This window comes from Nyctibius grandis, chromosome W, assembly GCF_013368605.1.
Source record: "Nyctibius grandis isolate bNycGra1 chromosome W, bNycGra1.pri, whole genome shotgun sequence".
NCBI lineage: Eukaryota > Metazoa > Chordata > Aves > Nyctibiiformes > Nyctibiidae > Nyctibius > Nyctibius grandis.
Window position 1 is genome coordinate 2,266,547 of NC_090694.1, and position 144,179 is coordinate 2,410,725.

At 44.7% G+C, this 144,179-nt stretch overlaps 4 protein-coding genes across 4 annotated transcripts in view; 1 reads left to right on the forward strand and 3 right to left on the reverse strand.

Annotated features, from left to right (window-relative positions):
* Positions 1–30,729: 30,729 nt before the first annotated feature.
* Positions 30,730–39,163, forward strand: LOC137675648 (katanin p60 ATPase-containing subunit A-like 2). The gene is given in 5 exon segments (XM_068421832.1): positions 30,730–30,846; positions 31,383–31,446; positions 32,308–32,426; positions 34,717–34,808; positions 39,004–39,163. Coding segments are annotated over 5 exon segments (552 nt in total).
* Positions 39,164–48,935: 9,772 nt separating this feature from the next.
* LOC137675649 (haloacid dehalogenase-like hydrolase domain-containing protein 2) lies at positions 48,936–78,730 on the reverse strand. Its single transcript, XM_068421833.1, has 7 exons — positions 78,362–78,730; positions 75,510–75,613; positions 71,006–71,214; positions 66,852–66,936; positions 57,189–57,321; positions 56,671–56,734; positions 48,936–49,896 (listed from the first exon to the last, which is right to left on the reverse strand). Exons 1-7 carry the CDS (start codon positions 78,728–78,730, stop codon positions 49,787–49,789), a joined length of 1,074 nt encoding a protein of 357 aa, XP_068277934.1. The 3' UTR covers positions 48,936–49,786.
* A 2,352-nt stretch (positions 78,731–81,082) lies between these two features.
* Positions 81,083–85,017, reverse strand: LOC137675705 (immediate early response 3-interacting protein 1). The gene is made up of 3 exons (XM_068421899.1): positions 84,886–85,017; positions 83,357–83,458; positions 81,083–82,429 (listed from the first exon to the last, which is right to left on the reverse strand). The coding sequence occupies exons 1-3, from the start codon at positions 84,974–84,976 to the stop codon at positions 82,374–82,376; spliced, it is 249 nt and encodes an 82-aa protein (XP_068278000.1). The 5' UTR covers positions 84,977–85,017; the 3' UTR covers positions 81,083–82,373.
* A 43,085-nt stretch (positions 85,018–128,102) lies between these two features.
* The window catches only part of LOC137675781 (SKI family transcriptional corepressor 2-like), a 28,027-nt gene continuing 11,950 nt past the window's right edge, over positions 128,103–144,179 (reverse strand). Inside the window, exons 4-7 of the mRNA XM_068421997.1 lie at positions 143,487–143,552; positions 142,999–143,097; positions 137,465–137,532; positions 128,103–128,165 (exon numbers count right to left, since the gene is read on the reverse strand). Coding sequence (XP_068278098.1) covers positions 128,103–128,165; positions 137,465–137,532; positions 142,999–143,097; positions 143,487–143,552 — 296 coding nt within the window. The remainder of the gene's footprint in view (positions 128,166–137,464; positions 137,533–142,998; positions 143,098–143,486; positions 143,553–144,179) is intronic.

Consider the following 144,179-nt stretch of genomic DNA (forward strand, 5'->3'; position numbering starts at 1 on the left):
AGGTTAAGGAGTACAAGAGCATCCCAGGAAGAGGATGGCAGGCAGTGCTGTTCCCTGCCTGTCCTGGGGGAAATGGACGGGCCTAATGCTCCCCGGGTAGTGGAGGATCCTCTTCCTCCTCCACAAGGAGCAGGAGGAGACCTAGGGGATGGGGGGGAATGGAGGCAGGTCCCTGCTCAGGGTGGCAGGCGAATCCCATCCCGACCTTCCTCCCCTCCCCACGTCTCCCTGCAGAATAGGTATGAGGTGCTGGAGCCTTAGCGTCTTCCTGAGTGTCAGGAAGACACGAATCTAGGTGAAAGACCCTCTACGGGGCTACGTAAACAGAAGCAACCGAGTAAGAGGGTTGCAACCAGCTCCAAAAAGGATAAAAGAAAAGTAATTGTTATAGGCAACTCCCTGCTAAGGGGAACGGAGGGCCCCATATGCAGGCCAGACCCGACTCACAGGGAAGTCTGCTGCCTCCCTGGGGCTCAATGATCTTAAAGGTCCTTTCCAACCAAAATGATTCTGATTCTAAGCAGGATTTTGCTCAATTTCTTAACCTGTTCTTTTGCTTCCATCTGCTGGTCAAATTCAACTGGAGTAAGATAGAGTGTAGGGCTGCACTGAAGGACTGCTAAAAATCCTTCCCAGAAAGGTGTTAGGTGCTCTGTATGCATACACAAATCCCCAGCGTGCATGAATAGGACAGGATTGCTCACAAAAAGGTAGTTTTGGGAGGGGTTCTGAGACTCAGTTTTACATTATGTCAACCTCTTAGATTAGTAGATTATACATTTACCTAGGAATGGGAGCCTCCAGCACAGTCTCCTGAGCCCTAAAGTGGATTCTGATCCCAGCCACGAAGAATGGTGCCCTAGGGTGTGGCATTGAAACACTGTTAATGTGCAGAAGGAAGACAAGAGAAAAAGGGGTCTAATTTGTAACCTCACCGGTGGGGATTTGGGTGGCCCTGATCCCAGGACTGCTTTTGGCTGCTTAAATGTAGAAACATTTGTGGGTATAGGACATGGAGCTCAAGAACTTTTCCCCCGTGAGCTGTACCCTTGGGTTTGGGTCAGTTTGCTTTGTAAGCTGACTTCTCCGTAGCCTTTTGGCAGCATGGATATGAAGATCAGATTTTATATTTTGGATACAGAGTAGAGAGAAGTGTTCATATTCTGCAGAGGGGCAGAAGTTTGGAGCCTGCTTTGTTTAAGCCAGTCAGTGACTAAGGAACAACCTGAAGCTCCCAAGAGGATTTTTTGATTCTTGCTCTAACGTTCATGACTTCTGTGGAGAGAACCTAGATACTTCATTTCTGGTTTCTGAATTCCAGTATTCCCATGCAGTATCTAAAAGTTAGGCTGCTACATCTTTAATTGGTAGCACTAAATAATTACTGGAATTCCTAGATCCCTAGCCCTGTCCTTATCTGTATTGAATTTTCCCATTACTCTGTTTTATAGAATGGAAATTATTTGCTAGCAATTTTGGGAAAAAGTGTTTAAAAAATAAATTCCTATATAAATTGCTATATGCATTACAATTCTGTGGCTCTTCACAGCTACCCAGTGTGGTCTTAAAATCAAAGAAATTTTCTTTGTGAGGCATTTCACTGGTTTTAATCGTTAAATATTTCCTATGTTTGTTCTGTAAATCACTCTTGACAAGCAATATTATTGTAAACTGCAGTAGAGCTTTGCAAATTCATACGAGTGGGAGAGTTAATGCTTATTAATTAATTTGTAAATTCACCATATTTTGCATCCATTCATTTTTATGTATTCATAACAGATCACTTCAAATTAGTGAAGTCTTGGCAGTGTAAAACATGGCTTCAGCAATGTTCCTGTTAAAAGAGGGAGATGATGATAATAGTGGTCTATGAATGGCCCTTAACATCAGAGCATAAATTAATGAAAGACAGCATGTAAATGTTGCAATAAGGGGAGAAATCAGGTGGTTTCTGTTTTCAGTGCACCAAACTCAAATGGAAAAATATCTTTAGATTTTAAATGTAACACCTGTGAGAAACAAGCCTCAGTCTGAAACGCCAATCATAATTACAGTTTATTGCAAAGCAAAGGCAAAATAGCACTGGGCAGCATGGGGGGTAATCCCACCAAAATCGTGCGCGCCTTTCACAGTAATTCATTTTGTATTTATGTGGTAAAGTGTTACATATTCATCATAATTTTAAGGATGCCTATACATATTCATGACTGTCCCCGAAAAGGTGGTCTTTATTATAATGAGCCCCGAGAAATCATTTCCATAGTCTCCGCCTTTAACTCCTCCTGGTTGCGCACACGCAGTTTCTCCTGGTGGTCGTGGGCTGGGGTCTCAGGGATGAAGGCCGTATGTCTTCCTCACTGTGCACTTTTTACCCCAACTGCAAAACCTGCTGAGACCAGCTTTTTTTTTGGCAGCAGTTATGTGATGTCCTTGACCAGTCCCTTCCTTGTATACATTCTTCTCTATCTTATCTTATGTTTTCCTGTGGTTAGCCATGAATGCAGACGAAGCATTCCAGTGTAGTTAGTTCCTACTTAAGGGGCTAAGATTATAGATATATATCTTAAGCTAAACAATGGTCCTGATGGTTCTGTTATTAACCCTTAAGTGTTAGCCGCTGTGATGAGGAGAAACTTAGTATTTTGTGGTCACTTACTTATACATTGCCAAGAAGTCTCTACTTTTTCCCCTTTATTCTGACACGAGTCATATTTCACTTCTCACACACCTCTCATGCATCCTACTGTTACTACTGGGACAGTCATAACTTCTGTTGCTGAGCTTGCTGTAGGTCTTTAATTATGAAAGCTATTTGTCATCCTTCTTGAGAAACTTTACCAACTCTATTGTTTGCAGCAGGCTTGTAAAATTTGGAAGAGAGAAGAGAGGAAAAAAGCACCTTTTCTTTGTGCTGGGAAATTCTATTCAATGGCAGCCAAGTTATACATTGTTTAAAACTCACCCTTTCCCTTCTTTGCTTGCATTTCTCAAAAAATACTGTCAGCAAGCCAAACAATAATTGAACATCAACCTTCTAAAAAGCCTGGCAAGGCTGCAAATATAACATGCAAAGGGCTAGGGGAGAGGGAAAGCTGGGGGGATTACGGAGTGGTGGAGGGAGGAAGTTGAATGTACAAGGGCACAGTATTACAACAGCATAGTTATTATTTCTAAGCTTCTCAGACAGTGACTTACTCTAACTTTTTTCTTCATGCTATCAAATATATTCGTGCAGAAATAAAGGGTCAAATGATAATGAAACATTACAGGGTTAAATTAATCTTTTAGTAGTGTTACCAGAAAATACTAACCAAGAAAACTCTCTAAACCAAATGATAGTTTAGAAAGCCGACATTGGTTTATTGCAGCGCTGGGTGCACAGGGGATCTCCCCTCCTAGCATGCACACCTAAGAACAAAAGCTTGCTCATGATATACATCACAGATATGAATATTCATATAATTCCAAGAAAAGCCCACCCTTTCCAAGAAACTTATGCATATGCTAATACATTATGTAATGCATTACATGTCTTTATGCATGCGTATTAAATTGGGGAAGGGGTCTTGGGTGGTCTCTGGGGGTCGCAATCCCCCTTTAATTGTGCTTCTGCACAAGCGTGGTCGAGGCCTTCTTGTTTACAAGTACATGTGTTCCCAAGAAGAAGATATTGTTTTGAACTTCTCTCCTCTGACACAAGAGTTTATGAATCAAGTTAATTTAGACATCACAAAGTTGTTCTCTACAGTTTTGTTTTGTCTTTTGGCCCTTTTATAATTAGCAGAGACCTTTGTTTTTCTAAGACTAAGCATAAACAGCATGAATCATTGTCTACTAGAACCTTGTTATCAATCCCATAAACAGACTCTATCTACAAAACATGTAGTTTGCTTCAGAACCTATTGTTATTCTCTATTATTCTAGCTAAAAGGAAAATTATTGACAGGAAAGTTTGTTCTGTGTAAAGGTAACACAGAGCAGGCCTTTTAGAGCCTACTCTGAGGCCTACTCTTGCTAAACTGTTGCTAAACCTGAGGCCTACTCTTGCTAAACCATTGCTGAACTGAACCATCTGGTATCAGTAGGTCCATTAATTTGATGGAATTACACAAGAGACTAGGTTGATTTATAATGTAAATGCATTTTTACTAAAGGTACAGAAACGACTAAATGAACAATTGCATTTAAAGATGCATGACTAAGAGTTTAATTTTAAATGGCTGCAAAGAAAGGAATACATACCACTTTTGTTAAGATAGAAATAAAATAACTAATTAGCTCCAACATTTATAGTGTAAGTGCTCAACTATTTAGTGTTTAAAACAAGATTACGCTTAAGTGCCTTAAGATTTTATTAATTGCATGGACCCCAAAATCCTCTATAGTAATTAAAAATTTAATTACATACATTTTTTGTTCATTTAAGAATGGAAGCTTATTAAACTTTCAATACAAACATATATTTAAATTCTAGTGGCTATAAACAACAGGCAATTCTAAATACTAATTAAACAAGAAGGCTAAATCACTATAAAGCTAAACTGAATTTTAAGTAACTCTGCACTTGTAAGTACTCTTATTTTTTTCATGCTGTGTAAGATTTGCCATTTCTTCTCTAAACACGGTAGTAGTCCTGGGCAGTGTTAGTATCTGTTTGTACTGTGGCAGGCACATTGTTTTGTGGACATATCTGGAGTGGGGGTCAGTCACTAGAGAATAAACTGGAGTTCAGGGAAGGAGAGCAACGTGGGCAGAGCTGTTTAAGCGGATAGCTAAAGCTGCTGGTGGCACAGACACGTGCAGAGGTTCATCTGCCTCGGAAAGGGTATGTGGTAGAATGAGACTGGTGAAAGGCAGTGAGACATGGCTTTGTGGGCTTGGTCAAGAAAGCAATGGTCCATGCACCACTAACACACAAGATTTGATTTGGTAACAGTTACATGTTGAAAGGTCCTTAACTTTTGTTTTATAGAAACTTCACAGAACTGGGATCAGAGATTTTGATATCTCTATTCTTGTTTTCAGCTCCCATCTAATGCAAGTCTTTGTCAGTCAATCAACTGATTAACAGCTTAGTTAATTTTCTTTGGACAGAAGTCTGACTTCTCAAATTAACCGTTCTTTTTTGCATTCGTATTAACAAAAGATAAAGACAGAATGAAACTCTCAGTCTAAACTCTACTGATTAATAGATAGGGCCCTTTTTGGATGTAAAGGTTCACTTTTGGTTCTGCTTGGTCAACACAAGAACAACATTACCATGTTAAGGTTGAAGTGGGTTGCTCATACATAGACATTGTTATCCTATACTCAAAACAAGTCTCTACTTAGAATATTTGAGATGCTGCCCATCACTGTATCACTATTTATACTAGAACTTCAAATGCCTTTAGGGATAGCAGAAGTAACCTGGTGGGATTAAGAGCAGCAGAAGACACACCAGAACACAAATTCTTTTCAAGAAAAGTTCCAAGCACAAATTGTGAGCCCAGTCAGTTCATCAGGCAGATGCAATTCCTCTATTGTCAGAGTATTACTATAAATACTCAAACATGGAACACTTAGAATTGTAGAACAAAATCATAGAATCATTTTGGTTGAAAAGGATCTTTAAGATAATCAAGTCCAACCCTTAACCTAGCACTGCCAAGCCCACCACTAAACCATGTCCCTAAACATTTTTTTTCCTTGTATAATTCCTTTAATCATCTTTCTGTTCACATGACAACTATACTGCTTTCACAAAAAGCAACAAAAAAAGAAGAAAGAACCCTCTCATAAAAAGCAAGAAATTAAAATTTTAAATCCAAGAAGTAAATATTATCCAGTGCTCCCTACTGTTGAATAATGAATTACCTATACCATTAAGGAAACTGACTGTTTTAAAAGTAAACATATGTACTAGAGTGCTTACAATTTCGTTATTAAGCACAGCATTGGGCCACATATGAAGGTCTGATGTCATCATCCAAAACCAAATCAACAGAGACAACATTCATTGATTTCTAAGTTAAGAAATTGGAGAGAAATCATGAGCAACTGTATTTGTTTAGCCACACCCAGGACTAAACAAGAACAGTTTTTCTCTCACCCAATGTCCCTTCCCCAAATGAGGAAGGGAATTGGGAAAAGAAGGGAAACTTGTAGGATGAAGTTAACCAGATTTAATGAAATGAAGAAAATCAATATAAATGACAACACAAAACAGACAAAACTATACTTATCCACACATTACTAGCAAGTTGCTCCAGGAATCACAATAAAGAAGAAGGAGAAAGGAAGATAAGCAAGGAAAGCAGGAAGAACCCCCCTCTTCCCAGCAAACCCTCTCTTTTCTAGTGAGATTGATGTTAATGATATAGAATACACCTGTGGGCCAGCCAGGGTCAGCTGCCTTGGATTTAACTGCTGAGGGCCTTGATCACCATGGCTGGCCACAAACTGAAACCAAATCCCAGTGAAACCAGGACAGAAACAAAAGATTTCTTTTTGGAAAACAGCCACATACCAGTGTCCAGGACCTTTTTGGTAATTTTAGGATACTTTTGAAATTTTACAAAGTAATAGCTTTCATATTCTGTAGAGGGGTTTTTGGAGGAAAATGGTCATGTAATGAGCCAGAAGTATGAGAGTATGGAGTGAGGGCCTAGCTGTGTGACAAGATTCATGTAGCTAGTGTCAACAAGCTGACCTTGGAGAGAAGAGATGAGGAAAAACAACAGCTGAGCAAACAAGAATTGAGGGAGTAGCTGGTGGGAGCCGAACACAGAGGAGAAGAAACAGGAACTGATGGAGCCAATTAAGAAAGGACCAGTGGCAGAGCAGTGACCAATCAACACATCAAAGAAGAGTATGTTTAGTAATATTAACCAGTAGCAATGCACATGCTTACAGCCAGGGAAAGTACAAAAATGTATAAAAGGGACAGCTTATGCTTAATAAAGCGTCTTCACTTTGATTCACATTGGATTGTGTGGAGGCGTGTTCCTTCTCCTCAGATGGTGACCCCGATGAGACGCTGATCGACAGCAAGTTCGGGGAATAGCCCAGAAGGAGGTACACCGGCTGGAGTACGGCTCAGCGGGTCTGAAGACCGGGACGGGCCGGAGGACGACTCACAAGAAAAGAAAAGTACGTTGCAACGGGACACTTAGTGAGGTGAGCAGCCGGGGAAAAGGAGATGGGCCAAAATATTTCTAAAGAAGAAAGTGTGATAGTAAGGCTTCTCCGACATATCCTCTCTAAGAGAGGGGTAAAATACGATGAGCATTTGCTCTGGAGACTATTAATGTAAATAATTGGTGTAAATAATTGTAAATTATGATGTAAAAAGAATAATTTGCCAGCTACGGCGCAGACTGCTTTCAAAGTTAGTACATGGCAAAGCGCTGGAACTTCCCTGTTTGAGGCTGCCTCAAGGAGGGACAAGATCGCCACTGTGTCGTTTGACGACGTGGAGATTAGTTATAGACTCACTGGAGCAAATGAAGGTGGACAGAGAGGCAAAGGCGGCGGCTGAGGCGGCTACAGCTCCTTTCACAGTGACTTCGCCCTCCGTGCCGCCAGACTTCCCCCCCCTCCCCCCGCACCGCGCCGCCAGAGCGCCCCCCCCCCCTTCACCCTCCGCGCCGCCAGAGCCCCCCCCACCGCCCAGGGAACAGCAGCAGAACATTGATCCTTCTACCGTCCTGTTACCCGAATCTGAGACTGAGCCACCCTTAATAGACCTTTCTGAAGAGGTGGAAGCAGGACATAATTGCTGCAGAGCCCGAGGGTCGGGAAAGTCAGGCGGTAGCGTGGAGGAGTTATTCACGCTGCAGCCAGTCCAGGTTACTGTGTCTGGCCCGGACCCGGCCAGGTTCTGGAGAAGATTAAGAGATCACGCACTTGCGGACGGTGATTTCGGGGCCGCGGCTTCTATGGGTGGCGGGGTATTGGCTTGCTCAGTATATCGAGGGGATGGAAGCGGCCCACCAGAATGGGAGTCATTCAACTGGGGAGTGATTTGCCTTAGACAAACAAATACAAAACGGGGCTGCTAAAGAAGCGTTGTTGTTACAGTTAGCGAAGGACAACGCGAACGAGGATTGCAGGAAAGTTATTGCAGGGATGGCAAATCGTAACCCCACCTTAACCGAACTAATGGATGCTTGTGGGAAAGTGGGAACCACCACATTTCAGATGGAGCATTTAGCAAAAACATTTGCAGCAGCAGTTAAGGTAGCTCATCATTGTTATACATGCGGGCAAGAAGGTCACTTTAAGAAAAACTGCCTTAAGAAGTCGAAGCTGAGTGGGAGAGGTAACTCTGTTTTGATGTGTCATTGCTGTGGGAAGCTGGGGCATTTTGTGAAGCAGTGCAGGTCTAAGTATAATGCTCAAGGTCAGCTGATAACAACCAGCTGCAGAGTGCAGGGAAACTGGAGAAAGAACGCGGGGGGGAACCGTGTGCTGACACAAATGAATCTTCCCAACCAGTTCCAGGCCTAAGCAGTCAACTCGCAGCCCGAACCGCAGGGAGCACCGGACTGGATGTTACCACAGCAACCGCAATCACAACAGAGAATAGCAGAGTGCATAAGGTACCAATGAATGCCGTGGGACCCACTGGAAATGGGCTAAGTGCACTATTACTCGGACGTCCTAGTGTAACCTTGCAAGGTCTATTTGTTTTACCAGGAGTTATTGATGCAGACTATACGTTTTGGTTATTGATCTGAAAGATTGTTTTTTCACTATCCCTTTACATGAAACTGACAAATGCTAATTTGCTTTTTCAATACCTAGTAGGAACAACATGGTGCCTTGTCAACGATATCAGTGGACGGTATTACTGCAAGGCATGAAAAACAATCCCACAATATGTCAATGGTATGCAACAGAAAAAGGTACATCATGTGGATTTAGAGACACCAGTAAGTTTATATGTAGCCATTGCCAACTATCATCCCGTGGGATTACTGGGCCAGTGGAAGGAGCGCTGGCAGGATCCGCGACATGTTATAGAGTGGCTGTTTTTATCAGTTCAATCACAAAAAAAAAAAAAAAAAAAAAAGTGCTGGGTATGAATGCAATTATATACTACTGTAAGACAAGGACCCAAGGAGCTCTTTTTCTCCTTAGTTGAGAGGCTACAAGAAGCAGTTGAAAAGCAAGTTTTTGATGTTGGTTTACGAGATACTCTAGTTACGCAATTAGCTAGGGATAATGCTAATGCTGATTGTCAAAAGATCATTGAAGCTTTACCTGGAAAAACAGATTTGAATGCTATGATAAAGGCATGTGCAAAAGTGGGTACTGTGGAACATAAGGCTCAAGTTATGGCTGCGGCCGTACTTGGGGCTTACGTCGTCACAATTGCAGTCTTTATTCCAATTGTTAGCAGGGGACACAAATTTAACAGCACCACGACAGACTACTGCAGAGGTACAGCAACTGATTACAGAAATAGAAAGCAGGCTACATTCCAAATTTGTACATCGTATTGATTTGAATCAGGAAATACAAATTGTCACTTGTTGGGGTCCGCGCGAGGAAGGAACTACAGCACACCAATATGATGCTCTAATAGTCCGCTTTATTTTGGTTAACGCAGCTCTTTTATAGCATACATACTTCCTTATCTCGCGGTCACGCCTTAAGCTATTGGCTGTAAGCACTGTGCACGCTCTGTCCACGCGCCTCTTCTGCTGTTCTGATTGGATACTTGCTATGAGCCTAAGCAAGCTTTATCTTCATACTTCCTTACTGACTCATGCTCTTACATAACAGTGTACTCGTATGTTCTCTCTGTAGTTTTCCCACGGTCCAGGCCCCTACAGTCACTTTGTTTGATAGGCAAATTCTGTATGCAATAATTGGTCAATGGAATTCAGAATAATCAGATTTGTTAGATGTATTGGAATTAGTTGTTTCTACCTTTAAGAACAAAGAAAACTGTCCCCATGATTACAGAGCTATTGGCACAGATTATCATCAAAGGATGGATGATGTCGGGAGCTTGTGGCCAGAGATCCCTGCATCACTAACCGTTCCTATTGCAGCTCAGTATTTTGAGTGGTGTATGGCCAATAGCTTTGCTTTGCAAACAGCCATGGAGAATTTCTCGGGACAGGTTGTTTACCACTTGCCCTCCCATCCTGTTGTAAAATTGAGTGCGGAACTTCCAATTGCCACAGGAGTGTTGTGCGCAGACACTCCTGTGGAGGGAATTACCATTTTTATGGATGGATCTGGAAAAACAGGCAAGGTGGGCCTTGTCTGGTATTCTGACGGCAAGAGGGAATCTATGGTAGTACAACAAGAGGGTTCACCTCAGGTGGTAGAATTACGAGCTGTATTAGAAGTATTTCAGAATTTTCCCATTCCCTTTAATTTGATTACTGATTCAGCATATGTAGCTGGCATTGTAAAGCAATTGGATAGATCTGTTATAGAGCATATATGTAATCAGTGTGTTTTTGAATTGCTGCGAGCTCTGTGGCAAGAAATTCAAATCTGAATTGCATTGCTTTATGTTTTACATGTAAGAAGTCATACTAATTTGCCTGGGTTTATTGCAGAAGGCAATGCTCGAGTGGACTCTTTGGTTTCTGACCCCACAAATTCTACTACAATGACTGTACAGGTGCCGGACATTAAACAGCAGGCACGTATGTCACATGAGTTTTTTCATCAAGGACATCGGGCACTGCGACGACAATTTCATTTGTCACACAGTGATGCTCGGAATATTGTGGCTATGTGTCCTGATTGCCAGCAACTGCCGCAACCTACGCAGATACAAGGAACCAATCCTCGAGGACTGCAGGCCTTGGACATTTGGCAAACAGATGTAACTCACAATGCTGAATTTGGCAGGTTAAAATATGTTCCTGTAACAATTGACACTTTTTCATCTTTGATTATAGCTACAGCGCAAACAGGCGAATCCAGCAAACACGTTCAACGACACATGCGTTCTGCTATTGCGGCCCTGGGCATTCCACAGACGATTAAAACGGACAATGGCCCAGGCTATGTGGCACGCGCCACACAGGACTTTTTCCAACTGTGGGGTATAACACATGTAACGGGCGTCCCACATTCACCAACGGGACAAGCTATTGTGGAGCGCATGAATCAAACTCTGAAACACCTTTTACAAAAACAAAAAGGGGGAGAGCCAGGGCTATCTTCTCCTGACAGGTTGTGTAGCGCTTTATGTACTAAACTTTTTATGCTTGCCACAGGACTACTCTGTACCTCCAGCAGTAAAACATGGTGCAGGGTTAAAGGGAGGTATGGAGGCTTTTCAGAAAGAACAGGAACAAGCCAAAGTGATGGTAAAAAATGGGGTGACTGGTGTGTGGGAAGGTCCAATGAAATTAATAACGTTGGGTCGAGGGTATGCATGTGTCGTTACAGATACAGGAGCCAAATGGGTACCAGCTAAGTGGGTGAAGCCGTGGCTACAAAAACAACCCGAACTACATGAGCCAACTCAGGATCTGCCTCGGAACACTGACCTCTCGAGAGATCCAGTGCCCTGACTGCGGGAAGTGTGAAAAAAGGTTTGCGTGGGAGGTATAGAAAAGGGAGCAAAAGGCGCAGTCATGATGAAGCAAGGGGTTGTTTTTTCTGTGTTAAGCCTGCTTTGGATCCTGGACCTGACAAAAGGTCATCAACCGATAGTCCTTCCACCTACACCGTGGAAGGGGAGTCACAACGTTTGGGTGACTCTGATGCGGAGCTTGAACCAGATGCAGTTTTGTGCCTCCTTAGCTCAACCTGAACAACCCTTTCATACATGTCTAGTGGGGGTCCCCTTAAACAGATCTGAAAGCAAAAATTACCAAAGGGTTTATTCCTAATTTGTGGGGATAGGGCTTGGCCAAAGTTGCCCAGTAAGAAACTGGGAGGTCTATGTACCATAGGTAAATTAAGTCTACTAATGCCTATGTGAAAAGTCATACTAACCTACATAAGGCCAGGTAAAAAAGAAGTGTCACTAACATAGGGATAGAATGTAACGATGCTGACCAAGGGTTAACACAATTGTGAAATTTAGCTTGCTAGGTTGCAAAAAGAGCTAACCAAACTCCTAGAGTTTTAGAAGCATTAGCCAATGATGTAGATAGTATCCGACATGCTACCTTACAAAATAGAGCTGCTATAGACTTTTTATTATTAGTGCATGGTCATGGATGTCAGGATTTTGATGGGATGTGTTGCATGGATCTGAACGATCACTCCAAGTCAATTCATAAGCAGATCAAAGAGCTCATGGATACCACGCAGAAAATACGGGAACAGCATGGGTTCCTGGATGACTGGTTGGGTAATCTGGGAATTGGAGGGTGCCTGGTCGGTTTGATTAAAATGCTATTGATGGGATTGTTTGTGATTTGTATTATCATGCTCGTATTACCGTGTTTATTCTCCTGCTTGCAAAGGGCCCTGCAGCGGATGATAAACACGGCCTTTCTGGCTCAAGAAAAGAAAGGGGGAATTGTAGAGGGGTTTTTGGAGGAGAATGGTCATGTAATGAGCCAGAAGTATGAGAGTATGGAGTGAGGGCCTAGCTGCATGACAAGAGTCATATAGCTAGTGTCAACAAGCCGACCTTGGAGAGAAGAGATGAGGAAAAACAGCAGCTGAGCAAACAAGAATTGAGGGAGTAGCCGGTGGGAGCCGAACACAGAGGAGAAGAAACAAGAACTGATGGAGCCAATTAAGAAAAGACCAGTGGCAGAGCAGTGACCAATCAACACATCAAAGAAGAGTATGTTTAGTAATATTAACCAGTAGCAATGCACATGCTTACAGCCAGGGAAAGTACAAAATGTATAAAAGGGACAGCTTATGCTTAATAAAGTGTCTTCACTTTGATTCACATTGGATTGTGTGGAGGCGTGTTCCTTCTCCTCAATATTCCATCAAAATTGTCTCAAGATCAATGTTGTCACAAACTTCAAAGCCACGTAAACTTAATTTCGTCTCTTGTTCCAAGGCATTTGCAGCATCAACGTACCTGGTAATTTAAAAAAAAACAAAGATCGAAAAACTGAGAGTCATTATCTTATTCTGATTTTTGAGAGAAAAAGCAAACAATAGCATTAGTAACTATATGGTATTTTTAACCTGTCCACAACTCTATTTATTATAAAGGCATAAACTCTATTTAAAAACCCTTTGCTGATTGCTCTGTTTTTAAATTATATAGGACATTTTTGTTCCAGAAACTGAAACAATTTAGTAAACTGTCAAGATATATAATAGTAGTTCACCTCTTTCTCACATCAAACCAAAGGGCCATGCTGTCCATCCACCCAAGAAGAGGACAGAAGGACACATTATGGGAGGTCAGACACACACAAACCCACAAATGTAGAGCACTATTGTTGAAAAAACATACCCTTCCTCCATTAAATAATGCAAAATTAGAATGAGGAGATTTTTTTCGACGAGCTTCTGTTCGCATCTCATCCTGTGAATTAAGACAGAACTCTAGATCAAATGTAATATTCCCTTTATTGCTGTAAACAGCATCTAAATGTAGCCTGTGGAAACAAACAAATTAAGACAACAGCATTTAAGAACTGTAAAACAACACACTGTTAATAAACAGAAGGAAAGTGGGTTTCAATGTAATTTTTCTTACACATTATCAGGGCTACTGGATGGGTAGAAAGCTTTTCCTAGTGAGGAGAAAATTACTTTGAGGTTGAAAAAATAACTTCCTTCCCTTACTATGGCTATGGATCTCCAACATGTTCAGGCTGCTGTGAATTTCAGGGTAGGACTCTTGCAGACCTCATGCGCAGTGTCTCCAAGAGCTGTGCAAGGAAACCTTGTGCTCCAGAATGGCTGTGTCTGTCCTTCTAGAAACCAGAAACTCATTTTCTGAGTGCTTGGAGAAGGGTAGATGGAGAAAAGGTCTGGGATCTGCATAACTACACTACAGAGACCAGCTGTACACTGTTGGTACCTCCTGTTTCATGGACCTTGATACGTAAACACAAGTGAAATACAGAGTACTTGAAGAATCAGTGGTTTGGGATAACACCAACTTGCTCAAATTTAACACAGGAGTGACCAAAGGTAGGTCCCAACATGCAGAAATTTCAACACAGTCAGTCCCATCGATTTCTTCAGATTGGAGAACCCAAAGTCATTCATAAATGGTTCATTGATAAAAACAAGGCAGAATAAAATGTCTTTGCCATCATTCAGTGAAGCTACATCTGGGGGAGCATACAGTGCAATATCAAGTAGAGCAAAAGGGACACTGGAAACAGAAATCTCATAAGATACTGGAACAAAGTCTTAGTTCAATGAAACATGCCATATATGCTGAGTGCCTGCAGAGAAACCCTGAGATTTTAGGGTGATCACAGAAGTTGCTACAAGGAAAGCTCTAGAAATCAGCACATCGACTTTGGTTTGCCTCACGGGGATTTGAAGCTGGGACCACAGAAAAAGCAGGTATGGCCAAATCCACATTTAAGCAAATAATATATTTCCTTTCTCTTTTAGGATGCTGGCATTAAGCATGATTTATGAAGACCCAGTGTGAGCATGAAAGATTGGCACTTATTCAGTGGATGGGGAAAGAGCAGTAGTTTCTGTTGCTTGTGTAGCACATATATATTCCTGATCACATTGCACAGTACTGCATACACAGACTCCCACTTCCACCCCCAATTTCCCTCCCTTCTACGCCAATCAAACAGTGCCTGCATCCATCCCTGAGACAAAGCTTAGCCCAAGTGTTAGGGACCTGCAGGAGACAAACCCACAAACCTTTGTCCTCTTCATACTGGAAACAGAGCCCCAATGTCTGTAGCAATGACTTCTGCTGCTCTCTGCCAGTGCCTGGCACACAAACAAGCAAAAGAATTACTACTGACCAAGGCGTATGTTTTTAAATCCCTAAAGATGCGTAAAAGGAATATTCATAGAATCATAGAATGGTTTGGGGTGGAAGGGACCTTTCAAGGTCATCTAGTCCAACCCCCCTGCCATGAGCAGGGACATCTTCAACTAGATCAGGTTGCTCAGAGCCCCGTCCAACCTGATCCATAATGTTTCCATGAATGGGGCATCTACCACCTCTCTGGGCAACCTGTGCCAGTGCCTCACCACCCTCAGTGCGTAAAACATTTCTTCCTTCTATCCAGTCTGAATCTCCCTCTTTTAGTTTAAAACAATGACCCCTCATCCTATCACTACAGGCCCTGCTAAAGTCTGTCCCCATCTTTCTTCTAAGCCCCCTTGAAGTACTGAAAGGCCTCAATAAGGTCTCCCCGGAGCCTTCTCTTCTCCAGGCTGAACAGTCCCAACTCTCTCAGCCTGTCTTCGTAGGAGAGGTGCTCCAGCCCTCTGATGATTTCTGTGGCCTCCTCTGGACCCGCTCCAACAGCTCCATGTCTTTCCTGTGCTGAGGGCTCCAGAGCTGGGGGAAGACACCCTATACTTCCCGGTCTCTTGGAAGGAAGCATCATTATAGCAAACTGTGGATACTGGAGAATCATTTATTCCTACAAGCAAAGGTACTTTTGGGTGGTGCAATGTTCTGCAAAACCAACTTACCAACAGACCTAGCTGCTCCCTCTGCTCTGTACACAGCAGTGGTTATCATACAGCATTCTGCTGCTAATTTACACGCTTGAGATAGCACAATCAGCTATTGTTTTATTTTAAAACTAATACCTCGCCCTGTGTTTGCCAACCTGTAAAAAGTAGCGGGTAGAGCAGGCAAAAGGTCTCCCAGTACAGCAGATATTTTCTGGGATGTTTGCTTCAGATGTGGGGCCATCTAGTGACACAACTAAGAAGAGGCTGGGATTTGCTTTTAACGTTTCCTGCGGGCTGAAAGTGTATTTGTATTTCACATATTAATAAAAAGATTGGTAAAATCTTCATCCTGGTTTTCTAGAGAAAGGAAATCAAACCAGCTGGGGAAAAGGGAAGAACTCATATCCCACTTCTAGCCTTTACTACTTTTTATTGTCTTGATGAAGTTAAGCAGCCACTCTGCAAGTCCATAAAGAATCTGCAAGACTGTTTGCCTTTCAGTGGTGGTACAAAGATGATTTTTCTAAACCATTTCAGGGAGGAAGAGTGCCATGTAAATGCTGGGTAGATCAGTTCCTGAGAGGTGCTGCAACAAGAAATGAACCAATTCTGAGAAATGTCATGAGCAAAGAGAAAAACATTGACACCCTGGGATGAAAGGATCCTTCTTATTGTTTTGAGGTGCTGGTGTTTGGAAAACATATTTTGAATCATGGACCTTTTACTTCTCCTGGATTATCTGAATCTTCTGAAACAGGGTTGGAGGTGCAAGAAGGAAGCTGGAGTCACCACCTGCTGAGAGTCCCAATTGTACATTCTTCTAAATGTAACTGCTTCTGCTGTTTTATGCTGAGAAAAACTAGCTGGTGTGTTTTCCCACATGTCAAAACGCAAGATCACAGCTACCTCTGAATATTTAAACACAGTATGAAAACACAGTGGTTGCCACAGAAGACAAACGCATCAAGTGATTCTAAATGACCACGAAGTGGATACACCAGCCTCAAAACTCTGTGCAAATGTTTGTAATTATACTCTTCTCCTTTGAAAACCGTGGACTTTTGGAAGCTCACCCACACAGCCACTTTCCCATCATCTGTTCTGATCCCAAGTTTGATATAACGAAAGGAAAACACAGCTAAGTATTTCCTATTTAATATTGTGTGTGACCACAATGTGGCAGACACCCTGTTTCTGAAGGGTGCCTGAAACAAGGTTTCTGAAATTTAGTCACATAAGAGTAGGACATATTGCTGCACTTGAAAAAACTCGAGGCTATCACCAATGACTCCGATAGACTGTCCATAGATGTTTTTTGAGAACTGGCACTCCAGTGAGCTAATTCTCCTTGTGTATTCAACTGTGCGTAAGTGGCAGCTCATCTTTCCTTTGTAAATGGAGGACATGGGAAATTAGCAGAGATATGTTTAAGGGGTAGAGAGGTTTGCTCCCTGAAAACCTTCTTGTATAGCACATACATTTTAATTACATGTTACTCCAATTAACACAGCAGGACTGAAAGCTATGAGGTAGCAAATAATACCGATGATAACAGATCAGTGATGGGACTTTTCCCATCTCTCTCCCTGGGACTTTTAGGGATCTAGAAAGTCACTACAGATGAAGGCTTTCACCATACACAAGATGGACGTTGTCTTCAGACTGCTAATTTTTTTAAGTTGCTGTCCTGGTTTCATTGGGATTTGGTTTCAGTTTGTGGCTAGCCATGGCAATCAGGGCCATTAGCAGTTAAATCCAGGGCAGCTGACCCAGGCTGGCCCACAGGTGTATTCTATATCATTGACATCAAGCTCACTAGAAAAGAGAGGGTTTTCAAGAAAGAGATAGGAGCTTTTTCCTGTTTCTCCTTCTTATTATGATTCCTGGAATAACTTGCCAGTGATCTGTGGATGAGTATACTTTTGTCTGTTTTTGTGTTGTCATTTATATTGATTTCTTTATTTCATTAAAATCTGGTTAACTTCAATGTACAAGTCTCCCTCCTTTTCCCATTCCCCTTCTCATTTGGGGAAGGGACATTGGGTGAGAGAAAAACTGCTATTGTTTAGCTCCAGGTGTGGGCTAAATGAAGACAGTTTATTTGGCACCCAATGTAAATAGCTCACCTGGGAGAACCATAGACTTTTGGCCTAAGAGTCTCGGAGGACTGAAGTTTTCACAGATTTGACTGTCTTTGGTACAAGCATTCATTATGTTGGTGTTGGTAGCAGGGCTACTGGGGGGAATTCTCTGGTGTTTGGTTTTACCGTTGTTTTTGGGATGGCTAATCAAAGCTGTGGTTCTGCCATTGTTTCTTACTGGTTTTGTGTGGTTTGTCACTTCTGGGCATGGACTTAAAGGTATCACTCTGCTATGTGGTTTGGCATTGGTTTATGGTATTATAAATTCATTTAGAACTGTGCCCATTTCTGATTTCTATGGAATGGGAATGAGTGACCTGTATGTTCTTTTTCCCTCAAAGCTGATCTTGCTGGCTTTTGGAAATTTTGAATACCCGTGGGATGTTTCGACCACCATGGTCATGTTGTCAGGCCTTTTGAATGTTGTTCAGTTCTTGCTCTTGCTTCAACATCAGCATAAGGGCAGATACAGCACAGCTGCTGCCACCACTGTAACAGACACCGCAGCTGCCTCGGTTCCCACAGCTAGAACCACAGATACTCACTCTGCCAGTCCCTACAGCAGACATCCCGGCTATCCCTGAAGGCTATTCAGGTGTTTGCACTGGGCACTGCAATTGCTCAACTCCAGGAAGCACTTCCTGCAATGACCCAGACTTTGGCAACCAGGGCTGCAGCTAATTGGCCCCCAGTGATGGGTGATGCAGCTAACCTAGGGACTCAACCAGTGCCAGTATCGGTCACCCCTGTACAAAAGACAAAAACCATGAAAAGAGCAGGTCATGATGGCCTACCAGGGACATGACAGGAGGCTGAGCCAGAGGTAACCACTTGATCCTTATCCCTGATTGACCTGTGAGACATACGTAGAGATTACAGCTGTCATGAAGGTGAGCAGCTTCTTACTTGGCTGCTCCGCTGCTGGGATAACGGAGCTGATGGTCTCAAGTTAGATGGTAGCAAAGCCAAGCAGCTTTGACCAATGGCTAGAGAAGTGGGTATTGATAGGGGTCTTTCAAGTGGTGCAGAGCCCCTCACTCTCTGGTGGCGACTCCTGCAAAGCGTGAAGAACAGGTATCCCTTTAGGGATGATGTCATATACCACCCAGGCAAGTGGACAACCATTGAGAGAGGAGTTAAGAATCTCAGGGAAATAGCTGTGCAGGAGCTGATTTTTGCTGACCTGGATGACCTGCAGACATCAGTAGATCTAGATGTACTCAAAGTTACCGGACCCCTGTGGCACAAGTGGGTACAGACCGCGCCACCATCATATGGCAACTCGTTAGCGTTATTTAGCTGGGCAGATGCCGATGCACCAACAGTGGGCGATATAGATAATCGGATGCGGCAATATGTAAACAATCTTGTTTCCTCCACAGGGGCTGCTGACTCTGTTGTGGAAAAACCGTCTGACAAATCCACAGAACTGCTCGGTGAGGTGTTGGACAAATTGGCCTAGATGGAGGACAGACCCTGCTCCCCACCTGCACCGAAGAATGTCTCAGCCATCGGGAGACAGCGTCCCCCTGCAAGACCTACTCCAGAGAGTTGTATACATCACAAGGCGCCCTGTGTTTTTTCCTGTGTGACCGTGGAGAGGACGTGAGGAAATGGGATGGAAAACCTACCTCGGTTTACGGACACGTGCACATGTGTTACAAGGTGCACCAACTAGGAATGGGGCTTCTTCCAGGAAATTTGTTGTTCTAGTTTTCAATGGGAAGCTCTCCAGACAGCGTAGGTGGGCTTTGGACCCCTATTTACCAGATGTGAATAATGGGGATCGAATCTACGTGAGCCGCTCGAACCGAGATGTCGATAACGAACACTATGTTCAGGATTAGAGGGGCCCTGCCTCCAGCCAGGTGGAGGATAGGGACAACTGTGGTTTTTGGACTGTGTGGGTTCGATGGCCTGGCACATCAGAACCACAGCAGTATAGGGCTTTAGTGGACACTGGTGCACAATGCACCATAATACTGTCAAACTACAAAGGGACAGAATCTATTTCTTTCTCTGGTGTGACAGGGGGCTCCCAAGAGCTGACTGTACTGGAAGCTCAAGTGAGTCTGACTGGGACTGAGTGGCAGAGGCACCCTATTGTGACTGGCCCAGGTGCCCCATGCATTCTTGGCATAGATTACCTGAGGAGAGGGTATTTCAAGGACCCAAGAGGGTACCGGTGGGTATTTAGTGTAGCGGCTGTGGAGATGGAAGAAATTAAACAGCTGTCTACCCTGCCCAGTCTATCAGAGGACCCTTCTACTATGGGGCTGCTGAGGGTCGAGGAGCAAAAAGTGCCTATTGCTACTACAATAGTCCACTGATGGCAATAACATACTAACAGAGACTCGCTGATCCCCATCCACGAGCTGATCCGTCAACTGGAGAACCAAGGTGTGATCAGCAAAATGTGCTCACCCTTCAACAGTCCCATATGGCCAGTGTGAAAGTCCAGTGGGGAAGGGAGACTACCTGTGGACTATCGTGGCCTGAATGAAGTCACACCACCGCTGAGTGCTGCCATACTGGACATGTTAGAACTCCATTATGAACTGGAGTCAAAGGCAGCCAAGTGGTATGTCATGATTGACATTGCAAATGCGTTTTTCTCCATTCCTTTGGCAGTGGAGTGTAGGCAACATTTTGCCTTCACCTGGAGGGGCATCCAGTACACCTGGAATAGACTGCCCCAGGGGTGGAAACATAGCCCCACCCTTTGCCATGGACTGGTCCAGACTGCACTGGAGAAGGGTGGAGCTTCAGAACACCTGCAGTACATTGATGACATCATTGTATGGGGTAATACAGCAGGAGAAGCTTTTGAGAAAGGGGAAAAAGTCATTCGAATCCTTCTAGAAGCTGGTTTTGCCATCAAATGCAGAAAGGTCAAGGGACCTACAAAAGAGATCCAGTTTTAGGGATCAAGTGGCAAGATGGCCACTGTCAGATCCCAATGGATGTGATCAACAAAATAACAGCCATATGTCTGCCAACAAACAAAGAGGAGACACAAGCTTTCCTAGGTGTAGTAGGCTTCTGGAGGATGCACATTCCCCATTACAGTCAGATTGTGAGCCCTCTCTATGAAGTAACTCAGAAGAAGAATGACTTTATATGGGGCCCTGAGCAACAACAGGCTTTTGAGCAAATTGAACAAGAGAGAGTCCATGCAGTGGCCCTTAGACCAGTCTGGATGGGACCAGAAGTAAAAAACATCCTCTATACTGCACCTGGGGAGAGTGGTCCTACCTGGAGCCTCTGGCAAAAGGCACCAGGGGAGACTTGAGGTCGACCCCTGGGGTTTTGGAGTTGGGGATACAGAGGATCAGAGGACCATTATACTCCAACAGAAAAAGAGATACTGGCAGCTTATGAAGGAGTTGGAGCTGCCTCAGAAGTAATTGGCACTGAGTCATAGCTCCTCCTGGCACCCAGATTGCCAGTGTTGAACTGGATGTTTAAAGGACAGACCTCCTCTACACATCATGCAACTGATGCTCTGTGGTGTTGCGGACCGCTTTCCGATGTTGAAGCGGGCTGGACAGAACACAGGCACTGATTGGTTTTCACAGTCTATGCCTGCTTGTTCTGAGGAACATTGCAGAGGTGTTACCTCACCGCAGTAGCTGCAAATGCTGCTGCTCTGGAACTGTTAGCAGACCCTTTCCCCTTGAGCCTGGAGACATTTTATCTCTTGATTGCTGGGTGTGGCATCATCTGAGTCAGCAAGAGCAGCAAGTAGCTTCAGCTGTTACTCTTGGCTCTTGCTCTGGCATAATAGGCTTCCCACAACTTGGAGTAAGTGGGTTGCATTGATTACTCAGTGGGCCTGAATAGGGAACCTTAATTGCCCAGGAATTCCGGAAGCAATCATGGACTGGCCAGAAAGCAAAGATTTTGGAATGGTGACAGAGGAGGAGGTCATGTGTGCTGAAGAGGCCCCACCATACAATAAACTATCAGAGAATGAGAAGCATCATGCCTTGTTCACAGATGGATCTTGTTGTATTGTAGGCAAGCAGTGAAAGTGGAAAGCTGCTGTGTGGAGTCCTATGCGATGAGTGGCAGAAGCAGCTGAGGAGGGAGAAGGTGAGTGGAGTCAGTATGCAGAAGTAAAAGCCATCCAGCTGGCTCTAGACATTGCTGAGTGAGAAAAATGGCCAGTACTCTACCTGTATACTGACTCGTGGATGGTAGCAAATGCCCTGTGGGGATGGCTGAAGCACTGGAAGAAAAACAACTGGCAGCGCAGAGGCAAACCCATCTGGGCACAGAATCAATCAGGTTGGAAGAGACCTCTGGGATCATCGAGTCCAACCATTGCCCTGATGCCACCATGTCAACTAGACCATGGCACTAAGTGCCATGTCCAGTCTTTTCTTAAACACCTCCAGAGATGGTGACTCCACCACCTCCCTGGGCAGGCCATTCCAATGTCTAATGACCCTTTCTGAGAAGAAATTCTTCCTAATGTCCAACCTGAACCTCCCCTGGCAAAGCTTGAGGCTGTGTCCTCTTGTCCTATCGCTAGTTGCCCGGGAGAAGAGGCCGATTCCCACTCCACTACAACCTCCCTTCAGGCAGTTGTAGACTGCAATAAGGTCACCTCTGAGCCTCCTCTTCTCCAGGCTAAACAACCCCAGCTCCCTCAGCCGTTCCTCATAGGTCAGACCCTCCAGACCCTTCACCAGCTTGGTCGCCCTCCTCTGGACTCGCTCCAACACCTCAACATCTTTCTTGAAGTGCGGGGCCCAGAACTGGACACAGTACTCAAGGTGTGGCCTCACCAGTGCCGAGTACAGAGGGACGATCACTTCCCTAGACTGGCTGGCTACACTATTCCTAATAGAGGCCAGGATGCCATTGGCCTTCTTGGCCACCTGGGCACACTGCTGGCTCATGTTTAGCTGGCTGTCGATCAGCACCCCAGGTCTCTTTCCACCGGGCCGCTTTCTAACCACTCTTCCCCCAGCCTGTAGCGCTGCATGGGGTTGTTGTGGCCGAAGTGTAAGACCCAGCACTTGTTCTGGTTGAACCTCATGCCGTTGGTCTCGGCCCATCTATCTAACCTGTCCAGATCCCTCTGTAGGGCCTTCCTACCCTCCAGCAGATCGACACTCCCACCCAGCTTGGTGTCATCTGCAAATTTACTGAGGGTGCATTCAATCCCTATGTCTAGATCATCTATAAAGATATTGAACAGCACCGGCCCCAGAACTGAGCCCTGGGGAACACCGCTAGTGACCGGCCGCCAGTTGGACTTTGCCCCATTCACTACCACTCTCTGGGCTCGGCCATCCAGCCAGTTTTTAACCCATTTAAGAGTCTACCCATCCAAGCCCCAGGCAGCCAGTTTGTCTAGGAGGATGCTGTGGGAGGCAGTGTCGAATGCCTTACTGAAGTCTAGATAGACTACATCCACAGCCCTGCTCTCATCTACTAAGCGGGTCACTTTGTCATAGAAGGAGACGAGGTTGGTCAAGCAGGACCTGCCTTTCATGAATCCATGTTGGCTGGCCCCGATGCCCCAATTGTCTTGCATGTGCCATGTAATGGCACTCAGGATGATCTGTTCCATCACCTTGCCTGGCACCGAGGTGTAGAGGGGTTTCTGGAGGAGAATGGTCATGTAATGAGCCAGAAGTATGAGAGTATAGAGTGAGGGCCTAGCTGCGTGACAAGATTCATGTAGCTAGTGTCAACAAGCCGACCTTGGAGAGATGAGGAAAAACAGTAGCTGAGCAAACAAGAATTGAGGGAGTAGCTGGTGGGAGTCGAACACGGAGGAGAAGAAACAAGAACTGATGGAGCCAATTAAGAAAAGACCAGTGGCAGAGCAGTGACCAATCAACTCATCAAAGAAGAGTATGTTTAGTAATATTAACCAGTAGCAATGCACATGCTTACAGCCAGGGAAAGTACAAAAATGTATAAAAGGGACAGCTTATGCTTAATAAAGTGTCTTCACTTTGATTCACATTGGATTGTGTGGAGGCGTGTTCCTTCTCCTCACCGAGGTCAGGCTGACAGGCCTATAGTTCCCTGGATCATCCTTCCGGCCCTTCTTGTAGATGGGCGTTACATTTGCTAATTTCCAGTCAGCTGGAACTTCTCCAGTTAACCAGGACTGCCGGTAGATAATAGAGAGTGGTTTGGCAAGTTCATCTGCCAGTTCCTTCATTACTCTGGGGTGAATCCCATCCGGGCCCATAGCCTTGTGGGTGTCCAACTGGCACAGCAGGTCACTAACCGTCTCCTCCTGGATTACGGGGGGTTCACACAGCCCCCCTCCCCTAACTTCAGGCTCTGGGGGCCGAGTCTCCTGAGGATCAACTGGTCTTGACATTAAAGACCGAGGCAAAGAAGGCATTGAGCACCTCTGCCTTTTCCTCATCCCCTGACACTACACTACCCTCCTCATTCAGCAAGTGGTGGAGGCTCTCCTTGACCCTCCTTTTGCTGTTAATGTATTTATAGAAGCTTTTTTTATTATCTTGGACCGTAGCAGCCAAATCAAGCTCTAATTGAGCTTTGGCCCTTCTAATCTCCCTACACGACCTGGCAACATCCCTGTAGACCTCCTGTTGGGGTCCGCGCGAGGAAGGAACTGCAGCACACCAATATGGTGCTCTAGTAGCTTCTTTATTTTGGTTAACACACACTTTTATAACCTACATACTCTCTTATGTAACGGTTACACACTAAGCTATTGGCTACAAGTATTGTCCATAATCTGGCTGCGTGCCACCTCTACTGTTCTAATTGGATACTTACTATAAACTTAAGCAAGCCACATCCCTATGCTTTCTTGCTATCTCATGCTGTTACATAACAGTGTACTGGTATGTTCTCTCTATAACTTTCCCACGGTCCAGGCCCCTACATCTCCCCCTTTCTTTCTTAATATAAATGGCAATGGTTCTTGATATCATTCCCTGCAAAACCTTTTATAGTACAGAATACCAATACAAAATGAATAGCAATACTTGCGCCAAGCCTTTCACTAGGCTGGCTATCCACCCTCCAATTCCCAGACCACCCAACCAGTTCGTCCAAAAAACCCATGATGTTCCCGCATCTTCTGTTCTGGATTCAGATTCTGGAGTCACGGCCAGATGATACGTGCAAGGCGGCGATCACACCTCCTCAAGGCCTCTGGTGTTAGAGTTGTCTGGTCCTGTAGCGTCAGCTGGTTCATCTAGCCACGGCTTCACCCATTTGGCCGGAACCCATTGGCAGTTATTTCCTGTGGAGACACAAGCATACCCTCTGCCCCAGGTTATTAATTGCTTTGGCCCTTCCCAAGTGCCTGATTCTGGGATAAATACCCTTACTGGTACGTTTGTATTACTGAAGTCTTTTTGATTTTCCTGCCCGTGAGCTACGGCAGGTGGTGTTTGCGAGTTCTGCTTAGGGTTTAGCCAATTTAATACAAACAATGTTTTATGTAGTGCATCCTGTGGTCCCATCTCCCCCTGTTTTCGAATAATTTCTAAATGCTTTTTTTGATGTGCGATGCGCACATTCCACAATTGCCTGCCCTGTAGAATTATATGGAATACCGCGTACATGTGTAATACCCCATTTTTGCATAAATTCTGCAAGCAATTCAGATCGATAGGCAGGGCCATTATCAGTCTTAATTTGTTCTGGCTGGCCCATTACTGCAATAGCTTGCAACAGATGTTTTTCAACAGCCTTAGCTGTCATGGAGGTCAGGGCTGTAGCTCACATGTGACCGGAGCAGGTGTCAATTGATACATGGATATATTTGAGTCGGCCAAAGGCAGCATATTCGGTGATGTCTGTTTGCCAAATCTGTCTGGGTTGGAGTCCCCTGGGATTTGCTCCCGCAATCTGTAACACAGGTATTCTAGCACAATCGGGGCAAGAAGGTATAATCGCCCTTGCATCAGTCTTTGTCAATTGGAATTTCGATCGCAATGCTGCTGCAGATTGGTGAAAAAACTGATGAGATTGTCAAGCCTCTGTTAATTTTGCCTGTGGGGATTCTGAAGGAAGGTGTCTTTGTTATCAAAGCATCCACCAGAGTGATTTAGCAGGGGCTCTGAATTCTTTGTCCAAGCCCCGTGCATCATTTTCTTCTCCCAGGTCTTGTGGATACTGAAGTAGGAGGTATTCACAATCCGGCAGGTGTCCACTTCCGGATTCTTTCCTCTTTGTGCTTTAGCTCTGCCGGAGTAAGTTCCGGTTCTGCTGGAGGAGCTTCCTGCTTCTCGATAGCCTGTCCGAGAGCCTCTAACCCGCCAGATATCGCCTGCGAGGCTTCATTGTAAGCGAGTTGCCGCGATGTTTCACTAGCTCCTCCATCTAGCCTCTCCATTCTTTTCAATAGTTCCTGCATTTGCTGTTCTTGTCGCTGCAGCAACTCTCACAAAGGCGCGTTCCTGTCCGCTTCAGGAGCGGCATCTGACTCATTTGTTTCTACTTCCATGGGGAGGGGTACAGTTTCAGGATTCACCGGTGGCTGTTTGCCTCCGTCAGCCTCCGGAGGGGGTACCGAGACCCCAGATGTCACCTCTGGCCCCACTGCATAAGGCATTAACGGGGCTAATGGGGCTGTTGATTCTCCACCCCAAAACTCTTCCTCAATCGCAGGGTAAACAGCTGGCACCGAGCCAGCGGGGGGGGAAGGGGGGGGCAGTGGAGGGCGCCGAACCGGCGGGGGGAGGGGGGGGGGCGCGTATCGGAAAGTTCTCGTAGGGAGGGGCTGCCTCTACAGGGTACGCCGGTAACTGCTCTTTTTCTTCTGGTATTAGTGCTTTTTTGAGAGCGGATCGCACTTTCGCCTCAGAGGACATAGCCTCCAGCATATCCCTCACTTTCTTCCAAGATTTAATTAGCTTTCTAGCCTTTTTATCTCCCACCGTGACTAATTTCAAAAGTTCTTGTCCTAGATCGTCCCAGCAAGCTGCAGAAAACAACTGATTGGTGGTTTTTAGAAAACCTCTTTGCTGGCCCCATTCCAGCAAAGTTTCTACTTCTTTTCTTTTTATCTTAATCTCAGTTTGCGCAGCTATCTGCAGAATACATTCCACCTCCGCCTTTTCCAGTGCAGATACTGCACCCTCCATCCTGCCGTTAATCACGTAGACCTACAATTCCCCGTCTCTCTCGAACGGATTCCCGCCTCTCTCGGACGACTTCCCCACCTCTCTCGGACGACTTCCCCGCCTCTCTCGGACGGATTCCCGTCTCTCTCGGACGGCCTCCTGTCTCTCTCGGACAGCTTCCCCGTCTCTCTCGGACGGCCTCCTGTCTCTCTCGGACAGCTTCCCCGTCTCTCTCGGACGGCTTCCCCGTCTCTCTTGGACGGCCTCCTGCCTCTCTCGGATGACTTCCCCGCCTCTCTCGGATGGATTCCCGTCTCTCTCGGACGGCCTCCTGTCTCTCTCGGACAGCTTCCCCGTCTCTCTCGGACGGCTTCCTGCCTCTCTCGGACAGCTTCCCCGTCTCTCTCGGACGGCTTCCCCGTCTCTCTCGGACGGCCTCCTGTCTCTCTCGGACAGCTTCCCCGTCTCTCTCGGACGGCTCCCCCATCTCTCTCGGACGGCCTCCTGTCTCTCTCGGACAGCTTCCCCGTCTCTCTCGGACGGCTTCCCCGCCTCTCTCGGACGGCCTGGCTTACCTCCGCCGGCACAGCAGTCACCCTCGCGTCTTTCGTCTGGTCCCCCTTCTCCGATGCAATGATCACGTCGGGGTCACCATAATGTTGGGGTCCGCGCGAGGAAGGAACTGCAGCACACCAATATGGTGCTCTAGTAGCTTCTTTATTTTGGTTAACACACACTTTTACAACCTACATACTCTCTTATGTAACGGTTACACACTAAGCTATTGGCTACAAGTATTGTCCATAATCTGGCTGCGTGCCACCTCTACTGTTCTAATTGGATACTTACTATAAACTTAAGCAAGCCACATCCCTATGCTTTCTTGCTATCTCATGCTGTTACATAACAGTGTACTGGTATGTTCTCTCTATAACTTTCCCACGGTCCAGGCCCTACAACCTCCCAAGTTACCCGACCCTTCTTCCAGAGCAAGTAGGCTCTCTTTTTTTCCTTAAGTTCTAGCCTAAGTTCCCTGTTTAACCAGGCCGGTCTTTTTCCCTGACGGCTTGTCTTCCTACACACCGGGACAGCCTGCTCCTGAATATTTAACAATTCCTTTTTAAAGCACATCCAGCCTTCCTGGACTCCTTTTCCCTTCAGGACCGACTCCCAAGGGACTCTGTCCGCCAACCTCTTAAACAGGCTAAAGTCTGCCCGCCGGAAATCTAAGGCAGAAGTTCTGCTCTTGCCCCTCCTTACTTCCCCCACTATCGAAAACTCTAACATTTCGTGGTCGCTACTCCCAAGACGGCCACCAACCCTCACACCTCCCACTAGTCCTTCTCTGTTCACAAACAACAGGTCAAGCAGGGCCCCTCCTCTAGTGGGCTCATTTACCACTTGCATGAGGAAGTTGTCCTCCACACATTCGAGGAACCTCCTAGATTGCTTCCTCTCTGCCATGTTGTATTTCCAGCAGACATCCGGCAAGTTGAAGTCGCCCACGAGTACAAGGGCTGGCGACTGGGCGGCTTCTGGCAGCTGAATTATGGCAGGATATTGCTACCCGATTAGAGAAGCTGGTTGTGAAGGTATGTCACGTAGATGCTCACGTACCAAAGAGCAGAGCCACTGAGGAACAACAAAACAACCAGAGAGGTTGTGGAGTCTCCTTCTCTGGAGACATTCAAAACCCGCCTGGACGCGTTCCTGTGTGATATGGTCTAGGCAATCCTGCTCCGGCAGGGGGATTGGACTAGATGATCTTTCGAGGTCCCTTCCAATCCCTAACATTCTGTGATTCTGTGATTCTGTAACCAGCAGGTGGATCAAGCTGCTAAGATCAAAGTGGCTCAAGTAGATCTGGACTGGCAGCATAAAGGTGAACTATTTTTAGCTAGGTGGGCCCATAATACATCGGGCCATCAAGGCAGAGGTGCCACATACAGATGGGCCTGTGACTGAGGGGTGGATTTGACCATGGACACCATCGCACAGGTCATCCACGAATGTGAAACATGCGCTGCAATTAAACAAGCCAAATGGCTGAAACCCCTGTGGTATGGAGGACAATGGCTGAAATATAAGTATGGAGAGGCCTGGCAGATTGATTACATCTTGCTTCCACGAACCCGCCAAGGCAAGAGCTATGTGCTCACAATGGTGGAAGCAAGTACCGGCTGGTTGGAAACATACCCTGTGCCTCATGCCACTGCCCGTAACACTATTGTGGGCCTTGAAAAGCAGATTTTGTGGTGACATGGCACTCTGGAAAGAATAGAGTCAGACAAGGGGACTCATTTCTGAAATAGCCTCATAGACACCTGGGCTAAAGAGCATGGTGTTGAAGGGATATATCACATCCCCTACCATGCACCAGCTGCTGGGAAAGTGGAAGGATGTAATGGGCTGTTGAAGATGACACTGAAAGCAATGGGTGATGGGACTTTCAAAAATTGGGATGAACACTTAGCAAAGGCCACCTGGTTAGTTAATACCAGGGGATCTATCAACTGGGCTGGTCCTGCTCAATCCGAGCTGTTGCGCACCATAGAGGGGGATAAAGTCCCTGTGGTTCATGCAAGAAATATGTTGGGGAAAACAGTTTGGATTACTCCTGCCTCGAGCAAAGGCAAGCCTATGTGTGGAATTGCTTTTGCTCAAGGACCTGGGTGCACCTGGTGGATGATGCAGGAGGATGGGGAAGTTAAATGTGTACCCCAAGGAGATTTAATTCTGGGTGAGAATAGCCAATAACTGTATGATGCTAAGTGTCATTTCTTACAGTAAGAGTCACCCCAGACCCTGAACATGGGCTGCAGCAGATACATGCACTGCAAGATCAAGATGCAATACACCATCCTGCTGTGCCCAACTTCACCAGTCCATAACACTGTACTGAGGCCTGGTCCCGAGCTCCTAACTGAGTGGATCCCACACCAATGTTTTTTCCTGCCCTGAGAAATATCCTGAGAAAAGGAACCCACTGATTTGGACTGTATTGATTCAATTGACTTTTTGGTAAAATGGCCCATGGACTGGAGAGAGTATCTGTGTGTATATGTGGATGTGTATGTATGTTGAGGGATGGGGAAAATAGTAGTGACTTGATGTAAATGATATAGAATAAGGGGTGGAATCCTGTCCTGGTTTCACTGGGATTTGGTTTCAGCTTGTGGCCAGCCATGGTGATCAAAGCCCTCAGCAGTTAAATCCAGGGCAGCTGACCTTGGCTGGCCCCCAGGTGTATTCTATATCATTGACATCAAGCTTACTAGAAAAGAGAGGGTTTGGTAAGAAGAGGTGGGGTTTTTTCTGCTCTCTTTCCTTCTTGTTGTTGTGGTTCCTCGAGCAACTTGCTAATGATCTGTGGATAAGTATAGTTTTTGTCTCTTTTATGTTGTCATTTATATTGATTTCTTTATTTAATTAAATCTGGCTAACTTCAATGTAGAAGTCTCCCTCTCTTTTTCCCAATTCGCTTCCTCGTTTGGGGAAGGGACATTGGGTGAGAAAAAAACTGTTGTTGTTTAGTCTAGGGTGTGGGTTAAACAATGACAGTTCCCTTCCAACACAAACCATTCTATGCTTCTATGATACTTGCCAGCATCAGAGACAAGATATTAGGCTTGGTGAACCTTCATATCAGTATAGCTCTTTATATGTTAGTTGGCTACTACAACCAACTCCCAGGAAAGAGATTTGAGAAACAGATCTGTTCAGCATATACATTTGGTAGTGTATGTGCTCTTAAAGAAACTAGGGGCAAGGCATTGTATAGCAGTTCTATAGAAATAATTACTGTGTGTGCTTTCCTCTTGTAAAGAAGCACGTAGGGTTAAATAATACAGTTTGTATCATGTAATGGTACTGTTACTTTTTAACTGAGTTGATTTACTTTGCTAGAGGTGGTTATCCTAGTTCAGAAGAACTTAAGTTTTTCTAACAGGATGCAATATACATTGCAGGACATTTATCTCCATAATCTAAATGTGAAGTGGGATGATATTATTGGACTGGATGCAGCTAAGAGGCTAGTCAAGGAAGCAGTTGTTTATCCCTTAAGGGTAAGGTGCTAAATAGTTTTGAGAAAACCAGTGTTTGAGAAAACCTTGTTAGCATTTTCCTTGTCACTACAGTGGTATTTTAGAGTTTTCACTATTTCTGTGCTTTTGCAGGCAGTTCATATTAGAACTCCTTGTGTTTCTGTTTCATCTGACAATAGCATATGAATTCTCCTATAGGAAAACAGCTTTTCAATATTAAAATTATAAGTGTTGGGTCCTATTCTTTGGCACCTTTGGCAATGTAAGAGCTGCTGGATTTGGCCTGTATTAACTCAATGGAAAATTACTTATAGAAGAGAATATCAAACCAATTGTATTTGAAGAATTCACTTAAAACAGATTTCAAATGGCAAATACAGTATTTTTGTCAGTACTCAGTATATATTACATTGTTTTGGAAGGGTTTTATCCTGCTCTCTGCAAATTTCTTAGGTTTCCTGAATGCGTTAGGAGCAGTGGGGTAGGGGTTAGAATCCCTTGCATTTTGTTATAGATAATACGTTTTTAATCTCTGAATTACTTTTTGGTTTCCTCAGTATCCCCACCTGTTTACAGGCATTCTGTCTCCCTGGAAAGGATTATTGCTCTATGGACCACCAGGTATGAAGAGCTTTATACCATATTCATTTGTTTATTGCTGCTTCTGGTTTTCTCCCACGGAGAAATCATTGATGCTAATTAGATCAAATATGTTGATAAAGAACATGTGAAATAAAAGGAGACAATGGTGGATGGTTACGTCTGTCTCTGACACTCAAACCTGTCCATTTGCCTTTCTCATAACCCTTGACTATTTCTACACTTGAATCTTCCAAAAAAAAAGTACTTATACTAACCATTCAGAGGAGTGAGAACTAATATCTCTGGTTTTACTCAATTTGGGCTATATTAATCAAGTCTGGCTTGACCTGGTCTTACAAAATGTAAATAAATCTGACATGGACTCACTTTCTTAAGGAAAATGTCCCTTTCTTCTGCATTTGGGGCCTATTTTGGAAATGAGGTGGAAGCTTTGCCCTCTTCTGTGCTAGCTGGTTTTTCCCATGTCAGCACAGCTTCACTGCTCCCTTTGCTCCACTTTCACACAAGCACTACCACCGTGAGTGTGGCTGGGAGGGGACAGAGGGACAGTACTGCCTGAGTTAGGTTGCAAAGGCTGTCACTGCAGTAAACTCCATTTGTTCCTGTGAATGTTTAGATACCCCATCCCTGGAAATGTTCAAAGTCAGGTTGGATGGGGCTCTGAGCAACCTGGTCTAGTGGAAGACATCCCTGCTCATGGCAGGGGGGTTGGACTAGGTGACCTTTAAATGTCCCTTCCAACCCAAACCATTCTGTGATTTTTATGACTTTTTCTATTTTAGTGTTTTTATCTGACTTATAGTAGGATGAGGGGAGTTATTCAAATATTTGCATTGTATTTCTTTAGAGAGTGAATTTCTTCAATGCTGTTGTTTGTAGGTACTGGAAAAACTCTGCTTGCTAAGGCTGTTGCCACAGAATGCAATACAACCTTTTTCAACGTATCAGCATCTACCATTGTCAGCAAATGGAGGGGTGATTCAGAAAAACTTCTCTGGGTAAGAATTATCTTATTCGTTATACTTTAACAAACATCAGGTTCCCACTTAAAGAACTGGAGTTTAACACAGAACTGCAGAGTGTTATTCCTCTGATACTCATAATCTTTCCTGTCTTGGACAAAACATGTGACTCTATTCATATCTAGTTTTTAAAATGGGAATAGCATCACTTCTGCAGAATCCTCACAATGGATTCTTGCTGTGGAATTTTAGTTCTGTAATGCAAGATGAAACAGATGTCCTGAAGGCAGCAAAGATTTTTGACTCACTGAATAAGAGACAGGCAAGCAGAGTTACTAAGTAAAATAGTGTTTGCTTAGTGACCCCTTCAAAGCACTTCACATCCTTTCTGCAAGGGTTGGCTCCTAGGCTCCCTACAAAATGTTATTTAGATTCCCAAATTCCCTACTATTCTTAGTCTTCAGGGCACAGTATTGGCAAAGAATTCCCTTGTCACAAAGATTTTGCTGTCAAGCACAGATGTGATCCTTTGAGGAAGGTAGCTGGATGATAAATGGGTAAATGTATTTTTGCATATAGATGATCAAGGAGCATGCATGGCTTAACAGTGGTACCAAAAAATTCAGGGATTCAGGTGCAGCATCCTTGCCCTAAGATGCCCATCCTAACCTCTCTGTAATGTCCGCCATTTCAGTGTAAGAAATCCACAAGCTCTTAGCTTTCCTTTACACTCACTTCTTAGGCTATGCTTTGGATAGATACAGAGTTCTTGAGAGTGAATAATCATAACAGATTGCCCTCGACAAATGGCATTACAAGCCTTGTTAATTTCTCTTGAAATTTAGGCAATGTCTGCAACATAATTATTCTTCATGTGTCCTTTGTCCTTTAAAATGGCACATTTCTCTTCTGACATTTACCTCCTATGTCATTGATCCTCTTGACATCTGTCTCGGTAGCTTCCTAAAAGTTTCCCTTCTGTCAGGAGTAGGGATGGGACAGTCTGTTTTTTTGACACAATCTAAAAGGGTTTTTGTGAACACACTGCAGCATTCGCAATGATACTGAATTTGTGGCATTTTACCCTTAGTTGAGTTTTTGGCAGAATCCAGAAATGAAATAAGATTGTGAATTGGGACAGATCTAAGAAATGTATTGTGTGAATTTATATCCTAAAATGACATGAGCCTGGTGCAGGAGTCTTCTGAAGTTGTGTGAAGTATGTGGGTTTCGTGCTCACTTGGAGGAATGGCCACTCATCCAGTTCTCAACTGTGTTGGTGTGGTTTTATATTTTAGATTTGTAGTAAAATTGTAGACTGCAAACTGTCAGTGCGTTTTGCATGATAGCAGTGATAGTGGATGTAGAAGCAGAATTGATATTGTAGCATTCAATTTTTGTTTCAACCATCTTGGAAAAGCCACTCATGGAAAGAGTATTATATAATCCAACGTTCTACTTAAGTGCAAACTTTTGCTTCCTTAAACAGCACTAATTACAATGCTGGTCATGGACCACTTGTGACTCTGGACAAATAATTTAAACCCTGTGCTTCATATACATATTATTTTCTACACTTTGGATCTTTTTAAATTTCTTTAAGTGTTCAGTTTAAAAAAGTGCTGGAATAATATACATTATTAGTGATATTTATTTAAAACCTCAAAGAATGCTTCAATGAAGAAGAACTGACAATATGATCTTACTGCTAATATAAGCCTCTCCATGTTTACAGAAAAACAGATGAAACTTCTTTCTCAAAAGGTCAGACCTAGATTTGGTGTGACAGCTTAATATTCCATTTTTAAATCATGGTTGTTCAAGCAGTTTGTCTCTTTTCACCAGGAAAAACAAAAGAGCTGCTTGATTCTTATCAAGAGAATCAGTCCATTTTCTTTCCTTATGGTTCAGATGACTTTAAATTTTTTTTTCTCAAATCCTTATTTAAAAAACTACAAATGGAGCAACAACAAAAGATGGATGTTTAATCTCTGATAACAATTTAGGAGTTCCCAGAATCCTCTGATGGATCATTTTGTTCTATTCCATTATTCACAGGGTACTCTGATAGGATTTAGCCAGAAAGATTTACATATAAAGACAGGATTACAAGCCTGTGTTCTTTATAGCTCCTTTACAAACCTTTCAGAATTTGAGAGGATTCAGGGACTCTCAGCCTACCCAGAGCTTTTCCCCAGCAGATACCCCTTTTTGTCCTAGAAGTTTGGATTGTGGCTACTGTTATTCATCTCCTGTGCCAGTGGCCCTTAATGCCTTTTTGTGTTAGTTTATCTTTTCTTTCACATTTACTTTTCTCTCTAAACAGGTGCTATTTGAGCTTGCCTGGTACCATGCTCCTTCCACAATTTTCTTGGATGATCTGGAGTCAGTTATGAGTCAAAGAGGCACTGCTTCTGGGTAACTGATGAGACCACTTCGTATGGCTTTAGGAGAATATTTGTCCCCCTTTTACTGCATCTTTTCAACAGTGTGTGTGTTCAGGTGCTAACCAATCATCTTTAATCATATGGTGTACCTGTTAGAAACAAATCTTCACTAAACTAAAGCCTGAGGCTACTCTATAAACTTCAACAGGAGCATGACTGTGCTCCTGACAGACTTGTCTTATAGATTTCATTGACATTATAATTACTTTGAGTGATAATGGTAAATTTTCATGACTTCTTATTAAGTAGCTTTTTTTTTTGTTGTTCTGTTGTCAACTTTAGGAGCCTCACAGTGTATCATTGTCAGAATGTCTATCAATCAGCTCTGAAAGTACCACATCATGGAACCATTGCATACACTGGGGATTTAGAGTGAGATATAGTGGTTGTTTCATTCACAGTAGATCAGATCAGTAGAGAAGCAAGCGTGAAAGACAGGTTGCATGAAGATTAGCAAGGGAATATGGGTCCAGCAAGATGGTGAGAAGGAGGGAGGTGCAAAAGTGTACAACCAGCGCTGATGTATTTTAAAATAAGGGATTTGAAGTGGAAATAGAATCATGGAATTGTTTTGGTTGGAAAGGACCTTTAAGATCATCAAGTCCAACTATTAACCCAGCACTGCCAATTTGACCACTAAACCATGTCACTAAGCACCACATCTACATGGCTTTTAAATACCACCAGGGATGGGGACTCCACCACTGCCCTGGGCAGCCTGTTCCAATGCTTGATAACCCTTTCATGAAGAAACTTTTCCTGATACCCAACCTAAACCTCCCTGGCACAACTTGAGGCTGTTTCCTCTTGTCCTATTGCTTGTTACTTGGGAGAAGAGACCGATCATCACCTCGCTACACCCTCCTTTCAGGTAGTTGGAGAGACTGATAAGGTCTCCCCTCAGCCTCCTTTTCTCCAGACTAAACACCCCCAGTTCTCTCAGCTGCTCCTCATCAGACTTGTGCTCCAGACCCTTCACCAGCTTCGTTGCCCTTCTCTGGACTCGCTCCAGCACCTCAATGTCTTTCTTGTAGTGAGCAGCCCAAAACTGCACAGAGGATTTGAGGTGTGGCCTCACTGGTGCCAAGTATGGGGGGGATGATCCCTGCCCTAGTCCTGCTGGCCATACTATTGCTGCTACAAGCCAGGATGCTGGTGGCCTTCTTGGCTACCTGGGCACACTTCTGGCTCATATTCAGCTGGCCATTGACCAACACCCCCAGGTCTTTTTACACCAGGCAGCTTTCCAGCTGCTCTTCCCCCAGCCTGTAGTGGTGTGTGGTGTGGTGTGTTGTAACGCCCATCTACAAGAAGGGCTGGAAGGATGATCCAGGGAACTATAGGCCTATCAGCCTGACCTCGGTGCCAGGCAAGGTGATGGAACAGATCATCCTGAGTGCCATTACACGGCACACGCAGGACTATTGGGGCATTGGGGCCAGCCAACATGGATTCATGAAAGGCAGGTCCTGCTTGGCCAACCTGATCTCCTTCTATGACAAAAAGTGACCTGCTTAGTAGATGAGGGCAGGGCTGTGGATGTAGTCTATCTAGACTTCAGTAAGCATTTGACACTGCCTCCCACAGCATCCTCCTAGACAAACTGGCTGCCTGGGGCTTGGATGGGTGGACTCTTCGATGGGCTCGGCCATCCAGCCAGTTTTTAACCCAGAGAGTGGTGGTGAATGGGGCAAAGTCCAACTGGCGGCCGGTCACTAGCAGTGTTCCCCAGGGCTCAGTTCTGGGGCCGGTGCTGTTCAATATCTTTATAGATGATCTAGACATAGGGATTGAATGCACCCTCAGTAAATTTGCAGATGACACCAAGCTGGGTAGGAGTGTCGATCTGCTGGAGAGTAGGAAGGCCCTACAGAGGGATCTGGGCAGGTTAGATAGATGGGCTGAGACCAACGGCATGAGGTTCAACAAGAACAAGTGCTGGGTCTTACACTTTGGCCACAACAACCCCATGCAGCGCTACAGGCTGGGGGAAGAGTGGTTAGAAAGCGGCCCGGTGGAAAGAGACTTGGGGGTGCTGATCGACAGCCGGCTAAACATGAGCCAGCAGTGTGCCCAGGTGGCCAAGAAGGCCAATGGCATCCTGGCCTCTATTAGGAATAGTGTAGCCAGCCGGTCTAGGGAAGTGATCGTCCCTCTGTACTCGGCACTGGTGAGGCCGCACCTTGAGTACTGTGTCCAGTTCTGGGCCCCGCACTTCAAGAAAGATGTTGAGGTGTTGGAGCGAGTCCAGAGGAGGGCGACCAAGCTGGTGAAGGGTCTGGAGGGTCTGACCTATGAGGAACGGCTGAGGGAGCTGGGGTTGTTTAGCCTGGAGAAGAGGAGGCTCCGAGGTGACCTTATTGCAGTCTACAACTACCTGAAGGGAGGTTGTAGTGGAGTGGGAGTGGGCCTCTTCTCCCGGGCAACTAGAGATAGGACAAGAGGACATAGCCTCAAGCTTTGCCAGGGGAGGTTCAGGTTGGACATTAGGAAGCATTTCTTCTCAGAAAGGGTCATTAGACATTGGAATGGGCTGCCTAGGGAGGTGGTGGAGTCACCATCTCTGGAGGTGTTTAAGAAAAGACTGGACATGGCACTTAGTGCCATGGTCTAGTTGACATGGTGATGTCAGGGCAATGGTTGGACTTGATGATCCCAGAGGTCTCTTCCAACCTGACTGATTCTGTGATTCTTTGGGGTGGTTGTGTCCCAACTGCAGGACCTGACACTTGGCCTTGTTGAACCTCATACCGCTGGCTTTGGCCCATCGATCCAGCCTGTCCAGATCCCTCTGCAGAGCCTTCCTACCCTCCAGCAGATCAACACTCCCGCCCAGCATTGGTGCCCAATAAAGGCAGTAGGGAGGAAACCACAGGTGACTTTTTGGAGGTGAGTAAGAAGCAGCTGATTCTGTGACACTTTGAACAGGCTTAGGCATAGCAGAGTAAGAGGGAGTGTACACGGTGGAATGGCATTTTCATTAATGGGACAAATTTTCGTGTCATTGTCAGGACTTCCAGATGCAGGAATGGGAGGATGTTGTTATTGTCATCCATGGTGTAGACAGTTCATAGTTAAAAACAGATTGAAAAGGTTAGGGATGAGGAAGAAGAAGGAGTAATATAAAAATATTATAGCCATTAGGAGCCCATTATAGTGGATTTTATGTACTGTAAATTGTATGCTCACAACGGAGTATAAATAGAATATGCCATATTGTAAAGGTACAACCTGTAATAATTGTCAGTTAATAGTTATAAATTATGGGACAAATTTTGCCTTCATATATACTTTTAAAAGGTCTCATTAACATCAATGGATTATATATTTTAATAAGGATTTTAATCTAAGATTATGTAGTTATTTTTACATATTCTTATTAAATATTACATAGCACTGATGTATGGATGCTTTTGCATAAATAAGCCATTAAACCTGAATTGTAGCTCTTACCATCTAAGGCCCTGATGTTTTCTCTCTGTTTGGTGCAGGAGTTATCAAGAACTCCACATCTGGGACCAAGAGTTCAAACTGGTTTCTGGCAAAATTGGTTACCTGGATCAGGGCCAGAATTCTTAGCACTTTGCTTAAGTTCCCCTTCTCTTTTTGAGGAAGGATTCTTTCTGGTTGGTCTCTGCCCCATTTTTAAATTTGTTTCAATACAGCATATTTTTCTGTTTGCTTTCAATAGACCATTTTGCAAAATATTGAATTCAGTAGTAGATGTATCTTTGTGTGGCCACTTAACATTCACTCACAGAAAAATGCCACTAGTTGCCCTGAACAGGTGTGTGTGTTAGTTATTTAATGGCAACTATCCCATTATAAAAATTCTCTTATATGGATCATTCAATCAAAGCCTGAGCTGTTTTCCAGTAAACCTCAATGTTGAGTGGAGATTAATATGAAGAAAAAAATAAAAATAAATGTTTTCTTTGGATTCAGTAATAGTGAATTCTCCTCACTTTAATGCACTGAAAAGAGTACATTTAAATAATCATTAGAAAGCTTGATTTTAATGCTTAGATGTTAGCTAATGGAGCTTAACCATGCTTTGAACTGGGGCAAAACTGTGACAAGGGCTCAGTTGCTGTGAATGACACTGTATAAAGAAAGATGATTACTTTAATGCACTGAGCAAATAATATTTCTCTGAATCTTGGTAGTGGTGAACATGAAGGAAGTCAGCGGATGAAAACAGAATTACTGGTGCAGATGGATGGCTTGGCCCAATCTGATGATTTTGTATTTGTTTTAGCAGCTTCCAATCTGCCATGGTAAGAGATCCAGAGAGTACATTTTGAATACATTTGCATGAGCTTCTAAGCACAGATAAAGATTTTTAGACTTTTGCAGAAAAAGCCTTGATATTTGGTTAAAGCATTTAAAGATTAATTTGGAGCTTTTACTTTTAAACTCTATAATTCTTGCTATTTGTGACACATGAGAATAATCCATAATGAAGTCAACATATGCTGGTGCTACCAGCTGCTAATATTTGAAATGGAGTATTTGACTTTATAGGCAAGTTATTTACTATGTTTAAGCTAAGAAGGGTTTCAGCCTGGAACTGTAAGGTGCTTAAAACATCTAGTGCTTAGAAGGATACTCCATAAATAGGAATGTTGTATTTTATTGGTATCAAATGTGACTTTTTAAAGTTGAGGGACAAAATTCTTCAGTTTATTGAACATAATTTAGAATAGAAGAATAAGCGGTTTAAGACTGGAACTAGGGCACTTCATCATGTTGGTTCTCAAAATGGGCAGGACATGTATTGAGAACAACACAGACAGGAGAGGATGAGGTAGGGAGGTAACATTTGTAGTGTAACAACTGTGGGACGCTCAAGGGAGTCCAACAGACAGCAGCAAATGGCCAGATTGTGTCCTCTCCTTGAATAGCATCTCCCATGGCCACTGTCAGAGCCAGCACGTTGATCTGGCTTGATCATTCATCTGAACTAGTGTAGTATATCTATCTCTTTCATACAAAACATTATCAAATGGTTGCAAGTAGTACAGGGGGAAAACAACGGCTGTTGGTTAAGCACAGCTATTTTTAACAGTCTGATTCATAGCTCACTAATTATTTTCCAGAGCAGGAGCCACACCTGTACGGGGAATTGAAGCATGTTGATGATGAGCTTGTTTTTGAAGTTAGTTTGGGCTTGTTTTTGAAGTTAGTTTTTCATAGGTCTGAAACTAGTCTGTGGATTTCTGCCTGCCCTGAGATTCTCCCTGTCCCTGGGCTACCGATCCATGAAATCTTCAGTGGAAGAACATCTTTTCTGACAGAAATCTGGGCACTGGAATCAGAGAGTGGAACCTCAGCAAAGTAAACTGGAAATTATCTGTTCGGTGAGGGGCAGTCTTGGATGCAGATGTCTGCAAAAAAAGATGTCAGGTATAAGAAGGGGTTTTTTCCATGCTTCCTCCTCTTCCTGAAGTGTACATGAAGCAGAGAAATACAAGGTATCTGCTGGGAGCAGACTGAATGGCTAATGTTTTTGCAGTTTGCTGATCATCATAGCACTGAGGTCTTTCTTGATATCTCCATCCTTGGAGATGCTCAAAACCTGAATGGACACGACCCTTAGCAACCTGCTTTGGCTGACCCTGCTTTGAGGAGGAGGTTGGGCTAAAAAAATCTCCAGGAGATGCCTTCCAACCTCAGCCATTCTGTGATGCTGTAAATCAAAGCAAGGCCTAATTTAGGTACCATGAGAGTGATTCAAAGTATTTCTCTCCACTGAATGTAAAAAAACCTAAGGGGAGTGGTCTAACTTAGATGTAGAGGCACAGTTGCTGCATAAAAACAGGCAATGTGTTACCCTTCAGTATCCCTCATTAAAATTAAATAAATACCTAAGAAGTCACTTGAGAATTACACAGTTCTCTGATGTTAGGGCTGGAGTTTCTGTCCATCATGGGAAGAGATCCTTCTATAAGCCTGTCTTTCCCACTACTCAGCGGTGCTGAGTCTAGTTGGAGGCCTGTAGCTAGCAGTGTTCCCCAGGGGTCAGTACTGGATGCAGTCCTGTTTAACTTATTCATCAATGACCTGGATGAAGGGACTGAGTGTACACTTAACAAGTTTGCTGATGACACAAACCTGGAAGGAGTGGCTGATACCCCAGAAGGCTGTGCTGCCATTCAGTGAGACCTGGACAGGCTGGAGAGTTGGATGGAGAGGAACCTAATGAAATTCAACAAAGGCAAGTGTAGGGTCCTGCACCTTGGGAGGAATAACCCCATGTAGCAGTACAGGCTGGGGGTTGACCTGCTGGAAAGCAGCTCTGCAGAGAAGGACCTGGGAGTTCTGGTGGACAAGCAGCTCACCATGAGACAGCAGTGTGCCCTTGTGGCCAAGAAGGCCAATGGTATCCTGGGGTGCATTAGGAAGTGTGGCCAGTGGGTCGAGGGAGGTTATCCTCCCCCTCTACACTGCCCTAGTGAGGCCACACCTGGAGTACTGTGTCCAGTTCTGGGCCTCCCAGTTCAAGAAAGACAAGGAACTACTGGAGAGAGTCCAGTGGAGGGCTACAAAGATGATCAGAGGACTGGAGCATCTCTCTCATGAGGAGAGGCTGAGGGAGCTGGGTCTGTTCAGCTTGGAGAAGAGAAGACTGAGAGGGGATCTTATCAATGCTTACAAATACCTTAGGGGCAGGTGTCAAGAGGATGGGGCCAGACTCTTCTCAGTGGTGCCCAGTGACAGGACAAGGGGTAACGGGCACAAACTGAAACACAGGAAGTTCTGTCTGAATATGAGGAAAAGCTGCTTTGAGGGTGCCAGAGCACTGGAACAGGCTGCCCAGGGAGGTTGTGGAGTCTCCTTCTCTGGAGATATTCAAAACCCGCCTGGACACGACCCTGTGCAACATGCTCTAGGGGAACCTGCTTTGGCAGGGGGTTGGACTAGATGATCTCTAGAGGTCCCTTCCAACCCCAGCCATTCTGTGATTCTGTGATTTTCTTTCCTAATGCAAAACTTTGTTTCCCATACAGTCAAGGCAGGATGCTTCTGAGAGCCACTGAGAACATCTCACCTGCTGAAATTCAAGTGCCAAAGTGGTAACACATCCAGAGGTTTTCATCTGCCTCTCTCTGTGGCCTGTCCAGGGCTTTCAGGCTCTTTAACTAGAAGAGTGGCTGTGTGGGCACCTAAAATTTACGTAGAAATTAGATATACAAATTAGGCTGGTTCCTACCCTGGCCCAACAGTGTGAGTACAAAGCCACCACTGGCTTTTATAGCCATTAGAGAGGAGTCTGTGTTTTGGTTTGGGGGATTTATGCCTTGGACAAACTCATGAATTTAAATCAGTACAAAATCCACCCCATTTTGTGTTACAGTATCTACATGAAAGGAACTGAGCAGAATGATTTAATTGAGTTCCTGTTGTGTAAGAAAATGCTGAAAAATAACTACTGTGTGCGTGAACAGTTAAGTTTGAAAGAGAATTAATACGTTAATAATCCATTTGTCTCTTTATGGTTTGTTAGCAATACAAGATAAATGCTTATGTTATTGTAGCATCATTAGCCTTTTAGAAAGAGAAACTCTGAGCAATGCATTGCACCTTTCTGTGCTCTCTTCAATTATCCTGTGAGTAGCTAAGCTTCACATGTAATGCTGCAGCATGGCAGTATTAAAAAGGATCAGATGTCTTCAGGAGATCCATGTCTTTCTACTCTTGCACACTGGTTTGGAAGGAAGAATTGTGTGTTTGAAACCCACTGAGGAAGAGTTCAGAGGCAGCAACTGGTCTGAAGGTCACTGTGTGACTGGTGCTGGATCTAGGGATCTTGGAGATGTGTTAACAGCAGTGTGAGGCTGACCTCTCTCTCTGCTTCTGTGGAAAGAGATTCCTGCGTGTATCTTGTTACCATGTGTCTGCCTTATGCAACCGATAAACTCTTTCTAAAGTCCATACAAAAATTACAGAATACAGTTTTGAGTGTTTTACACAGTTGATTTTGGATAATTTTGCAATTCTGAAGTGCTAATTTCTATAAAATTGCTCCTTTGAAACATCAAAAAAATGACACAGCTTTTTTAAGGTAGATTCAAAATTACAAGATTTCTATTTTGGGGGAACTGCTCCCACATAAAGCTGGCAGTCTATGTTGACATGAGGGTGGCAGCTGAGCCATTATGAGAAGCCAGCTCTGCTTTTGAAAGTTTTATATCTAAGAGCTTAGAATTTCCTTTTGGACTTTCTCAACATTGCTCATGGACAGGTTGGATTTTGCCCTCTCTTAAGCAAATCCAACCTCTGAGTGGAATCATAGAATCATAGAATGGTTTGGGTTGGAAGGGACCTTAAAGATCATCTAGTTCCAACCCCCCTGCCACGGGCAGGGACACCTTCCACTAGACCAGGTTGCTCAAAGCCCCATCCAACCTGGTCTTGAATACTGCCAGGGAGGGGGCATCCACAGCTTCTCTGGGCAACCTGGGCCAGTGTCTCACCACCCTCACAGTCAAGAATTTCTTCCTAATATCTCATCTAAATCTCCCCTCTTTCAGTTTAAAACCGTTACCCCTTGTCCTGTCACTATATGCCCTTGTAAAAAGGACCTCTCCAGCTTTCCTGTAGGCCCCTTCAGGTACTGGAAGACTGCTAGAAGGTCTCCCTGGAGCCTTCTCTTCTCCAGGCTGAACAGCCCCAACTCTCTCAGCCTGTCTCCATAGGAGAGGTGTTCCAGCCCTCTGATCATCTACGTGGCCTCCTCTGGACTCGCTCCAACAGCTCCCCTGAGTAGAGGGGGAGAATCCCCTCCCTTGACCTGCTGGCCATGCTGCTTGTGATGCAGCCCAGGATACAGTTGGCTTTCTGGGCTGTGAGCATGCACTGCCGGCTCATGTTGAGCTTCTCGTCAACCATCACCCCCAAGTCCTTCTCCTCAGGGCTGCTCTCAATCCATTCTCCACCCAGCCTGTATTTGTGCTTGGGATTGCCCCAACCCACATGCAGGACCTTGCACTTGGCCTTGTTGAACTTCATGTGGTTCGCACAGGCCCACCTCTCAAGCCTGTCCAGGTCCCTCTGGATGGCAATGTGACTGAGTGTGTGCTTAGGTGTTTTAGGGGGATGGAAAGCTAGTGAAAGCCATGAGCATCTTACATCAGCATTGAGGCTCGCAGCCTCAAGGAATTTGGGAGTATCTGCTTCCAGAGAGGTCGGTGGGATTTAAACACCTCTTAAGATCTCAACTATATGTTTACAGATTATTTTTATGTGTATTAGGCAACATTCAGTCCTACTGTAAGACCCAGACTTCAGCTGCGTTAGGGATATTTCATAACCAGGTTTCAAAATACCTAGTACTACAGTCCGAGGTTGTGGCTTCGCAGCACAGCCCTGTGTACTTGCAAACATTTGGTGTTAAGCTGGATTTCAAGAGATCTGTTTAACTTGGATATTTATTGATCATGAAAAAAAATCAGTACAAAGCTGCTTTTAGATAAATGAAAAGAAGCCTAAACAAAGCTCTCTACGCTGTCCTAAGCTGCACTGCAGCTATTGATCTTCCTCTTCAGCCTCTGCTTGCTACCCAGCCCTGCTTCCTGCTACTCATCAGCAGGGCACTTTCTATTGACAAATTACTTGTTGAAATGATTCAATGTGATTAAATAAAATAAAAGGCCTCGTTAGTGAAGAAATAAAGGGATCCTTAACCACATAGTAAATGTTTCCTAATGTATTAGTGCATTTAATTCAACTTCCATTGCAGTGCTGCTTTCTTCTCCCTTCCCAGCCTCAGGGTGGGTGAAGCTTTGGTGCAAGCTGATAGAGTCTTCCCTTCTGTCCAAGCTGAGTCCAAGTATGGGCAAGAGGAGTTCAAGAAGAGGTGGGTTGCAAAATCCAAATCAGATCTGGGATTACCCTATAGTGAGCCCTTTCCTTCACTCTCAGCAGTGCATGGTGTGTACAGTGGAGGAGAGAAAGAAAGGAGAGCAGAGGATGGTGTGGGAAAACCTGAAGAGGAGCGGGTGAAGATGTGGAGTGAGAACAAGCCCTCAGCTTGTGTCTGGCCAAACCATTGCACAGAAGGATGGGAGATGGGAAGGAGGAGAAGCACCATTCTTGGTGCCTTTTCCTCCCGAGCACTGCGGTGACAATCACACTAGACGGATTAATTACAGACCTTCTTGCTGTTTCTGGGTTCACCTCTGGAGTTGTTGAAGTCTCTTAATTTCTGCCTAAAATGCATTTGTTACCCTTCTCTCTTCTGGAAATGAAAATAGGTGTTTGTCTTGTTTATCTTCATGAAATTTGGAAATGATAACATGGCATGATGCCTCCTGATGTCAACCTGGGGGAGCTCTGAAAAGTCACCTGCTTTTATAGGTCCTGTGCAGCTTTGTGCATCTTTTCATGAGCATTTCTTAATACTTCTATTGGCTATTGTTTCACAGAATATTTTGGTTGGCTCAGTGCTTATTATTCTGTTCTGGTTCACGTCACTTAACCTTGCATTTGATCACTAACAAAACAATTTAGCAAGCAACCTAAATGCTTAAGATAACAAAAATATTATGGCTTTATTTTCCTCTTTAGCCAACAAGCGGGGTCAGTGTAACCTTTCTGGATAAACAGCGCAACTTCTGTGTATCAGTGGACTTCTTTACAGGATGTGGCTAGGGAGCTCATGAAACTGTGATCTTGGGGGACACCCCAGGAGAGCTCTGAAGCAGGAGGAGTGATGGAAAACATCATCATTTAGAGGATTTGTAGGGTATTTGCAGAGTCTGTGGCTGTGGTTGTCCTTTGCCTGCAAGGGTGGTTTAGAGTACCTGCATGGGTGCCTCTAAAACCCTGAGAACTTTTGCCCTGTTTACACAGAGGATGGTAACATGGGTAAATAACAGCCAAGGGGTTGGTGAGCCAGAGAGTAATTATTTCCAGCCAAGCAAAAAAATTTTGAGTAGAAGTTGAGCTGAAAAATACTTTTGGAAGGAGAGCGGGGACTAATATGGTTCTTTGTCCGTTCTGGGTGGGACCCTGTGTTAGAGGCGTTGCACTGAGTGTTGGACAACATCTTAGCCTAAAAATATCAATAATAATATCAATATACCAACAGCCATTGATTAGCAAAGTCTGGTATTTACTTCCGAGGCCTTGATTAGAAGTACTGGGATGGATCTGAGCGAATCCCTGTTGTCCTCTGAGTTCCTATTGATCTCGTTTTGTCATTTTTGCTTTCATTGCCCTTGGCTCAGCGCACGTGGAACAAGCTCTCCCAAACTGAGAGGTCCTTTCTGGGGAGAGGGACGCTTCTGCTCCCACTGAGCTGAGAGCCAGGCATGCTCAGGTCTGTGGAAAACCTAGGCAGGCACCTAGATGGGGATTTGGGAGCCCATTTTTGGTTTTCTTTATCATGTGCTATGCCAGTAGAAAATATTTGCTATTAAAAAATAAGGACAAGTCACCAAAGGTGACAGAAATAAGCTCTGTGGGTGTGCTACAGATCGGTCTTGAGCTGGCTTTGAGCTCCCCATAAATTCAAGAGGAGTTTCATACAAGAAGCGTTGCTTGAATGTTGACTTTGCTGGTAAAAGGATTTCACCCAGGGAATCGGGAAAAGTTAGAGGCAGGTTTATTTAAGTGTACGTACAGTCCCAGATTGCAGGTGCAGTCCTCCAACAGCTGTCTCCTTCTGCTCAGCCGGCGAGGGTGGAAATGGTGCTTAGGGCTCCTGTTTTTCTCTCTGCACAAGACACATTGAAGTGAGTTTCCCCTTGATGAGAGTTTCTCAGCAGGTATGAGGACCTAATTATACTTTAAACTGAAATAACAAGTCTGTGACTGAATGGGGCCAGTAAAGAAAGATTGGTACAGCACTTGGAAGGATAATAGCTCAGAGCAGCTCCTGGAAGGCACTGGAGAGTTATGAGTGAGTAAATATTTTGTAGCAACTATTTCTTCTTGAAAATTGTATGGATGACTGGGGTACTTGTAGACCATTCCCATTACACAAATGACAAGGGATGAACTGGAGTAGGAATTTCACAGAATCACAGAATGTTAGGGATTGGAAGGGACCTCGAAAGATCATCTAGTCCAATCCCCCTGCCAGAGCAGGATTACCTAGACCATATCACGCAGGAACGCGTCCAGGCGGGTTTTGAATGTCTCCAGAGAAGGAGACTCCACAACCTCTCTGGGCAGCCTGTTCCAGTGTTCAGTCACCCTCACCGTAAAGAAGTTTTTCCTCATATTTATGTGGAACCTCCTGTGTTCCAGCTTGCACCCGTTGCCCCTTGTCCTGTCAAGGGATGTCACTGAGAAGAGCCTGGCTCCATCCTCATGACACTTGCCCTTTACATATTTATAAACATTAATGAGGTCACCCCTCAGTCTCCTCTTCTCCAAGCTAAAGAGACCCAGCTCCCTCAGCCTCTCCTCATAAGGGAGATGTTCCACCCCCTTCATCATCTTCGTGGCTCTGCGCTGGACTCTCTCTAGCAGTTCCCTGTCCTTCTTGAACTGAGGGGCTCAGAACTGGACACAATACTCCAGATGCGGCCTCACCAGGGCAGAGTAGAGGGGGAGGAGAACCTCTCTTGACCTGCTGACCACACCCCTTCTAATACACCCCAGGATGCCATTGGCCTTCTTGGCCACAAGGGCACACTGCTGGCTCATGGTCATCCTGCTGTCCACTAGGGCCCCCAGGTCCCTTTCCCCTACGCTGCTCTCCAACAGGTCTGTCCCCAACTTGTACTCATACATCGGGTTCTTCTTGCCCAGATGCAAGACTCTACACTTGCCCTTGTTATATTTCATTAAATTTCTCCCTGCCCAACTCTCCAGCATGTCTAGGTCTCTCTGAATGGCTGTGCAGCCTTCCAGTGCGTCAGCCACTCCTCCCAGTTTTGTGTCATCAGCGAACTTGCTGACAGTGCACTCTAATCCCTCATCCAAGTCATTCATGAATATATTGAATAGTACTGGTCCCAGTAGTGACCCTTGAGGGACTCCGCTAGACACAGGCCTCCAACTGGACTCCGTCCCATTGACCACCACTCTCTGGCTTCTTTCCTTCAGCCAGTTCACAATCCACCTCACTACCCTATCATCCAGACCACACTTCCTCAGTTTAGCTGCGAGGATGCTGTGGGAGACCGTGTCAAACGCTTTACTGAAATCGAGATAGACCACATCCACAGCTTTACCATCATCTATCCACCAGGTTATGTCCTCATAAAAGGCTATCAAGTTGGTTAAGCATGACTTCCCCTTGGTGAAGCCATGCTGAGTGCACCTAATGATCCCCCTATCCTTGATGTGCCTAGAGACAGCACCAAGAACCAGTTGTTCCATCACCTTTCCGGGGATGGAGGTGAGGCTGACCGGTCTATAATTACCGGGGTCCTCCTTCTTGCCCTTTTTGAAGACTGGAGTGACATTCGCTTTCCTCCAGTCCTCAGGCACCTCTCCCGTTGCCCACGACTTAGCAAAGATGATGGAGAGTGGCCTAGCAATGACTTCCGCCAGCTCCCTCAGCACCCGCGGGTGCATCCCATCAGGGCCCATGGATTTATGGATGTCCAGATTGCTTAATTGGTCCCTGACCCAGCCCTCATCAACCAAGACAGATTCCTCCTCAATCCTGACTTCTTCTGGGGCCTCAGGGGTCCGGGGCTCCTCAGGACAGCCTCCAGCAGTATAGACAGAGGCAAAGAAGGCATTCAGTAACTCCGCCTTCTTTTTATCCTCTGTCTCCAGGGCCCCCACTTCATTCATCAGTGGGCCTACATTTGTATTTAGTTGTTTGGTTGTGTTACCATTAGATGCAAAGAACTGAAAAGCACTTGGAGGAAAAAATAGATTAAAATGAACAGTTTGGATGCATGTCAGAGGAGCTGGCGTGCTGGGTGTACCAGGACTGCTGACACTTGACAGAATGGGTGGTACTGCCAAGAAGGGCTATTTCTAGATGGTGATAAAATGCATCGAGAAAGGAACAGAAAGAAACATTTTTCTTTCGGGTTTCCTTTGTGCACCACAAGCAAGTAAAAATGAAGAGTAGTCCCAATCTTTTGTATTTTACCTTTTCTTTATTTTTTTTTAGGCAAAACACCTTTATTACTGCTGATGTCAACAGGTTTTTGGCTCATTGACACATTTATCCAGCCTGTCCATCCTTCACACAATCCTTTTTATAAGGATACTTTCCTTTGTGGCTATGTTATTTATAATTTGTATTGCAGGAGCAGTCTCAGATCGACGTCTTGTTCTGCCATAAACATGGCCCTCGCATCCAAGACCTTCAGTCTGTATTTGATACCTACTAAGCATCCCTTACAAAGTAGCAATTAATTAGTCCTAACAGTGCCCCACACAGACGATTTGTAATGTCTCCTTAATAGAAAAGGGAGAAAGGGAGAGGTTGTTACTGATGAGACATGCTGCAGATTAGTATCAGAGGCAGGGAAGACAACTACATCTTCTGATTGTTATTGTGAAGCCTCATTCACAAGCCAGTGTATCGCTGACATATTGAACAGGAATATACTGGATAATTAATCCTTGGTTTGGTTTGGTGTTTTGTGTTTTTTGTTTGTTTGTTTTTTGTTTTTTTGGGTTTTTTTGTGGTTTTTTTTTTTGTTTTGTGGTTTTTTTTTTTGTTTGTTTGTTTGGTTTTTTTTTTTCAGAATTAGGTTGACAGTTACAGGTGGGGTTGAAAAATGCAGTCACAGAATCACGGAACGGTTGGTGTTGGAAGGGACCTCTGGAGATCATCTAGTCCAACTTCCTGCCAAAGCAGGTTCCCCTACAGCAGGTTGCACAGGGTCGTGTCCAGGTGGGTTTTGAATATCTCCAGAGAAGGAGATTCCACAACCTCCCTGGGCAGCCTGTTCCAGTGCTCTGGCACCCTCAAAGTAAAGTTGTTTTTCCCCATATTCAGATGGAACTTCAGCAAGGAGCTTGCTGTCAAAGCCATGTCTCTGCAACGAGATGCGCTGAGACAATTCCTCTCCTTTGCTTGCAGGGAGTTAGATTCTGCCATGCTGTGGCGGTTGGAGAAGAGAATTTTGGTGGACCTGTCAAGTAAAGAGGCACGGAGGGTGATGATCCAGCACTGTCTGCCCCCTCTGAGCAACAGCGGAGGAGTGGAGCTGAGAACAGATCTGGACTACCGCTTGCTGGGCCAGGTGAGACAGCACTGCAGACAATGCTCACTTACAATCACAGAATCGTTTTGGTTGGAAAGGACCTTTAAGATCATCAAGTCCAACCGTTAACCCAGCACTGCCAAGTCCACCACTAAACCATGTCCCCAAGCACCACATCTACTCGTCTTTTAAATCCCTCCAGGGATGGGGACTCCACCGCTTCCCTGGGCAGCCTGTTCCAATGCTTGACAACCCTTTCTGTGAAGAAATTGTCCCTGATACCCAATCTAAACCTCCCCTGGTGCAAATTGAGGCCGTTTCCTTTCATCTTATTGCTTGTTACCTGGGAGAAGAGACTAACACCTGCCTCGCTACACCCTCCTTTCAGGTAGTTGTAGAGAGCGATAAGGTCTCTCCTCAGCCTCCTTTTCTCCAGACTAAACACCCCCAGTTCCCTCAGCTGCTCCTCATCAGATTTGTGCTCCAGACCCTTCACCACCTTCGTTGCCCTTCTTTGGACTCATAAATGTTAATAATACAGTTAATTAACAGGGAAGCTGGGAACAGACACAGAAAAGCGTGTTTTATTTGACCTATGGAAAATTGCCCTTTAGAAAGAAAATGCCCGGTATTTTCCTTGTCTCCTACAAAGTACTGTGGGCATTCAAAACAAGAACAAGCAACATAATGTTGAAGGGAGGGTTCACATAAAAATATATATGTGTGTGTATGTGTATATATATACACACATATAAATACATTTCAGACAGGAATAGACTCTACAAATATCTTATATAAATATATATGCTTGTAAATGCCATTCCTGTCCGATTTGTAAGCCGTAATGTCTCATTCTGACCCCGTCACAGGAAACAGATGGATACTCCGGCTCAGACATTAAACTCGTGTGCAAGGAAGCAGCTATGAGACCAGTGAGGAAAATTTTCGATGCTCTTGAAAATCATCAGCCAGGTATCACAGCTCTGAGTAGAGAATCCAATCTGGGAAATGCTGATCTACTGCTGGAACTCTCGAAATTATAATGTTAACCCCAGCAGGTGGAGCTCTGTTACCTGCTTAGAAAAGTTTTAAACTGTGCATTTCTAAAACATCTACTTAAGCTAATATTTCTGAAAATCAGGCCTTTTTTTAAAGCTGACAGTATCTGTGCACAAATACAAATTTTTCTTTATCTCTCTAGGTTTATTCTGTTGTTTTCGTATATTAAGTAAGTGTCGCATGAGGCAGGGACATAAAAGAACGTCTTTTGGTAATAACAACAGTATTTAATCAATTATTTTCTCTTTAGGTAACTGTAACTTACCCGTGATCCGATTAGACACAATCACAACAGCAGATTTCCTGGATGTGATCGCTCACACCAAGCCATCAGCAAAGAATTTAAGCCAGAAGTACACGGCTTTGATACCAGACGGTTCAATTTAGCAACGGTTTAGCAAGAGTAGGCCTCAGAGTAGGCTCTAAAGGCCTGCTCTGTGTTACCTTTACACAGAACAAACTTTCCTGTCAATAATTTTCCTTTTAGCTAGAATAATAGAGAATAATAATAGATTCTGAAGTAAACTACATGTTTTGTAGATAGAGTTTGTTTATGGGATTGATAACAAGGTTCTAGTAAATAATGATTCATGCTGTTTACGCTTAGTCTTAGAAAAACAAAGGTCTCTGCTAATTATATAAGGCCAAAAGACAAAACAAAACTGTAAAGAACAACTTTGTGATGTCTAAATTAACTTGATTCATAAACTCTTGTGTCAGAGGAGAGATAAGTTCAAAACGATATCTTCTTCTTGGGAACACATGTACTTGTAAACAAGAAGGCCTCGACCACGCTTGCGCACAAGCACGATTAAAGGGGGATTGCGACCACCAGAGACCCCCAGAGACCACCCAAGACCCCTTCCCCAATTTAGTACGCATGCGTAAAGACATTATGTAATGCATTACATAACATATTATGCATAAGTTTTTTTTTTTTTCTGGAATGCGTGGGCTTTTCTCGGGATTATGTATATAAGGAGCAAGCTTTTGTTCTTAGGTTTGCATGCTAGGAGGAGAGATCCCCCATGCACCCAGCACTGCAATAAACCAATGTCGGCTTTCTAAACTATCATTTGGTTTGGAGAGTTTTCTTGGTTACTATTTTCTGGTAACAGCTTGGCAGAGAGAATTTGAGTCGGTTTGAAAAGAAAAACCCCAAAAGATTGAAAACTTTCAAGACTTTTGCTGTTAAAAACGGTATCGCCTTGCCTCTGAAGGATCGAACGGTGCTGGGGAAGGAAGTGCTGTTGTTTCCAGGAAAGAGCATGCAGTGACAAATGTCCGGGGGAAATCTTCACTTTCAAAATTTAATGAGGGGGGGTGGTTTGGTTAATTTTTATTAGCCATTTTCAATGGCCATTCAAAACACATTCTTATGGAAATAACATAATGGCAGATGCTATGTAATGAAGACTCCAGCCTTAATTTTATGTATAAAGATTTAAAGATTTCTTGCTTCTCGGTCTTTATTCATGACAGTTGTTTACAGGTTGGAGTAGAACTGGAGCAGAAAGCTTTAAGAACAGTTGGGTGATTAGTGTAATTCTCCCTTTCCGAGACTCACTAAAGCATCACCATCAGCATAGCTTTACCAGCAGAGACCTGCACCCTTTTCAATGAAACTTAAGTCACTGCTTTTAATGAAACAGGCCCCTCACTACAAGAAAGACTTTGAGGTGCTGGAGAGAGTCCAGAGAAGGGCAACGAAGCTGGTGAAGGGTCTGCAGCACAAGTCTGATGAGGAGCGGCTGAGGGAACTGGGGGTGTTTAGTCTGGAGAAAAGGAGGCTGAGGGGAGACCTTCTCGCTCTCTACAACTACCTGCAAGGAGGGTGTAGCGAGGTGGGGGTTAGTCTCTTCTCCCAGGTAGCAAGCAATAGGATGAAAGGAAACAGCCTCAAGTTGTGCCAGGGGAGGTTTAGATTGGATATCAGGAACAATTTCTTCACAGAAAGGGTTGTCAAGCATTGGAACAGGCTGCCCAGGGAAGTGGTGGAGCCACCATCCCTGGAGGGATTTAAAAGCCATGTAGATGTGGTGCTTAGGGACATGGTTTATTGGTGGACTTGGCAGTGCTGGGTTAACGGTTGGACTTGATGATCTTAAAGGTCCTTTCCAACCAAAATGATTCTATGATTCCATGAAATTCAGGACCTTAGTGGTGCTTTGTAGATTTGGTTAGTTTGTCATCGTTTTCAGCTGAGGTCAAAGCCTTGATGTGCCAAATGTATTGCTTTCCAAGGTTTAGGGTATTTCCAACGTGGAAAAGGCAAAGTTAGAGGAATTTGTAGACATTGTAGAAAATAAGCAGATTTAAGCTAATCTAACTAGAAACTGGATTGGTGGTAACCCACTGGTTTGCAACCAGCCATAAAGTGCCAGCAGCGAGTCTTTGCAGTGCAGCTGTAAATACTAGCCGAGTTGGAAACTTCTGCTTGTTAACACAGCCAGGTAACCAGTCAGGACTGCCACATGTCCTTTAATCTTTTAATTAGAAATTCTAATCAGTCATTTTTTCAGGCACTTGCATCTCATGGCTGTCCCTCTCTTACCCTCCCTCTTGCTTGGCAAGAGTTATCCTCTTTGCAGTTATCTTGCATGGGCTTGTGTGCAGCTACTTTTCTAAGTACCACGGTCTTGCATGCTTTCCAGCGTGCTCCAGGACCTCCGAAGCACTGACAGTGTCTTTTTTTGCTCCAGCATCAGTCACGTTGTCAGAAATCTTTATTGGAAATATCTTCACAGGTTTCTTACTTATAGATCTCTCACCTCCTGAACCCGACTCTGAGTACGGGCCAAAGACCTCCCTGACGTACTCCAAGCAGAAACCAACACAAGTTCAGAATTGTTGGCGTGAACACTAGATGTGTGAATTTATTGAAAACTGTAGGTTACAATTAATGAGGGCACACAGATGGCTTTTGTTCCTGAGGGGGGTTTATTGTTTCTTGTGTTTCTACTGCCGAGTCTACTCCATCCACACATTCTGTCTCGGATAGAGATTAAATCTGAATGTAGGTGACCACCCACTACGTGGGACTGCAGACAGACACCCTTTCACGGAAGGAGAGCTTCCCCTTCATTCATCACGATGATTTTTCTTAACAAGAACAAGCATGGCTCATTAACACAAAACTATCTTTCCAATAAGGTTAATACTCCAGTAATGTATAATTGCCATCTAATAATTTAACACTCGAGCACTTTAAAACAACTGTAAAGGACTTTGATTATTACAGTTTGCAAATGGACCAGAAAAGCTATTTTTTTACCATTATTGCAAAGTTGGTTCATATGGGTGGATTTTGCATGTAAGGAAAAGCACTGCCTACTACAGAATTAAATTTCATTTTACAGCTCTACTAACCAACTGTGTAAAAACTGGAATCTGTCCCCATGGCTTGTCAAGGATTTTTCCCCTAACATTGAAAAGAAACAAAGAAACCCAACAACAGGGAAATTTTGCCACTGTAGCATTAATAGGACCCTGCTGAAGTCTAACTTCAAAAATTCACAGTCTCTAAGGCATTTAATACCCAATTTTTATTTCTGTACCGTTATTTTTAATAACAGCATCTAATTAAAACATCTGTAAAATGCTGACAGTTTTAATTTTATGTAAAATTTGAAAAACAAGAAACCAGTGTATGTTTTAATGAGAGGGAAGATATCAACAGTAGTTATTATTAAACAATGGTGATATTTTAATTTAAGAGTTCTCTTCTAAATGTGCATAATCTCTACCTTTAAATTAGAGCAGAGCAGAATCACACTCCATGAAATCACTAGAGGCTGACTAAGGCTCTGCTAGTCTTTGAGGTTTATTTACTTGAGTATTTCCAGTGGGTTATTTTTTGGTTTAGCTTATTCAGCAGAAGAATGTGATGCTTCCCAGACAGGGCTTTTCTTAGTTATCTCTTGAAAAGAGAAAATAAATGGAACTCTCTGCCATGCTCCCTATGTCATTCAGGAAAGCAGCCTTTCTGTCTCACCTGTGGGGGATCTGCGGTCCCTACTCACATCCTCGTGAAACTACTACAGGAACAGGGGCTTTGCCGTGAGCGTGCCGGGGCCCACGCTGGTCCTCTGCCTTTTCACAACTCGAGCGGAAGGAGCTCACGGCTAGGTTTCTGATGCAATGCATGCCTTGATCCTGTGACCTTAATTTTTGAAGCAAAAGTAAAGGAAAGGATGTGACATAGATGTTTCTTCAAACTAACTAGTCCCTTTCTCATAGCAGGCTCTCTAGGATATGTTCCACTGCCTCTGGGAAATTCTCACAGGTTAAGTAAGGAGCCAGATTGATTTTTTTCTTAATCTGACAGTCAGTATTTACCTGTAACAGATTAACAAAAAGATACATTTACCAAGTTCCTTTGAGTATCCTTTTTTTCCCTGAAAATTACGCACTGGTTTCACTCTGCTGTGCTGGCAATGTATCAATAACAATGATAATACCTGTCAGTCCCTTAAGGTTCCACTTTTGTCTGAAGCAAAATGACTTTTATAATTACCAGTGTAATTACTAAGGAACATCACCAGAGTTCCTGAATGATCAGAGGTTATGTTGCTATGACTGATTTTGGCAATCTAAGATGTCACAGTAACACTCCTCTCTGTTCTTTGACTAGTTCTTGGGATTTTAGAGTCATTAGAGCAAAAAATTCATACCTACAAGATCAGCCGCCCCCATCTATTGCTTCATATCATCCCACTGTCAGTTCAGGGTCTGTGCTCTAGCCCTGCTGTTGAAACATTAAATAGAATGGCTTATCCTGACTTAAACACAATCTACTGCTTGACAGGCTGCCACACTGCAGCTGAGGAAATGTATCTGCTGAATTCATAGAATCACAGAATTGTTTTGGTTGGAAAGGACCTTTAAGACCATCAAGTCCAACCGTTAACCCAGCACTGCCAAGCCCACAACTAAACCATGTCCCTAAGCACCACATCTACATGGCTTTTAAGTACCACCAGGGATGGTGACTCCACCACTTCCCTGGACAGCCTGTTCCAACGTTTGATAACCCTTTCAGTGAAGAAATTGTTCCTGATATCCAATCTAAACCTCCCCTGGCACAACTTGAGGCTATTTCCTCTCATCCTATCACTTGTTACCTGGGAGACCAACCCCCCACCTCACTACAACCTCCTTTCAAGCAGTTGGAGAGACTGATAAGGTCTCCCCTCAGCCTCCTTTTCTCCAGACTAAACACCCCCAGTTCCCTCAGCTGCTCCTCATCAGACTTGTGCTCCAGACCCTTCACCACCTTCGTTGCCCTTCTTTGGACTCTCTCCAGCACCTCAATGTCTTTCCTGTAGTGAGGGGCCCAAACTGAACACAGGTTTCAAGGTGCAGCCTCACCAGTGCTGAGTACAGGGAGACAATCCCTGTCCTAGTCTTGCTGGCCACACTATTTCTGATACAAGCCAGGATGCTGTTGGCCTCCTTGGCCACCTGGGCACACCAAAATGCATGAGTTGATGGACTCGGGGTCTCCCAGCAGCCCCTTGGTGTAACAAACCGCAGGAACGGTTCTCTACAAAGAGCCAGGGCTGGGGGGGGCTGCCAGTACCCAGAGCTGGATCACCAAATGCACCGTTGCCTCCCGAAATGACCGATCCATTGAGTACTTACCGGTCCTTACCAAAATCCCATGCATGCCCACATTCTGGGTGCCACCAACGTCATCCCTGTAGTCCTGGGAGAGGACAGGAGAGCAGCTGGTTAGTGGTCACAGACACAATTTGTTAACAAAGGTTTTCATGATGTTCCCTGCTTTGCACATCACTTAAAAGCAGCTACACTGAGTCAAATCCTGTAGTTACCTATTAGACAGTCACAGGAATGATTTACTACATGCTTTTTGCCTGATCAAATAGTGACTAGAGTAAGAGAATTAACCCCATGGACTACACATTAAATCCTGCAAGCTTTGATGGTTCAATGTTCACCCCTCATTGAATCACAGCGCTTTTAGAAAGATCAGTGCATGGCATTTGAGAGACACGACACGCAGTGGAGACGAGCGCTGCATTAACAGGCAGGTGATAAAGTATTTGGTCCCCACGATCACCAATCATGACGGCCTCCTCTGGGGCACAGTCAGTCCCCCGCAAAGCTGCTAAGAAGAAGGTTTTCTCTGGCTTCCCCACCACTGTCGCTTTGGTGTCCGTCGCGTATTCCAGTCCAGCTACAAAAGGTCCAGGTCCCAGAGCCAAGCCATCTTTTTTCTTGAAATATCTGGCTTTATGTATAGCTATAAGAAGAGCACTATCCAAAATCAACCTAAAGGATGAATGAAGAAGAAAGTACAAAAATTATATTAAAGAAACGATATTTACAGCTGAAGGCCTCAACTGGCTTCCGTTTTAAGTTGATGACAAAACTCCCACTGACTTTCACAACGCCCCAAATTATAATGCAAGCTAGTGTCCTGGTTTGGCCTAAACCAGGCCGATTTTCCTTTCAGTGATTTTTACTTTCAGCTAAGTCTCCTCTAAGTAACTGCACTTTCTGAAACTAACTGCATGTTTGCAGACAGTGTCTGCCTCCAAGACTGATAACGCCCGAAGTTTGTAGTTATCGCTGAGGCACCGGTAGGGATGTTGTGCAGTAAGGCTCTTGCTGTACTTATTCTTAGAGAAACCAAGGTCACTGCTGAATTCCTCACTGCTTACAAGTGAAGAGCCGAAGGGGGGGTTGCAGCTGCAGTGGGGAGCAGACAGGGCAGGTGACCCAAAATTGACCAACGAGGGTATTCCATCCCACACACGTCATTCTCGGTATAAAGCGGGGGGATCACGAGGGTCTCGCTCTTTTCTGCTATGGCCGGTGTCCAAGGAGGACTCCGTCTGTTTTCCTGCTGCCCCCGATCCCGATCCGTGCATCCCTGAATACAGCTCTCGACCGTTGCTAGGCCCAGCCTGGGCCTTCCCGGAGCCTGCCCTGCAGTGCCGGTGGTGACGTGGCTGACTTCAGGGGAGCTCAGTCTTGGTTTTGTATATATATTTGTATATATTTGATTATTTCTATTATTATTATTATACTCTTTTCCATTATTATAGTTTATTAAAACTGTTTTAACTTTCCAACCCGGAAGTCTCTCTCCCTTTTCCCTTTCCCTTTCCCTTTGGGGGGAGGGGGGGGGATAACAGAGGGCATCTGCCACAGGTTTAATAACTGGCCCAGCTTTAAACTGTGACAGATTTATTGGCGCCCAACGTGAGGCACGAAAGAAGCTCCGACAGGTTGCTCTGATAAGTCGAATCCCAGCTCCAGTGGGAGGAGACCCGGAGAGCTCAGCTGAGAGAGTATCGGAGTTCTTCCTTTGAGATTTACGAGGGGTTGGAAATTAAAACAGATAGCGAAGATGGTAATGTCATTTTTGATCGCTGTGCTATCTCGTCTCTTTATTAAGCCTTTTACAGAGTTAAGTGTAATAATACCTTACTTGCCGTTGTTTGTTAGTGTTTATGTGCAGTTTATCATTGCTGGGTACTGGTCAACGTGCATTGTTTTGTTATGGCGTTTCGTACGGATTTATGTCGTGATAAACTGGGTTGTTACTGCTCTGACCTCGGTAGCAGAGATTTTATCTGCGCACTCTGGGAGTCCTTTAGCTGATTCTGTTAATGATTATACTTCCAATTTTACTTTGGGAAATAGTACCTTCTCCTTTTCTGCCAAGGTGATTCCACTAGATTTTGCGAAATTAGGATGGTGCTGTCTAGGTGGCGTGGTTTTATTTTCGTTTGTCCTGAATGTGTTTCTGGTGTGGTATGTGATTAGATGTCAGTGCAGCAACAGCGGTAGGTATCATGCTGCCCCTGTAACCAGGAGAAAACACCGAAAGAAATCAGCTAGTAAAGTGAAGGATGATGACTCAGAGGCTTCTAAGGCAGAGCCATCATATGACCCAGGTGAGGGCCCTTCTCAGTCAGAGTCAGGGCCTGATACAGATGGGGGTTTCCTTGATCGTCTTTTTAAAGCAGACCCATTACACAAGAAGGACAAGAAAGGTCCTTCTAAAGCAGAACAATCACAGGAGGACTCGGACTCGGACGTAGAGATAACCTACCATTCCTTATCCCTGAAAGAACTGCGAAGTATAAGGAAAGACTTTAGTCGTTATGACGGTGAGCCAATTATTACCTGGTTGCTCCGATGCTGGGATAATGGGGCAGATAGCATAGAATTGGATGGTAGAGAAGCCAGACAGTTGGGATCCCTGTCCAGAGATGGTGGTATTGATAAGGTGCTTGCAAGAAAGTCAAACACTATCAGTCTCTGGAGGCGACTCTTGTCAGCTGTAAAGAGCAGGTATCCCTATAAAGATGATGTTATGAGCCACCTAAGCAAATGGACCACTATAGAAAAAGGTATTAACTACCTTAGAGAACTAGCGGTGCAAGAGATCATTTATAAACACCCTCAGGACATTGTAGATCCTGTAAATCCTGATGAAGTGGAATGCAACCGATCCATGTTCCGGAAGGTTGTGAAGAGTGCTCCACCGACACATACCCATACATTGTCAATATTAGTCTGGGGAGAAGATGCTATGGCACGACCTAGTGTGGGCGAAATGGCTAACTATATGCGACAGTATGAAGATAGTATTTCTTCCCCACTGCAGGCCCGTGTCTCGGCTGTTGAAAAACTGACTAAGGAAAACAAGGACTCATTTAAACAACTGTCAGACAAACTGTCCAGGATCGAGAATAAACTTGACTCTCTACCTACACAGGCCCGTGTTGCAGCCTTTAGGAGGAAACGCCCTCCTACTGGACCGGCTCAAAGGAAACGGGACACGTCACGAGGTATCCTGTGGTTTACCCTGCGTGATTATGGGGAGGACATGAACAGATGGCATGGACAACCTACCAGTACCCTACAGGCACGAGTACGTGAGTTGCAAGCTAACAGAAATACTAGAGAGAATTTTCCTAGGAGGATGGCTGCTCCAGTTACCAATGAGCAGGACCCCAGTCAGGGTAGATGGGCCTCAAATCCCTTTTTTCCAAGAGTGAATAGGGGAAATGAAGGTCCAGTCCCCGTGAGCTGCACGAATCCAGTCTTTAATTAGAGGGGCCCTGCCTCCAGCCAGGAGGAGGAGAGGGACAACCGAGTTTATTGGACTGTGTGGATTCGATGGCCTGGCACATTAGAACCACAAAAGTATCGAGCCCTGGTAGACACTGGTGCACAGTGCACCCTCATGCCATTGAATCATAAAGGGACAGAATCTGTCAGTATCTCGGGAATAACAGGGGGATCTCAAGAGTTATCTATCTGTATTGGAGGCCGAAGTGAGCCTAACTGAAAACGAATGGAAAAAGCACCCCATTGTGACTGGTCCAGATGCTCCATGCATCCTTGGCATAGACTACCTTAAGAAAGGGTATTTTAAGGACCCAAAAGGGTATAGATGGGCCTTTGGTATAGCAGCTGTAGAGACTGAGGACATTAAACAGCTGTCTACCTTGCCTGGCCTCTCAGAGGATCCTTCTGTTGTGGGGTTGCTGAAGGTTGAAGAACAACAGGTGCCAATTGCTACTGCCACGGTGCACCGACGACAATATCGCACCAATCGAGACTCCCTGATCCCCATTCATAAACTGATTAGACAATTAGAAAATCAAGGAGTGATTAGCAAGACTCGCTCACCCTTTAATAGTCCTATATGGCCAGTGCAAAAGTCTGATGGAGAATGGAGATTAACTGTGGACTATCGTGGCCTAAATGAAGTTACACCACCTCTGAGTGCTGCTGTGCCAGACATGCTAGAACTTCAATACGAACTGGAGTCAAAGGCAGCCAAGTGGTACGCCACTATAGACATTGCTAATGCATTTTTCTCTATTCCCTTGGCACCAAAGTGCAGGCCACAGTTTGCTTTTACCTGGAGAGGTATCCAGTATACCTGGAATCGACTGCCCCAGGGGTGGAAACACAGTCCTACTATTTGCCACGGACTGATCCAGACTGCACTAGAAGAGGGTGGAGCTCCAGAACATTTGCAATATATTGATGACATCATTGTATGGGGTGATACAGCAGCAGAAGTTTCTGACAAAGGGGAGAAAATAATTCAAATTCTTCTGCAAGCTGGTTTTGCCATAAAAAGAGGCAAGGTCAAGGGGCCTGCCCGGGAGATACAGTTTTTAGGGATTAAATGGCAAGATGGGCGTCGCCAGATCCCGATAGAGGTGATCAACAAAATAACAGCTATGTCCCCACCAACTAACAAAAAGGAAACACAAGCCTTCTTAGGCGTTGTGGGTTTCTGGAGAATGCATATTCCAGATTACAGCCAGATTGTACGCCCTCTTTATCAGGTGACCAGAAAGAAAAATGATTTTCAGTGGGGCCCTGAACAACAACAGGCTTTTGAAGGGATTAAACAAGAGATTGTGCATGCAGTAGCCCTTGGACCAGTCCGTATGGGACAAGATGTTAAAAATGTGCTCTACACCGCAGCTGGGGACAATGGTCCTACCTGGAGCCTCTGGCAGAAAGTGCCAGGGGAGACTCGAGGTCGACCCCTAGGATTTTGGAGTCAAGGATACAAGGGCTCTGAGGTCAATTACGCTCCAACTGAAAAAGAGATACTGGCAGCATATGAAGGAGTTAGAGCTGCCTCAGAGGTAATTGGTACTGAAGCACAGCTTCTCCTGGCACCCCGATTACCAGTACTAGGCTGGATGTTCAAGGGTAAGGTTCCTACTACTCATCATGCAACTGATGCTACATGGAGTAAATGGATTGCATTAATTACACAGAGGGCTCGAATAGGAAACCCTAATCGCCCAGGAATCTTAGAAGTGATTATGGACTGGCCAGAAGGCAAAGACTTCGGAATGCCACCAGGAAAGGAGGTGACACGTGCTGAAGAAGCCCCACCGTATAATGAACTACCAGAGGATGAGAAGCAGTATGTCCTGTTCACCGATGGATCCTGCCGTCTTGTAGGAAAGCATCGGAAGTGGAAAGCTGCTGTATGGAGTACCATACGACGAGTCACAGAAGCCACAGAAGGACAAGGTGAATCAAGTCAATTCGCAGAGGTAAAAGCCATCCAGCTGGCTTTAGACATTGCTGAACGAGAAAAGTGGCCAAGGCTGTATCTTTATACTGACTCATGGATGGTGGCAAATGCCTTGTGGGGGTGGTTAAAACAGTGGAAGCGAAGCAACTGGCAGCGTAAAGGTAAACCTCTTTGGGCTGTTGAACTGTGGCAAGATATTGCTGCTCGGCTAGAGAAACTAGTCGTGAAGGTACGTCATGTAGATGCTCACGTACCTAAAAGTCGGGCAACTGAGGAACATCGAAACAACCAACAAGCGGATCAGGCTGCTAAAGTGTTCCAAATAGATTTGGACTGGGAACATAAAGGTGAACTATTTCTAGCTCGGTGGGCTCATGACACTTCAGGTCATCAAGGGAGAGATGCAACATAGAGATGGGCTCGTGACCGAGGGGTGGACTTAACCATGGACTCTATTGCACGGGTTATCCATGATTGTGAAACATGCGCCGCAATTAAGCAAGCCAAACGGTTAAAACCTTTGTGGTATGGGGGGCGGTGGTTGAAATATAAATATGGGGAGGCCTGGCAAATTGACTACATCACACTCCCTCAAACCCGCCAGGGTAAACGTTATGTGCTTACCATGGTGGAGGCGACCACCGGATGGCTGGAAACATACTCTGTGCCCCATGCCACTGCCCGGAACACTATTCTGGGCCTTGAAAAGCAAATCTTGTGGCGACATGGCACACCAGAGAGAATTGAGTCGGACAATGGGACTCATTTCAAAAACAGTCTCATAGATAACTGGGCCAAAGAGCATGGCATCGAATGGGTATATCACATCCCCTATCATGCACCAGCATCTGGGAAAGTTGAACGGTATAATGGAGAGTTAAAGTTCCTTCCTTTCTCTTCCCCAGAAACAGCTAATAAAACAAATCCCCCAAATAAAGAAGTTATCTTGAGGATTTCAACAGATAGATAACTATTTTTAAATCCTGTCTATATCTCTCCTGCGATTAGGTCCATTACTCTAAGCAGCCTCACTTTTCACTATGGCAAACATCCTAACATTAAGCCCATCTGATTTACCCATGCAAATATTTTAAAAGACATTAACCACAGGTCGAGGCTGGAGGTAGCGGTTTGATGGCCACAGCCTTCATCTCCTTGCCTAGACTGAGAATACAGCAGTGCCTTCAGGCTGCTGCTGCCAGCAAAGCTGCAGCCCAGCAGTTCTTGAGGCTGTTGGTATCACCTGTAACAGTTGAATAGCAATAGCCAAACAGCTACATGTTTCCAGCAGAGATGGGTGTTCAAGTGAGTCCCAAGCAGAAGGTGAATCATTTTACCTTAACTTTATATTTTAACGTTATTTTAACAATAACAAGTTACACGAAAAGGCACAAAGATATGAGGCGCATTCATGTCCCACTGAATTCCCCAGTTAACAGCGCTATTACTGAGCCTTTTAGAAACAAAGCTGGATTTGGGCTCCTTGCTATTGGGAATCAAAAATTCCAAGTGGAAGATAGTTCCAAGCAACAAGTCAGCAGATTCCTAACACTTCCGAGTACAATAAAAGGGTCACAGAATAAGGGTCATAACGCACGGTACGGCGGTGTTACAGGAGGGTCTTGGCTGGGCACAGCACCTGGGAGCCTCAGGAATCGAGTGGTCTGAGACTGGGAACTGCTCCCTGTGCAACAACTGAGATCCTCCCACCTTCCACGGGCCCATTTCTGCCCCGACACACCAGCATGCACCCTCCTTGGGGTTCCACAGACAACATCTCTGCCTGCCAGCTGACCTACCTGTTAAAAACCTGCACAGAACACGGGATTGCCTGGAGTGGGTGGAAAAATGTAAAGGAAGAAGTAATTAAGAAAGTGCTGTTTCTCCATCGATCTCAATCAGCACCTCCTTAGCCTCGCTACCCTGTCACCCCGTCAATTCATGTCTGCTTGAGGGCTCTCCTTCTTCAGGTACCACAGGCAACTTGTCTTTATCACAACAGAATGTAACTAGCAAAGCTGGGGGATAGAGGGGAAATGTTGGCTGTTATCTTCAGGGCAGAAAGAAGGATTTCTTTTCCCTTTAACCCCACCCGATTTACAATAAAAAGCCTTTAAGAAAACAAACAAAATCTTGCTTTGCCCCTTCACTGCCTTTCTGGAGCTCTGCTGAGGCTCTGCTCGAAGAGGCTGGCTTAGATGAGTTGTTGGAGGACGTCTGCGCCTTCCCACGTGCTTGCAGAGCAGCCTGGGTACTCTGAGCAATACATAAATTATAATATTTCATTTCATTATCACAAAACATTTCTCTTGAATCAATGCCTTCCAAAGCAAGCTCAACAAGAAGAGAGCTGGCACACATATCTGTGAGCAGCCAGATATGTTCACGATAGGAGGATGCCTCTAGGATACAGGAAAATTTAATTTGACAGCAGCACCCCAACCACTTACATTCAGCAGTTTGCAGGAAAGATCTCACCTGAGAGAATGCTTTTAAACGTGGCATCAAAATCCCACGCATGTAAACAGAGAAATTTAGTCTGAGTCATTTCAAATGGTGCCTAGAGAATGGCCTTACTCTGTGTATATCTCGTTTCAGGACTCATATTGGGTTAGATTTACCTAACCTAATGTTGGATATCAACCGAGTAGTTGCCTACCAGGTAGTTAGTCAGCCTGGGATCTTCATAGTCAGTGGAGAGGAAAAAGCACTTCTAGGGCACAGTTCAACTGGCATATTTTAAGCATTACTAGGGGGAAAATGAATGATGCCTTACAAGCGCCTCCTTTCTCCCTCAGGAGCCCCGGTCACCAGCTCAGATACAGGCATCGGCACTGTAGATATCTGCATTTAATCAGCTTCACCTTAAAGTTTTGCTATGAGCAATGCAAATCCCAAGTGACTTAATTATCTGAGCAATAAAGGAGAAGGAATATGGACACAGCATAAGGCTCGAGAAGAAGAGAATGTGGCCAGTAGTTAATATTTTTATTAGACCAAACAAAAATGACACCAGCAAAACAGTTTACTCTCAATAGAGGATGAGGGGAAAAACCCAGAACAAAAATCCAGTGAGATGTTAAAGATCAGAGACCATCCTAGGGCCTCTGCTCAGCCTAAAACACAGGCCCAGGAAAACAGTGGGCAAATCCAGGACAGATTCACAGAGGATAAAATCTTCCTCCAGGCAGACAAGTCAGCCAAGCGGCTGGGAACGCATCTGCACAAGACAAGGTGAGCTGAAGGACTCAGCTTTGCTCAACGCTCAGCTGCACCACCCAGACAGCTCTGGATATAGGATGCTCAGGCAGCACGCACTCCATGCTACCCTCTTCATGTCTCTCTCAGGTAGCAAGGCCATGCCGTGCCCACTGCACGCTGCAGGGGACTGGATTTGGCCTTCAGCACCTTCCTTCCATCACCAGAACAAGTGTCTAATTCTGTGTTTAATGCAAAAAGCCCAAATCCAGCCTGGGATGACCTCACCCACCTCCACAGGGCCAGTTCTGCAGGCTTTCCTGCATATGCTGGCCTGGGGGAGCCTGGGGCCCTCAGGGACTCTGAAAGTGATGACTGGTTTCTTGTTTTAAGTGTCCAAGTCGCCAGCCCAAGGCACCTAATGACTATCATTCAATGGCTAATATATTCATGACGGAAATATCAATGAATAAAATAATGTAAGCACTGGAATACATGATGGGTTAAGTTCACGCAGTTGTGAAATTAGAGTCCACTCATGAGTGCGCTGTAAAACTCGAAAATCAATGCAACTGGCAATATGCACTAATGAAGCTGCCAGAGAGTCAGTTTGGGTCAATACATGTTCTTATGACATAGAATTGGCATGTAGATAAGGACAGCGTTGGCTTCCTACTCCAAGGAGCCTCCATAAGATACTGGTGAGCAGTAACTGATACTCCCTCTTTGGATTTAGTGGTTATAAAGACAGATTAAGGTGCTTGAGATCAGTTTTTTTCAAATTCCAAGGTGAAAAACTGTGCGGTAGCCATTATCCCGGGAGCAAAGAGTGGAAAGGACTCATCGCACGTATTGTAGCACAGCAGGGAGTTAACCAGAGTGTTACGAGATGCGCTCTTTAGCTCTGAGGTAGCACTGAAAGTTGGTTACCAGCTGCTCGCAGGGGTTAACACTATTGCAGCCTGGCTCATGGACAGATTTTATCTGATTTGGCCCTTAATCTAAAGACAAAACAAAGAGCTTCAGAAATAAGACAGACCAGATCTGATCCATAGTTCATCCAGCCCACCATATTGTGTGCTGGCCACTCCTGAACACAAGATGCTTCAGAAGATATTGCTAGATATCCTGCATTAGGTAGATAAGGAATAATCTGCCCTAAATAGTGGATTTCCTTCCCTATAATATTTCAGCTCCAAAGGCTGAGGTTTGAACATAGAAGCCATTTCTCGAATACTTCCCAACATTCTTGTTTTTGTGTATTTCCTCTTGAAGCGTTACTAACTTATTCACCTCAGTGACAACCGTGACTGTACTTCTCTAGTTTATTTACAGACTCAAAGCTATGAAAACCAGGGCTGGACTGCCTGAAGCTCATGGTTAAGGTCCCAGACCCACCAAGGTTACTGGCTCTATCTCAGACACAGAGGAAGACACCATAATCACGTTATGTGATATTGCTACTGCCCTCTTCTCCCCATACGAGAAGGATTTCCTCGCCTATGTAGAGGTACAGAGCCCAGCACAAGACAGGCACCACTCAAAAAGCCACAAGGAGGGGCTGACTTACCGGAATGCTTTGTTCATCATCTCATAGTGAAAGTGCTCGGGAGTCAGTCCTACCACCACTGCATTGGGGTCATTGGTGGCTATCCCTGGAAAATCAAAACACGGAATCACAGAATCATAGAATGGTTTGGGTTGGAAGGGACCTTAAAGGTCATCTAGTTCCAACCCCCCCTGCCATGGGCAGGGACACCTTCCACTAGACCAGGTTGCTCAAAGCCCCATCCAACCTGGCCTTGAACACTGCCAGGGAGGGGGCAGCCACAACTTCTCTGGGCAACCTGGGCCAGTGTCTCACCACCCTCACGGGAAAGAATTTCTCCCTAATATCTAAATCTACCCTCTTTCAGTTTAAAACTGTTACCCCTCATCCTATCACTACATGCCCTTGTAAAAAGTCCCTCTCCAGCTTTCCTGTAGGCCCCTTCAGGTACTGGAAGGCTGCTAGAAGGTCTCCCCAGAGCCTTCTCTTCTCCAGGCTGAACAGCCCCAACTCTCTCAGCCTGTCTTCATAGGAGAGGTGCTCCAGTCCTCTGATCATCTATGTGGCCTCCTCTGGACTTGCTCCAACAGTTCCCCTGAGTAGAGGGGCAGAATCACCTCCCTCGACCTGCTGGCCACGCTGCTTTTGATGCAGCCCAGGATACAGTTGGCCTTCTGGGCTGCAAGCGCACATTGCCAGCTCACGTTGAGCTTCTCGTCAACCATCACCCCCAAGTCCTTCTCCTCAGGGCTGCTCTCAATCCATTCTCCGCCCAGCCTGTATTTGTGCTTGGGATTGCCCCGACCCACATGCAGGACCTTGCACTTGGCCTTGTTGAACTTCATGCAGTTCGCACAGGCCCAGCTCTCAAACCTGTCAAGGTCCCTCTGGATGGCATCCCTTCCCTCCAATGTCCCTTGTCGATGACACCAAGACATCATGCTGGCACCAAGACATCATGTTCAGAGTCATGAAAACATGATTCTGAGAGAACAGAATTTTAGTCATACTTAGCAGTACCCAGTCAACAAGTGCAATGAATCACTTCACAGCAAAAATGAGCATTTTCTTACACGGACACACTATATAGACGAGTTTTATATCTTTCAGAAATGAGGAAAGCATCTATGGAAAAGGTGTTGATGTATCCAGACTCTGCCATCCTTCACAACAACCACAACACTACAGCTGGATAGTCTTAACAGCAACTGTTGAACAGCGATTCTCTCACTGCCTCCACTGAAATGCAGCAGACCGCACAAATTTTAACTGAATTATTTTTTGTTATCTAAGAATCTCTTCCTACATATATTCATCTGCTTTGTAAGACAGGAAAGCAGGAAGACTAGTGAATTCCATCCAGTTTTTCTATTCCCTCTTGTCACAGAAAACTCTACTTTTAGGGTATAAAGCCTGACTGTTGTTCTACATATCAATCTGGTTATGATGGCAACAATGGTATTGCAGCATGACCTAGAAGTTGTTACACTAGATTAGTTTTGGCTCTTCTGGAAGGTCTTTTTTTTTTAATGTGGATTAGTCCCCTTGAGAACAGCTTGCACCTCCTTTGTCCTACACTGCTCCGGAGGAGCAGGACTGGTTTTACATGGCAGTGGCACCTCTGAACAGAACCAGCAATGGAAGCAGAGTAGCATCTGCAGGAGACAGGAGTATCAGAAAGTTTTATTTATGACAGGTTAAGTTACCATCAGCTGCATCCTGCACTTGCTGGGGGGTTTCGTTCTGCCTTCACACATTATATCCTCTACACATTTACTGGGATAACTAGAGCTCCTGGGTCTCCTGAGAGCGTCATCGCAGCCTGCTGGCTGATGTCTCCTGCTGCATGTCCTTCAGTTAGCTCAGAGAGCAAAACGTATACTCAGAGATGCCACGTGGATTTGTGACACCACCCAAAAGCATCTGGGTCCTTTAACCAAGAATGGATGACATTCATCCACGTGTCACCAACTTTATAGAGAGATTAGCCAAGAGTAGTTCAATAGCAGCCATTAACAGGAATTTAAAGACATTCTCCATTGTACTTAAACGTTTCAAGAGCAGTACTGAGAGACTATGAGCAAAATCGCTTATAACAAAAAGAAACAAAACAATCCATTCCAGACCCAAGTAATACATGTAATGTCACCAATGTACTCCGCTGATATCTCTGTCTCTGCTGTCTTTTACAAAATTAGCATCAGCTACTGTAAAACTGATGCAAAGATCCCAAATACATGGAGATTAAACTGATTTAATGACCTTCAGTGAAATAGCTGCTGTCTCTGCTGTTTCTGACCCAAGAAAACCTTCTCAAGAACAGAAATACAGACTATTGCTGGGGGTGTATTTCTCTGGATACGATGTTAGGTAGAACAGATTATCAGGTTTCATTGCTCTCAGAGCCCACAGAGGCTTTTCTCCTGAACTGACTAGACTACGGCTCTAAAATTTATCAGGAAATGTCTAGCTCCTAGCAAGATTAGAACCTACTTAAATTACACAGACAGAAGGATTTCAGTTCATAAGGCAAGGGGCAGGGAGCAGTGGTAAGGCATCCACATTTCTGCTGCCTTGACTTTAAAAGAAAGATTGAATATACAACACATAGTTTTCACCTCTGAGTATGTTAAAAACATGAGGATCTTCACTACTCTTGAAACAAGGATGTGGTTAAGTCAAAGACTAACTGTCCTAGCTTCAGGCACCTGCCAGAAACATCCAAGTTAGAATACATTATCTTCTACTCCCTTTATTGTTGAGGGAAGGAAATGGGAACATCTGAAAGTAAAGCAAGTTTTAACCAGGCCTTTAGAGATGCCAATCTAAAGAAGTCAGGGTGATGAACCTTCTGTCACCAATTAAGGTATCAAAGCACATGGAGTGAGACCTAGATGTTCAACACAAGATAAGTAACAATAACTACCTTGAGGTTTTACTTTTAATAACAATCTATTAAGAGAGAAATAGCCTCCTGGCTTTTCATCTCTTTACAAGCAAAACCTCTTGTCACGGTTTAAAGCTGGGCCGGCTATTAAACCTGTGGCAGACGCTCTCTATTAACCTCCCCCCCCCGAAAGGAAAGGGAAAGGGAAAAGGGAGAGAGACTTATGGGTTGGAAAGTTAAAACAGTTTTAATAAACTATAATAATGAAAAAGAGTATAATAATAGAAATAATCAAATATATACAAATATATGCAAAATGAAAATCGAGCTCCCCCGATGTCAGCCATGTCACCACCGGCACTGCAGGGCAGGCTCCGGGAAGGCCCAGGCTGGGCCCAGAGATGGTCGAGAGCTGGATTCAGGGATGGACGGATCGGGATCGGGGGCAGCAGGAAAACAGACGGAGTCCTCTTCGGACACCGGCCATAGCAGAAAGAGGGCGAGACCCTCGTGATCCCCCCGCTTTATACTGAGAATGACGTGTATGGGATGGAATACCTTCGTTGGTCAATTTTGGGTCACCTGCCCTGTCCGCTCCTCCCTGCAGCTGCGACCCCCCTTCGGCTCTTCACTCGTAAGCAGTGAGGAATTCAGCAGTGACCTTGGTTTCTCTAAGAACAAGTACAGCAAGAGCCTTTCTGCACAACATCCCTACCGGTGCCTCAGCGATAACTACAAACTTCAAGGGTTATCAGTCCTGGAAGCAGACACTGTCTGCAAAACATGCAGTTAGTTTCAGAAAGTGCAGTTACTTAGAAGAGACTTAGCTGAAAGTAAAAATCACTGAAAGGAAAATCGGCCTGGTTTAGGCCAAACCAGGACACCTCTGTACAACAGCTGAGGGAAACCTGATTTCCAACAAACTGACACATCCTTGCTATAAAACAAATCAGCACTGGTGGGTGCAATAAACCTCCAATGATCTAGTGATAAGCATTACTCTTTTTTACACTGGAAATTAATAAAAAGTATTGAGTTTTACCCAAATTCCTGACTATTTGAAGGTTTTGGCTGCCATTTCCACTACTCCTCAAGAAGCTATGACTTCAGGCTGTTTAATGTTAATTTAAAAAGAAGAAAGGACCTTTATGACTCTGGCGAGTTCCGCATTTCAGGCTTCATCATGGATAGTGGTATATATATATAATTGTCATTCTACAAAACAGAGAGCACTACGTTTCCTTAGTTGTTCAGTAACCTCCACCATGCTATTTTCTGACCACCTCACCTGTGAAATCAGACAGGGCCTTATCATCTACCAGGAGGAGAGGCCGCACCTCCTTTTGCTCCAGAAGATTTCTGGCTGCTGTCAGAGATGTGAAGATCTCATTTTCTGCAATGTCAAATCCCAGTTTCGTCAGCCTCTCCAGCAGGTCTCTCTTGCATTCCTTCGTCGTGTTCGTCACAAATTGAATGGTAACCGGAGCACCGTGCAGCCTGATGGATGAAGAACAAAGGCAAATTGGCCACAGCATCCTTCTATTTACATCTCGTTGGGACTGAAAAAGGACCATTTGTCTAAAAGCAGACAATGAAAAGACTATACATCCCAGACTAGTGCCATAATAGAACCATGAGGCTGTTAACTTCTGGGGACTGGAGGGCAATGTGAAACAGATGGCAAGAATTACACCTACCCAGAACGAGATCAAATCTCACCTGTTTTGCTTCTACCAGGAAAAGTCAGGAGGAAAATGGTGATTCCGAACTCCATCTTCATAGCAGTAACAAACACATTTATGATCAACAGTTAATGAGTTTGAAAAGCCTTTTAATTCATGGAATCATAGAATCGTTTTGGTTGGAAAGGACCTTTAAGATCATCAAGTCCAACTATTAACCCAGCACTGCCAAGCCCACCACTAAACCATGTCCCTAAGCACCACATCTACTCATCTTTTAAACACCTCCAGGGATGGTGACTCCACCACTTCCCTGGGCAGCCTGTGCCAATGCTTGACAAGCCTTTCCATGAAGAAATTTTTCCCGATATCCAATCTAAACCTCCCCTGGCACAACTTGAGGCCGTTTCCTCTCATCCTATCACTTGTTACTTGGGAGAAGAGACCGACCCCCACCTCGCTACAACCTCCTTTCAGGTAGTCATAGACAGCAATAAGGTCTCCCCTCAGCCTCCTTTTCTCCAGACTAAACACCCCCAGTTCCCTCAGCCGCTCCTCATAAGACTTGTTCTCCAGACCCTTCACCAGCTTCGTTGCCCTTCTCTGGACTCGCTCCAGCATCTCAATGTCTTTCTTGCAGTGAGCGGACCAAAACTGAACACAGGATTCGAGGTGCAGCCTCACCAGTGCCGAGTACAGAGGCACGATCAAACTAGCTAATAAATAAACAAGCCCTGTATTTTGGATCAACAGCATCTTGAACCAAAATAACTAAACAGAAGAACCTTGTTGCTAAATTAATACATTGAACTCCACATGCTGGGTGAATTTCACCAGCAGCTGTGTCTCATTCAGATATGCAGGATGCTCTAGGAGCCTATGTTACCTGTGTGGCGGTTTTATGTCAGCTTTTGCAGCCATTTCTCCCTTTACAGAAGAACACTAATATCACATAAAACCACGTTATTGCCTTACACTGACAGTACGTGCTACCAAACAATCAAATAATTTTAAGTGACAATTTCAACGGTGTTCCCTTTAATTATTCCGCCACCATCACTTTCTCTGTTTGTTGCTATAGAAACAAACAGTGGCATCAGGACTGCATGGAGAACACAGAATCACAGAATGGTTAAGGGCTGGAAGGGACCTCTGAAGATCATCTAGTCCAACCCCCTGCCAAAGCAGGTTCACCTAGAGCATGTTGCACAGGGTCGCGTCCAGGCGGGTTTTGAATATCTCCAGAGAAGGAGACACCACAACCTCCCTGGGCAGCCTGTTCCAGTGCTCTGTCACCCTCAAAGTAAAGAAGTTCCTCCTCATATTCAGATGGAACTTCCCATGTTTCAGCTTGTGCCCATTGCCCCTTGTCCTGTCACTGGGCACCACTGAGAAGAGTCTGGCCCCATCCTCTTGACACCTGCCCCTAAGGTATTTGTAAGCATTGATAAGATCCCCTCTCAGTCTTCTCTTCTCCAAGCTGAACAGACCCAGCTCCCTCAGCCTCTCCTCATGAGAGAGATGCTCCAATCCTCTGATCATCTTTGTAGCCCTTCGCTGGACTCTCTCCAGTAGTTCCTTGTCTTTCTTGAACTGGGGGGCCCAGAACTGGACACAGTACTCCAGGTGTGGCCTCACTAGGGCAGTGTAGAGGGGCAGGATAACCTCCCTCGACCTGCTGGCCACACTCTTCCTAATACACCCCAGGATACCATTGGCCTTCTTGGCCCCAAGGGCACATTGTTGGCTCATGGGGAACTTGTCCACCAGAACACCCAGGTCTTTCTCTGCAGAGCTGCTCTCCAGTAGATCAGCCCCCAACCTGTACCGGTGCATGGGGTTATTCCTCCCAAGGTGCAGGACTCTACACTTGCCTTTGTTGAACATCAGAACATCAGAATCAAGTTGGTCAACGCTGGAGACTTGCTTGCACCTGCCACTTATTTCTCCTGTTTGTCAGATACACTGACCCTTCATAAGTATGAACTGGTAAAAAAGTCCCCTGGTTGCTAATAAAATAAAAAGTTTTTTTTTCTTTTTCCAATGGACCTCAATACAGAGAATTAACCCTAAAAAATAGAACTATCCGTTTGTTCCCTAAGCAAGCTGCGTGCCAATCATTTCAGCTTCTCTTTAGGAAGGACCATGACATGGATCAGCAGAAAAGAGCATGACAAATTTTTTTTTTTCAAAACTCTAAGCAAAAAGACCTGGCTGTTCTTTGCAGTGAAATGACACCTGCTCTCCATACCTGTGACAGCAGGTTGAAGCTGACAAACAGCTTCAACACAGCTACAAACAGAAGCAGAAGACAAAGGAGAATCAGTGGCTTTATAAAACAGTTTGTCTTCTGATTCTACAGAAGCCATTTCTTCTGTCCAGTCTACTGCCTGGGGGTTTGGAGGTGAGCAGCAGACAGGACAGATACTCAACAATATCACCACTTTTATATATATATATATGGATTTTCGAGAATGCTGACTCTCACCTGGCAGAATGCATGGGCAATGAATGAGTACCCAACACTTTAACAGTTTTTACTTCGTTGCAATTTTACATCTTTAGGAGATCCACAGAATTATTTGTGAAAAGAAATGCAGAGTTTCCTAATCCTCTGTGAACATTTCCTCTGAGCAACAGTCTAGCTTTATAAAAATCCAAGCAGCCAATACAACCCCAGTAAAAACATCTCATCCTTAATTCAACTCTATTCCTCTCCCCTGATTAATTCTTACTATCCCAGCATCTTAAAGTATCCTCCCTCACTCACCATGATAGCATATATCATTTTGTGTTTTTCTTCATCCATTGCAAGATGTCTTCTCCAGAAAAACAGTCTCATAACACAGTACAAAGATCCCTGGAGTTGCGTATCCTATTTTGTCACTCGGCCAGATTAAGTCATTTGACTACGCCTCAGTTTCTTTAGGCACCCTTTCATCAGAAGAGAAAGTGCTACTTAACTGTCCTGTTTATTAACACGTTGAAATTCCTACAAAAGATGGGCTGTATTATTAAATGTTTCTCAAACTAAAAAATGACTGAGGTTGTTTACCTAGCAAAGAAACTTTAAAATAATAAAGCAAAACCTTGGCTGAAAGACCAAATGAAAACTCTGCAAAGGCTGCCTTGCTCACGAGGCCAAGTTAATCTCTCCGTTATTCCACTTTAGCTCACCACGGGCCTAAGGGCTCAGATATACCATCAGGTTCCTGTAGTTAAACAAAGCACGGAGGAACAGCTGACCTGAAGTGACTTTGGTGTAGATGGGGTAATTCAGGTTAACTTAACTACTTTCCACTTTGGTTAAGGCTGCAGTTCAGTTGTTGGGCCCCTGACTACAAGAAAGACATTGAGGTGCTGGAACGAGTCCAGAGAAGGGCAACGAAGCTGGTGAAGGGTCTGGAGAACAAGTCTGATGAGGAGCGGCTGAGGGAACTGGGGGTGTTTAGTCTGGAGAAAAGGAGGCTGAGGGGAGACCTTATCGCTCTCTACAACTACCTGAAAGGAGGTTGGGGTCGGTCTCCTCTCCCAGGTAACAAGTGATAGGATGAGAGGAAACGGCCTCAAGTTGTGCCAGGGGAGGTTTAGATTGGATATCAGGAAAAAATTCTTCACTGAAAGGCTTGTCAAGCATTGGCACAGGCTGCCCAGGGAAGTGGTGGAGTCACCATCCCTGGAGGGATTTAAAAGAGGTGTAGATGTGATGCTTAGGGACATGGTTTAGCAGTGGGCTTGGCAGTGCTGGGTTAACGGTTGGACTTGATGATCTTAAAGGTCCTTTCCAACCAAAACAATTCTGTGATTCTATGAAATTATCGGAAACATTCTGAATATTAAGTCTTTTTCTGACTTAGAGAAGACCTAGACAGCAACTTAGGAAAGCTGCAGGGGCTCAGGTGATACATGAATACTTTTCAATATCTAGGCCCTTTGCTGATTTCTCTCAGTATTAATACAGGTGTAAATAAAAGCAGAATTTGGCCATCTATTTACTTATCCACGACAGCGTAAAAAGGCAGAAGCTTCAGGCCCATTTACTTAAAGAAGCGTCTTTGTGCAAGCAGCGCTGACATAATCTATCAGAGGAAATCAAAAAAGCTAGCTTGCCTTTTAAGAGATTCCTGCGCGCCTGGCACAGCTGAGTCTTCAACGTGAAGTGTGCCGCTGAGATCCACCAAGACGGCTTTCAGCGCACTGAGCTGCCATCCTTCCTTCCCCAGGGAAAAGGCAAATAAATGAAACAACAAAAAACTGGTTAGCAGACAATGGATAATAAAAATAAGGAACTCGGTTAAGCGCCTCATTTGTGCCAAGCCCGGTATTACTCAGAACATTACTCGCAGTATTAAATGGGCCCCTTTAGACAGAGAAATAAAAGGCAGTGTTCAAAAAAAATACATAATTGATGGGGTGGTATTTGCTCAAAGACTCTATATATGGAAATCAGGTGCTATTTGTTTTTTAAGTGCCTTTATTTGTGCGTGTCAAAAAATTCTCTAAACAACTAAGACTGTTGGGAAGAGGATCATTAGGTCTGGTATTGCTGGTTCAAGGCCTCAGCAAGCACATTTCGGCAAGTCCCATTGACACCAACGGCACTGTTCAAGTAAAAATAAACACAATACCACTAAGCAATGATACAGTGCTCTGACTATAAAGCTCAAAACGCTCTGCAAAAGTGGATATTGCTAATTTTATTTTTGTAAGCGAGATCTACAGTGATGCAGCCCGCAACTCAAGTGCCCTAACTCTTTGGTTATTCAGCGGTTGACTGTCTGTGTGCCAGCATGGATTTAGCCTGGAAGCTCTCAGGGCTCAAGGATATTCAGCACCCCAAAGGGTTACACCCTCCTCTTGCAAAGGGGACAGTGAAGCGGTTTTTCTACAGCAAGCTTCTGTGTCACACAAACAGGTACACGAGACTCAGCCCAAAAGAGAAGTCTGCATTCAAAGGGTAAAAGCACTGGGGAAGAAAACAGTGAGGTTATGTGCAAGTCATCTGGCTAAAAAGCTGTCTTCAGAAACTCCTACTTCTCCTTTATGTGTGCTCCAAGTGCTGTATTTTGCTCCACAAGCAAGTTCGCTGAGCTATTTCTTAGCAAATGTCCAATATGGAAGCTTTTCTCCTGTTTGTTATACAGTAACGACTGTCTGATCTGTCCTCACTAGCAAGTCATCGCAATTTTATGTTGAGCCCTTTTGGTTACAGACAGAACATTTAACGTATGTACTTTTAAAAAACACGCAGAGTAGTCATCACCATGATTAGAACCTGCCTTAATAAATTTAATTTTCTATCAGGACAGTTTTATCTTTGCAGACAGTTTCATCAAGATCATGTGAACTTGATGTCTCAAGTACAAGACACATGCGCAGAAAACTTTGAGATTCCACTTTCATTATTTCTGCTGGTTCCCTGCAATAAGGAAAAAAAATTAAAAATGCTTATTTTGTAGCATGTCTGTTACTACACAGGCCAAGCTGAAAAGTCTACAATAAAAAGCTGATAACAGAACTGCTAAGGGAGCTGCATCAATTGCAAGGGAAGAGGACACCAGGTTTCTACATCATCTTCTCTGAGTAAAATACTTACTGCAGACAAAGCGCCTGAACAGAATGGAATTTGCATGACTCCACATTATCTCCATGACAAAAAAACTCTCTTCCCTCAGGCACTTCAACTCTGGCACAGGGAATTTTGAGTGCTGAGAGAGATTAAAAAGAGGACTGAAGAAGGTGCTATTATATAAATTCTCCAGCCAAAGACACATGACTGCAGAGCAACTGCACCATGCCTGCATGGATAGCACAGCTAAGGACAAGGATAGAATATCCTAGTTTAACAGTAATGGGACTTTTTTTATTCCTCTTTTAGCCTAGATCTCCATTGGTTCTCCTATTCACGATGCATTTATTTGGGCAGTAAGTAAGTTATTTGCAGAGCCAGTTTTCAGCATAGCCTAATTTTAAGTATAAAGCTCCTGGCCTAGCAAGAAAGTCCTAAAATACTGCAGTACCTCAGTGTTCATAATCGCAGCCCAACACATCAGGAGAACCTCACCTTGGTGCTGGCATTACAGCTACAGCAACAGGATGAAGCCATATGATAATTCAGGCTGGTCAGGACATGGAGGACCATCCAGTTCAACTCCCACCTGGTCTTTGGCAGCCTAAGGGGGCCTACATGCCATATAGGGATGCAACAAGATCCTCACAATCTATAGGTAAAGAGGCCTTGTCCCCTTGCAGGGAGGCTTGTAATGGCACAGATGTGTTGGGGCCACGGAGGGGTTGCTCTCCATGGCAGAGGCAACCCGTGCTGCCCACGCAGGGCAAGCCTCCCCCAGCTCCTGTTCCTCCTCTCCCCCAGACCCCACCACAGCGCCACCCCACAGGGCCCGTGCAGTGCCGCCAGCGAAGGCCAGGCCTTTCCCTCGGATGACAGCATAAGCCGAGCAGCGAAGCAGGAGTCCCTGAAGCCACCGGCGAGCTCCAAGACAAGGCAGCAGAGCGGCCCAGGCCCGGGTCAGGCTGCGCTGAGGGGAGTGGGGCCCCAGGCTCCAGGGCCACCCACCCAGCCCCACAGAGAGCCCACACGGCCTCCCCTGCGGGCCTGCCATTGCCCCCTGAGGAGCCGGGGCAGTGAGGGCCTCCATGCGCGCCGGGGAGCCCCGGGGCTGGTCCCCTGCCCCACAATACCTTCGAGGACGGCTGCCTTCCCTACCGCGCCATACTGACAAGGTCATGAGGCTACAACTAACCTCCGCCCCCCAGCCACGGAGATGGTATCGCCTCTTTCCGCCGGTTTACAACGGGCAGGTGGGCCGCTCCATTCTCTGGAGACGGACTCTCCGGGATCGGCGGGCTCCCCTTTCCCCTGACGCGGATGGTTCCGCCCGCCCTTTCGCGCCGTAGGCAGGCGGGCGGGCCCACTCGGACGAGAGGGGAGAGCAACCAACCTGGCTCCAGCCGCCCCGCCGCACTGCCTCGCGGGGCCCTCGGGAGGCTGCCCGACCGAGCGCCTGTACCCGCCTGCTACCGGTACGGAAGCCGCGGCACCCAGCCCTCAGGGCCGCTGTCCCCGGCGGGGGTGCGGCAGTCACCGACAGGCAGCGCGGCGGCGCTGAGGGCGCGCGGCGCCTCAGCGGCGAGGGCGGGAAGGCGGTGAGCGCCGGGTGGCTGCGGGGGCGGCGGGGCGGCCCTGTGAGCTGAGGGGTGTGAAGGGACGGGGGAAGCAGCTGCCCCGTGCTCCAGCGGGCCTGGTCATTTGGGGGTGCGGCTCCTGTGCGCTTCCCGGCTGAAGCCGCCCAGGGAGTGTTTTTGAACATTTTGAAGATGAGTTTCCTACAGCTGCTGTGTTGGGAAGGTGTAACTGTAAGGGCTGCGCTTCACCTAGGACAGTGGCAGGTCTCTGTGGAGACCGCTCTCTAGCTGTGGTGGCAGGGGAGCATGCCGTGCTCAGCTGCAGGAGAGGCTGCATGCAGAAAACATGGGTAGATGCTCCACTCTCATGAGACCCCACCTGCAGTGCTGCGTCCAGCTCTGGGGCCCCCAACAGAAGGAGGACATGGAGCTGTTGGAGCGAGTCCAGAGGAGGCCACAAAGATGATCAGAGGGCTGGAGCACCTCTCCTATGGAGACAGGCTGAGAGTTGGGGCTGTTCAGCCTGGAGAAGAGAAGGCTCCAGGGAGATCTTATAGCAGCCTTCCAGTACCTGAAGGGGCTACAGGAAAGCTGGAGAGGGGCTTTTTACAAGGGCATGGAGTGATAGGACAAGGGGGGAACGGTTTTAAACTGAAAGAGGGTAGATTTAGATGACATACCAGGAAGAAATTCTTTCCTGTGAGGGTGGTGGGACACTGGCCCAGGTTGCCCAGAGAAGCTGTGGATGCCCCCTCCCTGGCAGTGTTCAAGGCCAGGTTGGATGGGGCTCTGAGCAACCTGGTCTAGTGGAAGGTGTCCCTGCCTGTGGCAGGGGGGTTGGAACTAGATGATCTTTAAGGTCCCTTCCAACCCAAACCATTCCATGATTCTATGCAATTGCATTTTAAGCTACTGCAGTTAGGATTTTGTAAGAAAGGAGGGGACATCAATAAATTATTATATACATTCACAGTTTTATATTGTGATGGTACATCAAAAAATCCAAGGTATATAAGATAGTACAATTCTAAAGTCATAACATTGCAACCTAAGATGACATGTCAAGGATAATTAAAGTGAGTTTGAGATTCATTTATCTGTGTACAAACCCGTTACTTTCCTACTTTTCCCTTCGCCTATCCCCATGCCCTTCAAAACAAAACCTTTAACAGTACAGGTACACAGAATTGATCCCTCATTCCTGTCTGTATTTGCACTAAAGACTCTGTGAAGTGTCCCACAAGCTTCATTTTCCCCACACAGCCAGCCACAACTGGTACCAGCCACACTGCAATCTACTGCTGCAAAAGCACCTTCTGTTTACAAATCCTTACTAGAAATGAGCCAATTATTCTAAACTGGAAAGCCTTAGTCCTCATCCTGATCTGTAGAATGTTCTGGTTATTGTCATGATTTCTGTGCCAGGTACAAGCGATAATGCTCTTCACGCTTTAAAGTGACTACTGGAGCGCAGGCTACTTTGCACGCAGACCTTTTTGTCAGGTGGAAACTTTTTTGCGTGTTCCCTGTTACCGAAGAACCAGAGCCCCTGCCAGGTTTGAGGTGCTTCACCTTGTTCCAACTTAGCCACAGCAGAACTGCTCAAAGCCACATGAGCAGGCGGCAGCAGTAGTGTAGTTACTCCCTTGCTATTTCTCTCTATACTCCCTTCCCTGCCTGTTTGCTGGCTACCCTTTTGTCCTCGTCCTTGCTCATTACCTGGGAGACCTGATCTTCAGCTGCTGCCCCACTTTGAATCACTATTTTGCATCTGCCAGGTAAAACATGTCCCAGTTTTGCCTCAAACGCAGGATTCCCGCTGCACAGAACCACTGCTCCTTTTTACTGCATGTGCCTAATTGATTTTGAAGTGGTCTATCCCCATGCTGTAAGCCATGCATTCAAACTTCAACCTTTCTGAAAGGACAGGGGGAAATCACTTTTCACCTGTTTTTAAAGCTGCTGCTTGTCATCTTTAGTACTGGCTTTTATTTTAGTAAGAACTAGGGTTTTAGCAGTCAATACATATGAAAATGATATGCAAGCTGCGCTTCAAATCAGTCAGTACTCCAACCCAAGGTATCAGCAACTGAAACATCTACCACTTTTTTACAACAATTTTACAAAAAGGCCTGCACACCTTCTATGTTTTATCTGTTCCACAGATATCCTGCCCCATTTCCATGCAAGACAGATACATGAAAATAACTGATCCAGACTGTACCCTCATCACCTCTGAATTACACCAAGATTATTATAAGGAACACTTTATAATAGATCTACCTACTTTAGAATTTAAAGGTTAACATGATACTATTCTGCCTCTGGCCAGCTTTACCATGGCTCATTAAGTTTGCGACAGAAATCAAAATACAGCTTCATAGCAGAGAGATGATACTCACAAGTGCCACAGGGATAAGAAACAAGTATTTCATGTAAGAACAGTAACTCTGGTATCTGGAACAGGATGATGCTGAGTTCTGGGCTACTCCCACTATACACAGATATAGAGCGAGTTAAGAAAGACAGTGCTTAACTTAGAAATTCAGAATTTATTTACAAGTTTTCACTTAAAAAAAAGAAACAACATAAAACTCTCCTCCTGGATATACTCTACTCTGCAGAACACTGCAACTGAAGATAATTAAATCCATTTACACATTTTACAGATTTATCTTTGTATACAACAGCGTATGCTTTAGTCATCAAGACATTGGAAGAAGAGAAGATAAAACTAAGCTGTTCTTAAATAATGAAACTGCCAGGTTTCCTTTGGCCTTCCCCACTTTAAAAAGCAGCTAGAACACTTTAGCAGAGGAACAGACATAAGACTTCTAATTTTTCTAAAAAGGTACATGAGAATCAGCCTTCTTGCTATGTAACATCGGACCTAACCCAGCGGTCTTAATTGAGACAAGATCTGTACCAAAACAATTAGCAATATTCTCTGCGACAGAACTGCAAGATCATACCCACAGTTTCAATTTCAGAAGCTCAGAATACAAATGGTTCCCCACTTCCAACACACTCATCACCGCGCAGAAGTTTAACACACATTTTTTAAAAGTATAATAATCCTTGACAGAACAGTAACAAATGCTAATCACTAATATCACCTGCTAGTCTAAATTAACACAGAGTCACCCAGCTTTAGGTCCAGCTCGGTTTTTTTAGATTTTTGCATAGCAATTGCACCTATTTTCAACGTACTTCACCATTACATGAAACATTCTTGATTTGCAAAGGCCATCAAACACCAGGAGAAAAATCCTGGTCTCGATCAAACCAGGAACATTCGACTTACAACGTGAACTGAATTGGGACTTTATCCAGCTCGTTTTATCTTCCTCAGTATCACAACTGTACTTCAATAATTTATAACATGTTTTCAGAGCCTAATTCGTATTCTCTTAAATAGTATTGCAGTATTAATTGAAATAAAACACACTTTTTTTTAAATTTAAAAAAAAATTGGGAAATGTACTGAAGGAAATTCATCCCCGAGTCACAAGATATTTAAAAACCGCATCCTAACGACCATCATCACGCCACGTTACGATGCGTACTCTTCAACACCATGAACGGGCAGGAACAGAACTCGGCATAGTCCAAGATATATGCAGCATTGTTGCATTGATCCCAGGATCTTGTTTAATGAAACTGAAAGGGAACATTAGAAAATAAGGATAAATAGAAATAGTGTCTTTATTATTTGAAGTTGAATGTCAAATTGACAGCTAAACAGTGCTGGATCCCAGAAAACTCAGAGCAGTGATGGTTAGCAACTTGCTTCTTTGGATGTCCAAAAGATTTCGCAACAGGTTATCTTCAACCGAACAACAGGAGGAGAACGATTGTAACGGAGTTCACTGCTATTAATGGCACTGCAGAGAAAGAAGAGTTATTGTGAAAATTTGCTTTTCCACATCACGAAGGGACAGAACATCATATTATCTTGGGACACTACCTTTTAAGGAGCAAAATCAATCAAAATTTTACAAATACTCTTAATTTCCCTATGCAAAAATCAGCAGTAGTGGAAGGAGCCAGCTAGGATACTAAAAATGAGTAGGAAGCAACAGCATAAATATTTTTCTATGGCCCATCATGTTTTAATTTTAACCCAATCAACCCTTTCTTCCACATGAATCTAAACCATCTCAAAATCAGTTTCTATCCTTAGCTTTGCTTTGATTTAGAAGAAACGTATCCAGTTTTACCCTGTGGTGGGCAAGACAGGCAAGATTTGTTGCTTCCTCTTTATCATCACCTATAAAAGGAATTTTTGCTGTGCTTTATAGTGAAAAAAAAACTATCGGTAACTTATAAGTTAAAGTCTATTTTGTTCCCCATCCTTTGAGGCACGTAAGCCTGACTTACCTCTAGGAATTCCAAGAATTACATTTCCCTCACCAGGTACTTCACATAAAATTGAATTTAGCCAAGGTGAAGCTAATTCCACACTTGGATTGATCACCAAGCTTCCCCCTCCAACTCCAAAACTCCGAGGAAAGCCGAGACACAGCAGCGGCACCACAAGCCAGAGTCAAGGAATGTTTTACTGTTTATGTTTTACTGAGGTTTTTTTTTAAGTTTTTATCGAACTTAGGCACGAGCACCACATGCCGGGACCTGCACCCTCTTATACAGAGCCCACGTGTGAAGGAAGGAACCCGAAGGAAGGATGGATTGGAAATGACGAGCAGAAAGAACAGCTGTTTGGTAAAAGAGTCAAAATACTGATGTTACTTCATTAAAGCACAGAAACCAAAACTTTACATACAATAATCAACAAAAGATAGTGACCTTACCTCTCATAACAGTTCGTACAGATCGAATAAGGTTCGTTAGCTGCGCTTTAATTCCCGGTTCCTCTCCGAATCCTCCAATCCCTTGATCGCTTCCCCAGCCAACTGTATCACATAAAAACAGCCGGACATGTTAAAAGACAAACCCCCAAGCTATGTAACAAATGCTATCAGCAATATTAGCACTAACATTAGAAAGGCAAACTACAAACAATTTGCTTTATTTCACTATCAGATTTTAAAACAATATATAGAAAGCTGTTAACCTTTTAATCAAGGAAACAGTAACGACAGATCGATGTTTGTGTAAAGGAAACCTTTACCTTTTTAATGTACTACTATTCCCCGTGTACCAGAGAAACAAATGAGCTTATTTGTGCTTCAAAAAAAAATATCCACCAAAATAAAAACAAACTACAATCTGTTCACAGTCCTTTTTACCAGAAGATAAAATAGCAAATAATTATTGGGTATGAAGTGATGCTTCAGGACTGAGAAACGAGCTGCACGACAGAAAACCATCAGCACAAATTCCAAATCAGGATGATTTTTGTAACTGCTATAAACAAAAAATAAAAAGTGGGGGTTTTTTCCTAACAGTTTACAAAGCCCTTCAAGGGAGAAACCCAACCAACAAGTGGCTTGACCCATCCTGTTAGTCCCCACATGTCCCTTTTCCTCGAGCTGCTGCTCGTCAAGAAAGCAAAAGAAAACCCCAAACCGAGCAAATCCCTCGTGGTGAATCCTACTAGGGAAGGGGAGAAAGGGGTAACTATTTGCACTCCTGCCAAAAATCCTAGTCCAGCTTGACTTGGAGAAGTCAGGACTCTCTGGATCAGGAAATTGGGAAACCTTGGATCATCGGTTATTTTTTCTGGGGTTTTGCAGATCTTTGTGTCGGTGGCTTTTCTGTGTTTTGTGGGGTTTTGTTTTCTTTTAAAGGACAAGAATGGCCAACCTTGGGGATCTTTCTTCAGTACTGAGTGTGCAAAGACGGAGAAGTGCGCTCTCATACAAAAAAGGCACGACAAGATGAAAGAAACCCCTCACGCCATCACAACGTCCTGATGTGCGGCACAAACGGAGACAAAATAGTAGAAACGCACAGAAAAGAAAGAAAATTATGGGGAAAAAAGAAGAGACAAAGCAATGATAGGAGCGACGCCAACCACACCGGCAGAAAATCCACCTTCAAGCCCGAAAACCCCCCAGCAACTCCCTGTACGCTGACATTCCACATCGGCAAGGAAAGGCTGCGGGGCGGGGGGGCGCAGCACCAGGCCCCACAAAGCCCGGCGGGCCGGGAGGGGCCTCCGCCACAGCGGGCGGCCTTGCCGCGCCCGCGGAGCCCGCTACGAGCATCCCCGGGCTCGCCCGGTACCGCCAGCCGGGCTCCGGGCGACTCCTCCCTTCAGGAGGCCCCGCCGGGCCGGGGGTGGGGTGTGTGTGGGGGGCGGGGGCAGGGGGGGGACACGCGTCGCCGCGGCCTGGCCCGGGCTCTCCCCGCGGCCTGTCGGTCGGTGGCTGCTCACCGTGCCGGAGGAAGCGCTCTTCGTGCAGCACGGCGACGGCGTTCACGATGAGGAGTGCAGCCTGCAGCAGCGAGTACAGCGTAAACGCCATTGCCCGGCGTCGCCCTACGATAGGCCGCTGAGGCAGGGAGCGGCACCCAAACGGGACGTAGCAGGGCGGGCTTCGGCAATATATGGGGGTTGAAGGGGGCGTGGCGATGGGCGTGGTCTGCACACTCCTTATGTATTAATAATCTAATATTATTAGAATCAGTTAAAAAAACTAAACCACTTTATATTCAAAAATATGGGATTTTATATTTAATTTTATGGATAGTATCTCATTTTTTCCCCCTGTATTTTTCCAGTACATGTCGATTCATGTTTTTGCTCCAGCAGGAAATCCACTCAGATCCCAGTCGTCGTTTCTCCAATGTGTCACAACTGCAGAAGTCAAGATGCGTAGCAGAATCCAAAAGAAAACAATTATATTTTCTATTGGCTTGAGCGGGGCCTCTGGGTACTTCTGCAGTCAAATAACAAAAATAATAATAACTGGAGCTCAGGGATACTGTATAGTTATTGATGCATAAATATACATAAAAGGCAGGTCCTGCTTGACCAAACTCGTCTCCTTCTATGACCAAGTGACCCGCTTAGTAGATGAGGGCAGGGCTGTGGATGTAGTCTATCTAGACTTCAGTAAGGCATTCGACACTGGCTCCCACAGCATCCTCCTAGACAAACGGGCTGCCCGGGGCTTGGATGGGTGGACTCTTCACTGAGTTAAAAACTGGCTGGATGGCCGAGCCCAGAGAGTGGTGGTGAATGGGGCAAAGTCCAACTGGCGGCCGGTCACTAGCGGTGTTCCCCAGGGCTCAGTTCTGGGGCCGGTGCTGTTCAATATCTTTAGAGATGATCTAGACGTAGGGATTGAGTGCACCCTCAGCAAATTTGCAGATGACACCAAGCTGGGTGGGCGTGTCGATCTGCTGGAGGGTAGGAAGGCCCTACAGAGGGATCTGGACAGGTTAGATAGATGGGCCGAGACCAACGGCATGAGGTTCAACAAGAACAAGTGCCGGGTCTTACACTTCGACCACAACAACCCCATGCAACACTACAGGCTGGGGGAAGAGTGGTTAGAAAGCGGCCCAGTGGAAAGAGACCTGGGGGTGCTGATCGACAGCCAGCTAAACATGAGCCAGCAGTGTGCCCAGGTGGCCAAGAAGGCCAATGGCATCCTGGCCTCTATTAGGAATAGTGTAGCCAGCCGGTCTAGGGAAGTGATCGTCCCTCTGTACTCAGCACTGGTGAGGCCGCATCTTGAGTACTGTGTCCAGTTCTGGGCCCCGCACTTCAAGAAAGATGTTGAGGTGTTGGAGCGAGTCCAGAGGAGGGCGACCAAGCTGGTGAAGGGTCTGGAGGGTCTGACCTATGAGGAACGGCTGAGGGAGCTGGGGTTGTTTAGCCTGGAGAAGAGAAGGCTCAGAGGTGACCTTATTGCAGTCTACAACTACTTGAAGGGAGGTTGTAGTGAAGTGGGAGTTGGCCTCTTCTCCCAGGCAACTAGTGATAGGACAAGAGGACATAGCCTCAAGCTTTGCCAGGGGAGGTTCAGGTTGGACATTAGGAAGCATTTCTTTTCAGAAAGGGTCATTAGACGTTGGAACGGACTGCCCAGGGAGGTGGTGGAGTCACCATCTCTGGATGTGTTTAAGAAAAGACTGGACGTGGCACTTAGTGCCATGGTCTAGTTGACATGGTGGTGTCAGGGCAATGGTTGGACTCGATGATCCCAGAGGTCTCTTCCAACCTGGTTGATTCTGTGATTCTGTGAAGGTAGAAAGATTTGCATAACCACTGTGTTCTGATGGTTATTCGACTCATTCGCCGCGATAGAAATTATAACTTTGTGCTTTATGTGGTGGACGGGAGAGACCCCACCTCGATTCCTTGCCCTGTCACAGACTTCTGATACGATCTAGATAAATTATTTACCGTTTATCAACATTATATATTTGTGCTTCGACACTGGGTTAAAATCAGCTCACCAGCAAGCGCGAGATGATCTGATCACAGAATCAATCACAGAATCAACCAGGTTGGAAGAGACCTCAGGGATCATCAAGTCCAACCATTGCCCTGACACCACCCTGTCAACTAGACCATGGCACTAAGTGCCATGTCCAGTCTTTTCTTAAACATCTCCAGAGATGGTGAGTCCACCACCTCCCTGGGGAGCCCATTCCAATGTCTAATAACCCTTTCTGAAAAGAAATTCTTCCTAATGTCCAACCTGAACCTCCCCTGGCGAAGCTTGAGGCTGTGTCCTCTTGTCCTATCGCTATTTGCCTGGGAGAAGAGGCCGACTCCCACTCCACTACAACCTCCCTTCAGGTAGTTGTAGACTGCAATAAGGTCACCTCTGAGCCTCCTCTTCTCCAGGCTAAACAACCCCAGCTCCCTCAGCCGTTCCTCATAGGTCAGACCCTCCAGACCCTTCACCAGCTTGGTCGCCCTCCTCTGCACTCACTCCAACACCTCAACATCTTTCTTGAAGTGCGGGGCCCAGAACTGGACACAGTACTCAAGGTGCGGCCTCACCAGTGCCGAGTACAGAGGGACGATCACTTCCCTAGACCGGCTGGCTACACTATTCCTAATAGAGGCCAGGATGCCATTGGCCTTCTTGGCCACCTGGGCACACTGCTGGCTCATGTTTAGCCGGCTGTCGATCAGCACCCCCAGGTCTCTTTCCGCCAGGCCGCTTTCTAACCACTCTCCCCCCAGCCTGTAGCGCTGCATGGGGTTGTTGTGGTCAAAGTGTAAGACCCGGCACTTGTTCTTGTTGAACCTCATGCCGTTGGTCTCGGCCCATCTATCTAACCTGTCCAAATCCCTCTGTAGGGCCTTCCTACCCTCCAGCAGATCGACACTCCCACCCAGCTTGGTGTCATCTGCAAATTTGCTGAGGGTGCACTCAATCCCTATGTCTAGATCATCTCTAAAGATATTGAGCAGCACCGGCCCCAGAACTGAGCCCTGGGGAACACCGCTAGTGACCGGCCGCCAGTTGGACTTTGCCCCATTCACCACCACTCTCTGGGCTCGGCCATCCAGCCAGTTCTTAACCCAGTGAAGAGTCCACCCATCCAAGCCCCGGGCAGCCAGTTTGTCTAGGAGGATGCTGTGGGAGACAGTGTCAAATGCCTTACTGAAGTCTAGATAGACTACATCCACAGCCCTGCCCTCATCTACTAAGCAGGTCACTTGGTCATAGAAGGAGACCAGGTTGGTCGAGCAGGACCTGCCTTTCATGAATCCATGTTGGCTGGCCCCGATGCCCCGATTGTCCTGCATGTGCCGTGTAATGGCACTCAGGATGATCTGTTCCATCACCTTGCCTGGCACCGAGGTCAGGCTGACAGGCCTATAGTTCCCTGGATCATCCTTCCGACCCTTCTTGTAGATGGGCGTTACATTTGCTAATTTCCAGTCAGCTGGAACTTCTCCAGTTAACCAGGACTGCCGGTAGATGATAGGGAGTGGTTTGGCAAGTTCATTTGCCAGTTCCTTCATTAAGGATATTAGACGAATTGTTGATACTTCAACAATTAATTGTTGGGACTGTACGATCAACAGACACCATGCAAGTTAGCCACAAAGAAATCCACACCTGAGCTTCTCCTTGTCTTCAGCTTTCCTTTCCGAAACATTTGCTTTCGCATAGTCGATGACATAGGATTATGCATCTAAATTATGATTACTATTAAATTACATTACATTTTAACAGCTGGAACTGGAAGCAAGAGAAAGCACCCCATCATCAGAGCCATAGCATATTCTATTATTAACTGAAACCCAAAATCACTAATATTAAATAAGGGAGATAGAATAGAGAACAAAAATCAAACATATTCATCAGAGTTTTGTCATCTGGTTAAAAGTATTTGTCATTTCAGTCTCAAAAAGAAGTATAGTCTCAATTCAGGGACGTAAAACATCTATTGCAATTCCAGTGAAATCAGTATTATTTAAGCGTATGCTGAAGTGTTTTGTTATAGGAAAGCTCAAAATATTGCCAAATGTTTACTCTAACTCTGCAAACACTTCTGTGTATGATTAATTTCATATGTGTCAGCAGTAAGTGGCACTACTCGGGTGTGCTGGCACATGTGAACACACACTTGCAAGCTCAGGAATTCCAATGTAACTTCTTTATTTCTCATCTAAATTTTTAAATTTGGTATAACTACAAACCTCCTAAAAACTATCAGTTTAACATTTTAAAATGGAGCCATTTCTAGTTACCCAGATGCCCCCAAAGCTTGCAAGAAGCTTTTTTTAATCATTCAAACCATCTTTTCCCCTGTGTCTATAAATAATAAAAAAAGGCTCATCTTGATTTTTACCAAACTCTACACACGCACACACACACACACACACAGAGATAGTCAATATTGGGCTGAAAAGATTTCATCCCAAAAGTCATTACTATTTTTTAAGAAGTTGTGAGTGCTGGTATATAATGGTCTCACAAATGGAATTGCCTTTTGTTCTCAGACATAACTTAGGGCATTATGGCAGTAATTCTATAATTAAATACAGATAAATACAAGGGGTCACTAACAGGCACATCTAATAACCACCAGCATCAAGTAGCATTTCCTGAGCTACCTCCTTACAGTAGTATCCAACCTATAAATAAATACTAATCTCAGTGACAAGCTCATGTTTAGAATTATGGCCCTGAAAATAAAAATGAGGTTTTTAAAGTATACAAGTTATGGCTTAGTATTTTTACCCATAATTAAGATGTATTTCCAAAGAGCAGCGGCTATCAAGCTTCGATAAACTTGATGTGATTTTCCCCTTTGTAAAATCCATCACAGCAACTTAACAACCATGAGTCTTATCTCTGAATCATCAAGTTACATGGTTGAAGGGAAAATCAAAGTTGCTTGCATTAGAAGGAAAGCATTTTTTTTTCTTCATTAAGGTGTTATATTTCAGTGCAGTAAATTCCTGTGGCATCATCTGCAGAGTGCAGTCCATCACCATAAAGGAGAGTTTTCAGCCACCTTACGCATGTCAAAGGATTAAACTTCAGGCTGGTGAAGACCTTGGGGTTTTTTTATTCCCAGTTTATTATTCAATATCATCAGACAGAGCATAGCTCCTTGGGTCTGACTATCTGCTACAGTTAACAAGACTCAAGGTTGTTGCATGCAAGTTTTCAGGATTACGTTAGTTTATTCCTGGTAAGCAAACACCAGCTCGAAGGAAGGCTTCTCAAGACTTCAATCCCTACAACCTTCACCTCACTTGCCACCATCTTCTGAATTTATTTTCTGAACCAGCTTTGACAAGTCCAAAGAAGGGCAACAAAGCTGGTGAAGGGTCTGGAGCACAAGTCTGATGAGAAGCGGTTGAGGGAACTGGGGGTGTTTAGTCTGGAGACAAGGAAGCTGATGGTAGACCTTATCGCTCTCTACAGCTACCCGGAAGGAGGCTGTAGTGAGGTGGGCTAAACAACAGCAGTTTTTCCTCTCACACAATGTCCCTTCCCCAAATGAGGAAGGGAATTGGGAAAAGGAGAGGGAGACTTGTAGGATGAAGTTAACCAGATTTAATGAAATGAAGAAAACACTATAAATGACAACACAAAACAAACAAAACTATACTTATCCACACATCACTGGCAAGTTGCTCCAGCAAACACAATGAGAAAGAAAACACAAGGAGAATGGAAAAAGCCCCACCTCTTCCTACCAAACCCCCTCTTTTATAGGGAGCTTGATGTCAATGATATAGAATATACCTGTGGGCCAGCCAGGGTCAGCTGCCCTGGATTTAACTGCTGAGGGCCTTGATCACCATGGCTGGCCACAAACTGAAACCAAATCCCCATGAAACCAGGACAGGATTCCACCCCTTATTCTATATCATTTACATCAAGTCACTACTATTTTCCCCCTCCCTCAACATAAATGCACATCCACACAGATATTCTCTCCAGTCCATCGGTCATTTTTCCAAGTCCATTGAATCAATTCAGTCAAAATCAGTGGGTTCCACTTCTCAGAATATTTCTCACAGCAGGAAAAAACATCAGTGTGGGATCCACTCAGGAGCTCAGCACTAGGCCTCAGTACGGCGTTATGGACTGTTGAAGTTGGGCACAGCAGGATGGTGTATTGCATCTTGATCTTGCAGTGCATGTATCTGCTGCAGCCCATGTTCAGGGTCTGGGGTGACTCTTACTATAAGAAATGACACTTAGCATCATACAGTTATTGGCTATTCTCATCCAGAATCAAATCTCCTTGGGGTACACATTTAACTTCCCCATCTTCCTGCATCATCCACCAGGTGCACCCAGGTCCTTGAACAAAAGCAATTCCACACATAGGTTTGCCTTTCCTCAAAGCAGGAGTAATCCAAACTGTTTTCCCCAACATATTTCTTGCATGAACCACAGGGACTTTATCCCCCTCTACGGTACACAACAGCTCAGATTGAGCAGGACCAGCCCAGTTGATAGATCCCCTGGTATTAACTAACCAGGTGGCCTTTGCTAAGCGTTCATCCCAACTTTTGAAAGTCCCATCACCCATTGCTTTCAGTGTTGTATTCAACAGTCCATTACATTGTTCCACTTTCCCAGCTGCTGGTGCATGGTAGGGGATGTGATATATCCCTTCAATACCATGCTCTTTAGCCCAGATGTCTAGGAGGCTATTTCAGAAATGAGTCCCCTTGTCTGACTCTATTCTTTCCAGAGTGCCATGTCACCACAAAATCTGCTTCTCAAGGCCCACAATAGTGTTACGGGCAGAGACATGAGGCACGGGGTATGTTTCCAACCAGCCGGTACTTGCTCCCACCATCGTGAGCACGTAGCACTTGCCTTGGTGGGTTCGTGGAAGTGAGATGTAATCAATCTGCCAGGCCTCTCCATACTTATATTTCAGCCATCATCCTCCATACCACAGGGGTTTCGGCCGTTTAGCTTGTTTAATTGCAGCGCATGTTTCACATTCGTGGATGACCTGTGCGATGGTGTCCATGGTCAAATCCACCCCTCGGTCACAGGCCCATCTGTATGTGGCATCTCTGCCTTGATGGCCTGATGTATTATGGGCCCACCAAGCTAAAAATAATTCACCTTTATGCTGCCAGTCCAGATCTACTTGAACCACTTTGATCTTAGCAGCTTGATCCACCTGCTGGTTGTTTTGTTGTTCCTCAGTGGCTCGACTCTTGGGGACGTTCGCATCTATGTGACATACCTTCACAACCAGCTTCTCCAATCGGGTAGCAATATCCTGCCATAATTCGGCTGCCCAGATGGGTTTGCCTCTGCTCTGCCAGTTGTTTTTCTTCCAGTGCTTCAGCCATCCCCACAGGGCATTTGCTACCATCCACGAGTCAGTATACAGGTAGAATACTGGCCATTTTTCTCACTCAGCAATGTCTAGAGCCAGCTGGATGGCTTTTACTTCTGCATACTGACTCCACTCACCTTCTCCCTCCTCAGCTGCTTCTGCCACTCAGCGCGTGGGACTCCACACAGCAGCTGTCCACTTTCGCTGCTTGCCTACAGTGCGGCAAGATCCATCGGTGAACAAGACATGATGTTTCTCATTCTCGGATAGTCTATTGTATGGTGGGGCCTCTTCAGCACACATGACCTCCTCCTTTGGCACCATTCCAAAATCTTTGCTTTCTGGCCAGTCCATGGTTACTTCCAGAACTCCTGGGCGATTGAGGTTCCCTGTGCGGGCCCGCAGAGTAATCAATGCAACCCACTTACTCCACATGGCATCAGTTCCATGATGTGTAAAGGGGGTCTGCCCTTTAAACATCCAGTTCAACACTGGCAATCTGGGCGCCAGGAGGAGCTGTGCCTCAGTGCCAATTACTTCTGAGGCAGCTCAAATTCCTTCATAGGCTGCCAGTATCTCTTTTTCTCTTGGAGTATAACAGTTCTCTGATCCTCTGTATCCCCAGCTCCAAAACCCCAGGGGTCGTCCTCGAGTCTCCCCCAGTGCCTTTTGCCCAAGGCTCCAAGTAGGACCATTCTCCCCAGCTGCGGTATAGAGGATGTTCTTTACATCTGGTCCCATCCAGACTGGTCCAAGGGCCACTGCATGGACTATCTCTTGTTCAATTTGCTCGAAAGCCTGTTGTTGCTCAGGGCCCCATATAAAGTCATTCTTCCAAGTTACTTTGTAGAGAGGGCTCACAATCTGACTGTAATGGGGAACGTGCCTACTATACCTAGGAAAGCTTGTGTCTCCTTTTTGTTAGTTGGCGGAGACATCGCTGTTATTTTGTTGATCACATCCATTGGGATCTGACAGCGGCCATCTTGCCACTTGATCCCTAAAAACTGGATCTCTTTTGCAGGTCCCTTGACCTTTCTACATTTGATGGCAAAACCAGCTTCTAGAAGAATTCAAATTACTTTTTCCCCTTTCTCAAACACTTCTCCTGCTGTATCACCCCATACAATGATGTCATCGATATATTGCAGGTGTTTTGGAGCTCCACCCTTCTCCAGTGCAGTCTGGACCAGTCCATGGCAAATGGTGGGGCTATGTTTCCACCCCTGGGGCAGTCAATTCCAGGTGTACTGAATGCCCCTCCAGGTGAAGGCAAACTGTTGCCTACACTCCACTACCAAAATAATGGAGAAAAACACGTTTGCAATATCAATTGTGGCATACCACTTCGCTGCCTTTGACTCCAGCTCATAATGGAGTTCTAACATGTCCGGTATGGCAGCACTCAGTGGTGGTGTTACTTCGTTCAGGCCATGATAGTCCACAGCTAGTCTCCATTCCCCATTGGACTTCTGCACCAGCCATAAGGGACTGTTGAAGGGAGAGCGCATTTTGCTGATCACACCTTGGTTCTCCAATTGACAGATCAGCGAGTCTCTGTTAGTCCAATATTGCCTTTGGTGGACCATTCTAGTAGCAATAGGCACCTTTTGCTCCTCGACCCTCAGCAGCCCCACAATAGAAGGGTCCTCTGATAGACCAGGTAGGGTAGACAGCTATCTAATTTCTTCCGTCTCCACAGACACTACACCAAATTCCCACCAGTATCCCCTCGGGTCCTTGAAATACCCTCTTCTCAGGTAATCTATGCCAAGAATGCATGGGGCATCTGGGCCAGTCACAATAGGGTGCGTCTGCCACTCAGTCCCAGTCAGACTCACCTCAGCTTCCAGTACAGTCAGCTCTTGGGAGCCCCCTGTCACACCAGAGAGAGAAATCGATTCAGTCCCTTTATAGTTTGACAGTATTATGGTGCACTGTGCACCAGTGTCCACTAAAGCCCTATACTGCTTTATCTCTGATGTGCCAGGCATCAAACCCACACAGTCCAAAAAACACAGTTCTCCCTATCCTCCACCTGGCTGGAGGCAGTCTGTACCCACTTGCACCACAGGGGTCCGGTAACTTTGAGTACATCTGGATCTAGTAGTGTCTGCAGGTCCTCTAGGTCAGCAAAAATCAGCTCCCACACAGCTATTTCCCTGAGATTCTTAACCCCTCTCTCAGTGGTTGTCCACTTGCCTGGGTGGTATATGACATCATCCCTAAAGGGATACCTTTTCTTCACGCTTTGCAGGAGTCGCCACCAGAGAGTGAGGGGCTCTGCACCACTTGAAAGACCCCTATCAATACCTGCTTCTCTAGCCATTGGTCAAAGCTGCTTGGCTTTGCTACCATCTAACTTAAGACCATCAGCTCCGTTATCCCAGCAGCAGAGCAGCCAAGTAAGAAGCTGCTCGCCTTCATGCCACTATGATCTAGTGGCAATCACAGAGACTTGGTGGGACACCTCGCATGACTGGAATGTGGTCATGGATGGCTATGTCCTGTTCAGGAAAGACAGGCCAGTAAGGAGAGGTGGTGGAGTTGCTCTTTATGTGAGTGAGCAACTAGAATGTATTGAGTTCTATCCAGGGGCGGATCAGGAGCGAGTTGAGAGTTTGTGGGTATGAATTAAGGGGCAGGCTGGCAGGGGTGATACTGTTGTGGGTATCTATTACAGGCCACCAGATCAGGATGAGGAGGGTGATGAGGCCTTCTACAGGCAGCTGAGAGCAGTCTCTCAATTACAGGGCCTGGTTGTCATGGGGGATTTCAACTACCCTGATATTTGCTGGGAGGCCTACTCAGCCAGCCATCCTCAGTCCAGGAGGTTTCTCCAGTGCATTGATGATAACTTTCTGATGCAAATGGTGGATGAGCCAACTAGGAGAGGAGCGCTGCTGGATCTTATCCTTACTAACAAGGAGGGTCTGGTTGAAGCGGTGAAGGTTGAGGGCAGCCTTGGTTGTAGCGACCATGAGATGGTAGAGTTCAGGATCTCATGTGGCAGGAACAGAATAGCTAGCAGAATCACAACCCTGGACTTCAGGAGGGCCAACTTTGGCCTTTTCAAGCAATTGCTAGGGGAAATCCCATGGGACAGGGTACTAGAAGGTAAGGGGGCCCAAGATAGTTGGTTAGCATTCAAGGACTGCTTCTTCCGAGCTCAAGATCAGAGCATCCCAGCAGGTAGGAAGTCAAGGAAGGGTACCAGGAGACCTGCATGGTTAAACAGGGAACTGCTGGGCAAACTCAAGTGGAAGAAGAGAGTGTACAGATCATGGAAGGAGGGGCTGGCCACTTGGGAGGAATATAAGTCTGTTGTCAGAGGATGTAGGGAGGCAACTAGGAAAGCTAAGGCCTCCTTGGAATTAAACCTTGCAAGAGAGGTCAAGGACAACAGAAAGGGCTTCTTCAAATACATTGCAGGTAAAGCCAACACTAGAGGCAATGTAGGCCCACTGATGAATGAGGTGGGGGCCCTGGAGACAGAGGATAAAAAGAAGGCGGAGTTACTGAATGCCTTCTTTGCCTCTGTCTATACTGCTGGAGGCTGTCCTGAGGAGCCCCGGACCCCTGAGGCCCCAGAAGAAGTCAGGATTGAGGAGGAATCTGTCTTGGTAGATGAGGGCTGGGTCAGGGACCAATTAAGCAATCTGGACATCCATAAATCCATGGGCCCTGATGGGATGCACCCGCGGGTGCTGAGGGAGCTGGCGGAAGTCATTGCTAGGCCACTCTCCATCATCTTTGCTAAGTCGTGGGCAACGGGAGAGGTGCCTGAGGACTGGAGGAAAGCGAATGTCACTCCAGTCTTCAAAAAGGGCAAGAAGGAGGACCCGGGGAACTATAGACCGGTCAGCCTCACCTCCATCCCCAGAAAGGTGATGGAACAACTTGTCCTTGGTGCAGTCTCTAGGCACATCAAGGATAGGGGGATCATTAGGGGCACTCAGCATGGCTTCACCAAGGGGAAGTCATGCTTAACCAACTTGATAGCCTTTTATGAAGACGTAACCCGGTGGATAGATGATGGTAAAGCTGTGGATGTGGTCTATCTCGATTTCAGGAAAGCGTTTGACACGGTCTCCCACAGCATCCTCGCAGCTAAACTGAGGAAGTGTGGTCTGGATGATCGGGTAGTGAGGTGGATTGGGAACTGGCTGAAGGAAAGAAGCCAGAGAGTGGTGGTCAATGGGACAGAGTCCAGTTGGAGGCCTGTGTCTAGCGGAGTCCCTCAAGGGTCGGTACTGGGACCAGTACTATTCAATATATTCATTAATGACTTGGATGAAGGAATAGAGTGCGCTGTCAGCAAGTTCGCTGATGACACAAAACTGGGAGGAGTGGCTGACACACCAGAAGGCTGCGCAGCCATTCAGAGGGACCTGGACAGGCTGGAGAGTTGGGCGGGGAGAAACTTAATGGAATATAACAAGGGCAAGTGTAGAGTCCTGCATCTGGGCAAGAACAACCCCATGTACCAGTACAAGTTGGGGGCAGACCTGTTGGAGAGCAGCGTAGGGGAAAGGGACCTGGGGGTCCTAGTGGACAGCAGGATGACCATGAGCCAGCAGTGTGCCCTTGTGGCCAAGAAGGCCAATGGCATCCTGGGGTGTATTAGAAGGGGTGTGGTTAGCAGGTCAAGAGAGGTTCTCCTCCCCCTCTACTCTGCCCTGGTGAGGCCGCATCTGGAATATTGTGTCCAGTTCTGGGCCCCTCAGTTCAAGAAGGACAGGGAACTGCTAGAGAGAGTCCAGCGCAGAGCCACGAAGATGATTAAGGGGGCGGAACATCTCCCTTATGAGAGAGGCTGAGGGAGCTGGGTCTCTTTAGCTTGGAGAAGAGGAGACTGAGGGGTGACCTCATTAATGTTTATAAATATGTAAAGGGCAAGTGTCATGAGGATGGAGCCAGGCTCTTCTCGGTGACATCCCTTGACAGGACAAGGGGCAATGGGTGCAAGCTGGAACACAGGAGGTTCCACATAAATATGAGGAAAAACTTCTTTACGGTGAGGGTGACCGAACACTGGAACAGGCTGCCCAGAGAGGTTGTGGAGTCTCCTTCTCTGGAGACATTCAAAACCCGCCTGGACGCGTTCCTGTGTGATATGGTCTAGGCAATCCTGCTCCGGCAGGGGGATTGGACTAGATGATCTTTCGAGGTCCCTTCCAATCCCTAACATTCTGTGATTCATGATGGCTGTAATCTCTACATATATCTCACAGCTCACTCAGGGATAGGGATTGAGTGGTTACCTCTGGCTCGGCCTCTTGTGGTGTCCCTGGTAGGCCATCATGACCTGCCCTTTTTGTGGTTTTTGTCTTGTGTACAGGGGTGACCAATACTGGCACTGATTGAATCCCTAGGTTAGCTGCATCACCCATCACTGGGGGCTGAATAGCTGCAGCCCTGGTTGCCAAAGTCTGGGTCATTGCAGGAAGTGCTTCCTGGAGTTGAGCAATTGCAGTGCCCAGTGCCTTCAGGGATAGCCGGGATGTCTGCTGTAGGGACTGGCAGGGTCCGAGTATCTGCGGTTCTAGTTGTGGGTGCCAGGGCAGCTGCGAAACCAGTTACAGTGGTTGCAGCAGCTGTGCTGTATCTGCCCTTATACTGATGTTGAAGCAAGAGCAGGAACTGAACAACATTCAAAAGGCCTGACAACATGACCATGGTGGTCGAAACATCCCACGGGTATTCAAAAATTCCAAAAGCCAGTGAGATCAGCTTTGAGGGAAAAAGAACATACAGGTCACTCATTCCCATAGAAATCAGAAATGGGCACAGTTCCAAATGAATTTATAATGCCATAAACCAATGCCAAACCACATAGCAGACCGATACCTTTAAGCCCATGCCCAGAAATGACAAACCACACAAACCCAGTAACAAACAATGGCCAAACCACACAGTTGAGTAGCCATCCCAAAAGTGACTGTAAAACCAAACACCAGAGAATGCCACCCAGTGGCCCTGCTACCAACACCAACATGATGAATGCTTGTACCAAAGACAGTCAAATCTGTAAGAACTTCAACCCCCCGAGACTTAAACCCAAAGTCTATGGTTCTCCCACATGATCTATTTACATTGGGTGCCAAATAAACTGTCTTCATTTAGACCACACCCAGGGCTAAACAATAGCAGTTTTTCTCTCACCCAATGTCCATTCCCCAAATGAGGAAAGGAATTGGGAAAAGAAGAGGAAGACTTGTAGGATGAAGTTAACCACATTTAATGAAATGAAAAAATCAATATAAATGACAACACAAAACAGACAAAACCATACTCATCTACATTCCTAGCAAGTTGCTCTAGCAATCACAATAATGAGAAAAGACAAGGAAAACATGAAAACCCCCACCTCTTTTCAGCAAACCCTCTCTTTTATAGTGAGCTTGATGTCAATGATATAGAATACACCTGTGGGCCAGCCAGGGTCAGCTGCCCTGGATTTAACTGCTGAGGGCTTTGATCACTATGGCTGGCCACAAGCTGAAACCAAATCCCAGTGAAACCAGGACAAAGTGATGAGAGGAAACAGCCTCAAGTTGTGCCAGGGGAGGTTTAGATTGGATATCAGGAAAAATTTCTTCACCGAAAGGGTTGTCAAGCATTGGCACAGGCTGCCCAGGGCAGTGGTGGAGTCATCATCCCTGGAGGGATTTAAAAGACAAGTAGATGTGGTGCTTAGGGACATGGTTCAGTGGTGGACTTGGCAGTGCTGGGTTAACGGTTGGACTTGCTGATCTTAAAGGTCCTTTCCAACCAAAACGATTCTGTGATTCTATGACAATTTCCTCCTTTAGACAGTTTACATACCCAGACATACACATATCAGTAATAATAGTTTTGAGACACAGGAAAGGCTGGAAATGGGCCCAACCAATCCCAAGCTGAAAATAAAGACATACCTTACCCTGATTTAACTTCTGTAATTGCCAGTGGAAAGACCCTTAATGGGAACACGGCGTCAGCCTCTCTATTTTTGATGCTTCATGCCAAGTGGTTGCTAATGAATGTGTGTGTCTAGACGAGCTTTGCCAGTGGGCCTAGTCGTACCTCATGAGCTGAAGATGAGCAAACTTTAAATATTCACCCTCAGAGTCCAGAAGGAAGCTTGGTACATCGTGGGTTTACCTTAACTGGGCTCTGAACGGACACAAACCATCACAACATGTGGAATGTGGTATTGAATCAAGGAGTTGACTCCTTACACCTGCCAACCATCCACCAAGCTCTACCATGAGTAACTCCATTAACTGAAAAACTGTGTATGCAAAAAATGTAGGTTCTGTGGCTCAGTAATGTGCTATAAATAAATCCTGTAGCTACATTTCGCAGTTAAACTGAAGCCTTTGTCATCCTTTACTCATCACACCTATTGCACTGTCGAACTGCTGCAAAGGTTAGTGATACATCCTACAGATGTAACACATCTCTCGTAAGCACAAATTGAATATTCAGCTGATTTAATGTCCAGTTGTTTGATTTAACCACCAAAGCTGGGAACACAAGAAGGCTCTGTACATTGGAGAGAATTAATATCTGGTTCTTACCCTTCGGCAGCTACGTACAGAGAAGATCTTTGTCTTGTCCATTGTGGAATTATTAATAAAATTAAGATTTGCATCTGAAAACTAAGGTTTATATGAAAAAGCGTAGCATTGTTCACCAAGTATAAAATCAAGGAGCTCTGAGGATGGGACACGGCTGCAGTAGGCATGCACGGAATCCACTAACACAGCAACTCCCTGCAACAAATCATAGAGGATGGAACGGAGTGGAGACTCCGTGGCCTTGCTCCGTGATGAAATGGGAAGAAGACGTTCCTCTAGAGCTGATAAGCAGTCCGTTTGGCCCCCTGAGCCAACAGTTCTCCGAGACCTTTCCAAGGTATTATCCTTTCATGAACTTTGCTCGTTTTAACCTCATTTTAATACCAAAACACACCTCCATCCCGAAGGCTACCCGCCTCCGAGGTGCGACCACTCCTCTCTGAGTCTGCGCCCTCGATTTCTTGTAGACTATACCTTTAAACGTGAAGCGAGAGAAATTTACACCAATCATAATAAAAGTATGTATGACTATAGTCACTCAAACTCCACCTTGAAGGTAGAAAGGATATAAATAGCCAGACAAATGGGGAATTCTTCGGAGGGGAGAAAAGAAGACATCACCGTGAGCAAGTCAAGGGAAACTCCATCTCAGACTGCCTCTGACTGCCAGGATCGGCCGACGGGCTGAGCCTCGCTCCCCCCCTTGGGACGCCTTGGGTGAGATTTATGCTAAGCGCTTTTCTCGGGAATCTTAGAAATCTCTTTAAAGAGTTACTCCCTAACATTTGTAGCCAGGCTGTATTATTGTACAATATATTTGCACGTGCTTTCTTGCAGACAGCCACTATCACCGGCAATCCAAAAACCTGTATATCTGTTGCTAATAAAACTGCACTGTTTAAGTAGCCAGTTGTCAAAGTTTCTCACTGAACACGACCGAACCCTATGCGGCCGTGCTAGTTCATGAGCACAATTGGACTGGCAGTGCAGACTGCTATCAGTGTATCCAGACCCGTGGTAGTTTAATATACATATTAAACGCGACTGGACTGATAACAGAAAATTGGACATCACTCAGAATTTAAACCTAGCCGCACCTAACCTCCCACTTCGGTGAGGAGAGTTAGAAAGCAAGGGGGTTTATCTTCTGCCAAATTCCCTTTTAACGCGACATCCATGACCCTAAATGTGCTGCACAGTATCATCTCTACCCTTGTTTATTTGGAAAGTGAATAGCCATCCCCTTCAAAAACACAGCCTGCCAGCTTTCCTAAGATTTGTACCTTGAGAAGACATTAATATGGCTTCCCTACACAAAAGGAGATTGAAGAACAAAGGAAAAATAAATACAAAATTCTGAATTTACACCTAAATTTATTGATGCCATTTCTTAAGTTTATTGTGCTTGGCTCTGTAACCGTAACAGCCTTTAAATGTCATCTCTTGTCTAGTGCATGCACACACACATGCTGCTGTTCATCTTGGTATTATCGATAGTACGGTATTACATTATTTTACATTATATTGTACTGTGATTATCGGCATCTTGACCCCAGTGAACCAAGTGCATTGTGTTCGTGCTGGAATACACCAGTCCAGGACCAAAGCTCATTATGCTCGGTACCATATAGATATTTTTCAGAGATGACAGGCGTAGGGATTTTTCCAGTCCATGTCTCAGCTGGAAAACAGTGGATATCAAAAGCAGGCCAATATATGGGGGAGTGGGGTAGGAAGAAAACAAATAAGACTTTGTCAGAGAATTGGAAGTCTCTGCTTAGCCCTGCCTTACCGCTGACGGACGGTCAGGATTTGCAGGCGTTGAGGCAGCAGCAGGTCTTAAGGAGGGATTTACAGGAGGATGAGGAAACAGCTCCATGAATTTTGACAAGGGGGGGATGGATTTTGTCTCTGTGCAGCGAGCAGCATGAAGAAAGAGCAGGGGTTTTAAGGAGAGCAAAGAGAAGTGGTGCCTGAGGCTGCTGTTATGGGCGATGGGCAGGCAGAAGCAGCTCACTGAATACAGGTATGGAAATAGGAGACCAAAGCGGCACAGGCTGTTACAGGCAAGGAGTTGGTGTTTGCCACCACAGATGTGCAAACCTGTTTCCATCAGCCCATGGAAAATGCCGTCAGTAGCAATATTCTGAATGGGAATGTGGCTAATGCCAGAGGAGAAAAGATCCTGCTGTAGCTGAGCCTCCACCAGCAAGGGTGACATGTCCCCTCAGCTTCAGAATCAGGTCTGGTTTCCATCTCTGCTAATAGAAAAGTTACTCAAACTGCCCTTTTGGGACAAATATGGAGGTGCTGTAATGGTGACTGAAGTCCAACCACCTTTGCAGCACGGCACACAGATTTTCACTCAGGTCTATGAAATGCCTAATGCCTGCGTGGATCCATGCAGGGGAGGCTCATCTTTCTGTGCCTGCCCTACATCTCCCTCACTGGTTTTGATAAGCATCACGTACAGGAGCTTACACGAGTGTGTTGGTGTCACAGTGTGTCCTGCTGGGGCCAGACCCTCCATCAACAGCTTCCCCAGTGAACGGCTGGCCCCATCTAAGCCTGGAAGAGGAGGAAATTCACAGGCTGTAGCCTTCCTGTTCATACATTTGGTGGACCTTGGGTCTCCCATTTGAAAACATGAGCCCCGAGAGCATTACTTCCACTGAGGTTAGCTAAGGCACAGTCATTGATGCCAACTGCCCTTCCAACCTGTTGGCAACACTGAAGTGCCTTAATGATCCTGCAGATACTTTCAGTGCTCTGTGACATAGAATCATAGAATCGTTTTGGTTGGAAAAAACCTTTAAGATCACCAAGTCCAACCGTTAACCCAGCACTGCCAAGCCCACCACTAAACCATGTCCCTAAGCACCACATCTACACGGCTTTTAAATCCCTCCAGGGATGGTGACTCCACCACTTCCCTGAGCAGCCTGTTCCAGTGCTTGACAACCCTTTCCGTGAAGAAATTGTTCCTGATATCCAATCTAAACCTCCCCTGGCACAACTTGAGGCCGTTTCCTCTCAAATGTGACATGGGAGCAAAAAGGAGGAACGGACCATGCCAGACCCCTTTTGGAGGAATACCTGTTGGTCGAAGGACTTTCCTCCTGCTTCCTTCAACTTTCCATCTACTTGTACTGAAAACATGCAGGAGGTAGGCCAAGAAAGTTGATAAGATAAATGGAAAATTACACACCCCACAGCTCTTGCAGGGTTCCCAGCAGCAGTTATCAAAGGTCATGAAGTTGGACTAGGCTGGCCAGATCCAAAGAGCACACCTATCCCTCTCCGTGCCAGACCTCAGACTAACCTCTCCCCGTATCTGTCACCTGAAGGGGGAAAACAGCCAGGCTTGTTTCTTAGCAAGCTGGTGTCACGCCAGAGGCAGAGGTCATCGGTGCTGGAAAAGTTGCAGCACTCAGTTTAAAGATTAATAGATGGTATCTTCCTTCAGTCTGTAAAAGTGGGCAGCTAAAAAAAAAATCACAGACCTGGTGACTTAAGAGATTGCAATCTGTCCAATAACATTAGCATAGCCACTGAGCTAGTAGGAAACCATGAGCAAAAGGTTAGGACTCAGCAGAACGTGTGGGATTCACGTGTGAGTCAGAGGGATTGGGAAATCTTCGTAAAAATTACCAGAAATCCCTCCCCCGCATTTTTTTTCCCATGACTCATCCCACAGAAAGAGATAATATGGAAAGATGTATGGCTCTACAGTAAATTTATAACATATCACAGAGATACATATATCTACGCTTTATCTACACATATATCTACGCTTTTTCTCCACTTCCATAAAAAAAAAAAAGCCATTTTCCCACGTTTTCTAATACTGGTGTGGTATGAGTTCACAGTCCAAAGCTACAGTGGAGAAAACGAAGTGGGGCGCATCAGTCCATCAGCTCGCCAGCATACACCCCCAAGTCCTTCATCCACTTTTCTCTGCAGAACAAAGCTGCAGGTGAAAGAAGCTGTGGGCCATCACTGCTCCGGCGCTGAATCGGAGGGTGTTATCGAGACAGCGAAGGAGAAGAACGGTAACTCAAAATGGAAATTGTCTCTTTGGAGATGGCAAACTCTGGGGATACAGTTCGCTTGTCAGAAATGTAACTTATACACACTGGGCTGGTCAAATCCACTGTTGAAATCTTATCAGAGCTATTGTTCGTCACTGTAATATTTTCCACCACCACAGGTGTACTGAGATCTTTGGAGGAACAGTTTTATGTGCAGCGCCTGGCAAAACTGAAATGGAGCAAAACAAACCGTTAGGTGTTAGATAAGCGTGAAGAGCTGTTTGTATTTTGAACCTAATCCAATTAATAACAGGATATAACTAATGGCAGTACAGAACCAATGGCTGGGATGGAGCTGATTTAATTAATTATGGAGGTGACCTTTTCCTCTCCCCCTAATCATCTTCCCCTTAGCATAAAACATGCCTTATGACCCCCTGCTTCCTTCAACTTTCCATCTACCATGGACCCCCTCCTCCATTTGGCTAGTTGCATTCAAACTAAAGCTGAATAAAATTTTTGTTTGAAGAGATTTCTCAAAACATATTGCTTACTTTCTTGTGATAGAAATAAACATCTCAAGGAATGTCCCTCTTCCTGTGACTTCAGGTTGTTCTTGAAAAAAATGAAAATGTTGTCAGTAGTGAGAAATTAGGGGCTTGGGTCTCAATTTTCCTCAGTAAAATTTCAATACATATAAATATGCACTTCAATAAAATCTGAGGAGGAGGAGAAGAAGAATTTAGCCCAGATATAAAACAAAACCAAATCTCATTGCCCTAAAGAGCAATGAAGCTGGTGAAGGGTCTGGAGAACAAGTCTGATGAGGAGCGGCTGAGGGAACTGGGGTTGTTTAGTCTGGAGAAAAAGGAGGCTCAGGGGAGACCTTATCACTGTTTACAACTACCTGAAAGGAGGTTGTAGCAAGGTGGGGGTCGGTCTCTTCTCCCAAGTAACAAGTGATAGGACGAGAGGAAACGGCCTCAAGTTGTGCCAGGGGAGGTTTAGATTGGATACCAGGAACAATTTCTTCACGGAAAGGGTTGTCAAGCATTGGAACAGGCTGCCCAGGGCAGTGGTGGAGTCACCATCCCTGGAGGGATTTAAAAGAGGTGTTTAGTGGTGGGCTTGGCAGTGACAGGTTAACGGAAAGACTCAATGATCTTAAGGGTTTTTTCCAACCTAAATGATTTCCTGGTTCTATGAGTCTAAATTGGTACTACCCAAGCACCCACCCTAGCAATTCTCCAACCACCATTAATGAACACTGCTGCTGACTGATGGAGAAAGAGCTTGCATAAAGGAGGGCCCCAAGAAGCACTAGGGTTTGGCAGGCTCTTCCCATGGGCTCCCTGATCACACCTGGCTCCCGGAGGAATTCATTGCTGCACACATTTCCTTGGTAACCCTGGGTCCTCCCCTACTGCCCTAACACTCACCTCCAGAGAACACTTATTGCTACGCTGATGGTAACCAACAGTAAGAGGCTTCCACTGAGAGACACCATGATAATGTCATAAGTAGACAGTGATGAACCTTGAAGAGAGTATAGAAATCACAGGTGAGTTTTGCCAACAAATAGCTTTAAGAAATGCAACCTTTTGTGAAATGACCCCTGGTTGTTACAGGCTGCAAATACTGATTGTCCTGCTGCAAACCCTGGATGGAATGGGGTGAGCAGCTCTGCGTTAGGAGGACGTTCCTGGAAAATGAGTTTTTCTTCAAAAAAATCTCACAGCTCAGTTAATTAACTCATGGGTCTTTATCTACCAAAGTACAAACCAAAACTGCTTTGCAAGGCTGAAACCCAGCCCTAGGGATCTAAGGGTGGAAAAGTCTGCCCTGTACTGTTAGACTACAGTTATTTCACATTATTCACTTATTCCCAGTAAAGCTGTAGAAGGATCCCAAATCTTTCTGCCTCTCTAGCCAACATTTTCCATCTGCTTCCACTCTTAGCAATTTCAGTTTCCATCCTTTTTGGTTCATGGGTTTAATTCCAAATTTAACAAGAGTGAAATGTCGCTTACATCCCCTATCTATCCCTGCCTCCAAGTTTCTCACTCCTCCCTTCTGCTGCAACAGCTCCTTTTATTTCCACCAGTCTTCCCTCTCTAAAACCCCAACAGAAATGGGTCTAACATGGCTAATTCATTCATTCCTTTTGAGCCCATTCAACACTCTGTATCTGCTAATCTTACATACTTGATAACACTGCTATTGCCCGGCACCACGCAAAAAAATACTGCAAAACTGATTTAAAATGCTAACAAACAGGAAAGTAAAGCACCTTCTTCCTTGGCAACCACCATGTTGTGGAAACCTTCTTCACCAGTGTGGACCATCCTGAAAAAGAAAGCCAACAGGCATTCAGATGGCAGTTTAATCAAAATCAGCACATTTATTTTAGATCCATTTATGATATCAGAGCATTTCATCATCTCGAATGCGAATTAGCTTTACAATTTACTTGTGAGATAGATTCTGCTATTGCCGTTTGGCAGACTGGGGAATCAAAGGAAGATGGGACAGATCCAAAATCAGAATTTAATCTGACATCAAAAACCTGAACATTTCTCTTAAGGCAATGAGCTTCCCCAGGTGCCTTGAGTTTGACTTCATGTTTGTCTACGGCATCTAATCTTGGCATGGACAAGCACATTGGCATCACACTCCAGCACACCTAGCACCCACTTCTACCTAATCTCAGCCAATTTGCCCCAGGACACAGAGGGAGACTAGCAGAAAAGGTAACTGAGCCCAAGTTTCTCAAGATCAGGTTATACCTTTTCTTTTACTGTCTCCAGAAGTGGAGTACTTAACTCCTGTAAAAACATCTCAGCCATCATAAAAGAAAGTAACTAGGAATGACCAACAACTAGATGGAAAGATGATGGGGACCCAAAATACAATTTCTTGCTTTGTGGTAAATAACAACATTACTTTACGACAGCAATATTGTTACCAAAACCCTCATTCAAGCACCAAGTTTCTCAAAATAGTGGGTGAAACTTTCGTCACAGCAAGCCTGTGAGACAGGGATGGATCATCAACCTACTGTTAAGATGGAGAACCTGAGGCTAACAATGTGTCTTACATCAGTCCGAGAGTCTGTGGCATGGCTGAGAATTTCAAGCAGATCTCCTGCCTCTTGGTTTTATGCCTTCACCATGATAATATTCCTCTTGTAGAAGCTTAAAACTATGATACGACATATTACTGGAAAGTATAATGGATAAAAAGCAAGTGCTCAAGTCAGATTCAGGTGTCACCTCGTACTAATACTGGCACACAAACACATAGACACACACACAAGCACACGCATATTTCCAGCTTGCATGTGTGATACGCAGATTTCCAATCATTATTTTATTCTATCCTAGCTCCTTTTCCAGCACAAAAATGAAATATGGAATCACAAGATATATCCTGATGTCATCTAGTTAATAAACACAAGAATAATTTGTCTGTAAGTATGTTCTCAGGTATCAAAAGAGCTTGTATCGAAAGTCTTAAATGTTGCACTTCAAATTCTACTCTCTTCGCATCAATAAGCTCAACTTAAATTGGAATTATTGTGAGAAATCTGTGTAGCCACAGGTTGCACAAGAAAAAAGCAAGTGACTGAAAAAAAATACAACCATATAGGAAAAAAGCCAAGCCAAACCCATACTCACATTTATATGAGGAATGATACCAGCTCTGAAATGCTGCTCAGACTGAAATACTGTACACGGCATAGAATCATAGAATCATGGAATGGTTTGGGTTGTAAGGGACCTTTAAAGGCCATCTAGTCCAACCCCCCTGCCATGAGCAGGGACATCTTCAACTAGATCAGGTTGCTCAGAGCCCCGTCCAACCTGAGCTGGAATGTTTCCAGGGATGGGGCATCTACCACCTCCTTGGGAAACCTGTGCCAGTGTTTCACCACCCTCAGTATAAAACATTTCTTCCTTATATCTCATCTGAATGTCCCCTCTTTTAGTGTAAAAAAAACAAATTTACCCCTTGTCCTATTGCTACAACCATTACCCCTCCTATTGACATCACAGAATCACAGAATCACAGAATGTTAGGGATTGGAAGGGACCTCGAAAGATCATCTAGTCCAATCCCCCTGCCGGAGCAGGATTACCTAGACCATATCACACAGGAACGCGTCCAGGCGGGTTTTGAATGTCTCCAGAGAAGGAGACTCCACAACCTCTCTGGGCAGCCTGTTCCAGTGTTCAGTTACCCTCACCGTAAAGAAGTTTTTCCTCATATTTATGTGGAACCTCCTGTGTTCCAGCTTGCACCCATTGCCCCTTGTCCTGTCAAGGGATGTCACTGAGAAGAGCCTGGCTCCATCCTCATGACACTTGCCCTTTACATATTTATAAACATTAATGAGTGTCAAACGCTTTACTGAAATCGAGATAGACCACATCCACTTCTTTACCATCATCTATCCACCGGGTTATGTCCTCATAAAAGGCTATCAGGTTGGTTAAGCATGACTTCCCCTTGGTGAAGCCATGTTGAGTGCCCCTAATGATCCCCCTATCCTTGATGTGCCTAGAGACAGCACCAAGAACAAGTTGTTCCATTACCTTTCCGGGGATGGAGGTGAGGCTGACCGGTCTATAGTTACCCGGGTCCTCCTTCTTGCCCTTTTTGAAGACTGGAGTGACATTTGCTGTTGAGAGGGCACGGAGTAAATGCACGCAGACCAATGTGATCGTTAAGCAGATCTCATTTATTTACGTATCTGAGGGTACATTTATACTATTCTATTGAGGGTACATTTATACTATTCTATTTTTGTACACACTCTGTGTACATGTCATTTCTATTATGATTGGTTAGTATGCTTTGTTCACACACCTCTATATTAGTTCTGATTGGCTTATGCTAAAAAGTTATATCTTGCAGGTGCTGCATTCTTTCTTATTTTTCAGCTTCCCCATATCTTATTTTTCTCATAGCCAAGGTCCTCAACTTCCCCCATATCTTGTTGGTCTCATAGCTAAGGCCCTTGTTCTGTATTATGATTGGCTAGTTCATCACCACCCCATTACCACCCCCTGGACATGCCTGGACATAGCTCGTTCAGTACCTCGTTCCCACCATTGTCCCGTGGGAACCCCACAAATCCCCCTTTTTGTTTTTGAACGAGCTATGTCCTGTCCTGTCCTGTTTTGTCTTTGTTTTTTACTTAACCCTGATTCCCTGTGTCTCGCAGAGCCCGGTCAAAGAATCCCAGCCTTGGTTACCCATAAATCCTGCTTTTTGTTTTTGAACAAGCCAGGTCTGATGGAACATTTTCAGCAACGCCTGCTTGATACAACTCATCATACATCCCATTATTAGCAAGACAATTATTACAACAACCAACACAGTCATTCCTTGTACTAGCAAGTCCTGTATCCATCCTGTGATGCCAATAGACTGTAGACAGTCCAGGAAAGGCGATGTTGATACAGTAAGTTTGCGCATGTTATCCTTCAGTTGACGAAGATGCTGGTGAACAGAAACAGAATGATCTGAAAGATTCATGCAACACATTCCTTCCACATCCTCACATCCATGCCCTTGAGCTAAAAGCAAAAAATCAATTGCAGCCCTATTTTGCAATACTGCATGTCTAATGCTATCAACATCAGTAGCTAAAGTTGAAAGTATCTCAGAAGTTAGATTTAATTGCTTCACTGTCCAGCACCCTAATGTTTTTGTTAGTTGTAATGCTTTTGCAATTCCTACTGGCGCAAACAAAGCAGCAATAAAATTAGTAGGTTTGTTCCAGAACCGTACATGATCATCGCATTCTGGTCCTAGCGGTAATACGGCACGCTTTTTTCGAGAGGTCATGTAATTCCATAATGTTTTGTTTAGCAATTCTCCCACTGAAGGTCGAAACAAGGTAAGTTTCCCTAGGTAACATGGACCTCCAATTGGCCTACTAGGAATCCCTGGCCAGGCTCGATCACCACAAATTAAAAACAAGCCTCCTGGTAACTTCCGGCCTAGTATGTTGTTTCCCTTCGTGTCAGAATATCGACACCCTAATGGACAAAAGTCATTTTCCCTTATTCCTGTATACAATTCATTTTTTGGAGATACATCTTGTACAGCATATAGTAGCGTATTGTCGTTAATGAGGGCGTGATCAGTTGCTTTGTCACTTTTAAACATAACTGCCCCATAGGTAGGTCCTAAGGCACCTAACAAATCTAGCTCCTGTGGTTCTATCATAGTGTGATTAAGTGACATGATTATCTGTCCCTGCCACCATGCAGTATAGTTGACACCTGGATTCATGGAATTTGCACATTGACTAGCTGTTGTTGCACTCATTGTGGCAAGGGCAGGGTTTTGTATGTAACCTTGAAAACTGATTGGATCGAAAACAGGAACTCCTATCAGGCAAGTACGAAAAGGATCTCCAGGGGTTGCCATGGACAAGCAAAATGATTCTTGTCCGGTCGCATTTGCGATGGTAACCCAGATATTTTGTCTGATATCTATCACTGCCTGCCCAATGGTTGTGATACATAAGACCATTGCGATTGCTGTCGCTCCCAATCCTCGGGAGAAACTTCCCATGATCGTGGTATGTTAATTTGTTCCCCACACTGTACCTTCACCACACTGCCTGCCAATATAATTTGCTGCTCCAGCACACATCTTTGTAATGAACTAGCTATTTCAGCTATATGAATTTGTTGACAGTTGCCAATTCTATTTGCCACATTAAGTGCTGGAATATCAAATCTCCCAAGCAAGTTAGCCTCTCTCCCTAATAATTGAATTGCCTGTCTCTCTAGCGAATTTTCTGTTACCCACTGTCTTACACACGGTACACACCCGACATGTCTCCACCACGGCTCAGATTGTCGAATAACCCGCCATTTACTTTCCCCACATACATTACAGTTTTTTAGAAGCCATGGTTCGCAACAATGTCCATGTCCATCACAACCACGTGCCAATTTTTCTTCTACTTCAGCTGTTGCATGTAAAGGTGGTAATGACGTAAAAGGATCCTCAAGGTGGCTTATCGATGGTGTTGCAATCCCCAGAGTCTTTAGGTACGGGGCCAAGATCCTCAGTGCTCGGTGCTGCTCTCTCTGTCGGATCTCCGGATCTAGATTCCACCTCCACATATGGTTTAATACACTTGATCGGAAACCATCGTACTCCTGTGCCTGTAGAGACAGAAGCATAACCTCGACCCATTAGTAATAGTTCCCCTGGTCCTAACCACTCGTTAGTACCTGGTTCCCTATACCACACTTTGCCTTTGTTTTGCACATAGCTTGCTCCCTGTCGAACTGCCTCCCAATGTATTACAATTGGGGGTCGCTCCTTATCTCCTGCTAAAGTTAAATGGTTAAGTACATAAACAGCTTTTGCAAGTCTCTCAGAAGGTTCAGTCACCTCTCCCCCTTTTTGTTTTTGCAGAAGCTGTTTCAATGTACTATGAGCACGTTCCACAATCGCCTGACCCGTAGGCGAATGAGGAATCCCGGTGACATGTGTAATACCCCATAGTTGACAAAATTGACGAAAAATCTGTGAACAATATGCTGGTTCATTATCAGTCTTAAGTTGTTGTGGAACCCCAAGACTTGCAAAGCACGCAAGTAAATGTCGTTTGACATGATGACCTGTTTCCCCAGTTTGTGCTGTTGCCCATATTACATGTGAAAATGCATCAACAGATACATGAACATATTTGAGCCTTCCAAATTCTGCAATGTGAGTAACATCCATTTGCCACAGTTGCAACGCACACAACCCTCGAGGATTTACCCCTATTCCAATTCCCATGCCAATTTTCTGACAATTAGGACAAGCACTAACTAATTCACGTGCTTGTGCCATGGTGAGGTGAAATTGTTTTGCTAACATTTTCGCTGATTGATGAAAGAATTGATGGGATAGGTGTACTTGTTCAAATAAATTTGGTGATATTTGCGTATAGGACACAAGTGTGTCTGCTTTATTATTTCCAATGCTCAAACCTTGATCAAATTGATGACTACGAATGTGAGTAACAAAATAAGGTACCTCTCTGAGGTTTATTGCCTGATGCAACTGTAGCAAAATGGTGTAAAGTCGTATATTCTTCACTGGTTGTATAAAAGCTCTCTCAATTCGATTTACAATGCCTGCTGCATAAAGAGAGTCTGTTACAATATTGACAGGTAAATCCTTCCATTTTATAAAGACCTGGTATATTGCAAAAAGTTCAAGTGTCTGCAATGAGTCCTCAGTTTGTCCTGAGAATTTGCAATGTTTCCATTGTCCATCCTCTTGCCAGGTAATAACTGCTGAATGTGATCGCTTTCCTGCATCAGTAAAAACAGTTAGTCCAGTCACAGGTATCTCTGATCTGATAGGTTGTTCTTCCCAATCCTGTTTGCAAATAAACTGTAGCTTTTTATCTTTTGGTAAATGCGTTAACAATTGTCCAGTAAAGTCCTGTAAGGCTATTTGAAAAAGAGTTGACTGATTTGTTAACCACTGTAGATATTCCTTCTTGATAGGTAAATAGATAACATCTGAGTCTAATCCAGTAATGTCTGTAATTCTTTTACGCACTTTGACAAGCAATTGTGCTATTGCTTCCACTCTGGTACAAATTGTTGTTTTAGGATGAAAAGGTGGAAAAACCCATTCAATAATTCTGAGAGTTGGTTTTAACTGAACTATTAATGCTTTCAAATGCTTATTTTCCATTGATGTATTAGCAATAATTGCTGAAAGTGGCTCATTCGCAGTAACTAGAGCCACGTCCTGTGTAGCCACCTTGTGTGCAATTTTGTTTATAGCTGCTTGTTGGTCTGCAGTGAGTGTACGGCTCACAGTGACATCAGGGTTTTGTCCAAGCAATGGCATTAACGGTGCAATATCATCATTTGTAATGCCACAAGTATTACGAACCCACTGTAATTCTCCTAACAATTTCTGAGCATCAGCCAATGTGGATATATCAACTTTCAGGGTTATTTTTTGAGGTCGAATGGTTTGCTTAGTTACCTCCCAGCCTAAGTATCTCCAAGGCTCTGATCTTTGTATTTTTTTCAGGGGCAATTTTCAGTCCTCGCTGTTCTAGCATTTTTTCTAACAATGGTAACACAAATTCCACCTTTAAATCCTGTCCAGCAATCAGAATATCATCCATATAATGATAAATCAAAAGATTAGGAAACTTTTGACGAAAAGGTTGTAAGGCCCATGCAACATATAATTGACATAATGTAGGAGAATTTTTCATACCCTGAGGTAAGACTATCCACTCATACCTTTTAGCAGGTTCCTGCTTGTTAATACTCGGAACTGTGAACGCAAATTTGGCACAATCTCTGTCATGTAAAAATATCATGAAAAAACAATCTTTTAGATCAATTACTAAAATTTGCCACCCTTCTGGAATCATGGTAGGAGTGGGTAGTCCAGGCTGTAATGCTCCCATATCTTCCATAACATCGTTTATGGCCCGCAAATCATGAAGCAATCGCCATTTGCCTGATTTTTTCGGAATCGTGAAAATTGGAGTATTGTAGGGGCTTGTGGACGGTCTGATATGACCTGCTTCTAGCTGTTCTTGGACTAACAATTCAATCTGTTCCAGCCTGTCTGATCTAAGCGGCCACTGATCCACCCATACCGGTGTTTCTGATTTCCATTTTAAAGGTAGGACAGGCCCTTTTTCAGTGACCGCTCCTAAAAAGGCGTTATCAATCGTGCACCTAATTGTGTTAAGACATCTCGTCCCACAAGCGATACTGGCACTTTCATGATATAGGGTCTAACGTTTACACAGGCTCTGTCTGCAAATTGCAGCTGTACCGGTTGTTGACTCATCATTGGCAAAGTACAGCCTCCAACTCCTGCTATCGTTACTGAAGCCGCTTGCACAGGCCAAGCAGACGGCCAGTGTTGCTGTGCAATGATCGTAACATCGGCTCCTGTATCGATTAGCATAGAGATCTGCCTTTCTTCCCCATTCTGATTCCGCAATGTTACTCTTTCACGCGGTTGGTTTCTAGTGATGTCAATAGCAAGATTAACCAATGCTTGTCCCGTCGATCCAAAACAACCCTCCCCCCGTCTTTGTTTTCTGCGTTCGGAACACAGCCCTTAAAGGGAACTAACTGAGCAATCTTTTGGCCCTTCGGAATAAATACAGGTGGGGATAGGGTGTATACCATAGCACATATTTGACCTGTATAATCTGCATCAATAACCCCTGGCAGTACAATTATTCCCTGTTTGGAAATAGATGATTGCCCAAGAAGTAACGCACTCAAACCATGTCCTAAAGGTCCTTTCATGTTAGTTTCAACTACAGTTACTTGTTTGTCTGTTAAGTATATGTCTAATTTTGTTTCCACATCCACTCCGGCACTTCCTCTTGTGGCTGCGGAGTGGCGGTCCAAGCACCCTGACTTGTTGTCTGCGCGCGCGGGTGCGGCGCACTCAGCCGGGAGTTTCCCTGTAATCGTGTACACTCTGCCGTATAATGATTTGATCTTCGGCAGTTAACACACCACTTCCTTGGTCCTTTTCTGCAATCTTTTTTAAAATGCCCTGTCTGTCTGCAGTTGAAACATTTCCTATCTTTGTCCTTTGCTCGCAGCAGAGGTTTCACTGCTGCTCCGACTGCAGCTGCCATAACTTGAGCCTGTTCCATTCCTAACATTCTTTCTACTGCTTCCAGCATAGCCGCCACCCCCGCACCTCTCGGTAAATGTGCCAATGCTTTTCTAGTTGTCTCATTAGCATTATCAAAAGCAAGAACATCCAGTAACTTGTCTCTAGTACTTTCATCTAAATCAGGCGTGCTTCGCAAAGCTGCATACAGACGATCTATAAATTTACCATATGGTTCTCCTATCTGTTGAAAAACTCTGGTATATGCTTGTTGAACACCTTCGCTAGGGACTGATATTAATGCTTGAAATGCACTGTCTTGAGCTGCCGCTAATGCCTCAACATGAAACTGCGCTTGCCACTGTACAGTTGAAAAAGGACCCTCTCCTAACAGCATTTGTGCCGTGATGTTAAAGAGAGGATCATCCCGACCCCTAGGTGTATTAGCTATTCTATGACAAGCGCTATTCCAGGCATTAAGAAAATGTAGAACTTGAGAAGGAGACAGCAGCACGGATGTTAGTTGTCGAATGTCATTTGCCGTGAAAAGGTTAGTTGCAAAAATATGTTTAAGCAAAGCCTGTGTATACTGAGAGCCCAAGCCATTTGTCTGTATAGACTGGCGTGTTTCTTTTATAATTTTTCCAATCTAACGGTTGCCAAAGATTTTTTCCCTCAGGACTCGCACCCACAATCACAGGATATGCTTGCGGAATTATAACTCCTTCTAATAACGCATCTCGAATGATCCCTTTCCATTTCGCTCCTCCCCCCCCTCCCCTGTATACGCAGGTAGACGCTGACCCTCTCCGCCACCTCCCACATTACCAGATGGACGCAAACCTCCCCCCCCGCCCTGATCTAAAGGTGGAGTAGGGATTTGCAAAGGAGGTTGAGGTGGCCCTAATACTTGTCCCAAACACAGAGGGGGGTTTTGGGGAGACATAGTCACGTGTCCCGAGGCGTTGGCTGTACGATGCTGCTGCAATTCCGTCTTTAATTCTTCCAGTCGTCTACCAAGCTCTGTCATGTCAAGTTCATGTCCATTTCGTGATGGTAACGGTCCTTTAAGTCCTTGTGACTCTGGTACTGCTGACTCCATAACTGGAGACTTTAACGGTGGTTGTTTAGCGCCGGAATGTAAACTTTGTTCAACAGACTCAGGAAACGGCGAATCCGGTAAAGGTGGATACGAAACAGTTTTACCCTCCTTCTTGTCCTCCTTCTCAGCCTCATCCGTAAAGAGATCAATGAGAGGAGGAGGGGGTTTTGGCCAATTCTCCTGTTCAGCATCTGAATCAATTAGTCCAAATCGAGTTCGTGTTTTAGGGCGCACTACCGGTTCTGATGGATCTGTAGGGCGCACTACCGTTTTTGATGGATCTCTATCTATTTTACTCGCTCCCCGCTCCTCAGCTTTTTTCAGAGCCGTCCGTACCGACGGCGATAAAGGAGCTGCCACCGGTACAGCCACCGGGGCCGTGGGAGGTGTTGGTCCCGCAAACAGTGAGGGGGTAGTAGACGTCTGCGGTCCTAAAGCCATAAAAGCTGAATGTGTGACTTCTCTCTCTGCTTTTATTCCCTTTAACGCTTCACTAACCAGCTTCCATGTAGCAGACAATTTAAAGGCTTCCTTATCACCACTTGACACCGCATTCCAGAGAGAGTCACCAATCTTCTCCCATAAAGGCACTTCAAAGACATCATTAAAGGTTGTAAAATGTCCTTTGTCTTTTGCCCAAAGCAGTAACTGCTTTAACGCAGCTTCGTCATATTTAATTCCTCTCTCAGAGAGTATATGTTGGAGGAGTTTCACCACTGCCACTTCTGTCTTGGTCAGGGTAGACCCCATTCCTCCCCCAGCTGCCTGGGAAGCCCTACCCAGGTTTTCCTTTGCTAGCAAAACTCGGGCTTACAGCATCCGTTCCTGCCGGTGCGAAAATCCAGTGCCGGGGCAGCACTCTACAGCTGGCTTCCTCTCACCCTTTCCTTTCGTGCCGTTGTCCGCTGCTTCTCCACAGTCTCTGGCCGAAGGCCCCTGGTCCGGGGGAAAGTCCCTGTGCGGGCGCCACTTGTTGAGAGGGCATGGAGTAAATGCACGCAGACCAATGTGATCGTTAAGCAGATCTCGTTTATTTACGTATCTGAGGGTACATTTATACTATTCTATTGAGGGTACATTTATACTATTCTATTTTTGTACACACTCTGTGTACATGTCATTTCTATTATGATTGGTTAGTATGCTTTGTTCACACACCTCTATATTAGTTCTGATTGGCTTATGCTAAAAAGTTATATCTTGCAGGTTCTGCATTCTTTCTTATTTTTCAGCTTCCCCATATCTTATTTTTCTCATAGCCAAGGTCCTCAACTTCCCCCATATCTTGTTGGTCTCATAGCTAAGGCCCTTGTTCTGTATTATGATTGGCTAGTTCATCACCACCCCAATTTGCTTTCCTCCAGTCCTCAGGCACCTCTCCCGTTGCCCACGACTTAGCAAAGATGATGGAGAGTGGCCTAGCAATGACTTCCGCCAGCTCCCTCAGCACCCGCGGGTGCATCCCATCAGGGCCCATGGATTTATGGATGTCCAGATTGCTTAATTGGTCCCTGACCCAGCCCTCATCTACCAAGACAGATTCCTCCTCTATCCTGACTTCTTCTGGGGCCGCAGGGGTCCGGGGCTCCTCAGGACAGCCTCCAGCAGTATAGACAGAGGCAAAGAAGGCATTCAGTAACTCCGCCTTCTTTTTATCCTCTGTCTCCAGGGCCCCCACCTCATTCACCAGTGGGCCTACATTGCCTCTAGTGTTGGTTTTACCTGCAATGTATTTGAAGAAGCCCTTTCTGTTGTCCTTGACCTCTCTTGCAAGGTTTAATTCCAAGGAGGCCTTAGCTTTCCTAGTTGCCTCCCTACATCCTCTGACAACAGACTTATATTCCTCCCAAGTGGCCAGCCCCTCCTTCCATGATCTGTACACTCTCTTCTTCCACTTGAGTTTGCCCAGCAGTTCCCTGTTTAACTATTCAGGTCTCCTGGTACCCTTTCTTGACTTCCTACCTGTTGGGATGCTCTGATCTTGAGCTCAGAAGAAGCAGTCCTTGAATGCTAACCAACTATCTTGGGGCCCCTTACCTTCTAGTACCCTGTCCCATGGGATTTCCCCTAGCAATTGCTTGAAAAGGCCAAAGTTGGCCCTCCTGAAGTCCAGGGTTGTGATTCTGCTAGCTATTCTGTTCCTGCCACATGAGATCCTGAACTCCACCATCTCATGGTCACTACAACCAAGGCTGCCCTCAACCTTCACTGATTCAACCAGATCCTCCTTGTTAGTGAGAATAAGATCCAGCAATGCTCCTCTCCTAGTTGGCTCATCCACCATTTGCATCAGAAAGTTGTCATCAATGCACTGGAGGAACCTCCTGGACTGAGGATGGCTGGCTGAGTAGGCCTCCCAGCAAATATCAGGGTAGTTGAAATCCCCCATGACAACCAGGCCCTGTAATTGTGAGACTGCTCTCAGCTGCCTGTAGAAGGCCTCATCACCCTCCTCATCCTGATCTGGTGGCCTGTAATAGACACCCACAACAGTATCACCCCTGCCAGCCTGCCTCTTAATTCGCACCCACAAACTCTCAACTCGCTCCTGATCCGCCCCTGGATAGAACTCAATACATTCTAGTTGCTCACTCACATAAAGAGCAACTCCACCACCTCTCCTTACTGGCCTGTCTTTCCTGAACAGGACATAGCCATCCATGACCACATTCCAGTCATGCGAGTTGTCCCACCAAGTCTCTGTAATTGCCACTAGATCATAGCCCCCCGACCGAACACGGATTTCTAACTCCTCCTGTTTATTCCCCATGCTGCGTGCATTGGTGTACAGGCATTTCAGGGAGCGAGCTGAGCACACCGATTTCCCCCTAGGGGGATGGGAGGCCTCCTGGTCTACATCAATACTAGAGCGTTGCCCCAGTGGTGCAAGCCTAGCTACAACCCCATCCCCCTTCGAATCCAGTTTAAAGCTCTCTGTATGAGCCCTGCTAATCCCTCTGACATGAATCAGAGGGATCTGCAGCAACTCCTACTTCTATAAAGCTTGGACAGTAAAACCAGGCAGCATAATTTTGTACCTAAATAGACTGTCCAGGCTTTGCCTCTTATCCATTAGTGCACGCATCTGTGAATAAATGGAAATGTTGGCCCAGAAGATGTTTCGGGATCTCATGTGAAATTTCCCCTGGTGCAAGGAGAGCTGGGCTGAATGTTACTGAAAATGGAAGATCACTTCCTTACTATAGAGTCCTCCAGCCCATCATGATACAATCTCTTTTTGTCTTATCAGTAAGATGTCCTAAGGAGCACCTCAGTCTCACCCTTCAGCTTGAAAAAAAGTTCAGAAAATAAGACATGGTAATTTAAAACTAGGGCAGAATAAGATTACAATTTTCTGGATTACCTTGTGACTGCTGGAGATCCTTCCATCAGCATCATGCTGCTAAGACCTTGCCTGAAAGTAAAGCTGGTCTGAAGGGTTTCAGACTAATTGCTCACTTTCATTTGCCTCTGTTGATTGCTTTCTTCTCTCCGTGGTTTTTATTAGGGCATAATAGTCTCTTCCGTTTACAGCCAATCAATAAAGTGCGGAGGTGGATCAAGGAGAGACTTTACTCACCATCCTTTTATTAAGCAATTCCTTTCACGATCTTTCTGGTGAAGCAGAAGACATGGCTCGACTCCACCTAGAAGCGTGCCAGGGCTTCCGTTGGGCACTGGACCCCTTCTGGCATGCTACGATTGCACGAACTCCTCCAGCAAAACCGCCTCTGTAGCTTGCACTCTGGAGTCACTGCAGAAACACGCCGTGTCCCAAGAGCGGTGCCTTTGGGTCTCCTCCAGCAGACTGGGTGGAGAGAGCAGGCAGCTCCATGGTTCGGGTGCTCTCCAGGCAAAGGAACCCCACCAGCTGAGATGGCTTCTGGCCAAGGGGTGACTATGGGACCATGGTAAGTCTGAGGCCAGTCCTTGCTTTTTGGGTGTTATACAGACCAACCTGGCTCTTCACACCGAAAGGAACGAGGTAGGAATTTAAGGAGCTGTTGTTGAGCTGTTAATTGGTGATGGCCAGCTTAGGGTTGGGTTTCAAATGTGCTTCGTTTTGGCATTTCTTGCAGCCTGGCTTAGATGTTCTCCACTGCACCACGGGCAGGAGGATATCATCAATCTTGTGCTGCAGCATCCACCTCTTCCCATGCCTCTGTTAGGGAAGTCACATCTCCACAGATCTGGACCTTGTTTTGCTCTGTAAAAGCCCCTAGTCCTTACTGCCAGGCTGGAGCTGAGCTGGCACTGAGTTATCTCTTGAAAAAAACGTGATTACCTGTGTTTTGTGATCAGAGAAGGAGTGGTGCTCTAGGGTGAAGCATTAATTTCATTAATACATTCACACAGAATACATTAATACACTCCAGATTGGCAGGTATTTCAAAACTAACAATAGGGAGTGACGCATTTTTCTGCTGTGCCTAGGTAAATAGCTGCAAAACAATTTCAGCTCCTCTTGTCTCACTGCTAGTGTCAAACAGGACCAAAGCACCTCTCCAAATCCCCTGGAGATTATCTGGCAGGGTTTCAGATGTCCCCAGTCCAAATCACTGAGCACGTTTAGATAATGATCACAGCTATGAATTTTTATCTATGGCGTAAGAAACCAGTGAATGAACTACATTAAACAGATTTTATGGAGAGATGAACAGCAGAGAGCAGGCCTGCAGATATATGCAGATATGTTTTTGGTTAAGTCAAGTCACACAACAATTATTCATTCTGTACCATCCATAGAGAACATTTGCTATGTAAATACCTTCTCTCCCTTCTCCAGGGCATCATTGGCCTTTTATTTAGCTCTGAGCCAGAGCAAGCATGATGTCACGAAACATTTCCATGTTGTATATGCCACAAAAGACTTCCTGAGAAGGGAGGACTTTATATTTGGGCAGATGCCAGTGCTTTCCTTCTTTATCAAACAGAAAGCTCAAACCAAAACCTGAATTGCTTTGTGATTTTGAGTCTGATCCAAAGCTCACCAACGTCAATGGCACTCTCTTTACTGACTTCTCTGGAACTCAGACCATGCCCTGAGGGGAAAAGATGTTAAATACATGGCAGACCTCATTCTTGCAAGCCACTGAACATCTGAATGGTACTTAAAGCCCTTCATCATGCCCAGTCTGAAGACATGATGGAAGTGTCTGGGACATGTTCTTCTCTGCAAATACCTCTTGTGAATGGAAATTCACTTTCATTGAACTTTCAGAGACATTAAGGACAAAGCAATGGGATGCTCTGAATATTCCTGAAGGGGATGTACAACGTCTTAATATTTTTTTCCTTTTTATCCCTGTATCCACCTGACTCCAAACTCAGTTTTGTGGAGAAGCTTGAGATCACCGAGTAGAGAGCTGTGGTGGTGGAGGAGGCAGTTCTTTCCTGCAGGCTTATCTCACGTGGATTGGGTGCAGTCCACCACTGCAAACTGCCAGCACAGATAAATCAAACCCAATGAGACCAGGGCAACCAGCCAAGTGTGAATGTGGCCGCAGAGACACACGCCACAGGGCACAAGGATCCAAGCCATATGCAGGGCCTGAGCTTCTTAATACGGCTGTTGGTTATTTACCTGCTCTGAGATTTATTAGTGAGTACTTGGCTAGTAGTTTGGAGATGAAACATTTCATATCAGTGTATGTATCAAGGATAATCTTACTATAGTGAAAAAAAGCCCTCTCAAAAATGAATAATAATCCAAGTCAGTTGAGTAAAATTGTGTCAAAATACATTTAGAATCATAGAATGGTTTAGGTTGGAAGGAATCTTAAAGATCATCTAGTTCCAACCCCCCTGCCATGCTCATCTGGGCATAAACTCCATGGACAAACCCCTTAGAGGTAAAAGAGCTACAGAAGATGATAGGAAAACAGTGAGGTGTCCTACAGGAGCTCTCCCAACAGTTTTGCTTAGCAGAGTGATTCAGCTTTGAAAGCCAGTGGGGTAAAAGTGGTTATCCAAGAGACTCAGAGCAAATGCTAGGCTTTGTTTTTGTTAATTCCTTGTTGATATAGCCTAAAAACACAGGTTTGCTGAGAAGGTGCTATTTTTGGTACACTGCAAAATTTATAGAAACTTTTGGCACAACTGCCTTGAAGTTTTACATAAAAAGTATAGGGCCTTTAATTGGCCCTATTCACGTGGAGATGATAACTTTTTTATAATATTCAAGGTATTTATTCATTAGTATGATCAATCTCAAGAGCAGTAAATGCTCAGATATGCTGTCCACTTCAAATAACTTGTTCATGATTCACTGGATTTCACCTGCCATTTCAGAACAAGGTCAACAAAAGGCAAATAAAGGTCTTTGAGGGAGATGGTTTGAAGGCACCTAGAAGTACGGTCCCAAGAGAAGGTCTGATCCCATGCTCTCAAGTAAGGGAAAGCACATACCTTCATGCTTTTGCTTGGTGCACTTCTTCACCAACATAAATAACTGTGCTATAGTATCTCCATGAGCCAGCAGTGTGCCCTTGTGGCCAAGAAGGCCAATGGCATCCTGGGGTGTATTAGAAGGGGTGTGGTTAGCAGGTCAAGAGAGGTTCTCCTCCCCCTCTACTCTGCCCTGGTGAGGCCGCATCTGGAATATTGTGTCCAGTTCTGGGCCCCTCAGTTCAAGAAGGACAGGGAACTGCTAGAGAGAGTCCAGCGCAGAGCCACGAAGATGATTAAGGGGGCGGAACATCTCCCTTATGAGAGAGGCTGAGGGAGCTGGGTCTCTTTAGCTTGGAGAAGAGGAGACTGAGGGGTGACCTCATTAATGTTTATAAATATGTAAAGGGCAAGTGTCATGAGGATGAAGCCAGGCTCTTCTCAGTGACATCCCTTGACAGGACAAGGGGCAATGGGTGCAAGCTGGAACACAGGAGGTTCCACATAAATATGAGGAAAAACTTCTTTACGGTGAGGGTAACTGAACACTGGAACAGGCTGCCCAGAGAGGTTGTGGAGTCTCCTTCTCTGGAGACATTCAAAGCCCGCCTGGACGCATTCCTGTGTGATATGGTCTAGGTAATCCTGCTCCGGCAGGGGGATTGGACTAGATGATCTTTCGAGGTCCCTTCCAATCCCTAACATTCTGTGATTCTGTGATCTCAGAAGCACGAGTCCTAAGTCCTGGAGAAGTACCACCACGTCTGAAGGACAGAGCTCAGTTTGGAGACATTGTGGACAGTTCACAGAAACCCAGCTCTGTGGTGGAAAAAGAAAAGGACTATCAATCACGAATGAGCTTTCTAGATTTATTTATTGTCCATTCAAGCACCCAGGAAAATTCAAATCACAGCTCAGTGATTACCTTTAAGCTCAGGGTGGCCACATCCAAGCTGTCATTGGGGCCTGGGTCAACTCACCATCCATGCTGGGAGCTGCTGCCCAGGACATCAGTGGGCTCAAACACAACCCTGCCGGGGCCACTGCAATGATTTAACTACATAAGTGAGTTCAAGTACAGGGAAACGTTAGTACAGACACAGCTTTAGGGTATGTATACTGCATATACAACCATATAAACTACTGGGTAAATCTTCCAGTATCCTTTTCTTTTCTTTATGATGCCAGCTGGTGGAAATGTTGAGGGTTGAGTCTGTGAAACACAAGTGTTTAATGGGACCCTTCATCAATTTAACGTGTACGAACTTTGGCACAAGTCGAAAGTAAACAAAAAGCAACCAGTGATAAGAAGTTTCCTTGGATGTTTATCAAAGTAGGTTTGTTTAGGCGGTGGCTGCTCAGCGTTTGTTTTCTAGGATCATGTTCCTGAGCTTTATCTTGAGCTTTTTTAACTCAAAACACTTCATTCATGCTTATTCTGAGACACACGTTCCATCTTAACATTGCAGTTGTGGTCCGTAGATCAGTTACAAACCAGACAAGTGGTGTTTCCCTAAACTGGGGAGTTTAGCATAACTAACCAAGTGCAAATTGGACGTTTCAAGTTTGAATGTTCAATTTGAAACAGATTAGTTGCACATCCATTCTGTCATTTGTGTGAACATTTAATTTAACACACACACTTAATGTGTGATCATTTAATACACAGTTTCACAACCTCACCAAGATATGGACACGCTACTCACTGTGGAAAGTCACTGGGGAACACAATGGTCTGAACATTGCTGAGCAGGGAGTAGAAAACAAATAAATCTGCTGTAGATCTTTCATGTCTGCTCCTGGGCCTTAACCCGGCTGGTTCTCAAACGGTGAGGGACAATGGGTTACTCTGCATGCCTGACCACATCCAGGAGCTCTGGCACCCAGAAGTCATTAGAGCAGTAATTTCTCCTTAAGCAACGGGATTACTTTATGTCTGGGCAAAATTTTTGATCTATAGCAGTAAGACATTTTACCACCACACTACAGTTTAGTTCATTCATCACAGAAAATATCATGTCACACTCTACTGTAGTCTATATAGTATCCTGAATACTCTACACAGCTAATTCCCCATCTCAAAAAGGATATATCTGATCAGGAAAAGGTATGTGAAGGGTACAAAACTATGGGGCTGCTTCTGTTGGAAGGATGATTATGACTCTTCAACCTGGAAAATAAGACAACCAAAAAGGCCTGATAGATGCCTATGAAACCATGACTGGCATGGAGAAGGTAGACAAGGATTGGCAGTAGTCAACTGGCAACTGGTCTCATACAGTACAAGAAGCCCGGGGCATAAAATGAGGCTCATATGTGGCAGCTCCAAACATCAGAAGCTGGTTTTTTTTTTTTCCCTCACAACCTATATTTAAGCTGTGGAGCTTATTGCCACAGGATGCTGTAAGCTGCTAAAAGTGTGCCTAGGTTTTAAAAAGTCACTGGACGAGTTCATGGAAGAAAAAAAATCCATTGAGGGTTATTAAAAAAAAGACATCATGTCTAGATCAGAAACCCCATGAGCCGTAAATCATTGGATGCTAAAACAATATTCTGGGAACATGTCTCTAACTGTTTGCGGGCTTTCACAAAGTATCTGATTTCATCCACTATTGGGAACAGGGTACTGGCACAAATGAACTTTTCATCTGACCTTGTCCAGCTTTTCTGATCCTTTCATTGCTTTTTTCCACGCTACAAAAGCCATAATGCTGCCAGTTCAATGAGTCTTGTAATCCGAGTCTTGTCAGCTCACCTACTACAGGAGCAAACTATGCAGGGAAGGGCACGTAAACAGGTTGTGCCCTTTCTCCCCTGCCTTCCAGATCTGTTGGGCTGCACCAAGGAACTTTAAAGCCAGCTGATTTAATCTCCTGGGGATTTGCTGGGAACAAGAGGAGTATTGAGAGAGTAACTCTGCGACATATCCAAATGCTGGAGGTGGCTGAAACCACCTTCAGATGCTGGCAGTGCTGTATTGGTGTGGATGATCTACACAGCCGTATGCTCAGGGATGACACCATGCTTGGGACTGAGACCGTCTGCAGGAAGATGAATTCCACTGAGGAAAGCGATGGCAATCAAGGTGCTGCACATCATCAGGAAAAGAGCTAGAAGACTACAGCTACGATCTTCAAGAGTCAACTGGCTTTGGCCTAAGTCTCCTTTTATTTCTGTGGAAGCAGAGTTAAATCAAAGCCACAAGACACTTCCTGAAATTCCACCCAATCTACTTCCAAACATTTTCTAAATAACCAGAGGCAGAGGATTTCTGCCATTAAATATTTCAATACATTATTTATGAATTAAAATAATTCTAAAAATACCTTCTTTGGAGTAAATTTCCTGTTTCTTTTCTCTAGCAGAGTAAACATAGCATTAAATTACAGGGAAGCTCAACTATTATCTTGTATTAGTTTTCTTTTTTTATTATAGACTTTTTATCCACATGAATGATAAAGAAACTACAACAGAGTTAAATACCTTTTTTGATAACAGTGATTATATTCTTAATTACACTCAATATTAAATTGTAAAATATTTCCAGAGGAGTACAATCTTAATTTATACAGCAGGCAAAATACCAGAGGAGGAAGGGGCCAAGGGAGAGGGGTGTGAGAATTTCCAGTCTGCTTTTAAAAAAGCACTGTGTATGGCTAACGCTGCTCTATCCATCCATCCATCCAAATGTGGTTCTGGCCCATCCAGTAAGACGCGTATTTCTTTCCATAAAACAATCACTATTCAAAAGCAAAAGATGAACTGGCAGATGTTGTCAGTGTTTGTGGCATTGAAAGGCTCGGCCGTTCCTTTCACAGCTTATCTGTACGATTCATCAAAAGCATTTTCTCTATCATGTTCAGTAGTCCTTCTAAAAACACAGACTTAAACTTTGGTACCACCAAAAAAGATCCAGGACAAGCATTTTTTGATTTTTTGTTGTTGTTGTTTTGTTTTTACTAATAAATGGCTGCTACATTCTATTTTACATGGTTGTCCATGATGCTTTGAGGTCACTTGTCCTTGGGTTCAGAGGAACCTGATTTGTTTGTTCTTTAAATTCCCAAGCCCTTCTGTTTTCTCAGTCTTTATACAAGTCAGGCTTCTGAGTGGTGGGGTTATAACTTACAAGGTAACAGCTGCAAAAGATCCTGTGCTTCTAGGAATAAAAAAAAAAAAAAAAAGAGAAAATTTTACCAACACGAAGCCCAAGTTTAAGATTTCTTTACTCACAGAATTACAACATTTATTTACAATCCTTGAAAGAAGGGATACACATAATTCACCTGCTCCAGAAGCATCCTCTGAGACTTTGCTAGTTAGTATCTGTAGTGTCACATGGAAATACTCACATTAAAGATGAAGTGTAAATTGTAACTGCCTGAAGTATGACTAATCACAACAAGACCTGCTCTGGAAAGGAAGACAAAGCCCAATAAGGGTAGCAGAGAAACACAAGGCATTAATTGAGTGGTTGCTCTGCAGCGCACAGGGTCTTCACCCCCTTGGTGTATTGCGTGGGTATGTATGTGCATACATGTCTCTTCTGGAGGCAACTCTTTTCTGCTTGGCACATTGAGGATCTGAAATTGCTTCTGAACAATATAGTTGTGATTCTCTGCTTGACTGATTTAGCTTAGCAGTTAAGTAATAACTAATCTTTCAAAAGTACTAGGGCCTACTTAGAGAAATCCCTGTTGTCTGCAGGGATGGTGTGCCACGGGAAACAAAAACAGTATGAGAAATGCATCCATCCTCCACACTCTCAGCAAATATTAGTAGGAAATGCTCATAGCTGTGATGCCAGCACCTTCCTTGTAGGGCTTGTCAGCTGATGAAAACCTGACGCTGGGAACAAAACGGTGCTGTTCATTTGATGCTGCCATCCTCAGGCAGACTTTTATTGCCTATCAGTGCTTTGGACAAGGCACTCAGGGCAGGACCCGCTGCTTCTCATCTGGGGAGGCGTACTGTTTTATTCAGGATATTAATATCACTGAATTTATTTTAAATCAGTGCTCAGCTTAATGTAGACACAACTGGAAAATACTGTCAGTCAGTAAGAAAGTATGCACAAGAGGACAAAACAGACCAACTTGATGCTTAGATTAATCTCCTTATCTCAGTAGGCACAGCTCAAGGCTATGGATACTCGTTATCTAGTTACTCTATACTTACTCCTAATGTTTTTAAGTATCTGCTTCTTCCATAGCTTCCATAGTTCCATCATCTATACTATCAAACACTTCTCAGATGCCCCAAACTTTCTCTTTAATACCTCTGCTTTGTGCATTACTGAGGTCTCTATGTATGAATAGTTCTTTTTACCTAATCCGCCTACTCTACCTCAGGGATTTTTTCAGTGAATCCACAAGCCAGATTTTGTGGCATAACACAGTAGCAGGGCTACCAGCTTTTTGCCTCTCTGTCTTCAAGCCCTAATCTTCTTGTTTTAGCAGAAAAAAAAGAGAATGTCATTTAAATGTTAAGGCTTTAGCACCCAAAACTGGAATCTCCCAGGCCACTGATGATGGAGACGGTGTTTCTTCTAACTGAACGCTTCTAAAAACCACTCCTGAAAAATGCAGTGTTGGGTTTAGGAAGATCCTACACGTGGGCAACAGGGTAATCGGCATCTGCAGGAGACTGAACTACAGAAGACAGTATCGGTGTAGTTCTGTAAAGCTCACAAAATGCTCTTTCCTGGAGCTGAAGAAGCTCCATTATGGGTAGAAAACTCCATCCCTGCCTACCTGCATGTGAACTTTTACGACATGGTGAATGGAAAGGTATTTCCCTCCTTCTGCTGAAGTTACACGACCTTGACGCCACTTTCCACTGCCAGAGAGCAGAAGCACGTGCTCAGGTGCTTAGGCCTGGATTCACCCAATGTTCAACACTCAACAGTACGTCCTACCCCAGTGAAGCCCTGTAATTCGTGTGACATGTCAATTATCAGCTTTAGACCGTGACATGACACCTCCACAGACAGAGCTTTTAGACCAGAATCAGTAACATCATTCAAAAGAATGATTCTCTTAATTCCTGCAATGCCTGCAAAGAAAAACACGATGGCCGGGCCAGGCAGGATAAGGTCTCTTCTTTCACAAGCTCACCTTTAGCTTTTGCTGAGGTGCGCACCGAGCTTTTCTTTCCTGATCAAGCTTGCTGCATAGGGAATCTGCAATGACACAGAAACAAAGCCACTGCTTTAAGCCAAGGTTTGGCTAATGAAACATCCAAGCTGGAATCCCTACAAATGAAAGGTTTTGTTTGTCTCCCTAGATCATTTTAGGAAACAGTGCCTTAAATTAAAGGATTGAACTCTTTACAAAACTGCAAGAATGTTGAAGCAGAAATAAAATAAAAATGGCCCAAATTAAAACAACAGATATATCTTAAAATTCAATGCAAAGGATGTCTTCCGATGTTTTGTTTGCATCAGTTGCTGGCAAAAATAAAGCCACCACCCATTCTGTTACCTGTGAGATGACAAAAATCAGCTGTCTGTAACAGAGCAGGCAACACACACTCATCTCTGCACAGCCAAAATACAGCAGGTTGGGAGTACGAGACTTCTTGTATTTATATCACCATAATTAGGAAGTTCATAATAGTTATCTCTGACTTGCACCAATCTGAGGGAAGCCACTGAAGTGGAATAATTAAAGAAAAACAGAACAGGCATATTAGGGAACATAGTTATATTTAGAAACAAAGTGGGATGATGTGCTCACTGGCAACTGGGAATACAGCACAGGGCTGCTCTTTTTCAATGCTTGGCCTTTAAGAATGCAACAAAGTAAATTGCTCTGAGATTTTGCCATAGCTGGGAATCCAAGTGACTACAAATTCACTATTCTTCGATGCTGCCTTTTAAAAGGACCGTTGCAAGGAATTCAGGTTGGGATCAGAAAAATCTATGTCCCTACACTCCCAGGTGCTGCTGCACACTGAAGTGACCTGCTTCTGCTGTCAGGCACTCCAGAATATATTCACAAATAATGTCAAATACATTACTGCAAGCTGACAAATAGCCTGGGCTGAAGTCAGGAGCGAGGCCTTAAGCTGCACAAACAGCAAATGCACAGAGTTCGAGTGACCTGGCGCACATACACAATAACATACTACAAGCATGTGAATTTACATCCATACCCACTGACTATATCCCTAACATGCATTCTTGTGCATCATCCCCAGTTTTGTTTTAATTACATTATGCCCCACGGTATGTCAGGACATTTGTGTGAGTTGTGCTCAGCGTGTCTCTGGTGTAAAGTGCAGTATCCGCAGTGTCATCTCTCTCCATCCCTGCCTTCCTCAATAAGGAAAAGAGCAAGGAAGGCTCCGTATGAGAGAAAAGAAGGGGACATTTGCAGCTCAGGAGCTAACCCTTTCATCTCTTAGGAAAGGAGGTCAATGTGATTGAAAGCAGCAGCACCAGGACGCAGCAGCGTCTGCAAAGATGAGCTGTCTGGCTGAATGAAAGAAGCCTTTCACGGGGGAATGCTGCTTCCCCCACTACACAGCCCTGGGAAAAGGGAAATAGGTGTGCACGAACTGAGAGGATCAAACCGCTGAGGACCTGAAAAGACTCAGGATACAGGTGTTTTGTCTGACTACTCTTATAATCCATACCCTTCATGGAAGCTGAAAGCTATCAGGAAGTTTGCTGCCAGATCCCCCCAAAAAAACAGAGCTCTCCCCTCAACGAGTCCTCAGAGCTGCCTTCCAGGACGCAGCGTTTGCAAAGGGCTGGAAAACTCCTCTATGAACTCCAGCAGAGAGGAGTATGCAAAGAAACTGTTTACCTGATCGCCCATTTGCATGGTTTAAATTCGAAAGGGAGCCACAAACAAACTGCCTGAATAAGCAGATTTCAGCTGAGACCCATGTGATGCTCCACCAACTGCTTTCTTCCTCTCTCCCACTCACAACGGCCAACAGGCAACATCAGTTTGCAGGGCTGCCAATTATATAGGACATCTCCCAAGCCATACTGACCTAGATAATACAATGGGGTACATTCTGTCAGAAATTAACTGTTCTTAATCCATTTCTCTGCTATATTTGGCACATCAGCATCTTTTCAATGTGTGTTGGTTTATCCATTCTCCTGGTAATAAATAAAACTGGGAGAGGTGGGTGTCCAAGAGGGAAATGACTACTTTCTTCATGAGTTAAATCACCTACAATGTCATCTTCTACTTTTGTCATTGGAAGAGTATTTGGTAACTCCGGTGCCACAGTGGAATAGTATTTAGGGCTCTTCATGACAATACAGTCCCCTTTTGCACATCTGTGGTGACTGTTGCAATGCAGGATAGGATCAGCACTCAAATGGGCATGAAGATGCAATGCGTGGCCCTTATCGAAGTGTGTACAACCCTGCCAGCAATAACAGAAGTGCAGATAGTTCGGTTTTAAGCAAGCAATCTGATTCTTATGATTAAGTCCACATTAACAGGAAATATATCGCAATGGGAGCAGATCTGTAGGGTGCAGGAGAAAGACCCAGTGTCCATACTGCGTTTTTCTTGTTTTTTTTTTTCTTCAGGCTAGCTCTAGTCTGGTCCTGGGTACTGATCACCCATTAAGAGCTAGAGCACACTCCTATGTGTATTCACGGAACACATCCTGGTTTGCTTCATCCAGAAGGAATCCAATTTGCAAGCTCTGAGTCTGCTCCACGACATGAACCAAAGTGCAGATAAGCGGATAGGATTGGAGATTCATTTCTAAAGCGCGTGTTTGATCCCTGCTACACTTGGACATCCAAGAAGCTTCTGTACACCATCCTCTTTTGGAGACATCACCTTTGCATCCCATCTCTAGCTGGGGTACACAATGATCCATCACCCTGACTTCTGTTGCTTGAAGAGGGAATCTTCAGTACCCCAAAGCACTATTGTCTGATGCGTATATACAGGTATTTAGTTAAACAATTCTCATTTCATAGAATCATAGAATTGTTTTGGTTGGAAAGGACCTTTAAGACCATCAAGTCCAACTGTTAACCCAGCACTGCCAAGCCTACCACTAAACCATGTCCCTAAGCACCACATCTACATGGCTTTTAAATCCCTCCAGGGATGGTGACTCCACCACTGCCCTGGGCAGCCTGTGCCAATGCTTGACAACCCTTTTGGTGAAGAAATTGTTCCTGATATCCAATCTAAACCTCCCCTGGCACAACTTGAGGCCGTTTCCTCTCATCCTATCACTTGTTACTTGGGAGAAGAGACCGACCCCCACCTTGCTACAACCTCCTTTCAGGTAGTTGTAGAGAGCGAGAAGGTCTCCCCTCAGCCTCCTTTTCTCCAGACTAAACACCCCCAGTTCCCTCAGCCGCTCCTCATCAGACTTGTGCTCCAGACCCTTCACCAGCTTCGTTGCCCTTCTCTGGACTTGCTTCAGCACCTCAAGGTCTTTCTTGTAGTGAGGGGCCCAAAACTGAACACAGGATTCGAGGTGCGGCCTCACCAGTGCCAAGTACAGGGGGACGATCCCTGCCCTAGTCCTGCTGGCCACACTATTGCTGATACAAGCCACGATGCTGGTGGCCTTCTTGGACACCTGGGTGCACTGCTGGCTCATATTCAGCCAGCCATCGATCAACACCCCCAGGTCCTTTTCCACCAGGCAGCTTTCCAGCCACTCTTCCCCAAGAGAGTGCACTTGAGACTTCAGTCAGAACACTGTCCAGCCAAGACAGCCCTTCCAAATGCAAAGCATATTTATTCAGGAAAGGAAACAGATGTGCAGCTGAACTGCCACTGGAAAACTACAGTCTCTGCACACACAGTGCTTCTGGATAGAACGATTAAGCAGAAGAAAAAGCATGCACTGAGCCTTTGACAGCTGGAGGAGGAATGGAAGTGCCAACGGCATGCCCTAGAGCGTGAGTCTCCACTATTGTCCTGTGAAAGTATTTATAGCTGCGTGGGCTGAGTTCAGAGACTCTTCCCTCCCGGATGAGTAGTGCCACGTGCTCAGGGCAGCGCACCCGTCTGCACAGGACGCAAGGCAATAGAGAGTCACGGCTGGAGGATGCAGTCTCTCCCCTATGTATTTTTAAGTACTGGAGCACACTAATACCGTAGAAAAAGGATTTTGCACATAGGCAATAGCAGAGGCTGGCTTGTGGCTCCCTGGTATATACGCATCCATTTTTGAACAGAATTTCTACCCATTGTAAAGGAAAGGAAGCTTTTACGTCCTTTTTTAACAACCATTAATTCTACCAGGCATTCCTTTTCTTTAACATATGAATTTAGTGGAGAAAGAGGCACAGCTCCATCCTATTAACTCAAGGCATATCCAGATGCATTGTCAAGATACAAGTTTTGCTCACGTGTCTTAAAAAAGCAGACAGTGGCAAACAAAATTCTGTAGTACTTGTCAGCTCACTTTTCTGCATGCAGTCAGGGATGTGTATGCTACCTTCAGCATCAAAAGGACATATTCCCAATTTGTACCACTAAATCTGGCGAGGAACTCCACCAAAAATCCAATGAAGATAACAGAACATATAGAAACAGTCCTGCAGTGTCATCCCAACTGATAAAGAACAGAAGAAACAATTAATGAGAAAAAATATAAAAATCTCTCTGTTTTTTTGGGGGGGGCAAGGTAATGAAATCTGCCTTGGAGTCTGCAAGACACAGCAAACACAGAGTTCCAGAAATGCTCTTTTACCTATTATTACCTGGCTGCCAGTGGACAGGCACTTCAGCACAAGATGCAGCTCAAGAAATCCAAGAGCCATTCTGCTGAACCAATGTTTGCCTCTAACATTCTTGTCAAGGTCAATCAATCTAGCTGGACTACTTTAAGCAGAGGACCAAAACAGAAATCTCCATAAAGCACTGCTATTTCCTATTTCTACTTTTCGAATACGGAGTGACAGGCATGCAGTGACCAAGGTCTCCGCACACAAAAATGTGGATATTCCTTGTTTGAATAATGAATACATTAGTTGTACAAAGCACCTACTTTCCATATACAACCTAAAATAGGAATTAAACCTACTGGTGCTTTTCTTAATTACAGTAGGACCCAGAGGAACACGATCTTATACCTCTGAAGATCTACCAACATTACCATGTGGTAGATTTTTTTCTTCTTTTAAACACTCCTTGTGAATCTTTAAAGAATAGGATGAAAGACAATGCAGAGATAGAAAGCAATTTTGCAGGTAGATAGTTCTCGATTTTATTGTCTGCCTCTGAAGAACAACATGGATTTAAAGCAGCACTGAGAGTAGAAGGACATCAAACATCAGAGGAGTTCCAGCTGGATCCAGTTCTGAGCTCTGAACATTATTATCAGCCCAAAGTTAGGCTAGCGATAAGGAATTCAGTTCATGGGAGTATAAATAAATTAAAAAACAAACAAACAAAACCAAACCAACACTTTCCACTTGAGCTGGAAAGACAAGGGACTGCCTGAGTAATTCACATTTCTAACATGTCTCCAAGACCTGCTGCCTTTTACCCCTATGTAAAATAAGTGGGATTGATCACTACCTGATCTTAGTTACCTAAACCACAACAGCAGGGTGATGACCACCACCTTAGCTTTTCCTGATGGATAGGTTACAACTGTGGTCAGCGCTTCCTGGGAACCTGCAAACTACTTGTAAGGGACCCCTGAAAAGAAGTTTAAAAAAAAAAAAAAGCCTGTTTGCAGGAGCTTAAATTTGCTGCTTGGTGTTCTACTTCTCTGTGGCAATGTTTTAGAGGGGTTCACAAAAACATAAAAGGGTAAAAATCATCATGCTGGGAACGCTGCTTCTGATCTTTTTCTCCCACCAGGCAGCTAGAAAGAAAGTTTATGCTTTTTAAAATTTGATCTACTAACACAGCTGCTCAGAAAACACTATCAGACAGATACAAAGCCTCAAGCAGGAGCTGACTCGGTACTTTGTTAGGCTGGCTGGGCTGCCCTCACAGATGAATTCTGGTCACACTGGACAGAAATCAACAACTCTAAAGGCAGATAAGCTCTTCTGAGGCTGTACCACATGTGCCATTTTACAATTTACCCCAGCCTGGGGTGGCCTTTTCTGTACAGCTTAATAACAGAAGCCAGATGATCCATGCCTGAATCCATATGTAAAAATCCATATTTTACATATGACCTCCAAGTACACACACTGTACTTAGCCAATCTGGGAGACAGCACTTTGAAGGAGGAAGAAGAGAAAAATGCATTCAGTGATTTAAGATCCATTTTCTTGTTAAATATGACAATCATTTGCTTCTTGGCATTTGGCCGAGAGCTTGGCACAAACAGGTTGTAATACTTCCTGGTAGCTGCTCCAAACACTCTGACCAACTCCCTTCTCAACAGAAATTGCTGATGGCCACACAACGTCCCGCTGCTCCAGCTACCTACCAAGCCAGGTTGTGTCCAAAGAAGTCAACATCCATCACAGAGGATGTAACAGAACAGGACCCACCTCCCATTTTCCCAATGATCTGAGCCCTGCTCCTGACTTTCAGGAAGCCATAAAATAATTTTTTTTAAAAGTCAGGAGCAGACAGAGCATTAAAATAAAACCCCATTGATTAAAGACTGCTTTAACTGAGGCTTTTAATGAAGAATATTAAACCCACGTCACTGCCAGGCGCTGCGGGTGCAATGAGGGCCGGGGAGCGGCAGATGGCACCCGGAGCCCATGCCAGCGTCCCCCGGAGCTGCCACCCCACTCAGCGCGGCTGCTCCCCACGCGTGAAGATTTAGCATCGCCTTCTGCATCGCAGTTTCACAGTGTCACCCAAGACACATCAAACACTCCAAGGTAGTTTATTTTAAAGTCTGACTACCCAGTTACACAGCTTGAAGCATTCCAGTTCGGGGTGAGTAAAACCATCGTTAGGGCAAAACCTGCCTCTGGTACCCACTGTTATAGGAGATGCCTTCATGATCATGCACAAGTCTTCAGGAAGGACTAATTTAAGTTGTATAATCCTTCAGTGGTGAGAAAACCCACAAGAAACTGACTCTGTGCATTTATATTGTTTGTAAAATCAAAAAAGCAATTAAGCCAAGTTCTGTGGCTATTATACCAGTAAATTTTTAGTTTAATACTATAAAGGTATATACCTATGAAGCTGTAAGTAAAATTAAGATATGAGTATGCATTAAACACTTCTGCTTTTATCTTTGCACTTCCATGTTAACAAGAAAATTAGGTGTGGGCAGCTCTGTTAAAGCAATAGTATAGTGTCCCAGGTACATACAAAACAAAACAACCTGCCCCCTGTTAAAAACAAAACAACAACAAAAAAACAAACAAAAAAATCAAACATAACCATGCTTTTTGTGTGTTCTGCACCAAAAGCTTTAATTCATCCGTGCCATAACCCAAGAAGGACTAAGGAGTTCTATCGTTAGCACATTCAGCTCATTAATCTTAATTCTAGATACAACCATACAAAAAATATATTCACATGAATGAATTAAAGTAACTGCAGGGATTACCACATCAAAAGTGCTGACTCTGTATCAGTTATCAACCAAAACATCACTGAAGATTTCTGCACCCAGCTTAAACAAACACACTGGTTATTTGCAGCAGTCTCTCAGTTCTTCATATGCAAACATGCTTTTATCGGTCTCACTGATACCCAACCTGCCTCGATGATACCGGGAGGGATACACAAATCTGAGCATAAAAATTTACTGATGATTAGACAACATTTCTATTAATGATAATTAAACTCAGGCAGCCACAGTGAGTGGAGAGGTCCTAAACTGTTGGTGCAGGACATTAAATGTTGAAACTATTCTCTGTAAGTACATTCAGGCAGCTCTGTTTAATGATTAAATGACTATTAGTCTTTCTGTAGCACATATCAGTAAGTGAAGAGGGTGTGAATTACACGATCATATTTCTTTTCCTGCCTGAGAAAAAGCACTACACTGAACCTTGTGATTTCTCCACTTCTAAATCAGAAAAAACACCACAGCTGATTCACTGGAGGTCTGGGATATCCAGTTTCAGAAACAACTTCACAACTGGGCCACAAACTGAATGGCAGAGATGATCTATTGTCTCCCTGGGAGGAAGAGTAAGTTAACTCCAAGTTCAGCTGATACAGGAGATAAAGGCTGAAGTGGGCCCACAAACTTTGTGCTTAAATGTGCTTCACAGCAGGAATCAGACAGGTCACCTGCCTCAAGTCCAAAGCAGCAAGGGAAATACTTTTCAGGATGGCATCCTAATTACCAACTTCTGTGACAATGCAATTCACAGATCAAGCCAAACTCCTTGCCTGGCATTGGGAGACAAAGGGGAACGCAGTAACAACTGGATGTATTAAAGGAAAAGAGTGGAGACCAGCAGCAAAAAAAATCTCCAAAGATGTTCTGGACTTGAATTTCCTCCATAAACAACCTCCTTCAAGCACCCTCCATCTCTCATTGAAAACTCTGGAGCCAGCTGGAACAGGAATGTTCAGCAGCTCTAAAAATAAGGCCACTCCTAAATGTCTCTAAACATAGGTGCACAAGTTTGACAATCCTGGCCTTCAGCTTTATTTTTATGTCCTAACCCATCAATTAGAAAATGACAGTACCAGAAGGCTGGACAACGCCTTCTTCGCACCAGAGTCTGCGACAAGCACAAGGAAAATTTAGATGCTCAAGCGCAGGGTTGATTCGGGTAAGTGGGGATATTTGGCAAGTCTGCCTCAAAAAAACCCTGTTGAATAACGTCAGACTGATCACAGAAAAAGCACTAGCAAATAAAGCATTAGCTGACAGCCTCCCATTCGTCACGATGCCCAGCTCTTAAAACCACGCTAAGCAATATCTGAGTAAGAAACACCTTCACATATTCCACATCCCTTGCTTGTACTGGATTAAGTATGTTAAGTTTTCAAAACAGCACAGTTGTACGCAATGATCTAGAGTTGCACCAACACACAAACACACAAAATGCCTCTTGATTTTAAAATAACAAGCAAGACACCAAACAGCAATGTGTGCCCGCACTAAACTGTGTTTTGGCAACTTGATCCTTTACTGCTGAGTTAAGCACTTCTTCCAGTGGATGAAATTTGAAAAAGACACAGCCTAAGGTTTATTTGCCAGTGAGAGGCGTGGCCTCGCACCAATTCCCTACTGAGGGCTGAAATGCACCCCTTGGCAACTCGTACAAGGTAGAAACATTTAACTGCTTAAGGTTTACTGATTCAGTCCTCACGTTTCTCTCTGAAGAAGCACCTCTCAGTGTCCAGTCAACACATTTCGTTCAGTTGAACGACCCATCTGGTTACTGTATGAAAGTAAATCTCCAGGTAATTAGACTCTAAACCAGCTGAGAACTGCATGCTTACGTCTTGCTAAGTATAAGGTGATATGAGCTCAGTAATAGGACATCTGCAGGGCTCACTAAGGAAAAGTTTGAGGAGTGCGTTTAAAAAATAAAGTGACAGTTCGTAACACTTTTAGCAGAGAAGGCAAACTTACAATTTGTAGCTGCTGTACCATTTCTTCTCTGTATGCCAGTTCCCGCTTCATCTGATCTTGAAAATTATCTGGGGGGGGGGGGGGGGGGGGGGAAGAGTAGGTGCAGTAATTAAGAGCCCACACAGCAGAATTCATATATATCAAATGAAATCAAACCAAATCACTACTGAGGAATTGTGAAGTACTACAAAGCTCTTCACCCAATTAAAACTCATGCCTAACAAAAACTTCTTCTCTAGGAGGAGACACCGTAGACAACAGAAAAACTGTGGAAAAAACAGATTTGGCTACTTCCCCAATTACCAAATGTAGGCTGCTAAATTTCTGTCGCTATCATTCATTCTCACAGGGATTTTCTCAATGGGCCAGACTCTGCAGTCATTAGTCAAACTTCTACCAACACTGAAGAGCAAAACCTGCACTTCTTTGCTTTGGCATAAATCTGTTGACATCAATAGGGATTGTCCAATATGTGAGAAGGGAAAGCATTCAAGGATGCAGGGTTTGATTTGTAGTTTGTAACATAGTGCTGACGGATTTGAACAAAACTCAGACTAAAGCTCCATAAACAGTGACATGAAAGTCAGAAGGAAAAAAAAGTCTTTGAAAGTGAGATCCTGGACAGCTGGGTTACAGCACAGGCCAGCCTTCCTGCTCCAGTAGCTCCTCCTTCCCTTATTTTCCTCCTCAGCAACCATTTCAGACAAAACTTCATTTGGTAGAAGATTAACTGCTGGTCTGCGTTCCATAACATTGCTGTTGGAGGTTGGAAAAAGACAGAAAAATATAAACAAAACTATTGACAAGAAGCAAATAACTTGGAGGGTTTCATGATGGAGATCTGGGTGCACTGATGGAATATTAAATGGAAGAGGAAAGAAAACCCACTGCAACCAACATCATTCTGATCCGGGAGACTGAAGCCTGTCCTGGCCCACAGGAGCAGCAAGGTGAATGCCAACAGAAACCAGCATGGAGCACCTCAACACCCAGAGCTTGGAGAAGGGCACTAAAAGGCCAAGGCAGCTAAAATGGTTTATTTACAACTAACCAATTAAAAGAGTTAAATAGTCATGCTGGTTGCTGGGACACCAGCCCAGGACTCAGGAAGCCTGGGTTCAATACCTGCTCTATGGACTCTCTGCATGTGTCTCCATGCCTCCTTTCATCACCACTAAAGCAGGAATAATAGCACTGCTTCATCTGCCAAGTACATTGGGAGGATTAATGGATTAAATGACTGGGTGATACTTCAATAGCACAGTACTGGGAGTCACAGAAATACCTACATTGCAATGGAAAGATTTGAGCCCAGGTGAGAATGAACGGCTCCTATTAATACTCTGTGTGCTGCCACAGTGCTGGTAGCTCACCCACTCCCAAACCAGCCGCACAGCCTCACCACGACTTCTCAACCCCAAAAGCAGGAGTAGGAAGGCAGTGATCAGCCATGGCACGACACAGTGGAGAGGAAGGACATACCTCACCTGCGGGGAAAGGGGACGTATCCCCACCAAGTGTAGGCATAGGAAGGAGCTAGAAGAAAATACAAGGGGGCAGAGCTCTGTCCTCCTCTTTCACACAAGAATTTTGCCCTCTCTGAATGATGAGCAAGATCTCATTTAAAAGACAAGGAGGCACTTTAGTACAAGAAAATAGCAATGAAACAAAGAAAGAGTCAGAAAATTTGTCAGGCTGAAACCATCAGGATCCAGCACAGCCACATAGAAAAGGACACAACAACATTATCTTAATAAATTTATTCAGATTTCAAGTAAATGCCAACAGAGTTTTTCAGCCTATTCCCTCTACTCCAACATGACCAGAAAAAGAAGCCAACAGAAATAAAGCAGGTTTGCAATTCCTCTCCTCCTAGTCCCAAAAAAGCCGTGCAGTATAAAAAGGTGACCACCTCCTGTCCTGGTCACTAAAGGCTGATAGATCTGTGCTAGCTACTATTGAGGTCCTCCAGTTTCACTCTGAATAGGCTACATGGAGAAATTTTCCTCAATACTTTCCTCTTGACTGCCTCTTCACAGGCTCATCACCTCCCATAACAAATAGCTCAGAAATCTTGCTCAGTCCTGCACTGCAAATGTCCAAGCTCACAGTGGAAATGTGTTAATGGTAAGGATAGTGTTTTTTTTCCAGCAGTATTTATCTGAGTCTGAACGCTTACAGACAAAGCCATGAGCAATACCCAAAAGATATGAATATTTAAATAGTTTTCTTAACACAAAATTAAATACTTTAACTATCCATACAAATTCTCTGCCATTTTATTACCACATTGTTAAATGCAGTCGGACAAAATGCATGCCAGCCGACACCAAAGGTACAAACCAGTGGAGGGTTCCGGGAGAACATGCCATCAACTGTGCACAGGTGCTCATATTTCTATCAGGACAGTAAATTCTTTGATTTTCTTCAAGTGATCTGATCTTTTTTTATTTTCTTCAAGTGATCTCTGCATTGAGAGATCTTACAGGCAAAGGAAAACCTCATCTGCAGCTTTCAAGTACAATACAATATAAAAAACAAAGGTGCAAACAGCAGAAGACAAGGTCTGCTGTTTTATAAATTATGACAGACCACATTTCAAGCAGGTACAAGAAGCCACAGAGAAGTGTGCAGCATTGTACTGCTAAATGAGCTTGCAAATCAGATCAGTTCTCATTTAACTTTGATTCCCAGGAGGAGAACATAGAAACCAAACACCATTTACACACAACACTGCATAGCACTGCTGTGGGTGGTGATTTGATGCTATTAATGTGTAACGCCCCAAACGTGCTCAGTTCTAAATGCAAGGCCCAAAAAAAGGTGACTTTCAAGTTAACTCCAGGTGACCCGACAGGAGCATTTTCTAGAGACACAGCATTACCTTCCACATCTCACACATTGGCTCCCTTCTGAAACAGGGATGAATTTTCTCCTATTTAAAAAAGGCTGAGAAGACTTAAAAGACAAAGGCTCCTCACTTACCCACAGACAGCGCAAAGCACAGGGAGAATCACCCTCACCCGTGGGAGTGAGAATTACCCCAGAAATGTGTTCCTGTCCTCAGCAGCTTTAAGGATGGGACAGAGATTCAGTCCCCATGACCACTCAGCCCAATGCTACAGTGAGCCAGACTGGGATATAGAGACTGTTACCTGCCTGCTCTTCGCTCCCTCGTACAGCCTCAGATGTCTCCTCTCCAAGCCATGATAAATCCATCAATACAATTTTAATTTTACCTCCACTTTCCTTCAGTTGGATCTCTCCCTAGTTCCTCCCTATCCAACACACCACAGGCAGTTACTAATTTGGGAAACCTGGCAAAACAAATCATTTCTAATACCTGACCTAAAGCAGCAATCTCGGCCGGCAGTGAGAGTCTGGACCAGACCCCATCTCTTTTGCTGGAACACATACTGCTCTAGAGGACAAACCACACTTATCTTGGATTTTACACTTACTTGCTTTAAAAAGACCCTTTTTCTTGTTTTATTATATGCAGAGGAGGGGTGTTTTTTTGGTAAATCTAAATCTGTAAATAGGTTTTACGGTCACTTGTATATATTGTTTATAGCACATTATCTGTTTTCTATTTTAATCCTGAAGAAAATTGACCACTACTTTGCGGTACACTGAAACCACATATTTTTCAAGCCGGCATACACAGTCGCCACTTCCTTGGTCGGCCGTACATGTTCTTTTCTTTTACTTGAATTGTATTTCATGTGGTTTAATTGCAGTGTTTATTTACAAGGCAATGACAGAGCATTAATTTTACTGTAGAAGAACAAAAGGATAAATGAGTGACCTGAATGGCAAAATGCCAAGATGCCATTTCGCCAATACCACACATCAGTGTTTTGATCTACACAAATTATTTGAAAATTACCTCACTCCCAAACCCAAGTAATGACTGAATTTATACTGAAGGATGAGGTTATCCTCCTTTCATTAATATCTGTATTACCTCAGGGGGCCCTTCTCCTTTATTTATGAAGCTGTCTACATCTTTCGATATTTGGACTAAAGATGGAGTCATTCTCAGAGTCCTCACACTTCCTTGCTTCCCTGAACTTAGCCTATGTGATGCTCCAGAAAGGGGTAAAAACATATTTTCTTTAAATAATAGAAAAATGCCATCTGTGTTCCCATCTTTTCCTGCAGTCCAGGGAGGTGCAACATTCCTCAGCTTGCAGCAGTGGGTTTGGGTTGACTGACTTACCTCAGGGGTACTGGCAATACTGGTTTTTGTCCCTGGAGTTTTTATGAAGGAACTTGGAGGACTAACAAAACAGTTTCTGAACTCTTCATGAAACTATGATAAACCAGCACAAAGGCATTTTGCACTGAGTGCTGGTCAAACATTTCAGTCACGCAGGATTTAAGAGAGGTCAGGAAATGGCAGAAGAGCCTGACAATTAGTCTGGGAAGGTTTTAATGTACCTGTCTTGGCTTACTGTGGGTCAAGTAACTCCACGGTGCTCCATCCACAAAACAAGGACAAAAATTGAGAGTGCTAAAAAGCAGAGTTTAAAAAACCTCACATCACCAACATTAGGAAAATATTGAATGGAGATACTGTCAGACCTCCTTTGGACTTCATGAAGGAGCAAAAGGTGGGTTCAAACATGCTTTTTCCTTTAGGTTGCATTTAATACTGAACTGTGGGGACTGTCTGGGCAGGCAGCTGCAGAGCCATGACAGCCAGGCATGGGGAAGCCTGCACGACGGTACTGATCTCTGTGTAGTGCTGTGTTACAGATGAGCAGAGAGCAATGGAGATGCCCTGGTCACTCCAGCTCTGTAACACTACATTCATTGCATGTTGGAGAGCCCTCACTGTGTCTTCTAGCTTGTCCTGATGTACATGGGATTTATCCTGGAAGCATGCTTTCCCCTGTTGCTGCCAGTGTAATTCAAAAGGCCTCAATCAATAGGTCTTTTTCCATATCCCTGTGCATGCAGTTCAACTTTCTGGCAGCTTCATGAAAACTCTACTAATTGTCCATTTTGTTTTCTTTTATTTAACACATGCCCAGCACATTCCATTACCCCTAGGTAGCACCCTGCTCATCAGCTGTTGTGAAAGGGCCATCTCAAACAGCCTATCTCAAGAGGAAAAATCCAAACAGGTCTTTCTACTCCTAAACACAGGCCAAAACAATTCTCCAGCATCAGCTAGAACCACCTAAAGATGACTATGAAGTACCCTGTCTTCAAAAGCCTCCAAGAAGCTGGTTAAGACCATCAACATCACTGTACCTCAAGCCCCAGACTTGTTTCTGTCTACTCACTGTATTCAGTGTTATCAAAACCAGTAGAATATACACCAAAATAGACATCCAGCTTCAGATTTTCCCTACAAAAGACCTGCTTGGACAGTCTGAAAAGCCACAGCAGAAGTGCCATCAACCTCAGCAGAACTAAGCCAAAGACCCTGGCAACACAACTGAGAACATACCTCTCCCATTTTAACAATGTGACAACAACCACCCACCCACAAATAATACCAAAACCACAGATATGTCTCTTACTGAAGACTGGGAAAGACGCATTTCCTTTCAACACCTGGAATTCCTGTTCTAGTCTCCTCCGTAAGTCGATCTGTTCAAACAAAACCTTCTGAAGTTCCTCTAACAAAGAGAAAAGAAAAGTGGTTTTGCTAATCTGTATAAATAATTCTTGAAAGAACAGTTGCAGAGCCATTCATTACTACAGGACAAAATATTTTAGCAGTTATAAAAAAAAAAAGTGTTGCATAGACCTACAATAGATTTTGTGCGGAAAGCCATGAATATAAATCAATGTAATATATTATTTTAAAGTATTATATTACAGTGTCATGTATTGATTGATATATATGCATTAATCTCAATTATATCCACCCAAAGGTCCATATATTATTCATATGTTACTTGACAAGCTTAAAATATGGTGCAGAACAAAAGTGCCCCCTATTATCCTCATATTCTATTAAAACAAAGAGCAGTTTTATAATGTAAGAGGCCCTTATTTATTTTACCTTTCCCCATGTTTTCTACATCCTTCTTCAGTGAATGAGGTGAATTGGTTTCTTGCGTGTGTTCACCTTAAAAAAAGAGAAAGAAAAAAGTTATTGATTTACTGATACTGCTTTTCATCAGTATCGTCCTTACTATGCAACTGCTTCAGAGAATCTGAGTAAAAAGGAAAAAAAAAACAAACATAAAGAGTAAGATTGAGGTTTATCTACATATCTCTGCATGCATAGCACAAATGTTTGCAGGAATTGTATTTGCTTCTAGTTTAATAAAATATCTACCTACACCACGGCCTTCTACAGACAAGACCTGACATCTCCTCGATACCTAGAAGCACTCCTCTTGCACGTCGTCTGCTGAACCAATCCCTGTTTTCACTCTAACCCCTCTTGAAGACGCTCTTATCAGCGACTAGGAGCGAGCTGAGAAAGGTGCAGAGCCTCCTCTACAGTCTCATCTCCTCTCTTCACGACGGGAAGTCCATGCTATCTAGCTGGGCAGGACCCTGTTCCCAAATCCACAAGCAAAATCCTTTTTGCGCCAGCCTCTGACTTCATCAGCTCTTTGTCATCTTCTAGCGCTCTACAGCACAGGCTTGTTGTAACTGGATATAATTTATAACCAGCTGAGATAAAATTGAAATTAGTGGTATTTGCATCTAAAGGATACACCTCTGAGGTCAACCAATTCAGAGA

Coding starts and splice junctions, on each gene's coding strand:
- LOC137675705 (XM_068421899.1), bottom strand. CDS start 84,976: ATGGCGTTTACGCTGTACTCGCTGCTGCAGGCTGCACTCCTCATCGTG. Junction 83,459..84,885: donor AGAGCGCTTCCTCCGGCACG/GTGAGCAGCCAC, acceptor TATGTGATACAG/TTGGCTGGGGAAGCGATCAA. Junction 82,430..83,356: donor TGTACGAACTGTTATGAGAG/GTAAGGTCACTA, acceptor CTTTCTCTGCAG/TGCCATTAATAGCAGTGAAC.
- LOC137675649 (XM_068421833.1), bottom strand. CDS start 78,730: ATGTTCAAAAACACTCCCTGGGCGGCTTCAGCCGGGAAGCGCACAGGA. Junction 75,614..78,361: donor GGCGGGGCGGCTGGAGCCAG/GTTGGTTGCTCT, acceptor TCCCTGGGGAAG/GAAGGATGGCAGCTCAGTGC. Junction 57,322..66,851: donor ATGATGAACAAAGCATTCCG/GTAAGTCAGCCC, acceptor TTCATCCTTTAG/GTTGATTTTGGATAGTGCTC.